At 38.5% G+C, this 116,825-nt stretch overlaps 1 protein-coding gene and 1 non-coding gene across 6 annotated transcripts; one reads left to right on the top strand and one right to left on the bottom strand.

Annotated features, from left to right (window-relative positions):
- Positions 1–14,690: 14,690 nt before the first annotated feature.
- On the bottom strand, positions 14,691–14,758 carry LOC138388956 (small nucleolar RNA SNORD31). Its single transcript, XR_011234404.1, has one exon. It is a non-coding gene; the product is annotated as a small nucleolar RNA SNORD31 (small nucleolar RNA).
- Positions 14,759–24,938: 10,180 nt separating this feature from the next.
- Positions 24,939–115,461, top strand: CDC14B (cell division cycle 14B). 5 transcript variants are annotated; one of them, XM_069476309.1, is made up of 15 exons: positions 24,939–25,098; positions 63,802–63,892; positions 64,434–64,509; positions 66,995–67,087; positions 79,214–79,290; positions 85,101–85,167; positions 87,634–87,696; positions 91,134–91,221; positions 91,509–91,739; positions 97,270–97,408; positions 97,577–97,736; positions 98,390–98,487; positions 106,865–106,981; positions 111,430–111,495; positions 111,800–115,461. In XM_069476309.1, exons 1-15 carry the CDS (start codon positions 24,939–24,941, stop codon positions 111,834–111,836), a joined length of 1,563 nt encoding a protein of 520 aa, XP_069332410.1. In that variant the 3' UTR covers positions 111,837–115,461. The 5 variants fall into 5 exon arrangements, with proteins under 5 accessions (XP_069332410.1, XP_069332411.1, XP_069332413.1 ...); XM_069476310.1 differs by lacking the exon at positions 111,430–111,495; XM_069476312.1 differs by lacking the exons at positions 24,939–25,098; positions 111,430–111,495 and adding an exon at positions 62,388–62,462.
- The last annotated feature ends 1,364 nt before the right edge of the window (positions 115,462–116,825 follow it).

The raw sequence follows: 116,825 nt of genomic DNA, 5'->3' as shown, positions 1-116,825 counted from the left end.
CTTGTCACTTTGTCACTACACACCTACTATTATCTATTTCACTAGGATTGGGGGGGTGGCCAAGGAGAAAAATATTTGTTTTAGATATTTAAGATATGTATTTAAACATGGTCAGTATGCTTTTTGAAAAGAGATTTTAAGAATTGTTTAAATTTTAAAAACTTTGTAACTTTAAATGTATGCTATGGTTTGGTTGTATATTCCTAGACAACTGCTGTTTCTCACCCCCAAATTGCTCTTATTTAGAGGCTTATTGTCATCTTTTATTTTTCTAGAATCTTAATATTTTCAGTTGGGAAGTATCCCAGAAATTCTGACGAAAAGTCAAAATAAAAATATTGGTATTTATTAACAAGTATAATACTGCTTTGAATACTTTTATATAAAGCACATGAAGTCACATAAAATATATTTAATGTATCAAAATATTTGAATGTATTTTCATGTCTTCCCAGCCTCCTCATGATTTTCTTAATAACATTTTCTTTAGCTTACTTTTACAATAAAATACAGAATATAATACATATAACATACAAAATATGTGTTAATCGACTGCTTATGTTATTGGTAAGGCTTTTAGTCAATAGTAGGATATTAGTAAAATTTGGGGAGAATCAAAAGTTTTATGTGGGCCACGTGTGGTGGCTCATGCCTGTAATCCTAGTATTCTGGAAGGCCAAGGTGGCAGGATTGCTTGAGGTCAGGAGTTCAAGACCAGCCTGAGCAAGACTGAGACCCTCCCTCTACAAAAAATAGAAAACTTAGCTAGTGTGGTGGCACACACCTGTAGTCCCAGCTACCCTGGAGGCTGAGGCAGGAGGATCACTTGAGCCCAGGAGTTTGAGGTTGCAGTGAACTATTGGGTCATTAAACAGGAAATGTCCAATTTCAAATCAATCAAACGTGTAGTTTATTATATCCCAAACAAGAAGCAGTACAATTAATCAAGTATGCACCTAAACTATTGACACAGTTTTGCCATTTTAAAGGTAGCTGTCTATGCCAGGAGTGAAGAAGCCTGGAGAGGGAGTGGCGATGAACTCACAAAAGGCGTTTTTCACAGCTTGTTGAGAATTGAATAGTTTTCTTTGCATGAAGTGGTCCAAAGCCTGGAAGAAGTGGCAGTCAGTTGGTACAAGGTCTGGTGAATATGGTGGATGACAGAGTTTCTAAGTCCAGCTGTGGTAGTTTTAGCAGCATTGTTTGTGCGAGTGGTCGAGTGTTGTTTTGTAACAGTATTGGCTTGTCTCTACTGACCAATCTCGGCTGCTTAATCTGAAGCATCCTCATCATTTGTCCAAGTGGTTGCAGTAGGCATCCACTGTAATTAATTGACCAGGTTTCATGAAGCTGTAGTGGAAAATATCAGCGCTGGATCATCAAACAGACACCATTAGCATTTTTTGATGACTATTCAGTTTTGGTCTGTGTTTTGGCACTTCATCTTTATCCAACAATTGTACCAAATGCTTGCAATTGTCAAAAATACCAGTTTTCATCACACATAACAATATGGTATAGAAATGGCTCGGCTTTATGTCGTGACAGCAAAGAAAGGCAAGCTTCGAGATGATTTCTCTTCTGATGCTCATTGAATTCACACAGAACCCATCTATCCAGCATCTTGACCTTGCTGATTTATTTCAAATGGTCCAATATTGTTGGAATAGTAATGTCAAACCTTGCTGCTAATTCACACATAGATTGAGATGGATTTGCTTCCACTATAGCCTTCAGCTCATCTTTATCCACTTTGGTCTCCGGTCACACCCACGTGGCTCATTTTCAAGATTAAAATCACCAGAACAGAACTTCTCAAACCATCGACATACTGTCCGTTCATTAGCCACATCCTTCTCAAACACTTAGTTGATATTTTGAGCTATCTGCACTGCATTGATTCCATAATGGAACTCATACTCGAAAATAACACGAATATTTGACTTATCCATAGTTTCACAAAAATTGCTGTAAAAAAAATTTGAAAGATAATCAAAAGCCAAAATGTACATTTGCAAGACAGAGGATGTACCATCACAATAAAAATAAAATAAGAACTGTCAAAGTGAAATGTCAGAGATATCAACCGTCAAACTTAGTACTTAAGGAAATCGGACATGTCATACTTAAGAACCTAATATATTGCCATCACTTCACTCTAGCCAGGAAGACAGAGCGAGACTCTGTCTCAAAAAAACCAAAAAGTTATATGTGGATTTTCAACTGCACGGGGAGTCAGCCCCTCTATCCCCCATATTGTTCAAGGGTCGACTGTGTTTATGAACATATACCACATTTTTCTAAGCTAGATAAATGTTCTTTACATGGCTTTAAGGAGGCACAGTTACAAAAATACAGTGCAGTGGTAAATTGCCCACCCAAACAAATTTATTTAATATAAAATTACATATAACATATGCTGTTAACTTTATAAACATATTTCCACCTCTGGTCATATATTGGACTTGAAATTCTGAAAAACCTCTCTCCAATAAATACATGAAAATACTGGATAAAAGAACAAATATGATCTAATACTTTTATGGTGGTAATTTATCAGGCACTATTCCAAGTGCTTTACATACATTAACTCTATGGAATTTATATTATCATCATCATCACTCCCATTTTACAGAGAAGAAACATCTTTTTTCTAGCTGAGCTTAAAAGAAAGTGAGGAAACTCCACCAGGGCCAAAAATAGAAGCAGAAACCAGGCTGATGACCATATGTTGAAGCCATGGACTGCCCTGAGGAGCAGGAATTCACAAGAGGAATTAGGGAGGGCTGTGTCTTAGCCAACTCAAAGGCCTGGTACAGTAGAGACTTAAAACTAAGACCCTTGCATAAAGTAGGACCTAAGACCTATGCCTTATGCCTGGGACTTAAGGGCTACAACCTCATAAGAATATTGTGGTCAAATCCATCCACAGTTTGAGGAACCTAGTGAGGAATTTGTTGTAAAACTTCCTGTGGAGATAAGAATCTCAGTAAAATGAAAGTACATGTTTAATTTAAAAAATCGAATATTTTTTGTTTGTCAAGAAAATTGATGATGAAATAGTCATAAAATGTTTGTACCGCAGGGGCCAAAGAGGTAACACTGGCCATGTGAGTCCTGGAAGACAAACTTTCTAAAGAAGTAATATCATCTACTTCAAAGTTAATAGTTATTTTAAGAAGAGTGTTCCAGAAGATAATTTAAGATGTGCAGTTCTAGAACACGTGTGGACGCATCATTCTGTAAAGAATGATTTTTCATTTAGATGAAAGAGTTCTTTTAAATTAGTTTCCTTCTTTCTCAATTCCAAGTTTTCTTGAGCAAAAAACTTTGAAAACAGTTACTGGATGCCAGTTTTTTATCAGTATTATCGCATGCTTTAAATAGAGAATCAGATTAAGTTCATTCCCAAAAAGGGAGCTAATTGTTCCCTTTTTAAAAATACAGTTTGCAAAGTCAAAGCAAAACTTTGGAAGTTGATTCTCTCAGAGGTGAAATATCTGACATGGTGGTGAATGCTATTCTAAATTCAGTTTAAAAATTCACGTGACTGGGTGCAGTGGCATGCACCTACAGTCCCACCTATTTGGGAAGCTGTGGCAGGAGGATGGCTTGAGCTCAGGAGTTCCAGGCTGCACTGCACTATGATAGCACCTGTGAATAGCCACTACACTCTAGCCTGGGCAACAGTAAGACCCTGTCTCTTAAAAAAAAAAATAATAAAACTGTATTGAAAAATAGTTTTTTTAGACAGAAATGGACTAAAATATATACAAATATATGCTGAGCATAATTATGCTGTTTATGCTATATTTAGTGTTCAGATAATCAATATAGTTTTAAAGTTATGAGAAAATTTTATTTTTTAAACTGGTTTTTAAATATAACAAGTTTTAAGATCTCTTAATATTGAAACAATTTGTTAGTCAATAAATTTTAAGAAATTATATAATCTTAGTTGTTTTTGTGCCTATTTTCATTCTTCAGTGTTCTGGTTTGGACCATAAATTATATGGTCATCTTATTGCTCATCTTCATTGATGGATGAAGCAAATAAAACAGTCATTAAGGGTAAAGAATATTTGAATCACACACATAATAAGCTTGATTTAATGAAAAAATATAAAAGAATAATTTAAAAACACTTTCTTCTCCAGCACACATGAAACATTAACAGAAGGTAACCGTATATTATCCCTTAAAGTAAACCTCAACAAATTTCAAAGACTCAGATTCATACAAATGGTGCTTTTTTTACTACTATGCAACTATATTAGAAATCAATAACAAAACAGAACAAAACAACGTCACATTCACAAAACAGAAACACTCCATAGCCATTTGTAAATTTAAAAACAACACTAAAATTTCATGGAACAGAACAGAAATTGTGATGGATGTTAATATGAGAACTGAATGATAATGACGATACTTGTGGAATGCTTCTCAAACAATATCATAATGTAAATTATGATACCTTTAAATGCTCATATTAGAAAAACAAAAAGGGGCCGGGCGCGGTGGCTCACGCCTGTAATCCTAGCACTCTGGGAGGCCGAGGCGGGTGGATCGCTCAAGGTCAGGAGTTCGAGACCAGCCTGAGCGAGACCCCATCTCTACTAAAAATAGAAAGACATTATATGGACAACTAAAAATCTATATATAGAAAAAAAAAAAAATAGCCGGGCATAGTGGCGCATGCCTGTAGTCCCAGCTACTCGGGAGGCTGAGGCAGTAGGATCGCTTAAGCCGAGGAGTCTGAGGTTGCTGTGAGCTAAGCTGACGCCACGGCACTCCCTCTAGCCTGGGCAACAAAGTGAGACTCTGTCTCAACAAAAAAAAAAAAAAAAAAGAAAAACAAAAAGGGCCCAAAGTTAATGGACTAAGTGTTCAACTTGAAGTTCTTTAAAAAAGCAAAATAGGCCTGGTGCAGTGGCTCACGCCTATAATCCTAGCACTCTAGGAGGCCTAGGCAGGAGAATCACTTCAGGTCAAGAGCAAGACCCCCTCTCTACTAAAACTAGAAAAAATTAGCCAGGCATGGTGACACATGCGTATAGTCCCAACTACTCAGGAGGCTGAAGCAAGAGGATCACTTGAGCCCAGGAGTTTGAGGTTGCAGTGAGCTAGGGCTGACCACTGCACTCTAGCCAGGGACGATACAGCAAGACTCTGTCTCAAAAAAAAAAGCAAAATAAACACATATAAAAAAATGAAAGGAGATAAAAATAAGAGTGGCAATTAATTAAATAGAAGACAAATAATAGATTAAACATTCCAAAATTTGGTAATAAAGTAGACAAATCTATGGCAAAACTGATGAAGGAAAAAAGAGAAGGCACAAATAAATAACAAGGGACATGACTACAGACATAGGAGAGATTAAAAAGATAAAAGCATCTGTATAGTCTTATGCCAATAAATCTGAGAATTTAGAGAAGATATATTTTATTTTAAAAAGTAACCTTTCAACTTTTCAAAAGTCTTTAGAAATAGAATATTTATGTAGCCTTATAACCTTTTTTTTTTTTTTTTTTTTTTTGAGAACAGGATCTTTCTCTATTGCCCAAGCTGGTCTCAAACTCCTGGGCTCAAGCAATCCTCCTGTCCCAGCCTCCCAAGTGGCTGGGACTACAGGATTGCCTCATCTGGCTTAATCCACTACTTTTCAAATCACTTGCTTGTAGCCGAATCTAATTATTTTTGATAACAATCCTATCTCACACCGAACACATAAATAAACGGCAGAAAAATTAAGGACCAAACTGTGAAAAATAAAACATTTATACTTTTATTTTTTATAAGGGAATGTCTTTGGGGAATTGGAGTGGGAAGAGAATTCTTAAATATGATTTTTTTTTTTTTGAGACAGAGTCTTGCTCTGTTACCTGGGCTAGAGTGCCGTGGTGTCAGCCTAGCTCACTGCAACCTCAAACCCCTGGGCTCAAGCGATCCTTCTGCCTCAGCCTCCCGAGTAGCTGAGACTACAGGTATGTGCCACCATGCTTGGCTAATTTTTTCTATTTTTAGTTGTTTGGCTAATTTCTTTCTATTTTTTTTTTTTTTTTTAGTAGAGATGGGGTTGCACTCTTGCTCAGGCTGGTCTCAAACTCCTGAGCTTAATTAAGCAATCCTCCCACCTGCCTCCCTGAGTGCTAGGATTACAGGCGTGAGCCACCACGACCGGCCTTAAATGAGATTTTAAAGAAAGCAAAAATCGTAAAGGAAAAGATTGAGGCTGGGTGCAGTGAATTTGCTCACTGAAAGCTCTCATATCCACAGTTACAGTTTATTATAGGGAAAGGATTAAAATCAACAGGCTTTTAAAATCTTTAAAAGATTAAAATGAGCCAAGGGAAAAAGCACATAGTCCAGAGTCCAGGAAAGTACCAAATGCAGAGCTCCCAGTTGTCCTCTCCCTCTGGGGTCAGGCAGTGTTACTTTCCCAGGATCAATGTGTGACATTACTCCTGGGACACTACAACCAGGTAGCTCACCTGAGCTTTGGTGTCTAGAGTCTTTATTGGGGCTTCATAGTATGCTGTCCAGCTGGCTGACCTCATTTTCCAGGCCCTCTGGAGGGCAAACTGATAGCACATGACTCAATGTCCCCACCATTAAGTACATTGTTAGTCACATTGTTAGTCTATTTCTTATGATCCAAGGCCCCCAGGCAAACAAACACACTCCTATCAGGAGTGATATTCCAAAGGCTCAGAGACTACTAAGAAGCTGAGGACAAAGGCCAGGCCTCTTTTTGGGAAAAGTCAAATTCTTTACTACACAACCAGAAATTCATAGTTAAAAAAAAAAAAAAAACTAAACTAATAAATGGCTGATAAACACATGAAAATACATTCAACCTCACTAGTAATTAAGGACTTGCAAATTAAAACCATAGTGAGATACTATTTTATAGTCATGCATTTGGCAAAAAATAAAAAGTAGAACCCCCATGTAGAGTCATAGGGACTCTCATACACCGTCAATGAGAGTATCAACTGGCGAAACAATTTTGAGGATAGTTTAGCAATAACTAGTAAAATTGAGCATGTACAGATCTAGAGTCAGTTTTATATATAAAACAGATGCAATGCACAAGAATGTCTATAGCAAAATAATTTGGGCTATAAATTAGAGACATCCTAAGTGTCCATCACCAGGAAAGTGAAAAACAAATCATGGTATGTTTATGCAATGAAATATTATATACACCAGTGAGAAATGAATAAAAGCTATGCATATCAAAGAGGCTGAATCTTACAAACATGATCCTAGCAAAAAGAACATTGGCAGAAAAATACATGTTTTACTATAGTATTTATATAAAGTCTACATTATTTGTATAAAGCTATAAAAAGGTGCTTAGGGATACCAACATCTATGTTATAGTTTTAAAGAAATGAAAGGCAATGATAAATAGTAAATTGAGGATAACAAAGATCTCTTTGGGGATGAAAGTGAAGGTGATTAGGGTGGTATAAATATGGGCCCTTTCATTTCTTACATGGGGTAGTAGGTACATGGGTAACTGATTATGTCATCATATACTTTTTGTATATTATACAGTACTTTCGAAAATTAAATATATGTGGTATGTATGTATACATATATACACATGTATATATGTGTGTGTGTGTAGACACATACATACATACCATAGCCTGTTTTAGAGCTGTATTAATTGGTTTGTGCCTGACTGTATTATACAGTAATTGCCTTTGCAGCCAAAATGCTGAAAGGGAAGGCAGTCAGCAATTTTACATTTTTACATGATAAATGGAAAAGTAATTTCTATATATTTAGAACATGCAGCTTTACTAAGCTCGCCTTTCACTTCCCACCTAGAATAATAGGTGGCGTCTTTTTTGTGTAGGATCTGTGCCGCAGGACGGCCTTACCTGGGATGTGGTCTGACAATCAAGGAAAAGATGGTTTTGAGTGCCCGTTATGTGTGAGGTACCACGGGAAATTTTAAAGGATAGATAAGGTGGAATTTCTGCCTTTAATCAATGAGAATATATTTGGGGAAGGCGGGAAGAGAGAGAGGGGTAACTAATAAAAGAGGGCAGTAATGTAAACAGCCCTTTGCACGGTACAGTAAATCTCAAACAGTAGTTTGAAGAAGGTCTTGGAGGGAGCATGGATTGACGTGCTCAAAGGCTTGCATGTGAATGTTCAAAAGCAGCTCACGAAGACCACAAGTGTAATTAGCCTTATTCATCACGATGACGTATTTGATCAAAGCTCTTATGGAAGTAAAACTTGTTTCTAGAAAATGATTTTAAATATTATGCCAATCTTCTTACAATGCCATTTTAAAAAATAGGTAAGTAGTCAGAATATTTTTAAGGTTTCTTTAGAAATTATTACAGCACACTGTTATTTAACTTCACTCTAAGAGCAACCCGTAATCACTGACATTTTCAGACTTTAACTCGTAAGGACTTAAAATGCCAAATGTGGACGTATTTACTGACTTGATGTAAATAAAGAATAGCTTCATATTTCCAGCAACATGCATCCATGTCTCATAAGCACAACCTTCGTCCTTCTTTCTGCTTAAACCAGTGGGATTTCGGCCCCATTTTTCGAGACCAAAAGCTCAGATTTTAATAGTTTGTTGCTCATGTCTATATTGGCAAGTACGAGGACTTCCTGTGAATTAATTCTGTTTGCCACACAAAAGGAAAATGAAGCAAAAGCAAATGCATTCAAAATGTATTGGAAAAAATGACCAGTATTTGTTGTGTAATTAGGAAAATAAAATATAGCACCAGAGATATTCTGGTAAAGAGACCTGTGATCACAGATAAACAACTTAAGCATCTTTCTGCCACTTTTGCAGGACAGAAACTGTATTCACTTCTCTAAAGTTGATAAACTAAATATTCTAATATTGATTTACAGTCTACAGGCTGGAATGTAATCACACATACATAAATTCATTAAAAATTGTAAAAGTAATTCTGTTTGAATGTTTTCTTAGGTCATTTTGTTTTTTAAGATAGAAAAATGGACCACATACAGGGAATATTACATAGATATAGATATAGATATAGATATATGCTTGTATATGTATAAACTATATCTTGATATATAAAAAAATTGTAAACATCATTTGCCTATAAGGAGGGCAGCTGGGTGATTTAGGGACATCAATGGGATGAGAAGGTTTAGTATATGTTGCTTTGGACTTTCTGACTTTTTAACTATGTGGTTGTATTATCTATTTAGTAAATACAGTTACTTTTATAAGTAAAAAAAATCCTAAATTGTCATTATACCATAACCTTCTCTACATTATTTGGTACTAATTGTTCATAAAAGATTCAACTAAAATGCAGTGCCACAAAGAATATCAACCTCATTGTTTTATAATCCTAGTTCTCCTGTTATCTAGAACAGTATTATTCTCTCTTTCTCATAAACAAAAGAAAACGTTAACTCATACTGATAATTGGGGAAATGTAAATTAAATCAACAAGATGCCATTTTTCTGCCATCTGAGAGGCGTTAGAAAGGAAGTGCTGTCCAGTGCTGGGTTCTCAGGTGGTCAAGGAAGACCACAAGTGGGTGAATGCTTGAAAGGTCGTGACAAAGAGCAAGAATCTGCCACACAGAAGAGGAGTGTTGCACCTCTGAGGACTCAAATGAAGCAAGTGAAGGAATCGCAGGAGGAGATGCCATCAATTGGGCCAGCAGGTCACAGACGCTTGTACGGTTCCTAAATACCATTACCCACTGAAAGGAATGAGGCCTGCCTGGAGAAATGGCTGGTTCTAGGGCTGGAGCGGAGGAAGGACCAGTTAAACCTGGAACATCTTGAGCCAGAAAATAAAAGAGCACTAAAAAAAAAAAAAATGATGGTGACATCTCAAAAGGACACAGAAGCCAGTAGGAGTGGCACCCACTAGTCAAACTTGGGACAATTTGAGCATCAAAATAAATAGTGACAATTTAGGATTATAACCCATTGTATAAACCAGGGGTTGGGAAGCTTTTCATGTTGGAAGGCTATATTAATTTAGTAATGAAATAAGGCCACATTCAAGAAACTTCAATTAGACATACGTAAAAATGTACATTCTGTAAAAATCTAACTACTATGTACTTAATAATTTCAAAAAATGAAAACTATTTATTGATTTTAAAGTTAACTAATAAGCTCTTAGTGACTTTGTTGTGTCTGCTTTTTGTTGGAAAGCATTTGAATATTTGGTTCCAGCATGGAGTTCCGCAGTTTTGTTGATCCTCTGTGTAGGTCTCAGTCATTTGTGACCTTAAAGGTGTCTTGATGTGGGTGAGGTAGGAGAATGTCGATTTGCAGGAATAAGTGGTTGGAAAGCAAGAAAGCATTTTTTGGGCATATTGCTGTAGGTGTGGGTATTCTACCGCATTTTTCCATATTTCAACTGGACCTTTCTTCACATCAAACAATTACTTTAAAATGTCATCTACTGAGAGCTCAATCAATTCCATTTGTAGTTCTTCAGGTGCCTTGGTGATACCAACTAGGTGAGGCTGAAATGCTAATTTGAGTTTGATATCATGATTCTCAAAGTCAGTCTCCAATTAATACGTCAATAGCAACTGCATATTCTTCAGATGATTGGCACATATCATCCTGCTCATCAATGACTTTTGCTAACTGGAGAAAATGTTCATCTGAAATTTCCTTTTGAAGAAGTGTTTTGAAAAAAAGATAGCTTTTTTCAAAATGCTTGGATTTTTTGCCACATATCATAATATAGACTTAGTTTTACCTTGCAAAGAAATATTCAAGTCGTTTTGATTTGACATGATATCACATGGAAATGCTGCATTCCTATAGCAATCTTCTTTCAATAATTCACGTTGCTGATTCTGTTCTTCATAAAATTTAATTATCTGTTCTCACAGAGATAAAATTTTGGCCAACACCTGTCCTTGTGATAGCCAACACACTTTAGAATGATACAGGAAACCCACACTGAATACCTCATTGTACAACTTGAGCATGTTACAAAACTGAGGATGCCGCGTTGCATTTGCAGGAATATAGTTAACACAGCTTATAACTTGTTGCAAAGTGTTCCTTAAAATAGTAGCTTTAGCACAGAGATTTTGCTCATGTAAGATACAATGAAAAGAAATGAGAGCATCTGGATCTGTTAATACTTTTTTTATCTGTGCAATAAATCCTTCATGTTTTCCTATCATTGAAGGTGCACTGTCTGTACATACACTCACTAAATTTACCAAATTCAGTCCAACTTCACAACATTTATCTTGAAAATTATTGAAGATATCTAGTCTCCGTGTTCTGTTTGCAAGAGTGCCAAAACCAAGTAACTCTTCCTAGCAAAGAAAATCTTCTGTTATGACCCAAATGAAGTATAAAACCTGTGCTGAGTCAGTAGTGTCAGTTAATCCAAAGTGATTGAATAATATATATTTTCCTTTTGAAGTATTGCATGAAGTTGTTCTGTTCAGTTGAAAGCTAATTCATGGCCGGGCGCGGTGGCTCACGCCTGTAATCCTAGCACTCTGGGAGGCCGAGGTGGGCGGATCGTTTGAGCTCAGGAGTTCGAGACCAGCCTGAGCAAGAGCGAGACCCCATCTCTACTAAAAATAGAAAGAAATTATATGGACACCTAAAAATATATATAGAAAAAATTAGCCGGGCATGGTGGCGCATGCCTGTAGTCCCAGCTACTCGGGAGGCTGAGACAGGAGGATCGCTTGAGCTCAGGAGTTTGAGGTTGCTGTGAGCTAGGCTGACGCCACGGCACTCACTCTAGCCTGGGCAACAGAGTGAGACTCTGTCTCAAAAAAAAAAAAAAAAAGAAAGCTAATTCATGCTGCTGATCAGTTACAGTTCTCCTTGAAAGAGGCAGTTGTTTGTACTTTGAAAGGTTATCGACGTCTAAGCATCCTACAACTTAGACAATGCATTCTTTCACAATTTCTACATCACTGAATGGCTTCCCTTTTTTTCCAAGTATGTAAGCTACTTTATAAGTTGCTTCATTGGCATTATTTCCAGGTCTTATTGCTGCTTGAAAGAATTGTCTTTGTTTTTGCTTTTCATCTTTTAATTTCTACAATACAACCTTTCACGCTTCTCCCTCTAATTTAAAATATTTGTGGTCCTTATGAGTGTTACAATGCTGATGAGCATTGAATTTCTTTAATGTTGATATTGTGGTATCACAAAGCAAGCAAATCATCTTATCTTTAGCAGAAACAAGATAATATTGCAATTCCCAATCCTCATTTAAAAAATCTGTTTTCTTCTTTCAGCATCCTTTTGGTCTTCTCTGACATGGTGGGCTGTTAAGCAGACCATTAAAAATACTGTCTTGCTGTGCAGCCATTCACAAATTTCACTTCAAACAGGAAACACAGTATACCATTGTCAAAAGCTGGTAACAGACTGGTGTACTCGACCCCCATAAACTCTTGCTAACCAGCCTTGTGTGGTAGTGGTGCCAGTCAGGCAGGGGAAGTTGGAACTAAATCATGAGCGTAGCAGCTGTCAATTTAGCCCTTTTGGCTTACTAATGTTCTAATTGTGCCAATCTGGAAGGATTATTTTGTTGAAACTTATTTTATTCTTTGGTATTTTAAAAGCATTCATTTAAAAATGAAATAAAAATATAAAAGACAAACAAAAATGCATTAATAAAAATAAAAGGATTTGTTCTGTAAAATTTGGATTGAGTCAAAAGGCTGCACTTAAGGACCCTAGAAGGCTACATGTGGCTTTAAGGCCACAAGTTCCTCACCCCTGGTATAAACCAAGAGTTAAATAATCAATAATCCGTTCATTCACCTACATAGATACATATGTATATACATGCATAAAAGGGAGAGAAAAGAAAACTCTTCCTTCTATAGAATAATTAATAAATGTATACAATAATTAGAAAATCAGCAATCTACAACCATTGTAGTAACAACTGATTCAGAATTATCAGTGTGTACTAAATCAATCAGTGTGTAGATATTTGTGGTCTTAAAGTATCTCCCCACAAAGTATTAATTACCAAGGGAAAAATGATACCTCTACAGTGGATAAACCTGACAGACACCACCTTCAGGAACCCAGTGATTCATGAACGTTCATGAATTACTCAAGACAAACCGTTGTCATGGGCCTCCTAAGCCGATATAACAAGGGTGCCTTATCACTACAGAGAACTCCTGCAAAAATGTACATCTTGTGGCTAATCCTTAGGAAATTTAGGATTGCCTCCTGGATAAGGAAAATAATGCTATAAAGGACATTTATAGGATAATTGGTAAGATAGGAAGATGGACTACATTGTATTGTAGTAATGTTTTCTGGATTTGACAATTATATTACAGTTATGTAAGAATCACCTGTTTTTAGGAAATACAGGTCATGATGTCTGCAACATACTCTGAGAGGGTTCAGAAATTAAAAGTTTTTTCCTTAAAAAAGTTTTTTTTAGAAACAGGTTCTAAAGTGCTGGGAGTATAGACATGAGCCACCACGCCTAGCCTAAAATTTTTTTTCTTAAAATAACTTCTACATAGGTTTCAAATTTTCCAAACTTAAATAAATAAATAAATAATCTCATAAAAGTGTGTAGGATGGTCCAAAAGAGAAAGTCAAGTAGACATTCCCTAAATGGGGCAGGGTATTTTAATTGACAACATAATATAGTTAGATTGGCCGTTTGGAAAGTTTACTGGGGAACAGGGTGGAACAAGGTCTACAAGCTGGGTGTGCTGGCCAAAGGGCAAGTCTGATTCCCAGTTCTTCACATTGATTTTCTAAGTATATATACAATGTACAAATATATAAAATATAAAATTTGTACAAAATATACAAATATTTTAATGTTACTTTGGCAGCTAGATTTAAACCAGAAACATACTTTTTAAAAATATTTAATAGTGCACAAACTAAAATAATTAAGTTGGCTGGGCGAGGTGGCTCACGCCTGTAATCCTAGCACTCTGGGAGGCCGAGGCGGGAGGATCACTTGAGGTCAGGAAAGCGAGACCAGCCTGAGCAAGAGTGAGACCGCCATCTCTACTAAAATTAGAAAAATTAGCCGGGCATCGTGGCTCGAGCCTGTAAGTCCCAGCTACTAGGGAGGCTGAAGCACAGGATCACTTGAGCCCAGGAGTTTGAGGTTGCTGTGAGCTAGGCTGACACTACGGCACTCTACTCAGGGCAACAGAGTGAGATTCTGTCTCCAAAAAAAAGAAATACAATAAAATAATTAATACATTAAATATGAAAACATAATTGCTTTTCTTTCCATAAATATTGTTAAATGATGATTCACTTTTAGCCAGGCATGGTGGCTCATGCCTGTAATCCTAGCAGTTCGGAGGCCTAGGCGGGAGGATCGCTTGAGGTCAGGAGTTTGACACCAGCCTGAGCAACCTAGTGAGACCCTGTCTCTATGGAAAATTATCTGGGTGTGGTGACATGTGTCTGTGGTCTCAGCTACTTGGGAGGCTGAGCTGGGAGGATCACTCGTAGGCCAGGATTTGAGGCTGCAGTGAGCTATGATCCCACCACTGCACTCCAGCCTGGGTTAACAGAGCATGACCCTGTCTTCCAAAAAAGAATTCACTTTTACTGTTTCTAGTAACTATTTCTAGAAGCTGATTGCCCATGTTATGGGCCTCTCAGCCTTCTGTTTTTTATTTTGTTTTGTTTTCTTCACAGCTCAGAAAATACCTTTCAGTCACAGTGATCACACACTGGGGCAGTTCACAACTCATTCTTAGTTCAGCCTTCTGTCTTTTTCTTTTACATACCCCCTAACTTTGGATAAAATAATTCACTGTTCACTTGAATCGGCATTTAAAAGTGTAAGAGAGAAAATTAACAGAATCCAATCTAATTAGCCCAAATGTATGCTCTGGTATCATTGAAGAGGGAAAAAAATCATGAATAGACAAACACTTCCCATCGTATGAGAATTTAAAACTATATAGTTCTGTGCATTTTGGTCATTCCTGCTCTCCCTTTTCCTTTAGAGAACAGTGAGTGGGTGGGGATCCAAGAGTGGGCTAGGATTTCCTCATATGTGGAGGAATTTGTAAAAAGAATATCACCCAATCTATTGGAATTGGTAGCTAGTTCTCTTCCAAAGCCAGGAAAGTCTTAGCAAGGAATTTTCTTCCCAGCCACAACAGGAGATAAAGTGTAAAGTGCTTTTACACTTTCACAACAACAGAGGTGGCTTAAAATTGATGCCTTTAATTTACTTCTAACTGTGTGGATAAGGGGAGACAAGGGTGTCTTTCTTGTCCTTAGACAACTGGAAAGAAAACTGTGTAGTGAGAATAAAAGAAGCTGTTAGGGTAAAGGCGGCTGTTAGCTACTGTGGATTACCTGATGACCTCAGTGATTATGACCCTGAAGCACGCTTTGTCCTTTCCCCAGAGGAGGCAGCCTGGTGGGGTGTTCCTGGCAGCTGGCACCAAAGGCAGGGACAACTTGGATCTGCAGCAAATTTTGCAGAGCTCAAGAGAGAACAGCCAAGTCCTATCTTAAGAAGAAGATGGTGACTCCAGCCTGCACATCCTGTCCAACTCGGTCAGGGTGAGAGAGTCAGAGATTAAGTTTCAGAAGCTGAGATCTGGTGCCAAAGAGGTGTCAGAAATAGAGAGGAGCACACAGGAGCAAGGGGAGGAGGAGAATGCAGCAGGAGGGGGTCAGGATAGAGGGCTGATACAGGGGACCATGCTTGCGTTCTCGTGCATGGTATTTTAAAAGGCCCATTGATCCTATAGCTTGTTTTGGACAGTGGTTACACAGGTGTATATGATTTTAAAACCTATTGGAATAACATCGAAGATCTTTGCTTTTATTATATGCTAATTATACCTTGATTCTTTTTGAAGTTCATTGGAAGTAGACATAGCAAGAAATTTCCCTAGCTAAAAATCAAGGTTTTTTTTTTTTTTTTTTTAGACTAGTCAAGTGCAGTAGTGAGAAAGGAGTAGAACAAGAACCTGGATTTGTAACCATCTGTAACTGACTGTGGACGATCAATTGAGATAACTCACTACCTTCGAGCCAGCCTGAAATCACAACCTCAAAGCACCCCCAGAGCTTACTCTGAACAGAAGGTTACTAAATCCTCATAAGGCCTCCTTTACACATACAAAAATGAGGTAGTGAGAGACTGCACAGCCCAAGAATTCAGACAAAAATAGAGAAGAGATTCCAATTTCAAAGTTCTGTTGGACCTTGGTGTAAATAAAAGTACCCCACATGTAGTTGATTCTGCTTTTTGGTCAGACTGCAAGAGGTCTGATTTCTTTTGCACAAGTAGGCCTCTAGGTATTTTGAGAAGCCAGAATAAGGAACTGAAATTACTGTGCACTATAATTTAAAATACTGTCTCCCCTGTGAACCAAAGAAGCTGAGAAGTTTAATGGAAAAAAAGTTTGCATTCCTTAACATGGATATAGATGTACCTTCTAGTAACAATGGTAGGATACAAGAACAGTACACAAAATCAATAACTTCCCTGTCCACCAGCAATGACCAAGTAGAACTGTATTGGGGGGTGGGGGAAGGCCCATTCACAGTTGCAGCCAAAATTTTGCAATGCCTCTTAATAAACTTGTGATGGTTTACTTACTGAAAGACATAAAAGAGGACATAAGTTAATGGAAAGAGACAACTTTTCCTTAAAAAAATTAAGTATTTAAAGAAATTCGTGTTAAAGAAATTCAATCTTATAAATATTATCAATTTTACTCAAGTTTATCTAGAAATTGAATGGTACCAAGCAAACTCACAGTAGGAATTTTAAAATATGTAAGAATATAGAATAAAGTTGACTTTGATTATGAAGATTTCCAAACAGAAAAAGGTAGAAAAACAATGAAAGAACTATTGTAATCATTACTTGGATTCAACAGTTATTGATGCTTTGCTGTAGTTACTCCTAGATAGGTAGGGGGATAGATAAATAGATAGGATAAGATACAGGGTATGTATTTACTGAACCATTTTAAAGCGTTCCACACTAGTACTTTAACTTATGCATCTCCCTAGATGTATTAATCTGCTCCGGTTGCTATAACAAAATACTATACAATGAGTGGGTTAAATAATAGACATTTATTTCTCAGTTCATTTATTTCACTTATTTCTGTTCTCCAACCAGTTTTCCAGGCTGGGAAGTCTAAGATCAAAGTCAAGATTGATTCAGTTTCTGGGGAGGGTCCTCATCCTGGCTTACAGATCGTCACCTTCTTGCTGTGTCCTCACACGGCAGAGAGAGAGAATGTGATGTCTCTCTGTTCTTCTTATAAGGGGACTAATCCCACGATGAGGGCCCCACCTTCATGACCAAATCTAACCATCTAATTACCTTCCAAAGACCCCATCTCCAAATACCATCACATTGGGGTTACAGTTTCAACATACGAATTTTGGGAGGACACAATTCAGTCCATAGCACTAGAATAAGGCCATTCAACTACATAACTACATTGCTATGACCATACCCAAAACACTTAACAATAGTTCCCTAATATCCCCAAATGCCTAGTCCATATTCACATGTCTCCAGTCATCCAAAACATGTCTTTTATAGCTGGTTTCTTCAGACCTGGACCAACTTAGGGACTGTGCACTGCATTTAGTTGTTATGCATCTTAAGGCTCTTTTAATCTACCACAGGTCACCTCCCTACCCCCTGCTCCTTGACCCATTTTTTCCTATAACGTTTATTTGCTGAAGAGAGTTTGTAGAAAGTCCCACATTCAAGATTTGTCAGATTGTTTCCCTGTGAGTCATTTAACTTATTCCTCTACCCATCTGTGTTTCTTATAAACTGAATTAGATCTTAAGGCTTGATTAGATCTAGGGTAAACATTTTTGGCTAGAATAGTTTATAGGTAATCCTGGGTCTATCATGTTGCATCACATCAGGAACTTATCTCACTGGACACCAAACCATATTATAAAGCTACTGTAATTTAAATAGTGTGCACAGACACAGGCATAGACAAAAAGTTAAATAAAAAAAAGAGGCTAGAATCAGGCCACAGTATAGATGAGAAATGTATATATAAAAGGGTACCATTACAAATTAATGTGGAAGGCCGTGGGTGATGGCTCATGCCTATAATCCCGGCACTTTGGGAAGCTGAAAAGGTAGGATTGCTTGAGGCCAGGAGTTCAAGACCAGCCTGAGCAACATAGCGAGACCCCGTCTATACTCCCCCCAAAAGAATTTTTTAAATTTAAAAAATCTAAAAACTAAATTAATGGGGAAAAGATGTAATAAAAAGTGTTGGAATAAAAATAGATTCCTACCTTGTCCTATAGCCCAAAAATAAATTCCAGATAGATTAAAGAGATACATATAATAACAACACTAAAAGAAATAAGAGAGAGTAAAGAATACTTTAAAAATATTAGGATGGGAAAAATAAGGTATGTACACTGCCTGGAAGCCTTAAAGAAAGATTGGTAAAATTTATTTGACATTAAAATACTTAAAATTTCTGTAAAGCAACATGAATAGACTAGTATGACAAAGAACAAATAGACATCATCAGCAAAGGTTGGAGGGCTGATATCCATAATATATAAAAAGCTGCCACAAATCTAAAAGAAAATGAAAACAATCAAGTAGGAAAATAGGCAAAGGATATAAATAAATTTTTAGAGAAAATACTACGAACATCTAATGAGATCTCAGCTTTACTAGTGATCAGACAAATGCAATGAAAATAAGTGAGATATTTTTTATTCTTGAACATGAAAAATAATGATTATATCCAGTGATTTCAAGGGTGTGGGGAAACAGGTACTCTTATATATTGTTGGTATTAATATCAATGCAACATTAAAAACTGAATACCTTTTCAGTAAAGGTGTCTTGGAGAATGAATAGAATCTCATCCTTATGTCTCCTATGATCTATGTCTTTTTAGAATTATACTTTAAGAAAGACCGGTTGGGTGCAGTGGCTCACACCTGTAATCCTAGCACTCTGGGAGGCCAAGGCAGGAGGATTGCTTGAGCTCAGGAGTTTGAGGTCAGCCTGAGCAAGAGTAAGACCCCATGTACATTAAAAATAGAAAAAATTAGCAGAGTGTGGTAGCACCTGCCTGTAGTCCCAGCTACTCTGGAGGCTGAGGCAGGCAGGAGGATCACTCGAGCCCAAGAGTTTGAGGCTGCTGTGAGCTATGATGCTATGATGACGACACTGCACTCTAGCCCAGGCAACAAAGCAAGGCTCTATCTCAAAAAAAAAAAAAAAAAAAAAGAACAGAAAAGAAAAGAAAAACAAAAGAAAAGAGGACAACATCCAAAGAACTCCCCAAATGAGTCAAGTGGCTAGCATTTTTATTGAAAGAAAGTTACTCTTCCGTTTTCCCCTAGGTATGTAAATAAGTTTAACACATCACACTGAGTGCTTCTTATATGTGTAGTATTTTGTATAAAGAATGCCTCTCACTTTTTAATGAGCATCTGATCCCCCTCTCCCTCTCCACCCCAATATTGTGAGAATACTGACTGAGGAAGCTTTGCTTTTATTCATCGAGAAACAACTAGAGTGTTAATGCAAGTTTTACAGCCAGAATTTTGATTTTTAGCTTCATCTGCATTGCCAACATGCTCCAACATATATTATTGCTTGCATTTGTAAAAAGGACTCTAGTTGTTTTTTTTTAATTTTATACATTGGATAAAAAAAATGATCACAATCTATAGTGCTTCCAGACCAGCCTGGGCAACATAGCAAGACCCTATCTCTAAAGAAAAATAAAATAAAAAATTAGCCAGGCATGGTGGCACAGGCTACTTCAAGGCTAAGGCAGGAGGATACCTTGAGCCCAGGTGTTCAAGGCTGCAGTATGCTATGATCAGGCCACTGCACTCCAGCCTGGGCAACAGAGCAAGACCCTGTCTCTAAAAATAATACTAATAATAAAACCCAACAGTGGTTATTTATAAGGGTAGGTGGATTTCAGTGTGAAGGTAAAGGAAAACTTTAAATATCTTTGTTGCTTAAATTTAAAAAAAAATATGTGTTCATGTATTATATTGTCATTTGGGATGAGACTGAAAAGGAAAAAAAATTCCTTACTAAAAAATCTTTGAAGTAAAAAGATGCTATCAGAAGATAAGTCCTAGATTTGAGAAGCTGACAGTGAGGAGGCTGGCCAGTGAGGAGATGGCATTCAGCGTTGGTAGACGTGTTCAGCCCAGGAGAGCATGAATGTGCGGATCTTCATGGATCGTTTTCCATTTTTCCCATATTATTAAATTCTAGTCTGTGGATTACTGACTACCTGGCAGTACCTAGAGTGCATGTCAGCATTTTTCAAAAGGTAACGTGAGAGAAAGATTTAGGTATCACTCAGTCCCTTGAGGCACAGGCCTCTTTGGCTTTTGGGTAAAGGCATCTTTAAGTCTTATGATCAGTCATACGCTGATCGCAAGACTTAAAATAAGCAGGATTCTTACCATTTTCTACTCCTGCTCCCTGGCATTCCATTATTTTATTATTTATTTTATTTGCAGTCATATTTCCCATAAAGTTTCAGTCAATGATAGACCACATATACAAAGGTAGTCCCATAAGATTATAATATTGTGTTTTTACTGTACCTTTACTGTATTTAGATATGTTTAGATACACAAATACTTAGCATTGTGTTACAACTGCCTACAGTATTCAGTGCAGTAACATGCTGTACAGGTTTGTATCCTGGAGCAATAGGCTATACCATAGAACCTAGCTGTGTAGTAGGCTACACCATCTAGGTTTGTGTAAGCCACTCTATGATGTGTGCACAATGACAAAATCGCCTAAGAACGAATTTCTTAGAAGTGCCCCTGTTATTAAATGATGCATGACTGTATTCCTTTTTAGCAGGAGTGCATACATAAACAAAAACAAACTAACAGCAGAAATGTTGTTTTAAAAATCGATAATATTAGGGTCTGATCTGAGGTCCAAAGAAGTTAATACAAATCTCTGACATTTATACAACTATAGAGGTTATCCAATTTCAGAAGCCCAACTATAAGCCTGCAAAGTAAGATCCCTTCAGATTGCCCTCACCTGTGAAGAATGGTGCCAGCCCCTCCATACTCTGGAGCCACATGTGTTTCTGTACCCCAAATTTCCAAACCAAATTCATTCAGTGACCTGGAATAACTGATGTGGCCTCTCAAATGAGAGAGTCCTCACCTATAAAATGAGGACAGTATCATTTAACAGGGCATTTGTGTGAAACCCCTAGCACAATGTCCAGCATGTGGTGGTAGGGCTCAACAAATATTCATTCCTTCCCTTTTTACAGTTCTAAAAGATTTTCAGACTCAGAGGAACATGGGCAACTTCAGATGAAAGCTAGAATTACCAGAATACCAATGAAACAAAACCAACCCTTCTTAAATACGCTAGTGAAGATTTCAGTGTGTGCCCATTTTCCCACATGCTTGCCACATAAACCCTCTAGATTTTATGAACATTTGACCTTACACAAATTATTCATCTTCACATAATTAAAGCTGTAATTCACTGATTCTGAAATCTACTATTATTTGAAACGAACATCCCATACCTTTCAACCAGTTGTTACTGATTTTAGTGTAAGATTTCAAATTTTCAGAGTATGACTTATTTGAAATACACATGTAGGAAAATTCCATAATTCTTTTCCTTTCAGGGTGAATTTACCTAGGAGAGATAGGAATATTTTAGAGCTGAGGTCCCCAATCCCCAGGCCAGAGACCAGTACTGGTTCAGGGCCTGATAGGACCTGGCTGAATAGCAGGAGACAAACGGCAGGTGAGGAAGTGAAGCTTCATCTGTATTTACAGCGGCTCCCCATTGCTTACATTGCTGCCTGAGTTCCACCTCCTGTCAGATCAGCAGTGGCATTAGATTCTTATAGGAGCTTGAACTCTACCATAACTGCACACGAGAGGGATCTAGGTTGCCTGCTCCTTATGAGAATCTAATGCCTGATGATCTGAGGTGGAGCAGAGGTGGTGATGCTAGCGCTGGGGAGCTCCTACAAATACAGCTATCATCAGCAGAGAGGTTTGACTACACAATAAATGTAATGAGCTTGAATCATCCCAAAACCATCCCCCATCTCGTCCATGGAAAAATTGTCCTCTATGAAACCAGTCCTTGGTGCCAAAAAGGTTGGGAACCATTGTTCAGAGAACCCCTCCTTTTTGCTGTTCACTATGCTGCCCATAATGTTGAGAATCACAACCAGATGAATCTGTTCTTTAAACTCAGTTCTGGAAAAGACAACCCAGAGTCTTGAGAGAGTGTTTAGGTTCTCACCCTACCTTGGCCACTGCCACTTATTTGAGTCCCCATGTCCTCACTCTGAAAGGATAGCCTTGGACCAAATATTGTCTAAGGTGTTTTCAAGCTCTAAAATTCCATGATCAAGGTCAAACAATGAACACCAAACAAACTAACCATGCAAGCAAACTAAAGTATATTTCCTCTGGCCAAATTCCCAAGCCTAGAAAGCAACTTACTGAAAAGGAGGAGTCAAATTTTTCAGGAGACTTGCCATACACCAAACAAATATCAGCTAAGAAATAGCACTTTTCTGCCACTATCTAAACATGACCTAAAAACAAAATATAATAGGGTTTAAAACCTTAATGTGTATACTTAGCACACAGGCTTCCCTTTCAATGGAAGGTACTTCCACATAATTACAAAATATATTCCTATACTTAATGATATTATACAAACCATAAAGTTACATATTTGCAAAATATAAAAATACTTAAATGGTATAATTATCTGTATTTATGACATTTTTCTTTGATTTAAATCTGTGCATTTTGTTAGAATTTCTAACCCAAACACTATTTGAAAGTGAGAGAAAACGAACTGATACAAGTGAACTTCTTGGCACTTTAGTTTTTGTTAGACATTTAAAAAAATTAGACACTCAAAAAAAACATAACGTCATGGGGTACTTGTAGTTCTGTAATTATAGGGAGCCGGGGGACAACTCCCTTGTAATATCTATTCAGAATGACCTATTCCTGTAAAATCCCTGATAGTCTGAGAAACTTTCCAATGTTCAGCCCCTAGACCAGTCTGAAAGGCCTTCTCCTCTGGTCAAAACAGAGGAGTATGACCACACAGCTTCTGCTTACCTAGATTCATTTGCACAGCACTTCAAAGCCTGTCAAGTCTCTTGCTTGTGACCCTACAAACACATAGATCATTTTTACCTTAAGGCCTTGACTGATTTCCTTATGGGAAATGGGAAGAATGAACATGAGTATTAACCTTAAGTGCTTACAGAAATGCTGATCTCCAGCTCCACACAGAGAGACAAACACACAGCCCCTTCTTTCCCATTTAGCGATGCTTAAGGTTAAATTCCACAACAATAGAAGTCAAATAACGCTCCACCCATGCTGCATGAAAATTTACATTTCTGAGAGGCTTCCTGGGGAGACTGATTCAAATTCATCTTTCTCTTCCCCAGGCTGGCAGTAATTGCAGAACTCCAGATAAAACGTTAAAATGCTGGTGAAAAATAGCAGTAACTTGCAGATGTAGAATTTGGGGCCATGCAATCGACAGACTGCCCTCCAATCTTCTCACTGTTTTAGATGCTACTGTGGGCATTTGTTTAAAGACCCTCCAAAATGACAGTTTTGGTTAAGTTCCAGAAAGACCAGCAAATTATTTTAAGCCAGTATAAAAGGAAGGAGATGTGACCCTACAGTTTACAAGTTGAAAGTTCAAGGACTAAATTTGCCGGTTGCTTCAATACTTCATAATATAATAGGACCTGTCGATGCCTCTGCTATCCACAGGGATGGGTGTATAAAATGACTGAATTAACGTGAGTACTGGATTCCCAGCTGAAAGAGGATGAGGTGCAAATCATTACGGTATAGTGTTTCCACGATAGTTTTATCGACTCCTTACGAAGTCCTTGTTTGGTCTTTTTGAATACTGGGCATAGGTCGATAGAGTGTAGCTGATTTAAATAGTTCCTCTGAAGTTCTGAAATCAACTCTACCTTAAATCTATAGAGCTGCAGATAACATAATCAGTCCGTACGTACTCTTTTCCTAGCCAGCAGCCATGGCAAGAGTCTCTTTCACTTGGCGCGAATTACAAGGAAAACCAAGAAATACTTTAAAAAATATGCATGCCAAAGACCTGTAGTTAAGTTGATAGGGTGGGGCTGTGCAAAGGTTAGGTGACTCACTAAAAGAATTTGGGAACTGGACTGCTGGCACTCGGAGGACAGAGAAGAAACAAAAGTTAGGGGGTTGGCAGAGGGTCGAGAGCACACCTTATCTCTGATTGGAGGAACCGCTTAGACTTTTCTTTATGGCGTCACCGAGTACCTGCCTGTAGAAAGGCCCTGTCTCCGTGACGTCACGCCTCACTGACCAATGAAAGGCCTCAGTCTGCGGGCCCCGAGGAGGGTTGTGGGCCCTTTTTTGTGAATGAAGCGCCACAGAACAGCCCTCCCGGGGTCCCCGGGAGCCGCGGCCCGCCGTGCTCGGACGCCTCCACAGCAGCGTCCGCGGCCGCAGTGGGTGCGCGCGGTTACCCCGGGCAGCCCCAGCCGCCGGCGGGGGCACCGTCGCCTCGGCCGCGCCACTGGGCTGCGGGCACCTGGGGGCGGGCTGGGGGCGCGGGCAGCGGCAGGAGGCGCTGTAGCTAGAGCTGCGGCGCGGGTCCCGTGGCGGCGGCAGGAGGGAGCGCGGCAGGCTCCGTGGGCCGGGCCCCTCCTCCGCCTCCTGCGCGGCCGCCTCCCGCTGGGCTCGGCCGGCGCCCGCCATCCCCGCAGCGCAGCTCTGCGTCCGCTGCGCCGAGCGCCCGCCCGCGGGGCTGGCGGGGGCCTCGGCGGGCGAGCGGGCGCGCGGGGCCATGGTCGTGGCCCCCTGACGGGCCGCCGCCGCCTCCATGAAGCGGAAGAGCGAGAGGCGGCCGTGCTGGGCCGCCGCGCCCCCCTGCTCGCGGCGCTGCTCGTCGACCTCGGCGGGCGTGAAGAAGAGCCGCAGCTCCACGCCGCAGGAACTGCACTGCCTGGACCAGCAGGACGATCTGTACCTGGACATCACCGGTGAGCAGGCAAGCGAGCGCGTGCCGAGGCACCCCGGACAGCCGCACCCCCGCGCCGGGGTCCTAGCCCACCCGCCCAGGCTGCCCAGGCGCCTCGGGGGGCCCGGCTGACACGCCTCCACCCCCACCCCCATAAAAGCCCCAGCCGCCACACCCCCTTTAGGATCCAGCCTCCCTGGGAGCGCCTCCCTACCCCGAGTTCTTAGCTGCATTTGCTGCCAGCTGTAACTTTATCCGCTGTGCACTCTGCTCCAGGAAAATGGACCGAGGGTCACCTTTCTAAATTGCGGGCGTCCGCTGGGCGCCTGGAATGTACAGTTCCTCCCCTCGGGTTTCTTCTGAGTTCTTGTAGACACCTCCTCCCGGGGTTGCTAGCTCGGTTGGCCCTCACGTGAGTCCGAACCTCTCAATCAGCCCCAGAGGATTCCCGAGCGCGCCTGGCCGGGGAGCTGCCCCTTTTTGGCGTTGGCCAATTCCCCTCTGCTGTGTAGTGATGAAGACCCGCGTGGTGCAGTGCTCCCGGCCAGGCACCGAAGCCAGAGCCACTTTTCCTGGTTCTCACTGCGCCCTGCCTTCCCCAGCGCGCGCATACCCCAGCACACCTCAAGCCTCCTGGGGTTCATTGTCCTCCGATGCTTCAGGAAGGAAGGTGTCACGTTGATGGCATTTGAGCCAGTGGGCATGCTGAATGCCCAGAGTTGTCACTCTTGAGAACTCCCAGTCATCAGAGCAGGTAGAAAAGTAGCCCTTCGATAGCTATTTTATCAGTGCTGATTCTACCATTCTTGGAGACTAATAAATCCAATTTGGCAGCTGTTAGGTTTGCTGGGATTGACACTGAAGCGTGTGAAGGCACTAAATGTGATGATGTCTGTTGAAACGCTTTGTAAACAGCGTGTCTGTCTACGATTTTAGGGAATTCGCAGTCTGTTTTCTGGGACGGGGAATGTGTCAACCTCTGTGTATGGCGTTTTAGAAAATTGTTTCCCGCCCTTAGACTTTGATAAACCAGGTAAGCTGGACTGGCAGGAACATTAATTTAGAAGTATTTACACAAACAGAAATTTAGGAGAAACTATATTCTAGGTTGATGGACAGTCTGGAAACTAAGGTCCATTTTAAAAGAAGCTGAGAGTAGAGTAGGTTTCTCAGTGTTGGGAGGCTGGCCCTTAGGAACTGAGGGCTGAAAGAGAAAGGAGTTACCTTAAGCACCTGTCCCTGGCTGGCACCTCCCCAGTCCAGGGTAGGTGTTGGTGCTGCAGGCGGTGAAGCCTGCTTGCTGAGTCGGAGAATCCAGGTCCCTCCATGGTAGGAGTGGTGGGGCTTACACATTCCTTTTGCATTTTGTTATTTATACCTCATGAAAGGATCTTTGTTCCATGGCATTTAATTTTAGGGCAAGTAGTGCTCTTACATGGTATAGGACTCCAATGCTAAAGGAGTATATAGAGACAAGTTGGTTTCACAGCTGCTGGTGTCCTTCTCTAGAGGCTACTACTGTTCCCAGTACTGTTCCCAACTACTGTTGCTTGTAAATCCTTCCAAAAGTAGAGTATGCATGCATAGTTTGTATATATTCTCTACCATACCCGTGCACGGTAGCATACAACTTGTTGAGCACATTGTTCTATTTTCACAGTATTTCTTAGCAGAATGATTCTTCTGTATTGGTGCATACAAAACTGGCTTACTTGATTTACTTGCTTAGGCCAAAGTATATATGGTTTTAAAGAATAAAATCATAAAAAGAATGGATTTAAATGTATGTATAGACTTAAATGTTTCATAACTCATTTAGACAGCTCCCTGTTGATGAAGTCTTGGTTGTTTCCAATCAAAAAGGTTTTTGAGATTAAAGTCATTGGAGTAAATCTTCCTCCTTGATGGAGGTAAAACATGATGTGGCTAGCCTTTGTGAGGCAGTGACCGATTAATTAATTTATGAAAATTTCACCAAGTAGAATTCTGACAGAGTTGGTGCTTGAATAAAATAAAAGTGTTGTCAGATTATAATCCCCGATAATGGAAGGGTCTAATGCTCTAGCCTTAATGTAAGATAGCTCCAGGGAGAAAAGGTCATAGTTAGCTTTCTCTAGGGTTTCTCCAGGTTTCCCTCAGTGATAGTCTTGACTTTATGCAAAAATGATATAAGTCAGTCTGTTGCAGTGTGATATACAAGACAAATTAACTTTGGATGCAGGGTTTGGATTACTTTTTATCCAATTTGTGGGGAATGCTTGAGGCCTTGTCCTCAGCAAATGGCAGCTAGTCCCTTCCTTTCCAACTCGTTTTTCCCTCCACTTTTGTTTTCTTAATTAATGTATTTTTAGTTTTAGTTTTTTAAATTTTATTTTTTGTTTTGAGACAGAGTCTCTCTCTTGCCCCAGGTAGAGTGCAGTGGGGACATCATAGCTCACTACAATCTCCAACACTTAGGCTCAAATGATCCTCCTGCCTCAGAGTAGCTGGGAATATAGGCACGTGCCACAACGCCCAGCTAATTTTTCTATTTTTAGTAGAGACGGGGTATTGCTTTTGCTCAGGCTCACAAACTCCTGAGCTCAAGGAATCCACCTGCCTTGGCCTCTCAGAGCGCTAGGATTACAAGTGTGAGCCATTGCGCCCAGCCTGTTTTCTTAATTTAGAAAGCAGTGCATGTATGCTTTTTAAATGGCAAACATTATCAAATGAGTTTTACAGATATAGTCTCCCTCCCCAGGTAATTTTTCCCCCTTTAATTTTCTATGCATATTCAAATTTCTGGAAATTGTGCCATACCAGCAAGAACAGTTCTCCTTTTAATGGTAGCATTGTATTACATTGTATGGCTGAATCATGATTTATTTAGTGGCAATAAATAAATGGTTATTTGGGAGTTTTCCAGTCCCTGTTGCAAACGGCTGTAGTAGCATCAGTGTACCCATCTGCCTACACATGTGACTATACCAATAAAATAAATTTCTAGAAGTGAAAATGCCAGGCCAAAGTATGACTTATCCATTCGTCAGTGGACTTTTGGGGTATTATGAATGATGCTGATTCATATACATGTTTTTGCAGGGACATACATTTTCAGTTCCTTTGGGTATATACCTAGGAGTAGAATGGCTGTGTCACATGGTAACTCCTCTAGTTTAATGCTCTGAAGACTTGCCAAATTCTTTTCCAAAGTGACTATACCATAAGCACTCTAACCCGCAGTGTACCAATTATTCCACATCCTTGCCAACACTTATTATTGGATTGTGAAGATTCTTTCACAGTGGTGGAGTAGGTTTGTAAATATTAATGCATGTTGTCACTTCTGCCACCCTGCTCTTAAATACAATATTTTTTTTTTACTTTAGTCCCTTAACATTTTTATTGCAGCCTATTTAATCTGTAAATTGAATTCCTGTAGATCTCGGGATATTTCATGTGTGTATTTAATATAGGATACTTAATGCCTATTTTTGTTCCTGTTGTCCTTTGTTATGTGATCACTGTTGTATAGTGTCTAGCCAGCCACACCGCTATACTGGGCATTTACTCTTACTAGGAGCAAACTAAAGGGTTTAATTCCCACCCGACCCCATGCACCTCCCATCTGGCCATTCAGTTCTTGCCATGTGCGATGACATGGATTTTTTGCATGAGCTGTATTCCTGGTGCAGTTCTAGTGCACCATGAGGACAAAAGTTCATAAAGACAGTGTAAACTGTAAATGTGAATGCTAAAAACATACTGAGTAAAGATATCAGAATGAGTTGTTACCAGTCTAGGAAGCTGGGGGAAGTGGGGAGGTGAGGAGGGTTTTCAGTTGAATTTGGAAGTAGATAACTGTCAGGATGGTAGAAGTACCAAAGACAAAATGTTGGACACTGTCAGGCATTTGATTTTTCTATGCACTTCCTTGATGCCAGAGGTCTGAATCTTTTTAATCTCTATTATCCCATCCCTTAAATAGGGCCCTCCATAAATGACAGTGCCCATTCTCCTTTCCTTAGGAAAAAAAATTTTGAAAACTACTACATAATCTCTGTTTTCACAGATTATTTACAAGATGTAATAGGTGCAGAGCTTCGATTTATTTCACTTCTTTATTTTTAAAATTTCTGATTAGTAAAGAAAATTGGTAATAGCTCTTGGCTAAAAGATTCTTAGTAGGTTGTATTAAATTCTTTATTTTTTTAAAGCTTTCCAGTGTTTGCCATGATTTAGTTTTTAAAGAGTATCTACATTATTATAGTAAATAATTTTATTGGAGAAACTCTAGTTGAGGTCAGAGTTGTCATTTTAAAGCTCTAACCAATGGTTGTGTACTGGATACTCATCAAATAAAATTAAACAGACAGCACTGCCCTCCCACCTCCCTTTCTTTTTAGGATCTTTAAAATTCACAGCAGACATCATTAGGCAGGGAAAATTTATTCATTAATTCAAGAAGTATTTATTGCATGCTTACTATGTAAAATAGTCATGCATATTCATTGCAGCGATAGAAGTATATTTTTCTTGATAGAAAAGGAATGCTGTTACGTAGAGCACTGAGTCAAGGAGAAAAATTCATTTTCCTTCAAGTTTCATGATGTAGTAGATTATTGAGTTTCAGGAATTGAAGCTCATCAAAGTATGCAGTGTTCATTTTTCTTCCTGCCTAGGACTTGTTTCTATGCTTACACTTAAGTTCGTGCATATGTAAATTTGCTTCCCTGATTTTGTTGCTTGCTTAATTCTTCAACATCTTCACTTCTGATGGTTCATGTTAGTTATCTGCTTTAAATCTAATTCCTTGGCATTTCAGCATCATACGTGGGCAAAAATTTAACAGTTTCAAATGTCACTCCTGAAATGGACATACAGAGTGGTTGGGCATAGAGATGAAGGGATCGTAGAATAATTGGGCTACAGAAATGGTACTGATGCCAGGGAGTTGCCCGTCACTGCAAATTGTAATTGCTGTGTGCCTTTGAATGGGAATGAATTTTCCTAATTCCTGTTGGGTTTAGGGAGAGCTGGACTGAAACCACACTGTGGATTTTTAGGATGGAAGGAGGACAATGATGCATATGAATGATGCTTCTTGGAAAGTTCTGAGATAGTCTTGGGGAATCACTGAATTGGTAGGACAGGTGTTTTGTTGTTTTTTGGAAAGAATTTCAAGAGATAATGTAGAAATAACAAAACCCTCCACCTTCCTGCAAAAGAAGCCAAGAACCAGAGATAAGTGATCTGGCGACATTGAGGCAGTTTCTTTTTGGCAAAGCTGTGACTACTTGACTTTTACTCTTGCCAGCAGATAAAGCCGCTTCACAGAGTTGTATTTAAATGATTCATTGGACATCTACTAGTTAGTGCTGTGCTACTTAGGCTATTAAAGGAATAATTAGCAAGTGTATTTGGGAAAATGAGCAAAGCAAATACACAGTTCAGGTCCTCTAGAGCTCCTTCTGTTTTCCAGATAGACCATCATTGCAGCACCACTTTTCCAGATATTTCCTTCATTCAACAAATGCATAATGAATACCTGCTCTGCCAGGCTTTTTCCCCCACTTCAAGTGCTAAAAATAGAGCACTGCTGGAGATAGCCCCTGCTATCATGGAGTTTATGTTTTCCATGTTAATTGAGAAAATATAATAATACTAGAAGAGTCTGAGGGAGACCTAGTGTGTAGAGGGACCATATTTCAGTTGAAATCCGTGGGGAAGAAAAACACTGTTTGAAGAGATTTTGAAGAGCCAATTCTATGAGGCCAACTAAACGAGTGGTTAGGCACAAGGCCACCGGGGAAAGCCAGTCTCTGGCCCACACTGGGATTGAGCACAGACGGATTATTAATAACCTTTTGGAGCCTTGATTCTCTCATCTGCCACAGATTTGTTGTGAGCATGAAGTGAAGGGGATGCATGTGTAGTGCCTGGCATGGTGCCCAGTTGATGGCCAGGGCTGCATCAATGTTCTCTGATATCACACGCGTGACAGTAGCCTCGGGGACAAAGGGCAGTCTGAGACACAGTCATCACGGCTGGAAGGGTTTCAAGCTAAGAAGCAAACATTCCCCACATCCGTGTACTTGCACAAAAGGTTCAGTGAATCAGCACAGTGGAAATGCAGTGTGTTCCTCTCTCTGCTTGTGAGAGTGATCTCGGGGCAGAAATGCTCCCCATGAGGCTGGCTCAGCGTTTGTCAGAGCAGCGGAGGAGGTTTAGCGCCGTGGTGATCATCCTTTCTGCCTTGAGAGAAATGTTACGGTTTCTCTTTATAAAGGTTCCCTGTAAAAGGAGGAATAAACCAAAGCTGTTACTTCATTCTTGAGGCTATTGTTATGTATTTTTATGTTATGTTATATTGAAGAGTTTGTATGTTGTAAATTGCAGCTAAGCTTATGGAAGGGGGCTCCTAAAGATGCAAAGGCCTCATGGGAGAGCCTCAGGTAGGAAATGAAACAAATATATGAAATAACTTACTGCTAGAATATAAATTTTTCAGAGTGGTTAATTTAAAAAATGAGTATGACTTAGTATGTCCGTTTTAAAATAGTATTTCATGGACTATTATCCAAAAGGTTTGAAACTGATGATGCATATTATTGGCAGACACGGTCTTTTTGGTTTTTTTATTTGTAAAACAAAGTGTGTTTCAAAGGGCCTTTCCATGGTTAATGCGTAGCAAAGAGATTCAAGTTATTTGGAAGAGTTGGGAGTCAGATATAAATAAGAAATTATATCTTTAAATCTATTTTTTATTACCCTGGGAAAATTAATTTTAGTGGCCAGTATTTTGTTTTCCTTCCCATCTTAGCTACCGAATATTTTTAACCTAAATAAATCCTTAACGTTAAAATTATTTTTATAAGGATCTGTAAGTTGAAAACGTGGACAGACTTTATCTGCACATCCCAGGGCTGTTCCTCACTTAGAACAGGCACGTTTATGAATGAGGTAAGTAGGTGCTGGGTTGTTGAAGACAAATGTGAAGAGATTGTAGTAGAGACAGAGAAACTGGTTCACAGGACCTAACTAATCTTCAAATATTATTTCTCTCCACTATTCTTTGGTTTTTAGCTTCCAAAGTGAGTCATTTAATTTTTAGTTTTGTAAGAAGCACTGACTTCCATATTAGGCAGGGATTACTTGAGAAAGCATTTTCCAAAATAAAGTTGATTTTAACCTTCCTAAACTCCAGGATATTTAACTGAAATATGTACATCTCATCTGCAGTCTCTAGTTAATATGAAAGTTTTACGCCCTTCTCTCTCTTTTTTTTCTATAGCTTTTCATGGATACTGCTCCAACAAAGGTATTCAGATCATTGACTACTTTGTAGTTCTTTCTCATGATTTTAAACTGTAGAATTTAATCTGTTAGTTGTGATTCTTGGTTCCGTCCTTTCCTGTTTGCTTGTCTTAAATTTAGTCTTAGGTAGCAGATTCAGTTTTCAGTAACTGTAGAGTATCTTTGGTATGTTTATGACTTAAGTTGAAATTTGTCTTTATATGAAAAGTTTTGTTGGTTTCTGTGTATAGATAATGCTGAAAGTAGTTTCTATGATATTTCATTGTATTTAATATTAATTATGAATGCCAAGTTCTGGGTGGTGGATATTTTTGGTAATACTAAACTGTTTCTGTTTCATATGGATCTCACTTTTGTAGGCTCCTCCCAAAAGGATACTTAGAATGAGTTGTTACAACTGTAACAGCTATTCTTGATTTTTTTCCTAAGTTATTTAGTTCTTTCTAGGCATTTCTTTGCCTAATGGACAGATTTATATCTTACTTACTGAGTCTGACAAGTGGGAAATCTCATGAAATGGTAACTGGAACTTGGGGAACAGGGAAGTCCTTTTATATTCTTTTTTTTTTAAATTTAAAAAGTATTCTGATTTACTTAGATTTTCAAGTTCCTCAAATAACGGCAGTAAGTAAAAGAAGAAATCTGAGTGGCCCCATATATATCTTTATCCAATTAAAAAATTCTAACTTTATTCTTGGTCTTTTATACAGCTCTTTTAATTCTTAGTATCATTTACATTCTAGAGGAGCAATCCTCTTAGAGAATGCTTTATTCATCAGTCAGTTAAAAATTTGGTCCCATTGCCTTTGAGTCTGAAAATCTGGATAAATTAATTCTAGTTGCATAATCTTGACTTCATTTCTCAGGTAGTTCACTTTTATAGCATTAAAATTTGGTTGGCAGTGTACTTTTTACAAAAGAAAAACATCTCGTTCCTGATGTTGATGATATTTGTTGTTCCTTCAAGTTCTCATTTGAAAGTAAAATTACTTTCTTGGCACTGCTGTGCAATTTATGACATTGATCTTTTCATACCCAATCCATAATGCTATAACATCATTACAGATTCTGAATTCTGCAAAGCCCTCTCTCTGTTTTAGGACCATCTCAGCCAAATCATTCTCTGCATTTTGCTCATTTATACTCATTTGTATTTGTATGAATTGTGCTATGGAATTAATTCATGTGTCCATTCAACAAGTATTTATTGTGCAACTGCTTTGAACAAGGAATTGAGCCAAGTGTTATGAAGGAAGGGGGGAAGGAACGGAACTTATCCCCCTTTTCTCTGAAGATTAAGCAGGAATACACTCTTAAGTCATCATCTCAATGAAGACAGGTAATGAAGGAATCAGTCATTATGTAGTTTTGCTCCCTTCATTTAAACAGTGTCAGTTTGAGAGAATTTTGTGTTGGAAATGTCACTTGATAATTCTTATACAAAGTGAATCATTTTTCCAATATCTGGTGAAAATGATCTGTCTGATGGTGTCTCTTTTCTTGTGTGTATGTGTGTGTGCATGTCTGTGTGTGCATGTTTTAACCTTTAAAAGACATGAAGGAAAAGCTTCATTTTGGTATATGACTAATCATATATATTATATATATAAATATATGAATACTTACAGTTAATAACTTACTGAAAACCCTATCTCTACTAAAATAGATCCAAAGTAAAAGGTTTACATTTCATTTAATTCTGTATCTCTAATTTGAGTCTTGAACTATCCCAGAGGATATCATTTAAAGTGAGATTCTTTGTTTATTCTTGGCAAGAAGTAATTACAGACCACCTCTTAGGCTGAATGTTGCTTCTTAAATTGAAGGCACTAAAGGTAAAGATTCCTAAATATTTCAGGAACTAGATTTAGTTGTGTGACTTGAGCTGAAAAGCATTCTGATTTTCAGATCCTTTTATGGGTGCTGAGGAAGAAATGCTTTGACATAAATGTATAACAGAATTCAAATTACGGTCTTAAATTTTTGGGAACTGTTCTCAATTTGCTCTTGGAATTTATTATTGTAATACTGTCATTAGATAGCTTGTTGGAAGCACCTAATACGTGAAACTGAAGCATGTTAACATGCATTTCTTTCGTTTTTGACAATGAACTGTCACAAAAGCTTTGAATTTAGCTAGCAAACGTAACTGAGGCTCAGATTTTAACTCCACTATTACTAATAATATAGTCTAATTTTAAACCACTGTGACTAAATGGCTTAACACACAAATTCAATCAAGATACATGTGAGTGCATTTTATAGTCTCATCCTTGCAGTTGCTGCTGCAAGAGCTGCAATAGAGATTTCAGACCTGACCACTGATCTCTGAGAAGTGACACTAGCACACAAAACTGGGTAAGACAAGGTATAACCTGGTGCTGCCAACTGTATTGCATGGAGGAGCTTCTGTAAATGGCAGGGCTAGTTAAATAAGATGGATGCCTCTGAATGAATGGGATCCTTGGAAAGGAGGTTTGAGCTGGGTTTTAAAGATTTTTCTTATTATCCCCTCCAGAACTATCAGGAACTGTTCTTGATCACAGTAATACCTGAGTCTGCTTTCTCCTCCTGAGTGATTGCTGGGTGGGGATGGACTCTACCCCAGCATGAGGGTAATATCCTCTTCCTACCTCCCCAGACCTGTCCCACATTGCTCTTTTATTCTGCCACTAACAGGCATTGAGATGTGACATTTAACCTGAGTTAAATAACACCTTTGCACCAGAATGAAAAAATAATGAAATGTCTCTTACTGGGGAGGGCAGACATACCTCAACGTACCCTTTATCCATTTGGACCTATCTGTTTAGGTTGTTTTCATCAAATAAATTTTTATAGCTTAAATCTGTGGATTCAGAATGTAACCATTTCCAACCACAGTACTACAGGAATTTTTTTCATAATGTTACAGTTTGGGGAATTTCCAAAATAAAGATGGGATATATTCTGAAAGCTAACCAATAAAATTGGACCTTTTTCCCAAAGCTTTGTGTTAAGAACTCTTACTTTAAAATGATTTCAGAGAACAAATATTATTCTAGTATAGAGATTACGAATAGAAATATTAAATTTCATTATTTTATGCTATAAAAGCATTAATGCCAATTTTTTGTGTACCTGTTACACACCCCATTTAACATAACCCTATGCAATAATGTTTTGTTGTAATTATATTGTTTTTGAAATATTTTACTGAAACTAAGTAGGCATATACAAAACTGCAGTCAGTATCTTGTTTTGTGTTCCCCCGGAACAGATGCTGAGTCAGGGATTCCAGTGCAAGTACTTCCTTTGGGAATGATCCCAGCCAGGAAGCACTGGAAGGGGAGTGGGGAAGTGAGCTGGTGAGGAAAGGCAGGCAACAAATGGTTCATTACCAAGGAAGTTACCACTGTGGTAGCTGGAACTGGATCCCAGAAGGGAAACCTGGGATCCAGCAGAAGACGCATACTTCAGAGTTAACCTAACAGGCTTGAGGGGGATCTGTTATTTATACCCCGGTCACTGCTTGACGGCTGCTGGGGTGGGGCGAGTGATGATTTTCAAGTGCTGTGAGGGTGGACAGAAATGGATCTATAGGCCAGAGGTGCAACTGGAAACCATGCTGAAAACGGGGAGGGGACATGAGTGGTTCTTAAAGTACCTGCTGCATTCTAGTATGTTATTGTTAATTTTTTCCTTAGTGCTGTTATTGTAAGTTCTTAGCTAGTTAGCGCTCAACCACTACCCCAAGTTGAGTGTGTTATAGTCACTATGTTGTGTCCTGGTGGGGCACTTTTGACAGCTAGTGTTGAGAAAAGGTGTGCATGTGACTGCAGATTTGTTAGAACCAATGGAAGAGTAGGTACTAAGCTGGATGGTTCTTAGGTGAGCTTAATGAGTCCCTTTCAAGGAAATGTTTAAGGAAGCCAGGCGAAGATCAGTGTGCAATTAAGGACTGTTGGCACTTGTTTGATTTTCATGAAAGGCTTTATAAACATCACTGTAGCTTAGAGATTTGACTAATAATTGTGTGATTAGAAGAATTATGGCCAGTGACAGGTCCTGACTTCAGTGAATGTGAAGTGACTGGAAGAGCTGAGCCATTGCCAATGTAGAATGCCAGGAATGGATCTCCATGGAGACTTTGCAGATTCAGTTCAAGTTCCATTTCCAGGAACAACTTTCCTTAGCTAAATGGAGTCTGTGGCTAAACGATGAGTCTGTGCATGTAAAGTCAACCACTTTAAGTCTTTTCTTTCTAACAAGGCCAGATAACAAGTAAATAGGTATTCTTGGGAATGTTTCAAAGTAAATAACTCTACTGGTTTAATTGCTTAGGAGTTTATAATCTGTGTATCATATGCTTGTAGGAAGTGTTACACAGATGGGCAATGGGGAAATCACAAGTTATCATATGTGGCGTAATTCAGTGCTATTTTCCATAGGTACCTTTTTGGATGCTTTCCTCACTTGTATTAAAACCTTTTCATTTTTTCTTTGGAAATAATAATTCAGTCTGTTGTTCTTAGTAGAGGGGAACGTAAGTCATACTGCTAACCTTATAAGAGGTGGAATTTAACAATGCTCACATTTCCACATGGGATCAAGATTCAATAATAAAACCCTTGACTTTGGAACCATAATAATTTTAGAAATAATTTTTCTTCAGTTTCTTGAATATCAGTTGGCAGCTCTTAGAACTTATTTGAGTTAGTGATGGCGATCTTCCTCCCCTTTAAGCTTGTTCCACACACTTGAGGTGTAGTCATGATTCTGGGTTCATGACACATTCATCATTGGTCCATGTGTGGCTCTTTATTAGGCATCCTGTGTTTTTCAAACATGGCTCACTAGATAGCACTAATACCCCTTCATCTAGAGTTGCATCTCTTTAGTTTTTAATTTTATTTATTATTTGAATAGATAATATATGCACTTGGTTCAAAATTCAAGATACAAGCACAGACAGGTTTTCTTATTTTCCCTCTCCAAAATCAGTCAACATTATTAACCTCTCATATCTTACAAGATTTCTATGTATTTATAAATATGTGTGTATGTATTTATGTGTGTTTGTATGCCCTTGTACAAATTATAGCACATCATTTCCACTGTCCTGCGCTTTTGCTTTCTCGCTTCTCTTAGGTCGCTCAGTGAGCACGGAACTGGAGCAAAGGGAGACTGAGGATGTCAGTGGATGGTTAAGCTGCGTTTCCATGCAGCAGCTGGTTGGAAGCTGATGGTTTCAAGCTGCTCTAGGTTGAGATGCGATGATACTAGCCTCTGTGTAGTCAGTGTCTGTTCCATGCTAAGACCTATGTCTCTTTCCCAACCCCAAATAAAGTTTCTGTGATATAGGTGCTCATTGTTTTTTGGTTTTTGTTTTTTGTTTTTTAAGAAGAAAGCAGAGAAGAAAAAAAATGATTAGTGATCCTAATAATAGCAAGGGTGTTTATTAGTTAGGTTAGACTTGGTTATGTTGTAATAACCAACAAGCCCCCCAAATCTCAGCAGTTTAAAATAAAGAGTTAATTCTTGTTTCTGTTTCAGATCTGCTGGGTCAGCAGGGGTTCTGTTTGTTGAGACTGCTTGGGGACCTAGGTTGAGGAACAGCAGTCTTCTCAGTATTGCTGGTCCCTGTGCCAGAGGAAAAAGAGTGGTGGAGGCTCTTGAATCAACAATTAAATGCTTTTTTCCACTCAGAATTCATCAAATGGTCCCACCCAACAACAAAGGGGCTGGAATGTGCCTCTTAGGCAGGGAGCCAGAAATATTTGGTAAACGGCATAAATGACTACCACATTTAGCCTTTTAGATTATTCAGTCCATCTTTAGATACACAGATACGTTTATAGAGAAGTGTGTTTTCGTATCAGAAGGATAAATATTACAAATATTATTATATCATTACTTTTTCTCATTTCATATATTGCAGTAGAATCTTTTATTGTCATAAACAAACATAGCTACACATGGGTTGTTGTTTTTTAAGAGACAGGGGTCTCACTATGTTGCCTAGGCTGCTCTTGAATTCCTGGCCTGGCCTCAGGTGATCCTCCCTCCTCAGTCTCCCGAGTAGCTGGGACTGTAAGTGTGCACCACCATTTCCGGCTTAAACATGGATATCTTTCCTTTTTTTTTTTTTTTTTTTAATCACTCTTGCTCAGGCTGATCTCGAACTCTTTCTTTAGTGGATGCATATCATTCCATTATACAGTTGTATAATAATAATCTATCCCCTTGTGGATAATCTGTTGAGAAAAATGTAGATGAATTCATTTGCATAAAATTGGGTAGAGAATTGGGTTGTGGACTTGCCCACCAAGCCATGGATTCCTGTTACAGTTTCTAGGTTGTAAATACAAGCTCTATGTTGAATGCCCTCTTCTTATCCCATTCATCTTCCTCATAAGGTACTTTTTATAATTTTTTACACTTGCTATTTTGGGTAGGTAAATAAATTCACGTTTCTGAGAACAAGTATAAAGCGAACAGTCTCTGCCAGCCCCTCCCTGCCCCCATTTGTCCAGTTCTCCCCACCCTTCTATCCCTCACAGATTTCAGTTTCTCATGTTTCCCTCCAGAGTTTTTTTTTAAAACACACATTTTCAAAAAATGGAGATTCTTTTAAAAATTATTAACAACTTGTCAATTTTGGAATAATTTTAGATTTACAGAAGAGTTAGAGATAACACAGCTCACCCAGTTTCCCCTAATGTTAACATCTTATCTTACCATAGCACATTTGTCACAACTGAGAAACACATTGATGTGAACTATTAACTAAACTCCAGACTTTAGTTGAATTTCCCAGGTTTTTCATAAATATATTTTTTCTGCTCCAGGACAAACTACAGGATACTACATTCCGTTAAATAGATTGTTTTGAACTGAAAGATATCATATTCTGAACATGGTTCTGCACCTTGCTTTTCGATACACCATATTTCATTGATTCTAAAATACAATACAATATAATGATTATTTTAAGTACTTCTAAGAAAGGAAAAATACTGCCAATTGTAAGTTACTGATTGTAAGATACAGCATAATTTTAGAGATGTTCAAATCTGAAAAAACATACATTTTAGAATTGATGGAACATGATATACCTTGGAGAGGTTTCAACTGTAATTCATGTAGTTTCCTCACTCTTTTTTATAGCTTCATAGAATTTTACTTTGTAATGTACATAAGGTCTTTAATCAAGCCCTTATTGATATTCATTTGGATTATTTCCAGTCTTTAGCTATAAAAATGCTGTATTTAATAACTTGGTACATGTCATTTCATATATGTATGGATCTGTACAGGGAGTGACGTTTCAAAAATGAATGGCTGAGTTAGAGGTATATATATTTGTCATTTTGATGGAAGTTATACCAATTTACAATTCCACTAGCAATCTGTGAGAATACTTATTTTTTTTAATAACTTCACAAATGGAGTGGGTCACCAAACTTTAATAGGTGGCCAATCTGATAGGTGGCAAATTACAGTTTCAACATAGTTTTCATTTGTATTTCTCTTTTGAGTATAAGTTGAGGTTCTGAAAACTGGCTATAAATATCCTTTGCTCATTTTTCTTTCTGTCTTTCTTTCTTTTTTTTTTTTTTGAATCAGGGTCTTGCTCTGTCACTGGGGCTAGAGTATAATGGTACCATCATGGCTCACTGCCATCTCAAACTCCTAGGCTCCAGCCATCCTCTTGCCTCAGCCTTCCAAGTAGCTGGGACTACAGGCACGCACCACCATGCCCAGTTAATTTTTCTATTTTTTGTAGAGATGGGGTTTCACTCTTGCTTGGGCTAGTCTCGAACTCCTGGGCTCAAGTGATCCTTCTGCGTTAACCTCCCAAAGTCCTAGGATTACAGGCCTGAGCCACCACTCCTGGCCCCTTTGCTCATTTTTTCTACTGGGCTACTGTTTACAATTTTTATGCATTAGGCTCTTTCAAAATTAGGGAAATTATTATCTGTGATGAATTACAAATATGTTTTCCATTTGTCATTTACCTGTTGATTTACTTATACTTGTAGTGATGTGTGTTTGCCACGCAAAGTTTATAGCTAACCCTGCTAATCTTTTCTCTTATGGCTTCCGGATTTTAAGTCACAAGTTAGCCTCGATAAAGTTATTAAGGAATTCTCCTGTGTTTTCTTCCATTTCTCCCATCCTGGCCTTTATGCTACTGTTCTCATGAATTTTATTTTTACATATATTATAAGCCCCACTACTATGTTTGTTAATTACTTTTGTTAAAATAATCACCTTTTAAAGAGATTTAAATAAGAACAATAAGGTTTACATATTTATCCATGTAGTTATTAGCATCTCTGGTGCCATTCATTCCTGTGTGTAAATCTAGGTTTCCAACTGGTATTTTCCTTCTACCTGAATGATGTCTTTTAACATTTTTTATAGTGCACATCTGCTAGTGATGAACTCTTTCATCTTTTGAATGTCTAAAAATGCCTTCATTGTGCCTTTGTTTTTGAAAGATTTTTGCTTAGTATTGAACTCCAGGTTGACATTCTTCTTTTTTCTTTCAGTACTTTAAAGATGTTGCTCTACTGTCTTATCAGTTGCATTGGTCCCAACAAGAAATCTGAGAGCTGTATCTTTGTTTCCTCTATCTGTAATATGTACTTTTTCTCTGGGTGCTTTTTTTTTTGAGACAGAGTCTCACTCTGTTGCCTGGGCTAGAGTCCCGTGGCGTCAGCCTAGCTCACAGCAACCTCAAACTCCTGGGCTTAAGCGATCCTTCTGCCTCAGCCTCCCCAGTAGCTTACTGGGACTACAGGCATGCACCACCATGCCCGGCTAAATTTTTCTATATATTTTTAGTTGTCCAGCTAATTTCTTTCTATTTTTAGTAGAGATGGTGTCTCACTGTTGCTCAGGCTGGTCTCTGGCTGCTTTTAAGATTTTCTCTTTATCACTGGTTTTGAGCAGTTTGATTATGGTGTGCATTGGTGTAGTTTTCTTCATGTTTCTTGTGCTTGAGATTCATTGAATTTCTTGGATCTGAGTGTTTATAGAGTTCATCAATTTAGAAAGTTTTCAGCCATTACTTCTAAACATTTTTTTCTGCCTTCCCCTCCTTAATATACAATTATCTGTTTATTAGGCCATTTAAGCCATCCTACAGCTCACTCATGTTCTTTTCATTTTTTTGTATTTTCCCCCTATTGTTATGCCTTCAAGTTCACTAATCTTCTTTTCTCCTATATCTTATCTGCCATTAATTGCATCCAGTATATTTTTCATCTCATACATTATAGTTTTCATCCTCAGAAACATTCAGTTTGGGCTAGTTTTATATCTTCAACGTCTCTACCTTTTTTTTTTGTTAAGAGTTCTTATTGAGATATAATTCACATGCCATACCGTTCACCATTTTAAAGTGTATATTTCAATGGGTTGTTTTATGAATGGTATGTTTTATATAGTATTTAAATGTTAAATATTTAATTTTAAATATTTTAAAAGCCGTTTTTGATAAATAGTATATTTATAGAGTTGTGCACCTGTCGGCAAAATCTGATTTTAGTGCATTTTCATTACCCCTCCCAAAATACTTGTACCCAGTAGCAGCTACTCCCTCTTCCCTTTACATCCATCTCAAGGCCTGGGAAACTACTAATCTACTTTCTGTCACTATAAATTTCCTATTTTGGATATTTCATATGAATGAGATCATTACCATTTATGGTCTTTTCTGACTAGTATTTTTGACACAGTATAATGTTTGTGAGGTTCATCCATTTTGTGGCATGTATCAGTACTTTATTCCTTTTATGGCTGAATAATATTACATTGTATGACTGTCACATTTTGTTTATTCATCAGTTGATGGACATTTGAGTTGTTTCTACTTTTAGACTATTATGAATAATGCTGCTGTGAACATTCATAGAGAAGTTTTCATGTGCACATAGAATTTTACTACTTACTGAATATATGGAATATAGTTATAACTTTTAATGCTCTGCTCTGCTAATTCTAACTTGTGTATCAGCTCTGAGTCTGTTTTGATTGACTATTTTCTTCTTTATGGGTCATGCTTATCTGCTTCTTTTTATGCCTGGCAATCTTTGATTAGATGCCAAATTTTATCTTAGTGGATGCTAAATATTTTTGTATTTTTGTAAATCTTCTTGAGCTTTGTTCAGGGATATAGCTAAGGTACTTGGTAACAGTTTGATACTTTCAAGTCTTTTGTCATTTGTTAGGGGGACCTGGATCAGTGCTTAGTTCAGGGCTAATCATTACTCACTTTTGAGGTAAGATCTTCCTGAGTACTCTATCCCTGCAGTCCCCAACCTCTGGACCCATACCGATCTGTGGCCTGTTAGGAGCCAGGCCGCACAGCAGGAGGTGAACAGAGTTCAGCAAGGAAGCTTCTTCTGTCTCTGCTCCCCATAGCTGGCATCACCACCTGAGCTTCGCCTCCTGTCAGATCAGTGGAGGGGAGGGGTGCATTAGATTCTCATAGGAGCATGAACCCTACTGTAAACTGCCCACGCAAGATATCTAGGTTGCACGCTTTTTATGAGACTCTAATGCCTGATGATTTGAGGTGCAGCTGAGGCGGTGATACCAGCTCTGGGGAGTGGCTGCAAATACAGATTATCATTAGCACAGAGGTTTGTATAATTACTTCATTATATATTGTAATAATAGAAATAAAGTGCACAGTAATGTAATGTGCTTGAATCATCTCGAAACCATCCTCCCTCGCTCCCCCCGCCATGCCCCTCCCTGATCTGTGGAAAAATTGTCTTCCACGAAACTGGTCCCTGGTGCCAAAAAGGTTGAGGACCAGTGTCCCATGATTTAGGAGTTTTCACATAATGGCTGCTGAGGACAAACACTCTTCCCAGCCTGTGTGAGTATCAGACACTGTTTGCTCTAATCCTTTGAGAGGCTTCTTTCTTGGGTCTTCAGTAGTTTCCTCACAGGCATGTGGTGTAGTCTGCTAAATACTCGGGAGCCTTTGCAGATCTCTAGGGTTCTCTGTGCAGCTTTCTTCACGTTAGTACTCTGTCCCATGAGCTCTCGCTGCCTTGGTTTCCCCATATTCAGGTCCATCTCCTCAAGTCAGGGAATTTGCCAGATTCTGCCTGAGTTTATCGTCTTTGTGCACCAGCAGTAAACTGAGGCAAATGCAGGGCTCATCTTTTAGTTTCCTGTGTCTCAGGGATTGCTTGTATCCTTCATTGCTTGATATCCAGAGTCTTGAAAAACATTTAATTTAGTCTGTTTTTGAAAATGGTTGTTTTTTTCAGGGGGAATAATAAATCTGGTTCCTGTAACTCCAGCTTGGCTAGCAGTAGAAATCCTGTGTTTTCTTATAAATTGTGTTTTCATTTTCTTACATTTAAATATTTTGTTCATTTAAATTCACTCTGCTATGACGTCACAGAGCCACTTTTATTCATTTTTTCAGGTGGTGGCTACCTAATACCATTTATTTACTTGACATCTGGTTTGATTTACCATCTTTATCATGAATTATGTTCCTGAACATGTCTGGGTCTGAGGATTTGTATTATATGTGTCTGTCAGGTACCAGCAACACTATGTTTTCATAATAGAGGCCTTTGAATATATTTTTATATCTGGGGGTGCTAGTCCTTTCTAAAGCTCTTTTTTTCCTCTTTTCCAGCTTTCCCCCCAGCTATTCTTTGTTTGTTTTTATTTTTCCATATGAACTTTAGTATGAACTTGCCTATTCCATAAATAAACCAAAAAATCCTTTTAATTATTTATATTAACTAACTTAGGGAGAAAAAAATTCTTTATAATGATGACTCTTCTAGTCACAAACATGGTATGTCTTTTTGTTTGCTTAGGTCTTCTTTTGGGTTCCTCAGTAATGCGTTAAAATTTCATAGTGTTCTTACACATTACTTGTTAAACATTTTACTAGGTATTTAGTCTTTGTTGTTAACTATTAATATTATAAATGGGATTGGTTTCCCTTCTGTTTTATTTCACATATTAACCATTCTCTGAACAGTTAACTGAACTCTTAAAGAAAACATTTTAATTTTATTTAATTAACTTGGACTCCCTAGTGCCTACCATGGGGGTTGGAAGGCAGAAGTAGCTGTTCAGTGTTTACAAGTTAGAATAAAGATTGAAGTATTGTTATCATAACGTCCTTAATACTACATGTATATCGTAGATGACTGCCTCATGACTTGGTTTTTTTATTTATTAAAATTTAACGATTGATCATTCTGATGTTGCATTTTATCTTACAGGCCTTGTAAATATGACTTTATTAAATTCTTGTTTAACTACCTGTTTTTGAAGTCTATAGAGTAAGTTAGAACAGCTAATGGTGATCATATTTTAGTAAATAGATTTCTTTATTCAATAAGTGAATAGGAATTTGCTTGAGAAGCAAAATAACTTTTTAAAAACTTAAGATTTTACATTGCTGAAAGAAATTAAAGAAGGTACAAATAAGTGGAAAGACATCCTGTGCTTGTGAATTGGAAGACTTAATATTGTTAAAATGTCCATACTACCCAAAGTGATCTATAGGTTGAATGCGATCCTTATCAAAATCTTAATGGACGTTTTTTGCAGAAATAGAAAAGAAACATCCTAAAATTCATATGCAATCTCAAAGGACACTGAATAGCCAAAACAATCTTGAAAAGGAAAAAAAAAAAGCTGGAGGCCTCACTTCCTGATTTCAAAACATATTACAAAGCTACACTAATCAAAACAGTATATAGTACTAGCATAAGGACAGACATATAGACCAATGGAACAGAATAGAAAGCCCAGAAATAAACTCTCAAATATATAGTTAAATGATATTTGACAAAGATGCCAAGTCTACACAATTGGGAAAAAATAGTCTCTTTAACAAAATGCTGTTGGGAAAACTGGATATCCATGTGCAAAAGAATGAAGTTGGACCCTTACCTTACCCTATATACAAAAATTAACACAAAATGTGTTAAAGACCCTAAATGTAAGACCTTCTGAAACTATAAAAATCTTATAAGAAAGCATAGGAAAAAGCTTCATGACATTGGATTTGGGAATAATTTCTTGGATATGACACCAAAAGCATAGGCAACAAAAGAAAATATAGACAAATGGAACTATATCAATCAAACTTTAAAACTTCTGCTCAGCAAAAAAAAAAATAAATAAATAAAAATAGAGGGAAAAGACAACCCAGATAAATGCATAAATGAAATACCCATATGATAGAATACTATTCAGGAATAAAAAGGAATGAACTGTTAATATACACAACAACATAAAGTTACCTCTCCATAAGTAGATGAAACCAGCTGAAAAGACCATATATTATATGATTCAATCTATATGAAATGTCCATAACAGGTAATTCATAGAGACAGACAATGCTAGGCACAATTACTGCATAGGGATGCAGGCTGGAGATAAGTGAGATTGTACACAAGCACCAGGGGTCATTTTGGGGGCGGTGGAAAGTTTCTAAGACTGTATTGTAGTGATGATTGCACAGCTTTTAAATTTACTAAAAATCATTGAAGTGTACATTAAAATGGGCGAATTTTAATAAAATTAAAGGAGAATCGGCATTCAAAAAAAAAAAAGACAACCCAGAGTGGGAGTAAACCATGTATCTGGTAAGGGAATAATATAAGGGGTTAAGATGAAGAATATATGAATATATAAAGAACTCTTGCAAATCAACAACAAAAACCAAACAATCTGATTTAAAAGGGACTTTAAATATGCAGCTTTCTAAAGAAGACATACAAATGACCAATAACCATACAAAAATATGCTCAACAGCCAGCAAGATGTAGTCGCAGCTACTTGGGAGTCTGAGGTGGGAGGGTCGCTTAAGCTCAGGAGTTTGAGGCCAGCCTGGGCTACATAGCAAGATCCCTGTCTCTTTAATAGAAAAAAGGAAAAAAAAAAAAAAAGATGCTTAACATCACTAATCATGAGGGAAATACAAATCAAAACCACACTTGTTAGGATGGCCACCATTAAAAAAAAAGGAAATGAATGTTGAAGATATGGAGAAATTGGAAGCCTTGCACACTGTTGGTGGGAATATAAAATGGTGTAGTTGCTCTGGAAAGCAGTATGGAGGTTCCTTAAAAAATTAGAAATAGAACTACCATATGATCCAGCAATCCTACTTCTGGTTATATATCCAAAAAAATTGAAAACAGGATCTCAGAGATATTTTCATACTTATGTCCATTGCAGTTTTTCCTGACAGCCAAGAGGTAGAAGCAACTTAAATGTCTATCAACAGATGGATAGAGAAAATGTGGTATATACATACAATGGAATATTATTCAGCCTTATAAAAGAAGGCAATCCTGTCATATGCTACAACATGGATGATCCTTGAGGACATTATGTTAAGTGAAATAAGCCAGTCACAAAAAGACAAATACTGCATGATTCCTTGTATATGAGGTATCTAGAGTAGTCAGACAAAAAGTAGAATGGTAGTTGTCAGGTGCTGGGGGAATAGGGAAAAGGGGAGTTCCTGTTATGAAGTTTCAGTTTAGCAAGATGAAAAACTTAGAAATCTGTTGCACAACAATATAGTTAATATTACTCTATGTACATTTAAAAATGGTTAAGATGGTAAATTTTGTGTTTTTGACAAAAATTTAAAAACTTACGGTTTTAAAAAACTCAGTTTGCAGGCTACTCTTAATATTTTCCTTGTGTAGGTTTTCTCTCCTAGATTATTAGGCTCTTGGAGATCCAGAGCCCAGATTTCAGAGGATGTTTTACTTGTATCTTGAGCAAATAAGTATGTTTGACAAATACAAGAGTTACCTTTAGGAATGGAACAGAATATTTGAAATTAAAATTGATTAGGAAAATTTAGGATGTATGATTGAGCATAAACAGAATGCTTGTACATATCCATTCAATTTAAACAAAGAAAATGCAATGAAATATACTTTCTAGGTGTAAATTTTAATCAGAATTTTTAGTATTTTATGATTTCTTTCTACAGAAAGATTTATCTCCTGCTTTCAGGCAGTGTTTTTTTTTATTATAACTATCCGTATAATATACAATATAAAGCTGCTCTATAAGCTGAACATCACTTTGTTATAAAATAGATAAAATTCAGTATTGACATTAAAATTACCAGATTTTTAATGACTTCTTCTAAAACTGCCGTTTTCATATAGAAAAAGTAATATTTTAAAAACTTTAAGTACATTTCCCATTCCAAATAAGACTAATTCAAAATTTCTATGGCAATCTGGGAAATTTAGTAAGAGCTTTTTGCCCTCAAAATCAAAGTACAAACAAATTTCTCTTGAAATCCTTTGGCTTACTGCTTCCTGTTGAGTTGCTGACAGGCTTGTGCACCGCAGTGGGCTGCTGCAGAGAGCTAAATGCTACCGCTGTGAAAATCTGGTGTTTTAAGCAATGACCTGTAAGTAAAGGTAGCATGCTCCTTTGCTGAACACCGCGTGTGGCTGGGTTAATAGAGGGCTTCCGGCGCACATCCCACACTCTCTCTTAGGTTTCCACACAGTTGTGCTGCCTCCTGCTCCCCTCCTGGGCCTCCCAGCGGGTTTCTTCTGTGGTGTCTTGGCCCCCACAAGAAGCAGAGCTTTGAAGGGAATTGAGCCTTTCTGTGATGTGGGTTTCAGTGGTTTTTCTGGCCTTCCTTTTTGGAAAAAAATAAAAAGAAATTAAATCTTGAAAGACGTATCATATAAAATATGCGGGTTTGTAAGTCACTTACCTGAGCCCTTTATTTTTCTAGAGGCTTTCCTTGAATTTATGCTGTTACAATGAGAAATGGGGGGAGGGGCTCCTTTTTTTAATGCTATGGGACAATTACTGGTATGTATGCCCCTAAATATTGATTGACTCAGAGTACACTGGTGATATTAATATACGTTCAAAGCTTTGTTTCACCCTGTTGTCACAAGCTGAGTGACCCTGTGCAAGTTATTCTTCCTTGGGGCTGCCTCTCCCATTTGTAAAATGAGGATTATAATACCTGTATCATAAAACTGTGGTGAAAAATAAATGAGATAACATGTAAAGTGCCTAGACTAGGATGTACTCAATAAAGGAGAATTTCCTTTTTGTTTAGCTGTGCCTGCCCTTCCTCCATTGAGTTACTCATTTGTTTATGGAACAAGTGTCGGTCTCCTGAGTGCCTGTTGTGAGTGAGGCCTTGTGCAGGGCGGGGTGTGTTTCCAACCAGAGGTGCTGTGAGGGCCGGTGCTAGGGATCAAGACTCTTGAGCAAGGGCCCTCAGAATAGAAGGAAGCCATCGCTCCTTGCTCTTTTGCTTTGCTGATGGGAGGAGGCCTCTTGTCTCTCAGTATCCCACTTGTCAGAGACTATAGATTAGAAACTGGTGGGTTTATTTTAATACTCTGTCTGTGCTGTCCATTATATTAAATAGTAACCACTAACCACATGTGGCAGTGGCTACTGTCCTGGTCAGAGCAGATAGAGACATTCCCATCACTGCAGAAAGTTCTTTTGGACAGGGATGTTCTAGGTGGTCTGAGAGAGCTGGATCATCAGTAATCACTCTTTTTTAAGAAAAAGGGAGAGAAAGATATGAGGAGAGCTTCAGATTATTCTGCTATATTTATGTTACTTGAAACAAATCTTAGCTGGAGCCATATGACATGTATTGTCATTCTTTTCTCTTTATTCTTAATCCAGTTTACTTTGTAAAATAATGGGATTGATAGAATATATGGAATGGCAGATAATCTTTGTATTAAAAGATAATTTAGGCCCTATTTCTGTGCATTTTCCTTTGTGAAGATCTTAGGGCCAAGGAGCTGCCTTTTTTAATTTTTTAAGTAAACAGTCTATTACAGACTGAAGAAGGATACAAATATTAACTATTTTAAGACTCTTTGAAAGAATTTTTCCACTGGCCACATTATCTTTTCTGATAGGTCTTTTTTTAAAAAATTGCAATGTAATTTACTATTCTTGGTCTATAATAGATACTTAATTTTAGGTCAAGATAATTCTCAATTATATTCTATACAGAATATAAGTTCTGTAGTCTTCTCATGGATCTGTATCAGTCAAGATTATTTGGCTACTCCCCCCACTCTACCCCATGTTCTTTTAAAAATTAAAGTCTAAGATTTAGCTGTAGTTTGAATTTTAGCAAGTGTATACACCTGTAAACTGCTGCGCCAAAGTTCCCTCTGAGTCCTTTTCCAGTCAAACCTCCTACTCCAAGCATCCACTATCTGATTTCTAGCACTATAGATTAGTTTTACCTGTTCTTGAACTTAATGCATACAGAATCATAAAGCACAAACTCTTCTGCTCAGTAGCATTTTAGAGATGCATCCATGTTGTCCTGTGTCAACACTTTGTGCATTTGTTATTGCTGAGTCATGTTCCTTTGGATGAATATGCTATAATCTGTTTATCCATTCTTATTGATGAACATTTGGGTTGTTTCCAGTTTGGGGCTATTATAAAGCTACTACAAATATTTGTGTGCAAGTCTTTTTGTAGATACATATTTTAATTTCACTTGGGTATGTATTTAGGAGTAGAATGGCTAGGTCATAGAGAAAGCGTATGTAACTTTATACGAAACTGCTAAACTTGTCCAGTGTTTTAGTACCATTTTACATTAGCAATGTGTGAGTTCTAATTGCTCTACTTCTTCTCCAGCAATTGGTGTTGTCATTCTAATTTTAGCCATTCTTGTGGGTGTGAAGTGGTATTTCATTGTGGGTTTAATTTGCATTTCCCTGATGTTGAATGCTTATTTCAAAAGCTTATAGGCCATTCTTATATCTGCTTTTGTGAAATGTCTTCAAATCTTTTGCCCTGATTCCCATTTTTAAAAACTGAATATGTACACTCAATCAACTCTATACCATTCATTTTAAAGAAAAAAACCACAGTCAAATTGATATGATGATGCTTTTTAAATCTCCCTGCAAAGTTTTTCTAAAGAAAGAATTACTTATTAATATGGTTAATGGCCTAGAATCGTGACATGTCCTAAATATTGTTAGGAAGGACTTGAGATATCAATGGAGATAAAGTATTATGAATAAGAATTTGCTTCTGATGAGGCAGTTATAGATTCAAAATACTCATTAGAGTAAGTCCTTGTTTTATTCACTGCCAAGAAATTTGAAATGAGACAGACATTTGCTTATCTTTTTCCTCCTTTGAAATACTTATTTATTAATAGAAAATTAGAACTTAACCTATCAAAGTTCATGGCTTATGATCCTAGAAGAGTATCTATCTGCTGAAAGTGACTGCTTTATTTCTGTGTGACTTCTCTTTCCTGGTCAAGAGTCTGACTTCTGTGATTGTGATCCAAATGTTTTAGGGCATGTTAGTGATGCCCTATCTAATCTAACGCTTTGTATCATACTGCTGGAAACTGACCTGAGCCAGTATGGTCATGCACAGTTCTTAGAACTTTTTGATAGACAGCAGTAACTGCCAAAAAAACTTGAGGTGGATGGGGGTTACCTACTTCCCCACAACCTTGCTCTACCAGCTTATAATGAAAGCTAGTCTCAGATGAAAAATTCTTGCATACAGCAGTCACTTAAGAAATAAATATTTATTAGCCAATAGGCACAAAACAGATGATATACCCTGTCCTATATGCTTAGCTCCTGCATTTTTAGGTACTCTGTGCCCTCCTTTTAAAAGGAAGGTTTACTTGAAGCAGACATGACAATCTTTCAGGTGCAGGATTCCGTTACCCTTATATTTGGCACCAATTAGAAATCCTCACAACCAGTAGCTGGGATGGTGGCGGGGGGGGGGGGGGCAGTTTAGGCATCCAGACTTATGTCTCAAAGACTATCCCTAAATAAGAGTTTCATTACGTTCTTTTTTGTTCATGCTGCAAGTGTGGGGTATGTCTGCAAAATATTTTAGACAATCTCCATAATGGGGACAGTCACTAATTTCACCAATGAGAGCCCATTTCTCATAGCTATTATTCTGATTAACAAGCCACTAATTTTTCCAATAAAAATATTTTTTGGCACTCAGTATTTTAATTATAAATTCTCCAGAGGTATGCATAAGAGAAAAGCTACTGTATCACCCCTGGGATGTGACTTCCTGCTTTACTAATGGCTGTTTATCTCTGGAGTATGAGTTTCTGATTAGAGCAACTGCCCCCAGATGTACCCAACGGGCTCCACAGTATAGCTTAAACCGATCATATACGTTTTTACCTCTGTAGTTTAAAATAAATTTATAGTAACCCAGGCCCATTATATAAAATGAGTAAGAAGAGAATAGTCCACTCTACTTCCTGATCAATTTATTTAGTAAATACTTTAAAAGTCTCAGATAAGAGTAATTAACTGAGAATTTTATTTATTTATTTTTAGTTTTTAAGAGACAGGGTCTTGCTTTGTTGCCCAGGCTGGAACCTTGAACTCCTGGGTCAAGTGATCCTCCTGCCTCAGCCTCCCAAGCGGGTGGAACTACAGGCATGCACCAACACACCAGGCTAAATTTAAAAATTTTTTTGTAGAAATGAGGTTTCACTATTTTGCCCAGGCTGGTCTCAAATTCCTAGCCTCATTTGATCCTCCCACCTTGGCCTTCTGAAACACTGGGATTACAGGCATGAGCCACCGCCACCTGTTTTTAACTGAGAATTAGGTAACATTCACTGAGAAAGGAAACTAATGTCTTGAATTCTAATTTTGCTCTTGTCACATTGCCACAGAGTATGTGAGACAGTGGGCTGGAGAGATTTTTTTTTTCCAGTGATTTCAGTTTCAGGGCCACTTGTTTTAAAGGAGAAAGAGCAGAGTGGATAGAGCGTTCCTCAGTTCCTCCCTCTGAAGCGCACCGTGAATGAAACAACTTTGTATCTCCAGTCCAGGGATGAAGAAGGGGAAATTAAAACAAGGAAGGATGATGAAAGGCAACTGGCTGGAGCATTCATTAATGCATCTTGCCGTTTCAGCGTGCTAGCTCCACATGCTGTATTTAACCGGATGTCTGCGCTGGGAGGATAGATCTTGACCACATTGAACAGGGAAGCAGAGGATACCGAGGTTGAGGGGAACATAACCGTGAAAAGTAAAAGGCTTTCCCCCATCCTCCCCTCACTCCCCAGAGGAATATATTTTCAATTATGAACTAACACTGAGACATTCTTTAAAACCCAAAAAATAACCATAAAGCAAAAGTTTCCTTTCCTGCCCCCCATCCCAGTTCCATCTCCACTGTAACTCTTCAGTTGGGGGTTTTCTAGTTGCTTTTCTGTTTATTTTTATACATATAAATTTACCTGTAGAAATGTGGCTTAATTTTGTTTTGTCCTTTTTACATACATCATGCAACTAGTTTTTTAAAAAATAATTTACCTTTGTACAACTGTGGAAATATTACATATTGATCTACCTTATTAATTTTAAGCCACAGTAATACTGCCATAGTTGATTTAATTACTCCCCTATTGATGGCAATTGTTATTTCCATTTAGTTTTACTGCAGACACTGCCACAGTAAGCACCCTTACAACTGCTTCTTAGTGTTCCTGTGCTGGTTTCTCTCAGACAGGTATCAAGAGAGGGGCTAGCTGGGTCGCAAGTCTCGCGGGTAACAGATGCTGCTAGATTCCTCCCCAAAATACCATCAATTTACAGTCTTACCTTCTTTGTATGAAAGTAGCAATTTCCCTACAACCTTTCCCTAACTGACATCAGTATTTTAAACTTTTTCCAATTCGATGGCATGAAATTTCATTGTTTTGTAATTTTCATTTTTCTAATTACTAATTAGGTTAAACATCTCACGTGGTTTTGTGTCACCTGTATTTTTTTGACTTGCCTTCTTTGTATATGACTATTTTCTATTAGACTGTTTGCAATTTTAAGATTTTTTTTTAGAGGAATATTTTTGTGTGTCTACATATATTTTCTTGGTTGTATAAACTACAAATATTTTCTCCCAGTTACTTTTTTTTTTTTTTTTAATAACTTTAGGCTTACAGAAAAGTTGCAAAGACAGTACAGAGTTCCTGCATACTCCCACCCAGTTTCAGTTTCCTCTAGTGTTATTATCTGTCTTACTCACCTCAGGCTACCATAACAGAATGCCACAGTCCGGTGGCTTAAACAACACAAATTTATTTTATCACAGTTCTGGAGGCTGGGAAGTCTAAGATCAAGGAGCCAGCAGGGTTGGTTTTTCATGAGGCCTCCCTCCTTGGCATGCAGGCTGCCGCCTTCTCACTGTGTCTCCTCACATAGCCTCTCTGTGCACTCAAGGAGAGAGTGCTCTGGTGTCTCTCTTCTATAAGGATAATGGTGCCATCGGATTAGGGCCTCACCCACATGACCTCATTTAACCTTAATTTCTTCCTTAAAGGCCCTGTTTCTGACTACATAAGAACTTTGAGGGACACAATTCAGTTCATGTCATCATCTTATATTGACTGTTGGCACATTAAGAAACCAACATCGGTATGTTACCATTTAGTATACTCCAGACTTTATTTAGATTAGTTTTTCCATTAATGTCCTTTTTCTATTCCAAGATTCAATCTAGAATACCACACTGCATTTAGTTGTCATCAACTTGGTCATCTCAGGTCTGTGATAATTTCTCAGTCTTTCCTTGTTTTTTATGACCTTGACAGTTTTGCGGAGTTGGTCAGGTATTTTGTAGAATGTCCCTAAAATTGGGTTTGTCTGATTATTTTCCTCATGACTAGACTGGATTTTTGGAGTGAATACCACAGAGGTGAAGTGCCCTTCTCATCACATCAGGGATACATGAAACCCACATGACATCACTGGTTAATCATAATCACTTGTTTAAAATAGTGTTTGCTAGTTTCGCCTCTGTAAAGTTATTATTTTTCCCTTTCCATACTCTATTCTTTGGAAGCAAGTCACTTAAGTCCAGCCCACACACAAAGAGGGAAAGGGTTAAGCTGCATTTCTTAGAAGTAGCCACATATATTATTTGGAATTGTTCTATAAGGAAAATTTGTCTCTTTCCATTTATTCAATCACTTATTTATATCAATATAGATTCATGCATATTATTTTATTCTTTGGGTTATAATCCAATATTATGTACTTATTTTCTTGGTCAAATTGTTCCAGCTTTGATCACTGGGAGTTTTCTCAGGTTGGCTCCTGGACCTCACTCTCCCCACCCCCTTTGTAAAAAAATATTTTTACAGTGTATTCCACAAATTTTTCAATCTTTCCTCTTCATAGCTTTTGCATTTTGTGTCTAAATCTTAAACTATGTATCAGTTAGGATAGGCTAAGCTGTGTTGTGATGATAACCCCAAAATCTTAGTGGAATGTAACAAGCAAGGGTTTATTTTTTGCTTATGACACATATTCATCACCAGTTAGGTAAGAGCTGTTACTCTTGCAGCCCAGGCTGGTGGAACACAGCTACTACACATATAACTTTCTATTAAGTATAACATAACTGAAATCACATTTATTTTGTAATACATATATCTATAGATGTAAGACGTACAAACAAACACAAAGTGTACAACTTGATAAACAGCTTGTGTACATCCTGAGTAAGTAACTAGTACATGGATTGAGAAACAGAACCTCACCACATCTAAGAGATGACACTTTGTACCCTTTCCTGGTTGCCCAGCTAAGGATAAACAGTAGTACATCCTAATTTGGGAGGTTGAGGTGGGAGGATCACTTGAGCCTGGGAATTTGATGTTACAGTGAGCTACGATGACACCACTGCACTCTAAGACTAGGCAACAGAGTGAGACCTTGTCTCAAAAAAAAAAAAAAAATGGTCTAGCTTGGAAGTGACATTTCTCACCCCTGCTCATTTAACCACAGAGGAATCAGGATGTGTGTAATCCTACCATATCCTGGAATGTGGACAGCCAGAACTATTATGTTCAACTTTTTAATCCAGGTAGAAGTAATTTTTTTATGAGTGGTATGACAGAGAAAGACATTTTTAGGCAAATTATTTTCTTCAGATTTTTGTTTAACCATATTCCACAAATTTAAATAACGATGTCTATTGACATTAATTTGTGGTGAATTCTCTTTTAATGTCTCTTTGTTGCAAGTTATTTACAATGGGTTTTAAACATTTCCAGATTGATGGGTTTTGTTGTTATCTTTTTTCATCAATAAATTTCTAAAGTTATTGTATGGTGGTCACTGAGCATGGTCTGTGTATGATTTCTGCTTTTTTGGAATTTGTTGTGATTTCCTTATAACCTAAAACATGACTTTAGTTAATATTCTATCCTTTGAAAAGTTTACGTGTTCTTTGTTAAATAGTTCTTTATATCTACTAGATCATGCTTCTAATTCCTTATTTTATTTTTTTGAGGTGTGTTAGTCTTCTATGATTATGGATTTATTAATTTCTCCTATTTTCACTGGTTTTTGCTTTATAGATTTAAATGTTGCATGAGATGTGTGACTGCTATTAATACAATCTTTTGGTAGATTATATCTTTGATCATAAAACATTTTTGTCTTTTAATTCCTTTTGCTGTGAATTCTACTTCATCTCATGTTAATGTTGTTATACCTGCTGTCTTTTTCTTAGCAACTATATAGAATGTCTAGCCTTTCTTTTAAAAATTTTCTATTTGTCTTTGTTTTTGTTGTCTTTATTAAACATATTAAACTCAATTTGAAAATCTTGTCTTTTAATAGGTGAATTTAAATTTTTGCATTTTTTATTACTGATGTGGACTGATATATACTGATTTGGACTTATTCCCATCATCTTATTCCATTTTCTGTTTGCTATGACATTTCTTTTTGCCATTGGGTGGCTTAGTTTCATTTTCTCTCTTGCTGCAGTGATTTGGAAGATCTGAAAACTTATAGTTCTTCTAGTAGCTCCCTAAAAATTCATTTGTAAAATATTTCAGAAATACAGATGAGTATGGAGACTAACATAATATTGGGGGGGATGTCTGGGGCTTCTGTAAATAAAATTACTTTTTCCCAACCTTAGTTCCAGACCAACTGATTGAGGAACACAGGAGTTAAAGATTAAAATTGCTGGGCTTGATCTGTCTGTGTGTGCATTTAGATCTGAAGGCAACTAGAATTACTTACACAAGCAGTCACTGGCACATTGGATAAGCACGAGGACAAATTCCAGACAGTGCGTCTGTAAACGGTAGAGCCACCATCGTCCTGGATCCTTAGGTGATTGTGTAGAATAAAGCCTCCTCCACTCTCTTATCTGTGATAGACATGTAGCACCAGCAAGAAATAAGCCTCTGTTGTAAATTAAATCACTAAGATTTCAGGGTTATTTGTTGTCACAGCTTATTCTGACTAATAAACTCAATTCATCACAGGGCATAAAGCAAACCAGAACCATACTCATTGTAGGTAGGTTGGCCTGAAAAAGAGGAGCAAGGAAGGATAATTAAGTTTCTTCTTTTTGTGGATTTCTTACCCACTCTCTCTGCCCATTTATTTATTAGGGTGTTAGTTAGCTTTTTTCCTTTGATGTATAAGTCTTTGTAAATTCTAAACACTGATTCTTTATTGGTTTTATACATTATACCTGTATTGTCCTAGTTTATGAGTTATCTTTTAAAATTTTGTTTCTGGGCTCATGTCAACAGAAACATTAAATCTTTTTTTTTTTTTTTTTTTTTTGAGACAGAGTCTCACTCTGTTGCCCGGGCTAGAGTGCCGTGGCGTCAGCCTAGCTCACAGCAACCTCAAACTCCTGGGCTCAAGTAATCCTTCTGCCTCAGCCTCCCGAGTAGCTGGGATTACAGGCATGCGCCACCATGCCTGGCTAATTTTTTCTATATATTTTTAGTTGTTCAGCTAATTTCTTTCTATTTTTAGTAGAGATGGGGTCTCACTCTTGCTCAGGCTGGTCTCAAACTCCTAAGCTCAAACGATCCACCCGCCTCGGCCTCCCAGAGTGCTAGGATTACAGGCGTGAGCCACCTCACCTAGCCGAGAAACATTAAATCTTTATGTAATCAGATTTTTCAATCTTTTGCTTTATAGTTTGGGTCTTTTTGTTTTGTGTAAGAAAAATCCATTCCTATTCCATTGATATGCATTATTTTTCCTATTTTCTTCTAAAACTTTTAAAGCTTTTATTCTCATATCTAGGTTTCTTATCCACTAAGATTTTTTCTTCTTTAGGGAGTAATGGCATATGGTATGAGATAGGGATTGAACTTCCTCCCTCCCCATCCTCAATAATATGGACAACCAATTGTCCCCAACAATGTACTAAGCATTCTTACTTTTCCCATTGATTTGTAATGCCACATCTATTATATGTGATGTTTCCATATATATTTGGCTTTCCTTCTGGGCTGTTGTCTTTACCCATTGTTTATTATATCTGTGCCAATACTACACTGTGCCAGTACTGCCTAAATTATTGTAAACTTTGATATTTGGTAGGGCGAGGGCTCCCTTCCTGTTCTTCTTAAAAATGTTCTCAGTTCTTCTTGGCCTATTGTCTTCTAGATTAATTTTAGTATTAGCTTGCCAGGTTTCATGAAAAGACGTGTTGACATTTTGATCAGAATTGCATTTAGTATGAGAGAAATTACCATCTTCATGATACTGAGTTTTCCCATTGATAAACCTTCTTTATTTTTCCATTTATCCATAAAGGATATGAACATTTTCTTTCTATTACATTTCATAATTGGTACAGGTGTACCATATTACAGGTATATAGAAAAGTTCTTGGGTTGTTTTTTGTTTGTTTATTTTACTTTTTGTAGAGATGAGGTCTTCCTATTGCCCAGACTGGTCTTGAACTCCTGGCCTCAAGCAATCCGCCCACCTTGGCCCCCCAAGTGTTAGGATTATCGGCATGAGCCACTGAGTTGGGCCAACTCTTGGGTTTTGTGTGTTAATCATTTATATCCAGAAACTTTGCAAAACTTTATTAGTTTATTCTAATAGTTTGTCTACAGATTCTCTTGTATTTTCTAGGGAAAATCATTGTCTGTAAATAAGGACAATTTTGTTTCTTTCTAATTCTTTTCTTTTTCTTGCCATCATCAGCTAGCACTTCCGGTTATTACATTGTTCAACAGCGGTAACGATAGTGGGGGTTTTTGTCTTGCTTTTTATTTCAGGGGATGCTTCTAAAGTTAAGGCATGAAGTATGATATTTGCTATAAGTATTTGGAAGATAATCTTCATCAGGTTAAGAAACTTCTTTTTTAGCTCCATTGTGCACAGATGTAATTGGAAATGTGTGTTGATTTTAATGACTCCCTTTTCTGTATTTAATGAGATTATCATGAGTTTTGCCTGTAATCTATTCATGTTGATAGACTTTGTTTTTATATTGAATGACAAGATTAATTTTCTTTTCATATGCTGTTGGCTATTTGTGTTTCTTTTCTGAGTTGACTGTTGTAGCCCTTTTTGATTTTTTCTATTCAGTCGTTATATTGCTTTGGAGGTACTTTTTATCTGTTGTGATAATTAAGCATTTATTATATATTTTCCCCCAAGTGGCTCTTAGTTTCCCTTTATGACTTGGTTTGTGTCATGCTTAAAAATCCCCCAGGTTAAGTTATAAAATTATTCACTATAATTTTTATAGTTATCTGACAGCTTTTTCAAAATTATTTCGTCTGCTATTTGTTTTATTTAGTATGTGATATTAGAGCCTCATTTTCTTTTCATACATGTAAACATCTGCCCCTTGTTGAATAAGGCCTTTGTCACTGAATTGAAGGAAATATCAGTTTTCTCATAAATATTCATATATGTCTGGATCAAGATTGTCAAAATTGCATATTGCTGTGCTAAAAATCACATTGTTTTAATTACTCTTGATTTATATTCAGGCAGGTCTTTGAGACTGGGACTTAAAAACCTCAGACTTCAATCAATAGCCTGTGTTCATATTTTAATTTTGCCACTTCGCAGCAAGCTTTGTATGTAACCTTGTACAGGTTAGTCACTCTTTAGGCCTAGGTTTCCTTTACTGGAAAATATCGATAGTAGTATCTACCTCATAGGCTGTAATGAGCTGAATACAATACCTGGCACTAAACTCTCAATAATTTTAGGGGGTCATGCTGATGCTGCTTTTTAAATCAGTACTTGTGAACATTTCTTCCTCTGCTTTCCTTGGTCACTAACTTCCTCAAAATTCAGATGACAGCCTGAAGTGTATTGGTCTATCTCTGAGAAACAGTCAGTGTCCAAGTGGAGCCTGTTCTTTGGCCTGTTCTTTCTGGTTTCTTAGGGTATGAAATCTCCTTTCTGCCTATCTGGTGGTGAGTTCACCCACCCTGTAGCAAAGCCTTGTACTTCTGCATTTGCTCTGCTGGGACTTGTGAAGGCAATCCGTCCAGCTCTAGGGGGAAATATGAAGTGTAGAAAATCCACCGTGTCTCTAGGTCTAAATAGAGTTCTTTAAACCTATCCTATATACAAGAACATAATGTATTATGATTCCCACCTGACTCCTACATATGTTTCTCAATTGGTTTAGAACATACCCCTCTCTGTTTTATGATTAATTATCTTCAAATACCTATAGTTGTTATGAAGAAAAATGTTTTTCATTTATCTAACGGATATTTGTTAAAGGAAGAGGAAGCCAACCTGGAAGCCAGATCCAGACTTGCAGACAAATTAGGCCCAAGGATGGATTTTAAATTTTTTTTTTTAACATTTTTAAATTATGAGATTTCATTTCCTTCGTATCAGTCAGAGAAGCAGGAGTGTTGATGTTATGTGACAGGGATATGTATGTAAGCAAGAAGATTTATTACTTAAGTTTTCTGTTTTTGACAACAAAAATATCAAAGGGGAGGGATACATGGTTAACCATGGACCTTTAAGCAAAATTTTGTAAACAGCCCTGTTTCTAGCTTCAGGTTTCTAATAAATGGTCTCAGCTCAGCACCCTAGTCTCTGTAGTAGTTTATTGCAATACTTCTCTAACAAAAGAATATTGACATAATGTGGAGATAACTGGATATCAAAAATTAGTGGTCCCCCCCAATCTATAAAATATCCCCTAGGGAATTGTACTTGCAGTGTGGAGAGAAAATCTCTTTCTGTTTCCATCCAGCTACTTTTCTAGTTTTAATTGGGGTTTTTTAAAGAAATTGGAATTTCAAGAGATGGGTAGAAACCAAAAGATGTTACTAACCAGTTCCTTTGTTTAGATATTTTCCAGGTTGCCTCACCCTGTGTTCATTGTATGCCTCCTGTGTTGATGAAGAGTCAGCTTTGGAAAAACATCGTTAGCCTCTGACTTTACTTTTCAAAAGCTTTGTAATTTGTATAAAATTCAAAAGCTATGAAAAGGCATAAATCTCTCTGACTCTTCCCCCTATTTCCAGACACCCCCGGTTTCCTCCTATAAAGGCAACCACTGTATGTTTCTTCTGTCTCCTTCCAGAGACTTGCTATGCAAGATTTCATATATAACCACATGAATATTTGGGATATATGCTTTACATACACACGTAGAAGTGGTGGTACTTAACAGTTTATCTTGGCTCTCTTTCAGTCTTGAACATTTCTGCCGCACTGCCCTTTTGTTGCCCTTCATGGGGGCCATTCCAGGTTATATTCCCCCCTGCAGGCAGCCTAGTGGGTGCCCTCACCCTCCCCACAGGGCACCTGTGCACCTCCCGTGATTTTTGCCAGTCTGCGGGAAAAATAGTACATCATAATTTGAATTGCACTTGGATTTGTTATTTTTGCGATAACATAAATTGAAGTTGGGAATCTTCTTGAGATGGGTTTAAAATATCTTTTCCAGTTTATCTCTCGACTTAGTTTATGTGTCTATTGCCATGAAAAACGTTTTAAAAATGTGTATCAATTTACCAGTCGATTTTCTTATGGCTAAGATTTTGTATCATTTAGAGGAGTCTTCCTCAGCTGAAAATTCATGGTTTTTTTTTTTCCTTAACATTAAAAAAAAGTTTTTGACCATATGGAATTTTAGAATAAGGTTAGGAGGCATGCAGGTTTGCTTTTGAGGCAAAAATGTCTATTATAGAAAGTAATGCTTTTCTTTAGATAACTTGGAAAAATACGGGAGGGAATGAAAACCACCCACAATCGCAGCACCATATCATCTATAACAATTGGGGTCATTTATACTGCATCTCAATTTTTTTCACTTGAGATTAAAATATGAACATAGGTTTAGAAAATATTTTTAAATGGTTGCTTAGGTGGATGTCAACATTTTTATTTTAAAACCACCCCAATATTTTTAAGGGAACACATGGCCCAAGTGTTAGGCTCACCTTTAATTCTTGGTGCAAGTTTGAAGACGTCCCTTTGCAGTCAGCCACCAGCACTGCGAGCGGGCCGGGCACCCGGGTCTGCGGGTGTGCGGGTCTGCGGGAGAGCGAGGGCGCGCGGCGGGCGGGTCCCGCTGGGGCCGGGCTCCCAGAAGGCTGACTCCACTGGCTGCGGCGCCCCCTGGCGGCGGCGGCGGGGCGGCCAGAGCGCGGGGCCCCGGGAGGTGCCCCGCTGCCCCGCTGCCCCCCTGCCCGGCCGGCGCTGCACGTCACCCTCGGGTATGGTCAGCCGCCCCGGCGGAGCCCTTCTGCGCAGAGGACTTTTAATCGCTAAGGAGCTTTCCGAGACGCTTCTTTTTGCAAGGCCCAGTGGCTTCTCTGACGCACGTCCCGACTCCGAGCCTCCGAGCGCAGCTCTGGGGCGCTGGCGGGGCGCTGGCAGAGCCCTGGCGCGCAGACGGCTGCCCGGCGTCCCCAGCGCGGACCGGGCGAGGGGCGCTTTCCCTACTCCGCTCTCTTGTCGCTCTCCTGGGGGCCTTTTTGAGGAGCTTTGAACTTCCGGGATTGGCCCGCCTGCGTTGGCAATTCCTTGGCTGCGTCTATGGCCGAGGTGGGTGGCCAAGGGGTGTCGCTGTGGCCGGTGCCTGGGCTCGGCCCTTTAAACTTTTTGTTTTTTAAACTTCGGGGGTGTGGTCGAGGCGCCTCCTCTCTCTGAGGCTGGTTGTCCCCCACCCACCGGGTCCTTCCCTCCGCCCCGCCTTCCAGATGCTTTGGAGTCATGAGCCGGGAGGGCGCAGGGTCCCCTCTGGTGGTGGAGGTGATCAAAGGTGAGTGTGGGAGGGCGCGGGGCTTCCCTGTCCCTGGTGCCCCCTCTGGCACTCGCACCCGATCATGCTGGCCAAGAGGTGCCTTTTAACTCTGGGGCCAGGGCTGATGCTGCCTCACGGGCGTGGGTGGCCTCCAAGACTCCCAATCCCCAGGCCGGCTTTGAGTTGACTCCGCGCATGTGTGTGGTTGTGACCCTGGTGTACTTACACCCGTGCCTGGTAGGCGAGCTGCGCCTCTCCATCCGCGGGAGCAAAATCCTTGGACGCTGTACAGGAGGATCAAAGGTCGTTTGTGGTTGGAAAGAAGCCTTGCCACCCGTTTGAGTATTTGTGGTTGGGAGAAATTTTAGTCGAGGAGTTTACAAGGAAATAAGTGCAGCAGTTGCATGAGTTGAATTGAAGACAAAAAAAGTTTAAATTACCATTTGGGGAAAGGATGCCAGCTGGCGTCCTTTGTTTCTTATCACTGGCTGTGCTGAAAGAATATATATTTTAAAGGCTACACTTGATTTTGCCACGTCTTGAGTGTATTTTCCTAGCACTACCAGTATTACTATTAGATATTGTAGATGACTTTGTTTCACCAAAGGTTTTTAGGCAACTTTTTTGGGGGGAGAGTGTGGAGCCTCTAGAGCATTACTACTTGTTACCATTGTTGCTAAACCTCACAGCAGCCTAACTATGTTTATGCAACCCAAGCTCATTTCAGACTCCTCATGCAGAAACCTCTTATTGCTTCTGTTTTAATGGCAATTTGTCTAATTGTAAAAATACCAAAGTAGTGATTCCAAATTTTAAAAAATAGCGATCCCTATGAACAGTTGGATTAACATATGGTTTGTTTTGTTGTGTTCTATAGCTGTAAACAGTAATTTTAAAGCAGTCTTGAAAGCATTCTTTCTCTTTACTTAAAAAATAGTATCTTACCGAGATAACTTTTTGGGATGTCTTGAAAACATAGCAAAAATCATCTAGAAACTTAATATAATGATAATGGCTAGCCATCAAATGCATGCTTCCATTTGCTGAAATTTCTTAGTCCGGGGGGACTAAAGTTTAATGAAAGGTTCCTTCAGAAATCATACTGTGTCACTACATGAATAGTCAGGTACCACTAATGAAATTTACAGTTAAAGGCAATTTCTCCTTTAAAAATTTTGTTTATTTATTATTGCCCACCAAATAGCCAGAATATTTTGTAATTATCCATTGCTGCCCTTACCACCTGAAACACGCATGGAAAAAATAAAAATTTGGCTTCATCTGAAAAGAGTTTCATCATAGTATATGAAACGTGTTTTAACCTGAAGGAAGGAACATTGCAATTTTTCCATTTCAGATCGCCTTTGTTTTGCCATTCTCTACAACAGACCAAAGAGTGCATCAAATATACATTATTTCAGCATAGATAATGAACTTGAATATGAGAAGTAAGTATTGTTTTTTAAAAGATTGTTAGTAACTTTTATTTTGAAGAATCTAAAGTCGTATTTATAACGAAGGTAGCCTTGGGAAATGATAAATCTATTGATTGCTAATTGCAGGATCCTTTTCTTAACCTTTGGTAATAAAATAGATTGGGGGGAAATTAAAATGAAAGAACTGTACTAAATTTAAACATTTAGATTTGGTCTTTTAATAGTTTATACTGTAATGAGATACAAACGTGTACTAAGATACTGTGTTTTTGCCAGTGGAAAATATGTGTGGAAAAACAACTTTTTAAATATAGAAGGCATTTTCATGTTAACTGAGATTAGATTTAGGCATGGCAGCACTTGTTGCATTTTTTAATAGGCATTGTTTACCAGAATATGTCTTCCACTAGTAAAGCAGTACCTTTAAATTGTATGATCTATAACAATTTCGTATATACTTTCCTGTCATAATTTGATCATGTAGACCAAAAGAGGCATTTATATTCATATCATCTAGAGTATACATATACGTTTTTATTTTTCATTTTCAAAGCTTCTACGCAGATTTTGGACCACTCAATCTGGCAATGGTTTACAGATATTGTTGCAAGATAAATAAGAAATTAAAGGTAAAGTCCTTTTTACTTAAGATTTGACTTAAGTAATCATTGTTAGCTCAATCTTGGGGAGAAAAGTAAGGAAATCATATCTCTATGTTTAAAAAGGAAATGCCATGTTTTTCATTGCAGTGGTTTTTGGGACACACGCATGGCTTTTTGTTTTATAAAGTCATAGTGTATGTATCTGTTTTCTAGAGTTTGAACAGTTTAAGTTTGGATAATTTGGTTCTGGTTTGAGTTGGTGATGCTCAAATACTTGAAAAGTCACAGTAGGAATTGATTAATTACATGAACCTCTTATTGTCTGACCTAATGGAATTGAAACCTAACAAGGGAAGCTCTTCCCTTGCTTTGGTCATTGTTCTTCTTGCCTTCATTTTGATAGGGAGAGGTAGCAAACTAACAAGAAAAATCCACCCATCTCACTTTTTCTCAGATCTTGAAACCTCTATGATATTTCACTAGTGACTCTTAACTTTGACACTTTGTTACACATAAGGGGCTTGAGAAGTGAAGGTAAATAGCATATCCTTAAGGCTATGTCACTGAGAGTTAACAGAAGTGTATTTCTATTGGTTTGAACTTAGACCCCATTCGTTTATTTAAAACACTTTGAATTACTGGTCACGTACAATAGGAAATGTTTATGTACTGCTTGCTAGCAGTTCCAAAGTAGTCACTATAAATTCTCAAGTAGAAAATACTGCCTTTTGGAACAGGTGCTTTTTGAAAAACAACTTTATTTAATTGATTACCCACCGGACTACTACACAGAAGAAATATAATTTATTATTAATTAAAAATTTATCATATTTTGATTAAAAATTTATAGCTAAGGCAGATTTTTTCCCTTGAGCGTTAAATAGTATTCACTACAAATTTATAAAGAGATGGAGACTCTTCTTTCTGACCTCTCTTAAACAGTAATATAAACATTTATGGCCTTGTGTGTTTGGGTTTCCTCCCTCCCTTTTTCCAGTTGCCAGTAGCAAGTCTTTTGTTTCATACAGGGCTGGGAAGTTAAAAATAATTCCCCCTTCCCCCTTTTTGTTCCTTTGCTTTAATTTTGAAAGATTTTTTTTTTTTCCTGTGCTCAGCTGTCTGTGGACTTTTATCCTTGGATAAAAGGCATTTTGGTGGACTAAAAATGTATTGGTCCCCCCACCCCCAGTCATTTACTAGAACAACTTATAACATGTTATTAATAACTAACCTGATTGAAACATTATTTTCTATTCAATTAACAGTGATAAAAGTGTATGGAGAGTTTGAAGGAGAAGTGTCTTGTGCTTGTGCTGGTTGGGTTTGGGGATTGTTTTTTTGTTTATTTCTTTAGTCAAGTGAAGCAGTGGGAGTTGAGAAGGAACAAAGAAATTTGTAACTGGTTGTGATCCATTAGTTGTAAGCACCATTGTACTCTGGCCAGCCTGGGTTTTGTTTTGTTTTTTAAATAAATTTGGATCTCATACTCCATGTAAACAACTAAGGGGAAATATGTACACCTTTATCATTGAAACACTAGAACATTAAAATACCAAAGCATTGACTTAGACTAACCAAGAAATATGTGCTTATCCTGTTCCTTATCCTGACCTTTATTTCTATTCAGGTTAGTGAAATACAGCTGGGGAAGTGCTAGCTAATCATGTGCTCTTTTTATTTTAAATTCCATATCATTTTTATTTTTAACTTTTTATTGAAGTACATGCATATGTACTGAAACGTGTGCATATCATGAATGTAGAACTCAATGAGTTTTCACAGACTGAATAGAAATGGGTAATTATCTTGATCATCAGATCAAGAACAGAACATTAGCAGCACCCCAGGGGAGCCCACCTGTGCCTTCTCTCAGTTACAGTTATTCACTATCCTGATTTAACAGCATGGATTAATTTTGCCCTGTACTTTATACCTTTTTGTTTTAATTTAAAGGTTTTTGTAACAGATTTTTTCAAAAATCAAACAGTAGGAAAAGGAAAGAAAAGGTATCTCCCAGCACCCTTTCCAGCTTCTTGTGTGTTCTTTCAGAGGTAGTTGGGTAGTCCATGCTTAATGCCTGTGGTCCCCCGCCCCCCCCCCCCCCCAGTGGACTGGTACTGGTCCGTGGCCTGTTAGGAACCAGGCCTCACAGCAGGAGATGAGCAGCTGGCTGGTGAGCAAGCAGAGCTTCATCTGTATTTACAGCTGTTCCCACCTACCTCCCTAGAAAAATTGTCTTCCATGAAACCGTCCTGGTGACAAAACGGTTGCTGCTATGCATCTATATTCATGTCTCCTCCACTCTACCTTTAATTGTATGTTTATTCTCATCCCAGAAAATGCCTTTTTTGGGAAGGTACATGGTATTTTTGAGTATCAGTGTTAATCTTTTTAAAGATCTTACTAATGTGAATGTTTATATGTGTGAGTTTAGGATTGTCTTCATCAAAACAAAATTTTAGAAAACTTGAAATTAAAAAGAAAATACTAACAGCTATCTATTTTTATGCAGTCCATTACAATGTTAAGGAAGAAAATTATTCATTTTACTGGCTCGGATCAGAGAAAACAAGCAAATGCTGCTTTCCTTATTGGATGTTATATGGTAAGTATTTACTTTCCTAATGTTTTAGTGAAAATGCACACATAGTTCTTTACATTTGTGATTGGAATTTTTAAATTACTTTTCCTAAGATAATGTCTTGACTTCTTTTCAGAAAGAACATGTTTTGATTTTTAAAAATTGGCTAATTCAGGGAGGCTGTGCTTATTTGGGGAGGGGGTATGTGGGAAATCTCTGTACCTTCCACTTTTTTGCTGTGAACCTAAAACTGCCCTAAAAAAAAAATCTGTTTAAAAACTAATTTGCCCAACTACTGTGCAAAAAGTTTGTGTTATGGCTCTTAAGGTTAGAAAATAATTCCCTGATGCCGTTTTTATTAATTCATGATTCATTTAGTGAGTTGTAAAATAATTTTACTGGGGACAGGACCAGTGTTGATTAAAAAGAAATAAAAGTACATCATATGAATGCCTTATAAAATTTGAATATAGGCAGATTTTTCCTAACTAAGGTCATCCCCATTGTCATCAAAACGTCTAGCAGGAAGACACGGCCTGTCGGTAGGAAAGTGGATGAACATATGTTGATTACATACGCCATATTGTGCTATGTGCTCTATTTGGATCATTGGAAGTATGCTTTGGAATAACAGTGTTTACATAAAAGTTACAAGTTTCATTTATTTGTCATTGTCTTTGTTTTTTTAAAGAGTCAACCAGGCTGAGCATAGTGGCTCATGCCTGTAATTCCAGCACTTTGGGAGGCCAAGGTGGGAGAATTGCTTGAGGCCAGGAGTTCTAGACCAGCCTGGGCAACATAGTGAGACGCTGTCTCTGCAAAAAATTGAAAAAAATAGAGTCAAACTTTATCTATGACCTAGTGAATTCATCTGTGGGAGAACCCAAAGCTGCAGTTTTTTGAGTCAGCTGAGAGCTCCTCCAGAGTAGGACCCCCCAATCTCTTTGGTGGTAAGGAGGCTAGCTACTCTGTTCAGTGGAGAAGGTATAGCTAGGGGATGTTTCTTCCACTCCCATACCACCATAGCTGTAATAGTTATTGTCCCAGATAAAATTTAAAAAGGGTTTTTTTGGAGAGCTCTTTAGATAAGTTCTTTCTTCCTCACTTCCAGCTTGCCACTTGACCCGGTCATGCCTCCCCCCTTTTAAAATTATTTTCTGGAATATAGTTTGATAATCTGAAATTTGCAAAGATTAGACCAAAAGTTGGTGGTACTAGTTGAAATTGCACCTCAAAATTTAATAATTTTCTTTTTCATGTTTAAGGTATATCATTAACAGCAGCAATTAGGTCTTTTTTATTTGTTTTGTTTTCCTGTTTGTGCTCACAAAAATAGTTGAAAGAAGTGTTTCTGAGAAAACTTTAAGTTTTATTATCATCCTTGAAAGTATGAAACACAGGTTATAGATTATGTCTGTTAAAATTTGGTTTCTTAAGCTTATCCAGATGTGGTATTGGGTTTTTTGGTGTTTCCTGTGCTTGCGGTAAAGTCCTTAAAAAAGAAAGAAAGAAAAGAAAAAGAAAAGTCTATGCAGGGCCCCAAGAAAGAAAAAGAGTATGTGGGTGTTTGGTCTCGTTACTTGGCCAGTCACTAGGGAGGGAAACCCCATGGAGTAAGGTAAATCATGACAGCTTTATAGCAAAAGGGACATAACCAGAATTCTTGGGGTTCATACAGTATTAAAGGGACCCCTGGAAAAATGGCCCTTGGTGTGACAGTAAAAGTTCTAACCCTTCCTGTGGGTCTTGCCTTCATATGCCTGGGAGAAAATCTGGATGCCGGAGCAGTTCCGGCTGAGAGACAGTGCTCCTGAGCACAGCTCCCAAAGCAGGCGGCTTGGCCTGGGCTGCTTCTGGGTCAGTCATGTGTCTCTGGTCCGATGAGATGTCTCTGAGACAGCTGGGTCTGGGAGGAGCCAGGTGCGGTGACTTCATTGTAAAATACCCCTCAGAAGGTGGCTGTGGGTGTGGTGGGAACTCAGAGGCATCTTAAAAACAAAAACAGAACACCTGATAATTTTATAAATAAGAAATCGTTCTTTTAAAATTTTGTTGCTGTCTTTTAACTACTAGTGACAACTACTTTGGCATATTTATTAAAAATTTGTTGGCATATTTGTTTCCAGTTTGGTGACTTTATTCATGGTTGTATTTTGGCATACAGAAGTTAATTTTCCTGTAGTTAATGTAAGATGTAGAAATCCTTGCAGGATTTTGCACTCTTGGGATAGTACTGATTGGATTGGTTAGGAAAGTGCCAGGTAAGCAAACCTGGACATTTGCTTGCTCATTAAAAGCCAGGTTGGAGGTTGGCAGAAGGATTGCAGCTCTTGGCTGTGACAAAAGCCTTTGCAGCCATCGCTGGCGGCTAAAGCAGGAGCTTGGAAGCTGTAGTGATGATAGGCAGGAAGCAGGAGAAAAACTTCTAAGAAAAGGAAATTTATTAAAAGTAGGAAAGGAGTGGCAAAGTGCAATATGGATGCCTCAAAAGATAAACATCAAAGTAAGGGAAGGTTTGATCTGGTTGAAGACTATTAAATCCTGTGTTTAAAGATTTGTAGAGATGGGTGGTAATTCCCTATAAGTTGATGTAAAGCCTTGATAAACTTTTCTGGAATTGTTGAGGAATTCTGGAGACAATAAGGCTTTTTAGTGATTGACTTGGCATGGTAATGTTAAAACAAAAGCAAAAAATCTGGAGGAAGAATCGCTAGAAAGGAAATAGTCCAAATGGACTGACTGTATTTATCTTTGTCTCTCCTTTTAGACTCTAGGCTTCTAAAAGGAATCATGTTCCATTCATTCTTCTGTATTCAAAAGGACCTAATATGGGGTGGGGAGAGGGTGTGAGATAATCCTTTGGGGCTTGGGAATAAAGTGTTAGTACTTCTGTTTATTTTTCATTTTAAAAGCAGAAGAGGTGAGACTTCACAAATACTTAAAATACGGAAGGATTGAAATTGTTGATTAGTCCTCAGATGATGGGGTGTTGTGTGTTACAAGAAGTGAGAAGAGTGAATTGACTATTCATTTGTCTTCAGTATATTTCAAAGTATTGCACTTCATATGGTCTGATAAATGGCTTTCCCTAATCAACTGTCTGAAAGGTAGAATCTTTGGTAATAAACTACAGTGAAGCTAAAACCTTTTTGCACCATTGTAAAAGAGTTGAAGAATATAAAAGATAACTAGAGTTGTTTTTTTTTAACAAAATGATAAATGTACCACATCAGTTTGCAAAATGATATGCTTGCTGCCCTGTTCTGTGATAAGTCAGTGGCTATTACTGAGCCAGATTTTGGGTGGTGGTACTTAGCCTGTTGTTTCAAAGTAAAGGTGAAATTTTAAGTGGAAAAGTAGGTGCTTTTCTAAACATTCATGCAGCCTTTTGAAAATAAAAGTTTGAAATTTTGTTTTGTCATTTTGTTATAAAAATGATGCCATGTACAAAATCTGTATTTGGACTCTCGAAAAATTTAGAAAAATCTCCATTAAAAAAAGCTTTTATATTTATAGAAGCAGGGCATGTGCACATGTATGTGTATATGTACAGACATGTGTTGTGTACATGTTATATGTTTTATGTTTACCAATTCAGTTTTTTACATTTTTTATTGATACATCATAATTGTACATATTTATGGGATAGAGATAGTATTTTGATACATGCATATAATATGTAATGACCAAATCAAGGTAATTGGAATATCCATCACTTTTAACATTGATCATTTTTGTGCGTTGGGAACATTCCAAATCTTTTTTTCTAGCTATTTTGAAATATAAACTAAGTTGTTATTTAACTGTGTTGTTGAACACTAGAACTTAGTCTATCTATCTGTGTGTTTATACCCATGAACCAAGCTCTCTTCATCCCCATCTTCCTTCCCAGCCTTTGGTAACCCTCATTCTACTCTCTACCTCCATGAGCTCAACTTTTTTAGCTCCCACATGTGAGTGAGAACATGTGATATTTGTCTTTCTGTGCCTGGCTTATTTCACCTAACATAATGACCTCCATTCATGTTGCTGCAAATGACAAGATTTCATTCTTACTTGCGGCTGAATAATATTCCATTGTGTATATATACCGTATTTTCTTTATCCATTCTTCTGTTAATGAACACTTAGGTTGATTGTATATCCAATATAGTATTATCACCCGCTTTTTTCTGTCAGTGATGATGTCTTCTTCCATTTTTTTTTTTTTTTTTTTGAGACAGAGTCTCACTCTGTTGTCCAGGCTAGAGTGAGTGCCGTGGCGTCAGCCTAGCTCACAGCAACCTCAAACTCCTGGGCTCAAGTGATCCTTCTGCCTTAGCCTCCCAAGTAGCTGGGACTACAGGCATGCACCACCATGCCCAGCTAATTTTTTCTATATATATTTTTAGCTATCCATATAATTTCTTTCTATTTTTTTTTTTTAGTAGAGACGGGGTCTCGCTCTTGCTCAGGCTGGTCTCGAATTCCTGACGTCGAGCGATCCTCCTGCCTCGGCCTCCCAGAGTGCTAGGATTACAGGTGTGAGGCACTGCGCCCGACCTCTTCTTCCATTTTAGTACATGTTTTCTCATCTTTTTATTTTTTGTAATTTATTTTTTTGAGGCAGGGTCTTGCTCCATTACCTGGGCTAGAGTGCAGTGGCATCATCATAGCTCACTGCAACCTCAAACTGTGGGCTTAAGGAATCCTCCTGCCTCAGTCTCCTGAGTTGCTGGGATTACAGGCAAGCACCCCTATGCCTGGCTAATTCTTCTATTTTTGGTACAGTGGTAGAGTGATGGGCTCTCACTCTTGCTTGGGCTGGTCTTGAACTCCTGACCTCAAGTGATCCTCCCACCTTGGCCTCCTAGAGTTCCAGGATTACAGGCATGTGCCACTGTGCCTGGCACATGTTTTCTCATCTTTGTACTCAGATTATATTCATATTTCCTCAATTGGTCCAGAATGTCCAAACCAATATTTATTCTAGGACCATACATTGCATGAGGTTGTTGTGCCTTTAATCTCTCTCTCTCTAACATGGTCCCTTTTTGATAACACTTTATTCAAGAGACCAGCCCTGTTGTTTTGCAGAATGTTCAACCTTTTAAATTTTTCTGGTTTCTTCTTTTTTGTGGTATCTTTTAACTTGTTTCTCCATTCTTTGTATTTCTTGTGAACTGAAAGTTTTATCTGAAGGCTTATCCGTCAATACTATGTGTTGCATCACATCAGAAAGCATATAATAACTAAATTACCATTAATGACACTAAAAATGACCACTGGATTAGGTGTTAGCCATTGAATCCGTTCAATGTATGGTTTCTCCTTGTGGCTTATGGTATTCTGCGTGGTGTCATTTTGGCACTGTTCATATCTTCAGTCCAAACATTCATCTAGTGTTTTAAACAATTGGTAATGCTTGCCTGAATAGGTTTTATTAGAGTTTTGGGGTAGTGTTTTCCTAACTATTTCATTCATCTTTCCTGTGTTAGCTGGGCTTCCTTTTTATGGAAGTTGAGCTTTCCTTCATCCAGTTGGGGCTATTTGGTCATAATGAAACCCTTCATCATGAAAAGGCAGAATGAATGGTCATTTCCCTTTAATTACCAGTTTTCAAAGTAAGAACTTGTTTTAATAGACACGAGACAGAATTTTATAACCTGTTGTAAAATTATCTAAATAAAGGTTCAGTGGGTTTTGAACTCATTTGCTAAATATGTTTTTAAGTGTGCAGTACTTTCCTGTTAGTTTTTAACATCTCATTAGCATTTGGGAAGTTGGAAATTTACTAACTAAATGTACATTATTGCTGGATGGGATCAGAATATGAATGTAATCATTTGGTAAACTCAGCCAGTGATATACTGCATTTGTGTTTACAAATCATGGTAAAGTATCTTTTTTCGGTTATGGCAACTATTAAAATCAAGAATTGAGATAGCTGTACTTAACCATGTTTTAGAAAATGAAATGTATCAATCACATTAACATTGTAATAAACAGTTTTTTAAAAATCTTAAAGTTTTTAGTTTTTTAGACTAGTCAAATGCAGTAGTGAGAAGGGGGAGAGAGTAGAACAAGGAGTTTGATCTGGCACTGACTGTGAACAATCCAACTGAGATAACCACTACCTTTGGCCCAGCCAATAAATAGATTTTTTAAAGCACAATTACAATATATAATACATTTGAGAAATAATTATCCCTTTATCTTTTAAAAATTTTTATATGTGTACTTTATAATGAAGGTGGTGTGTTAGTACAGTACTAGGTGTAAACAATGATTTCTACTAGTTGCAAAAAAAATTATTTGGAAGAGGCTGTTCTGTATTGGGGGCTTGGGTTCAGAGTGAGCTGGCTTTTAATTTCATTTTAGGTAGTGTCTGGCACAAATGAGTCATTCACTAAGCGTCATGCTTTTTCTTTTTTCCTGGTTCTACCTACCTTTATTAAACCTTAAATCTGCTTTTTAAATTAAGAAGTAACAAAGTTACCTTTCTGTCTTACTGGTGATCAACTCTAGTTACATCTTCCTGCCACAGCATATATATTTTCTTCAGATATATAGTATTCAGCTCTTCCATAGGTTAAGTGTACTTCCAAGGACTAGCTAGGAAAATTAACCATCATTTCTAACATTTTTCTCTGTGTAAAATAAACACAAATCATCCTGAGTGTAAAATAAATGACAGAAGCAAACTGTTGGCACAAAGCTTACAAATTTGCATTCCTCTAATGTTTAATAGCTTACTTTGGTAGAACAAATTGTGGCAATGTGTAGGTTCCCAGTTTAAAATTTATCACTCTATTTTCTTTTTAGGTGATTTTTGTAGGCTTTAGAACAGCTTACTTTGTAAGCATTTATGTTAAAAATTAGGATACTAATTAAATTCTAGGGATTCCTAACTCAGCAACCTATAAGTAGAATCCTAAATTCCATGGAGTTGAGATTGCCTCAGTTCTGAAAAGAGCTCAGGGACTTAATTTGTTACTTAATGATGATCTTTGAAACCTATGGTCCCACTTTTTTCAATGATTTAATTATTTTGGGCCTAGTAGCTGGTGCTGGGTCAAGGTGGCTGCAGGAGGGAGGGATGAGGCAGGACTTTAAGGGAGCAGAGGACTGATAAGACGAGGATCTGGAAGCAGTGGGGGGGCATCCAGTTCAGTAGATGGGGCAACAGAGGCCAGAGGATAGAACGAGGTCGTAAACACCCTTCTGGGTGTCTTGTGAATGGCAGGGCAAACAGCAACCAGGCAGCTGTAAATAGCAGCCAGATGCCAGCTAGCATGAGGCCAGCGGAGCGAGAGAAGGGATGGCCGTGTGATGCAGCAGCCACACTCATCACTCTGCGTCACAGTTTTACTTCCCTTCTCACCCTAGTGAGCCTGACTGGCATTTCAGCTGCCTGTGGTCCTTCCTGGGTGGTACTAACTTTGGAAACCAGGGAAGAGAAATGGCCCTCGGACCATTTATGATCCTTGACCTCAGATCTGTTAAGCTTTCTGGAATTTTGGATTCCATCCTTGTTTGAGCCCTTGTTTTAGATAGTATGGCTTCTGGTCTATAAATAAGGCCTGAGCAGTCTGCCCTCTTCCATCAATAACAAGCAGTGTGATCTTAGATGAGCAGTTAATGCCACAGTTTAGAAAGTAGTAGCCTGCCAGTTTTATGTAACTCACAGAGTATTTTTAGTTGTGGAGTTTTTTTTCTCAATGTTTAAAAATTAGATTTCATTTAAAAAAAATCAAGATTAAAAAAAACATGTCCCTACCACTCACATAGTATTTGCCACGTGCACTTATTCCCAGGGCCAGTTCACTCATTTTTATTAGCTGTCTGGCCTCAGTCAATGTGTATTTGCTACTCTGGACTTCCTGTTTCTTTCTGCCTAAATTAAGGATCATTGTACTAACCTACTATATACCTACTCTCTATGTAAATAAAAGTAATTTGAAAAGGTAACACTATGGAAATGTGAGGCTATCTGATTAATTTTTTTAAATGACTTAGAATTTTTTTTCCCCAGTATTTATGTAGGAGCTGTGAAAGTGATTTTATCTTATTTACTTATTTTAGTCCATAAAATTGTTATGTATATTCTTGCTCCTGCTCACCTTTTTTATTTAGCAGTTGACTACATAAGCTTATTTCCAACTGGCATTGATTCATGAGCTTTCTGTGTTAATCTGGAGAGAGGTTTTTTGTTTTTTTTTTTTAAATCAATCAAGCTCTTGGCATAGGAAAGACTGTATCTTCTGGAGGACACGTGAAAATAGGCACAAGAATTTTTAAATGCTAAAACATTGTGACATTTCTCCACAAAGAATATTTGAAAATAGTTTGCTGGTATTTCAGGCTGCCACATTTGTTGTTGGAATTTAAATGCCGTTTGTTGTTCTTAACTCGGAAGTGTGATGAATTGTGTAGTGTTTTGGTTTTTAAACTGTACCAGAAGCTCTCTAAGTATGTAAGTAAAGCTTCAAAATGTTGTATATGAGAATAGAAATAAGGAACACATGTCTAATTGGGCTTTTATTATTTGAGGCCGGGGTTATCAGAATTGAAATGATAAATGATCGAGTCGTGATCTTTTTGCTTCAGTTACTTATTCATCCATCCACAGCTCATTGAGTACCTCCCAGGTTTTATTCAGCAAAAATAACCTTGTACCGTGACTTTGACAACCGCTACAGACGTCTCAATTAGTTTCTACCACAATATCATATTCTTCTGGTGAGATTGCTATTTGCTCCTTCAGAGAGATTCTTTATCCTAAAGAGAGACAAGTGGATCTGACTTACGCTTCCTAAGCCATGTCTGCAGTTGTCATTTCCTCATTGTTGAGTGTGCTACTGTGTTATCTATTGCTGCCCAGCAAATTACCCCAAAATGAAGTGGCTTAAAATAACAGTAAACTCAAACCGTTTCTGTGGGTTAGGTATCCGGGAGTTGCTCGACATGGGTGGGTCTGGCCTGGTTCTGGATGGATCTTATGTGGGCTGCAGTCATCTGGAGGGTCCACTGCTAAGGTGGCTTGTTCACAAACCTGGCAAGTTTGTGCTGATTGTTGGCCGGAGGCCTCAGCTCCTCACCAGTGGGCTGCTTGAGTAGCCTCCCAGAATGACAGCTTGCTTTGCCCAGAGTGAGGGTTCTGAGAAAGCAAGGCAGGAGCCACATCTTTTGTGATCTAGCCTCAGAATTTACACTCTGTCATTACTGCGATGTCCTATTGTTTCCATAGGGGCACTCTGTCCATTTTGGGAGGGGGGACCACATGAGGGTAGAAATTCCAAGACATGAGAATCTTTGGGGCTGTCTTAGAAGCTGGCTATCACAGCTATTTATTATCTCTCTTGGTCATCATTTGTTATTTCCTGCTTTCAAATAGCACTATGGAATTAGAATGGGCATTTCATTTGCATAGCTTCTCATGAAAATATACCAAAAGAATTTGAGAAGTGCCTATCGTCCAAATTGCCAGGAGCACAGTGATAAATCATAAAATTGTGTAGATTTAGAGTTACCTAAGCTGAGAATTTGTGTTAATTTAGGAGCCATTTATAGGGTTCTTCTTAAGTAACACATTTATAATTATTAATATTTCATTTGGGAAGGCCTTTTGACTTAGGAAGATAAGTAGATGTAAAAGCAAAAATTATAGATTGGTAGCAAATATTTCTTTGATAGTTACGTAAATGGATTTATTCTGAATCTGTAAATTTTCTTTAGTTTCTCAGTATGCCTTATAGTATCTATTTATATACAGGCATTCCCCAGCTGGATTTTTAAATTACAACGTTTTGAAGTTGATTACCAGGAATTTAGGTCCCCCCCATAAGAAAAAATGTTACATTGTTCTTGTGTTATTTGAATTGAACTTGTATTCCAAGGCTAACCCACAGTTATTTAATGTATTAGAGACTATTTTTGTTTTGGAAGTTAGAAGGAAATAACACTATTGCAATTTTAGTAGTTAAAGAAACCAAAGAACTCCAGTCTTAAGCAGGAAAAATTATCTTAATTGGTACTTAAGGAAAAATTTGTATAATTTTAGAGAAAGTCTTAGAAATCTAGGGAAATTCTGAAACAGGTCTTTGGATTTCATTTCAATACAAGAATGAATCAACCCCTATTCTCACCCTCATTGGCTTCAAGGTGGGTTTTATTTATTTAGTTAGTTTTAGGGGTGTTTTTTGGGAGGGGATCTACTAGGAAGTCCTAAAATAGAGTGGCAAAAAGAAAAGACTATACTGATGTTATCCAGTCTTAGAAGAGGGAGGAGACATGTTGAAGACAAGGAGGGAATGAGGGAATTTGAAAATACAGGCTGGATTTTAAAACTTCTAAAATTTTCATGAAGTAGTTTTTATGCTGTTTTTCCAAATAAATATTAATAAAATAAAAAGTCAATTGATAGGTTGATGCTGAGGAGATATAAGTGTAGAGCAAGTAAGGTAGGGACAAATGAGTTTCGCAAACATAAGCTGTTGAGATTATCGATGATATTCTTGTGGTTAGTTCATGATAACTTACAATCTTATATATAAGTCAGTAATATTGTATTTGAAAATTTGTTGACTATTAGATAATATTTAATAAAATATTTCTTTTTTCTTGGAATTGTTCTTTTGTTAGACCTTTTGTGGGTTCATATGCTGCTATAGATAAATAAATGTTTGAAAAATCTGTAGAGTTAATTATAGTTTTGTATTCTTTTTAGAGTAAATAGGATGAAATCATATTTTGGGAAAAATTTCCATTTATGAGTCTTAAAACACAAAATCAATGAAATGCCCTCTGGAAACTCAGTCAACTCTTATGACTAGTTTTAGGGTATGTCTTTTTCTAAGTTTCAAAGATCTCTGATTTTTTAGTAATTTTTCTTGATCCAATGATATTTTATATTTATGTCAGCTTTTTATCAAATAATTTAAATTTTCCTAACTATTTTAGGTAGATTTGGCTTCAGTGAAGTAGTGAATGAATCAGAGTCCATATATAATGAAGTAGTAAGACAGGGGTTCTCACTTCAGAATGTTTATAATTTGGTGGAGGAAACTGGTCACATATATTAATATGATGTTAAGTAATAGAGATAAAAAGTTTGTAATTAACCTTTTTAGTGATTTCTTTTTTATTAGGAAAATTTAAAATACATTTTTCCAAAGTAAGCTTTAGAATTTAATCTGATTTTGATAATAATATATGCAACAAATCTAATGCTGTATGCCCTCTCTCCCCTGCCCACTGTATGTGAGTTGAACGTGCCCTGCAGGAAGATTCAGAAGTCTCAGGCCAACTAAATGGAGGATGGGGGATGATTTATGTAGAGAGATGCCAGTGAAATTCTCAAACTCTAGGTTTCTAAATAAACAAGTTACCTGTAAGGAGAAGGAGGAGGAGCAGAGACTTAGACTAGTAAGACACTTCTGCAACACTAGAAATGAGAAAACATTGGAACAATGTCTATAAACTATTGAGAGAAAATGACTACAGACCAAAAATCCTATGCAAAGAAACAATGAATGTCAAGGCAGGAAAAAGAAATTTTTGGAAATGCAAGGAATACCAACTGTGGACTTGGCATACTAAGGAATATACCTGAAGTATTTTCCCAGATGAAAATTGAAGCATAACAAAGTTCTAAGGACAAAAGAAGCAGATGAGAGTAGGGAACAAATGCAGTTTTACAGTAAACTTGTGCACTATTCTAAGTTCCTAAATGGATGGAGCTGGTCAAAACCTTTGTTCTACCTTTGTGTTTCTTTCCACATTGCCCCAATGCAACCCCCACCCCGTCTCCCCCAGGCTTCTTAACTGTCATTTCGGTGGACTTTCAGGAAGGAGGTGAAATTGCAAGTATGTGCTTAGTCTAACATCTTGAATTGGAAAATCTTTTTTTAAAAGTGCTGTGCTTCCTACCAGAGAAGATTCCTGTGAACAGTTGTTAGTCAGGGCTCATATTACAAGCAACAGAAACCAGCAATGGCAGATTTAAACAAAAAAGGCATCTACTGACAGGGTACGGAGTGACTCATAGGGTCCTTGGGAAGGCTGGAGAACCCAGCTGATGGCTGGAAATTGACAAAATTTACTTTGCAGTGAGAGCACTGTATCTTCATTTAGAAATAAATTGCCTTTTTCTTCTCTTTTCAAATGTAGATTATATGTTTGGGGAGAACTCCAGAAGAAGCATATGGAATATTAATCTTTGGAGATACATCCTATATTCCTTTCAGGTAAATATAAGAGTGATGTGGTAGATTCATTTGATTAGTTCCTTGCCAGAAATATATTGGTAGTTGTTTCTGAAAAAAGAAGATCTGGTAAATAGTCATTTTAGGGTGGGTACAAATAACACCACCGATCTAAGTTTCTCAATAGTGACACTACTGACATTTTGTCATGGGAGGCTGTCTTGTGCATTGTAGGATGTTTAGTAGCATCCCTGGCTTCTGCCCACCTCCATCCTCATTGTCAAAACCCAAAATGCCTCCAGACATTGCCAAATGCACCCCCGCCCTGCCCCCAAGTGGCATTGGGGAGCAAACTCTCCCCTGGTTGAGAATAGCCACTGATGAAAACTAGGCTTTATAATCAGGTGAGAATTACTAAAAACTACCACCGAGGAGTTTGGTTCCTGAGGAGTTAAGAAATACATTTTCCCAATAATCAGTAGTTAGTTTCTGGGACAAAAAAATGAGCCTCTTTTTTCTAGGGATACAGCCAGCAGAGATAGAGGGTGAGGTTGCTAATGTAGTACCACTTCCAGAAAAACCAGCCAAGCGGCTGTGTCATAGAAGTGGTGGGTAGCGATGTCTCTGCAGGAATGACATCCTCCCCTCTAACTTGCCATGTGATTGTGTTGAAGGTATTTTGAAAATAACTTTTTTCTTCTATAAATCAGATTAAGTTCTAAAAGTTTCTCTACTTATTTATCAAAATATTTGACTGTGCTGTATAATCTAAATACTTGTGTGGTGCCATAAGGGGTAATAAATGTATGAAATAATGGTACTCGTTCTGTAGTTTAGTGGTAATTTCAAATACCACATTGTTCTTCCATTCACAAATTAGTTCATTGTTTTAGGATTGTTACATATACCTCGAATGCCTAATTTAATGATATGGAGGTTGTGAATCTGACTTTATTGTGGATGAGCTTTGGGATGGGTCTTCCTAATTATCGGCAGAATCTCCTTTGCAAATAACTCCAGAGGACTTTCTGTAGACTTACTCCATTAAATAGAAATTTGTCAGAACAATCTGAAGAATTCACTAATACATTGCATTAAAGACTGAATATTAGTGATTTAGCAAATGGGAATTGGTTTGAACTCAGTATTGCCCCCTTCTTACTAGCTCGTGGATCACCTTAAGTATTCTGATATTTGAGGTGGGCAGGAAGGGAAGAGGGCATCTTCTGAACTGGAGGGTGTGCCATTCCCTTCTCAACCTATAATATAACAGCAGCAACATACTTCCTTTAGAAGAAATGCTTGTAAATATTTGTGGTCCCTGGGTTCCAGGCACATTGGCCATCTCTTGATACAGAGTGATAATTTTGTTGTATAGAACTCTTCTTTATAATGGTAATCCTTTAAAATGCCATTCTTACAGTGTTCAACACAAAGTCCTGAATTAGGAATAAGTTCACACCTTTCACATAATCCAAGGATCCATGGAACTGTTGATGTGAAAAAAGAAATTTTGCGTTAATTTAAATACAGGTGCCAAAAACAGAATAAACATTGCTTACTGCTATTCCTGTGTTTAGAATTATTGAAGTTTGGCCTTGAGAAATGAAGTTAGTTAATTAGTTACTTCTGGTCCCAAGAGCATCAGTAAGTAATTCTCTGAAAAATTGGACTTACCTAGAAACCATTCAGATTTGTGAAATTTGAATCTCTTAGGTGATAGATGCCAGGCATTTGATTAACCTAACGCAGTGTTTCTCAAAGTGTGGCCTGTGAACTGGTGCCAGAGTGTGAACATTTTGTTACTAGCCTGTGATGAGATAAATACAGAAATTGAGGATAAGATTTTAGATACGTTTATAGTTATTTAAGAGAGTAATTTTATGTTTTTGGAATCAAATAATGAATTTGGGCTTGTATTATTTTCTATTTTGCATTTTATTTACAAAGATAAGATTATTGCATTAATGTGGATATGTAATAGTACAAGACTATTGTATTATTATATTTCATGTTTATTGTATTTTACAAAAATATCAGCCTATCATGGACTTAAAATTTTAAGTTTGGTGCCTCATCACATTTTAGTAAGTTCTATAGAACTTATTCATTAGAAAGTAGGCCAATAAGGATTAATAAAACCTGAGACTATTTTGATAGAAATGGCATTACATTGTTTTTATCCTTGACAGGAATGTTAGAATAAATGTAACTAAAAAAGTATTGCAGGCTGGGCGCGGTGGCTCACGCCTGTAATCCTAGCACTCTGGGAGGCCGAGGCGGGTGGATCGCTCGAGGTCAGGAGTTCGAGACCAGCCTGAGCAAGAGTGAGACCCCGTCTCTACTAAAAATAGAAAGAAATTATATGGACAACTAAAATATATACATACAAAAAATTAGCCGGGCATGGTGGTGCATGCCTGTAGTCCCAGCTACTCGGGAGGCTGAGGCAGGAGGATCGCTTGAGCCCAGGAGTTTGAGGTTGCTGTGAGCTAGGCTGAAGCCACGGCACTCACTCTAGCCCGGGCAACAGAGTGAGACTCTGTCTCAAAAAAAAAAAAAGGTATTGCAAACGAGGTTGTGAAGGAATGGCATTCATTTACAATAAATAACTTTTTTATGTTCCATAGCAATATTTAATTAGATTTAATTCAGCTTAGATACAATTTAAAAGAGTACATATATATGATTTCTTACTGAATTACCTTAAATGTTTCTCTGTGTGTCTGCATGAAAAATAGGATAAAATGTAGTTTAACATTTTCTTGATACCTTAGGATCATTGTTATGAAGAGCATATATTCCTATTCTCTGGTATTATCTATAATATTCTTTGTTTCTTAGTTGATTTTTTTTTGCCTCTGCTTTTTATTTTCGTGAAAGATAGTATGGCAAAGTTGTTAATAAGCTAGACTGTTAACTTGATGTCAGATAGATGGGAGTCTGGTTCTCAGCTCTGCCGCTAATATCTCTGTGGTCCTTTACAAATTTGAGCCTTGGTCTCCTGGTGTATAAATGGGAACAATAATAAAATCTCCCTAAAGGAATTGTGAGGATGAAGTGACATCCTGCATATATCCCTTAGCTAACATTTGTTGACTATTCATCCCTCCATGTTTAAGTTGATGTATAACTTAAATACAATTTCAGAAAACACTAATCTTAAGTATACAGCACAGTAAAGTTTTCCATATGTCTGTGTAACCACCACACGGTTCAAGATATAGAGCATTGCCATCACCCCGGACGATTCTCTCCTGCCCGTTTCCAGGTAGTCATCACCCCCCAACTAACTTCTACTCTGACTTCTACCAACATCATTTAGTTTTGCTTGCCTTTGAGCTTCCTATAACTGGAATCATGTGGTGTACATTTTGGGGAGCTGGCATCTGGATTTTAAATACATATGTCTATGAGATTTATTCATGTTGTGGCAAGTATTAGTAGTTCATCCTTTTTATTGCTTTTGTAGCATTTCAGTCTATGAATATACCACAATTTATTTGTCCATTGTCCTTTTGATGGATTTTTGGGTCATTTGCAGTTTTGGGATATTAGGAATACAAGCTGTTATGAAAGCTGCCATTTTTAAAAATTAGTATTTGACATTGTTTTGCAGTTTCTAAGCAATACGTCTTTATTGACCCCATCTGGTTTTCCAAGTTTGTTAAACTCTCCTAACAACAAGGTGGTGTTCTCCCAACCCCTGTCCTCAGCCATAAGTCTCAGAGTTGCTGTTCTGCCTATTTGAAGAAGCCTGCTTGCTCACGTGGGAGGAAGGAGATGTGGGTGTGTTTAAAATGAAATAAACATGAGTGAATACAAAGATTCCTATTGTATATCCAAGTAGTGTGATGTATGAGGCAGGACTTGGGTGGATCCCAGATCAAAGCTTGTCAGATCGTCACTGACTGGAGTGGGGCTTGGTTCGTGGTAGGTTCTCAAAAAAATACGTTGAATAAATACTTCAAATTGTTACAAAGACTGTTGAACATGCCTTTAACTTGACTGGAAAAGAATTATGAGTAGGTTAAGAAGATGATAATGGTAGTTAACTGAGGTGACATGATTAAAATCATTAGGGTCCAATTTGAGAGTTTGCCATATTTCCCTTGGTAATTTTGATTTGGTTTAGACTAAACTGCTTCATTTCTCTGCCTTAGCTTCTCTATCTAAAATTGTTCCTTATTCCATGAAAACACTGTTTCTACAAAACAAGTATTTGTGTTGATTCTATAGGTCAGTGGTTCATAAACTTGAACATGCATCACAGTCACCTAGAGGACCTATTGAAACCCAAATTACCTGGCCCTACCCCTAGAGATTTTGGTTCAGTAAATGTGGGGTGGTGTCTGAGAATTTGCGTTTCTAACCAGTTCAGGTGATCCTGATGCTGCAGGCCTGGGTACCACTGCTGAAGGTCATTTTGTTTTTTCCTCCCTGAATATTGCAAATAAGTTATTGGTGCACCTTTGTCTTCTACGTTGGATAGAGGCCTTTTCTAGCATTTAAAAGAGAAGCTTTTCAATTCAGAAACTTACAGAACAAAAATGATGTGTTATAAACCTCATGTCTAGTCTTCATGAAGGCTAACATAGCCCACTAATTCTAACCAGCTCAGTCAGTAGCATCAAAGACTATTTTGGCTGAAAAGGATGCCCTTTGTTTTTCGTATTGTTAATGTTGGTTTGGGCAAAAATTAAAAGTTTAGAATGTACAATTTAATTTTTCATTCTAACATTTGTTGAATATTCTTACCACACAGTAAGAGATATTAGTATGAAAAGCTAACCAAGGCAGGCACTTAACAATGGCTCCAGTAGCAACCTTGTTCCACTTAGGAACAAATGAGTAACATGCAGATAGGCACAGTTGTTTGGCATGCCTAGCTAGCTTAATCATAATTAAATTAATTTTTATCTTGCCGAATTCCAAAAAATCTCATCTTATAATGGCTTAAGGTAGCCAAAAAGGGAAAGGGGATGGGAGGTGTCTTATTTTTCTGGACAAATAGGTTATCTGGTATTAAGAGATTTGTGGTAAGATTACTGATACGTGTTGATGCAGTGTTTGGGTGGAGTTGTCAGTAAACTACTTTAAGTACTTTCTCAAGAGTAGAATGAATCTGTGGAAGGTAGTTGACTCCTTAGTTCCTGTAATTTCATTGGTACTATTATTGTCTCTTAAGAATCAGAAAAAAGTTATCCAGTTAAATTCTTAAAAGTCCTAGCATAATGATAGGAGCAAAATGCTTATGACCTTATGCCTAGTATTTCAAATATTACCTTGATTTCTCAACATTTCTTTTCCTACTTGGAAGGAAATACACACACATACAGGCATAGCTAGGTACTTATATACATACATACAGGCATAGCTAGGTACTTATATACATACATATATACATACGTACTTATATACATACATACTTATATACATACATACAGAATCAAAAAGCAATCTTTTGTGGTAATGGTTGGTATGGTATTTTCTAGTTTAAAGAAAAATGTAAATGCCTTGCCCTTTTAGAAGGAGAGATAGATATTATTGATTAATTGAATTCAAGAAGGGAGCTCAGCTGACAAAACCAAAAATGATCCAGAGTGCTCATTATTGATCCAGGCCCATAAAACAGTACCTATTGGAATGGGTAGAAACTGCAGTGAAATTTTTAATTGACTTATCTGTTATTTAAAAACCAACAGGGAAGATTTCTTTTTTTTTTTTTTTTTTTGAGAATGGTTCTGAGTGTATGTTTGATTTTAAATTCTAGTCAGCTCTGTCTTAAGGTAAGTTTACTACAGAAAATTAAATTAACTAAGCTGAATATTTCCATACTTTTGGAATTTCAGAGATGCTGCATATGGAAGTTGCAGTTTCTACATTACACTTCTTGACTGTTTTCATGCAGTAAAGAAGGTAAGTGACTTTGTAGGATGCTCCTGGTGTTGTGTTGGAGAACTATAGTCCAAGGGAGGACTAGGCCTTCTTCCCAAATATCTTTTTGTAAGAATTTCTCCCAAGATGTGTATGATGACAGAAATATTCCATTTCCCAACTAACATTAGAGCAAACAAAACCAGGAACAGTTTATTCTGAAAATCTGAGCACTTCTATGCTTGAGCTGGGGGAAAGCCACTTAAAAAAACAGAGGACAGTAAGAGACTGCTATGAAATTAGATTCTAGATCCAGAATTGGTTTTGAGAATGTTGTGATTCAAAAGAAATGCAAAAAGTAAACAGATGGCTGGTTTCCACGTTCTGTTTGATTTATGTATTTTGTAAGTCTTAGTCCCACCAATATTGTTTACAATAGACATCTCTCTAACACAGTACGTGTCAAACACTTGGTTTCTGTTTTTTCGGGTATTAAATTTCTAGTTCAAGAGAATTTGAATAGCCATTTGGTTTGTTACAAGGTTTTATATAAAATTTAAGTGGATCACTACTGCTTTTTCAAAACTATTTGCAAGTAACTCCTGTGTGTTATAACCAGGGCTGCTGTCTTGACTCCAGGGAACACCCTTCATATCACATTCTGAATGGACAGGGCCCCCTGGGGTTAAGCAGTGTAGCAAGCCCTGGGATTTTCTTGAATGTCCAGGCAGCACAAAAAACTAGAATTATAAGTCAGTAGCCCACGAATCAAGTAAGTTTCAGCATCATCCCAGGTTTTATGTAATTTGTGTTTTTAGAGCCAAAAGGAGCCCAGGTTTACTTTCTTATATAAGGAATCATGGTGACTTTCTAGGAATTCTATCAGGAATTTTCTGCATTAAAATGAGAGGACTAATTAGTATACAAATTCAGAGACTAATTGGTATATGTTTTTCCCTGTGTGAGGCAATGAGGTATGGGATCACAGTTTCCTGGGCTCTGAGTCCAGGGACTCTTTGGGTATGGAGCTGATTGAGGTAGTTGTCACTGGCTCTGAGGCAGCTTGATCAGGGGACTGAATGACAACAGGTGTAAATGGCACCTTCCAGTTGCACTCACAGCCCCTGCCAGATGGGCCCCAGGGAACCGCTAATGTAGGCAGGCACACTCGCCTTTGAAAAGAGAAAAAGAAAAGCTTTGAGGGGCTTGGAAATGGTCTATTGTAATATCTTATAGCAGTCTCTGTTGTTATTTATTGGCCTGGTTTTTTTAAATTGAGCGTTATACCCAAAGTCTAATTACATTAATAATTAGCTGGTATGATAGATGAAAGATTATATTTTTCACACTAAATTTAGTTTTATTTGGGTCAACATCTTCTGATTTTCAATTTAAATATTTTTTATTTGTGACTGATTTTGAATATTATTGCAAATGTGAAACATTTATCAATGTAATTTTAGTGCTATATGCTTCCAATAAGATCACTTTACAAAATTCAAAGGAAAATAGGAATTGCCTGTAAACTACTTATTATTGTATCATTCTGTTAGGAACATCTCTAGTCCAAATGTCATGAAATATATTGAGTATTTTGAGTTCAAGGAAATGAAATTTGTCATGGATTTGGTTTGGGGATTAGTACTTAAATAACTATCTTATAAAATGAAGACCTTTTGGTTGGCATTCTAGCCTTCTTTATTTTGCATTTGTATGTCAGTAGTAAATTTTGAAGACTGGGTTTACAAGAGCCCCCCTTTTGAACCAAGACTACCTTGTAGATCAAGAATTCTTGCTTCCCTCCTGTCTGGCTCAATGATCAGTGAGCCGGGAGGATGTTTCTCACAGGCTGCCAGCTCTCTGTCTGTCCTTGTTTCAGGAAATAGATGTTCTGCTTATTTTGCTTAGGGTACTCTGCCTGCTGCAACAGAAGGAGGCTACAGGATAGGACAGAAAAATTTTCAGTATTTTATTAAAGGAAGAAGAATTTTTTTGCTCAGAATTTTGAATTTCATGTTGATGTCTGAGCTGTCTTTAGTATAGGGAACATTGATCTTTTAATTCAAGACTGAAGATTTTGAAAGTGAAGATATTGAAGAAGTGTGTGAGCTTTGTTTGGGATAAACTAGCCCATGTTTTTTTTTCCACTTTATTATTTACTTAGAGACCATTGGATTGTGCATTATATTTGAACCCTAAACTGAATCTTCAGCCATGGGTGGAGTTAATCTAGTAAGTTAGTGGGGTTATTTAACTATGTATAGATAGGATGCTCGGTGAATGAAAACAGAAAATGAAATCTCATTAAATATTGTTATAAACTGATTTCCATATACTAGAAGCATTTACAAGGCACAGCCCACTTCCTTTGAAAACTACTCAATGGAAAATAATCCAAATATAATAATACTTTTTTGGACTGCCTCCTGATATTTATTACTAGGAAATTGGATAGGAAATTGTTCTTATTTGGATCTTTGTTCTTAAAAGCTTTCTTTTGGATTTTAGGCAATGCAGTATGGCTTCCTTAATTTCAACTCATTTAACCTTGATGAATATGAACACTATGAAGTAAGTCTTCAAGGATAATATTCTAAACTTTTGCCCCTCCAGCTTTATTGAGGAGAATAACTGACAAATAAAACATATATTTAAGATGTACAAAATAATGTTTTCATATATGTATACGTTGTGAAATGATTACCACAATCAAGCTAATTAACATATTCATCACCTCACAAAGTTGCCTTCTTTGGTGTGTGTGCTGAGAATTTAAGATCTACTCTCTCAGCAGATTTCAAGTATGCAATACATACATTAGATCTCTAGAACTTTTTTATCTTATAACTGAAAGTTTGTATTCTTCGACCAGCATTTCCCCATCCTGTTTTTAACTTTTTTATTCATCTATTTTATTTACGGAAGTAATAATTTTTTTTTCTTTTAATAAAAGGAAAGCACTTTAGATGTTTATGGAGTAAAAAAAAAGTCATCTTCACCTTCTTACTCCTGTTTCTTGAGTCCCAATTCTTAGTGTTGATTTCTATATTTGATGCTTGGTTCCAGAGTGAAGGAGTGTGCACCTATGCCTTCTTCATAATGTTCAGTTTAAATATTTTTTAGTATTGATAACTATCATACAGCGATTAAGTGAGATACTGTTTGTAAAGCCCTTAGGATAGGGTATGATGAAGTGAATAGTGTTTATACATCTGATTACCTCTGGAAAATATCTTTGTTTGTATCACGACCTTTTATTCGTATTAATTCAGGATACTTCTTGTTGCAAGTTATAGACAGTAAACATGAACAACTTAAAAGGGGAAAACTTTTTGGATTACATAAATTGAAAGTCCAGGAGCCGGTGTGGCTTCAAGCATGACCCTCAACCATGTATCAGAAATTGGAATGAAGCTGGTTTTGTTCTCAGGCCAGCCCTCTCTAGTAGTGTTAAGAAATGGCCACCAACAGCTTTGATCTGCCAGTTTGGCAAAGTAATCAAAAAAGAATAATCTTAGCTCTAGCAGAAGACCTGTGAATGCCTCTCACAGCCTGGCTTAGACCGTGTGCCTATTCCTGAACAGCCTGTGTTCTTTGGCAGGGGAGGGGTATGGAATACTCTGGCCCGCCATAGTTCTCTCTCTTTTTTTTTTTGAGACAGAGTCTCTCACTGTGTCACCCTGGCTAGAGTGCTGTGGCATCAGCCTAGCTCACAGCAACCTCGAACTCCTGGGCTCAAGCAATCCTACTGCCTCAGCCTACTGAGTAGCTGGGACTACAGGCATGCGCCATCATGCCCAGCTGATTTTTTCTATTTATATTTTTAGTTTTCCAGCTAATTTCTTTCTATTTTTAGTGGAGACGGGGTCTCGCGCTTGCTCAGGCTGATCTCAAGCTCCTGAGCTCAAACAATCTGCCCGCCTCCCAGAGTGCTAGGATTACAGGCCTGAGCCACCATGCCTAGCCCAGCCTTAGTTCTCTGACCTTCCCCGGAGCCTAAGGTTCCTGTGTCAGCCCTATCAAACCATCTAGACAAAAAATTTTTTAAAGGTGGGATGGGGTGAGTGGAAAGTCCAGGCAGGCAAAACCTGGTGAGTTCTACAAATAGGCAAATAGTTGAGTTCTACATTTTTCAACATAGTGTATTTTTTTAAAAGAATAAATAATTTGATTCTGTGGCTTCATCCTTTATGTAGATACTAAGTAAGATGCTAAAGGCCTTGTCCAGCCAAGAAAAGTTTTGTAGACTCTTGTTATTTATCCTTATAGTTATGTTGAGCAGACTTTCTCTCTCATGCTGGAGAGTGATTCCTCAGCACTTCATGCAGTAGTATCTTGAATCCTCAGATAACTCTTTTTTTCTACTATCAATTTCTAAAGTAACTATTATTTCAAACTTTTAAGTATAACTGAACTATTTTATTGATGAATTGAGTTAATACGGACAATTAGTTGTTACTATGATGTACCAAAGATGTAAAAGCATATTGCAGGATTCTTTGCAGCCTATCTTTACTTCTCTGAAATAGCAGTCCATTGCTAAAGTAAGATATATATTTATCATCTTATAATAATTTAGTATAACTAAATTATTAATACCTCTTGGTGCTTTTCTTTATAAAATTAAACATTTAAAATAAAATACTTTCTCTATTTAGGTATGCAAAACGACTAAAAACGCCAGTTGGTGTTTGTTCCTTCAGTGTAGCTCAGTGGGTGATAAATCGCTCCCCTCTTACTGCCGTAGAAATTGGAGGGTCTGGGTTGGGCGAGTAGCAGGAGCACACCTACAAATGTTTTTCTGTCCAGTGAAACTGCATCGATACACAGGGAAGTGCTGAGGTAGCCCACAGACCAGTTTTGTTTAGCCTATACAGTGCAATTAGAAATTTGAGGTTAGTGTATTTTGTTGATTCCATGGTGCCCATTTTTCCCCTGTTTTAACTTCTCTGAATTCAGGATGTATCTTAATCTATGATGCCAGCTGTTGCCAGTATCTAATCACAGGTTTCGTATTAAAAACTACAGATTTGTTATTTCACTTCAAAAACTGAACATCTGGCAACATTTGTCTTCATTCCCGCTTAGATCTTTTATCATGCAACATAGGCACATTAGTTCCCCATGTTGATAATTAAATCAAGTAAACTGATTTTGGGTGACCTGCCTGGGCCCTGTAGATGTTCAAGAAACTCAGTTTATTTCTTAGTCCTTTTTTGGTACACATATAAACACCTCAGTTGTAAAGCTAATTTATCTAGGTTTTTCTTTATCACTAATTCTTTCCTTCTCCACTATCAAAAGTCTCCAATTTCTGATTAAAAGTCTCTATTATCCATTTCATTAAAAGATATGTTTCTATTGTTGTTAAATTTGAACTATATTTATGTTATAATTGTATTGGTAACTCAATCTAAAGGACTTAATAACAGGAAGTAACTTGTTGTACTTATCAGTTTGTATTTATGGTCTTATTGGTGGGTTTAGTGAGATTTTTTTGATTGGTCCCCTTATTAAATAGTTAGAAAAATGATGGAAAGCTGTGCCTCTATAAATAGATAAGTATGTATTTGAGAAGCCAGAAGCCTAAATAGATAGTTTTTTCTCCTTTGTTCAAGGAGTTAAGATTGCTCCTATTGGAAACCAGGTAGACATTCAGGAAAACTGGTAAGTTTCCAGATACCTCATACTGGAAAAGTTTGAGAACTTATTCAGATAAAATAACCAAGTATTTAGTGTATTTGGACGGCAGCAGTTGGTTCTGTTCTCCAAGAGCTGACTACCCTAGAAAAGAAACAATGTTAAAAGAAGGTGATTAGGACCTAATATTAGGAACTAATTCTTCCCTCATTGCAGGGCAAATTTTAGATTCCAGTCTCATGGTCATGTATAAACAGATTTTCTGCTAAAGCAAGTAGATTTGAAGTCTATCAGAGATTCAATATTGAGCAGAGAGGTAGGGGGGAGATTAAGTCTAAAAATGAATTGTGCTGGTCTTCCCTTTGCAGAAAGCAGAAAATGGAGATTTAAATTGGATAATACCAGACCGATTTATTGCCTTCTGTGGACCTCATACAAGATCCAGACTTGAAAGTGGTATGCAAAACTATGGAGCCAATTTAGTTGTGTTATTGAAAGTAACCATCCAGTATTTTCTTTTGAAAGAGGCTGAAGAGTGAAACCAAGCTTGGCTAAGTCTGAATTATTTAAGCATACTTGGTCATATCGTACATCATTCTGCCTGCATTTTAACTTTTTGTTTTTTTACAGTTATAATCAAATTGGTATTCAATCCCCAGTCTAGATTCTGTCGTCACCCAGTTACAGGTGAAACTATTATTTTCTTTCTGCATTTACAATATCTGGTGCATTTCTTTATGTAGGTTACCACCAACATTCTCCTGAGACTTATATTCCATATTTTAAGAATCACAATGTTACTACCGTTATTCGTCTGAATAAAAGGATGTATGATGCTAAACGCTTTGTGGATGCTGGTTTCGATCACCATGATCTTTTCTTTGCGGATGGCAGTACCCCTACTGATGCCATTGTCAAAGAATTTCTGGATATTTGTGAAAATGCTGAGGGTGCCATTGCAGTACATTGTAAAGGTATGTTCCTAGGGTTAAAGAATGGTATACATGTGTGAATATATCTATAAAAACTACACCATACTCATTTAGATTACATGTTAGGATACATTAAAATACCTTTATTTTTGAAAAAATGCTTTTAAAACCCTAATTCATAGCTGAGTGTGGTGGTGCACACTTGTAGTCCCAGCTACTTGGGAGACTGAGGCAGGAGGATCACTTGAACCCAAGAGTTTGGGGTTACAATAAGCTGTGGTTGTGCCACTGCACTCTAGCCTGGGCAACAGAGCCAGACTCTGTCTCTAAAAAATAAATAAAAATTAAAAAAATAAAAATAAAGCCCTAATTTCATATGAGAAGTATAATAAATTATTTTCATAAGTAACCCTACAAAGACTTACCACATTGAAATGCATTCCTTTATTCATCAAATATCTATCAAGTGCCTACTGTATGGTAAGTTCTGGGATACATCAGTGAGTAGGGCAGACCCCAAGAGCTTGTCTTTATGGAGACTATATTCTCCCTTTTTAATTAAAAAATTTTTTTTAAATTTTTAGTTATGGGAACATAATAGTTGTATATCATTATAGGGTACGTGTGATGTTTTGATATAGGCATACAATGTGAATTAATCAAACCAAGATAATTGGGGTATCTGTCACCTTAGGTATTTAAGATTTCTCTGTGTTAGAAACATTCCAATTCTACTTTTAGTTATTTTAAAATATACCCTAACTTATTGTTGATTATAGTCACTTTGTTGTGCTACGAAATATTGTTCATTCTATTCTAATTATATTTTTGCACCCATTAGCCATCCTTTCTTTATCCCCCTCTTCTTTCTACCTTCCCAGCCCTGGTAACCATCATTCTAGTCTGTCTCCATGAGATCAATTGGTTTTAATATTTAGCTTCTGCATATAAGTAAGAACATAGGAGATTTGTCTTTCTATGGAGACTACAAATTGCTGTATTTTCAGCATTTATAACAGTGCCTGTTAAACGCTTTGTACATAGATGAATGACTATGCAATAATATAAGTTGTTATACCACATTTCCAGAAATTAAAACATGGCATGAATGTACTAGGATTTATTTAACTCTTCTCCTCTTGTTAGATAGTTAATTAAGAAGACAAGGAATATATTTTCATTAAGAAAAGCCAACATAGAAAAAAAAAAAACCCTGGGGAAGGGGGAGACCCTGACCTCTGGAGTTACAACAGTATTTGTAGTTATAAATAAAATATAAGTACAATTAGAATGTTCAGATGTTCAGTTTTCAATGAAAAAATCACAAAGCGTACAGAAACAGGAACGTATAGCCTATTGAAAGGAAAAAAATAAATCAGCCAAAACTGTCCCTGAGAAAGACCAGATGGTAGACTTACTAGACAAAGAATTTAAGACAATTATCTTAAACATGCTCAAGGAGTTAAAAGAAAACATGGAAAAAGTCAAGGAAATGATATATGAACAAAATGGAAATGTCAATAAAAAAGATAGGAAGCATAAAAGTGAACAAAAAAGAAATAGAAATGAAGTATACAATAACTGGAATGAAAAATTCACTAGAGGAATTCAAATGCAGATTTGAGCAGGCAGAAGAAAGGAAGAATTGTTGGATAATCTAGATGAAATGGACAAATTCCTAGATAAACAAAACCTAGGACTAGATTACGAAGAAACAGAAAATCTGAATGGACCCCTGACTAATAATTAGAAGGTTGAATCAGTAATCCAAAACCTCCTGACAGAGCAAAACCCTAGACATGATGGCATCACTGATGATTGTACCAAACATTTAATGAAGCATTAACACCAGTCCTTCTCAAACTCTTTCACAAAGTTGAAGAGAGAAGAACACTTCCTCACTCATTGTGTAAAGCCAGAATTACCCTGATACCAAGGACAAATAAAGACACTATAAGAGAAGAAAACTACAAGCCAGTATCCCATATCCATTAAGAACGTTGATGCAAAAATCCTGAACAAAATACTTGCAAACCAAATTCAGTGGCTTAGTAAAAGGATTATACCCCATGACCAAGTGGGATTTATCCCTGGACTGCAAGAATGGTTCAACATGTGAAAGAAATCAGTATAATACAGCATGTTAAGGACAAAAACCACATGATCATCTCCATTCAGAAAAGCACTTGACAAAATTCAATACCATTTTTTGATAAAAACACTCAAACTAAGAATAGAAGGAAACTACCCTCAACATGATAAAAACCATGTATGAAAAGCCCACAGCTAACATCATACTGAATAGTGAAAGACTTAAAACCTTTATTCTAAAATTGGTGACAAGACAAGGATGCCCAGCTTTGCAACTTTTATTCAAGATAGTATTAGAAGTTCTAGCCAGAGAAATTCAGCAAAAAAAAGAAAAGAAAGAAAGAAAGAAAAGACATCCAAATTGGAATGGAGGAAGTAAAATTATCTCTGTTTACAGATGATAATTATGTGTAAAAATCACTAAAGATTCCACGTAAAAAAACCTGTTGGAACTAGTAAATGAATTCAGCAAAGTGGCAGGATACAAGGTTAACAGGTGAAAATCAATTGTGTTTCTATGCCCTAACAATAAACAATCTGAAAGAGAAATTAAGAAAACAATTCCATGTACAATAGCATCAAAAAAAATATTTAGAAATTAAGGAGATGAAAGACTTGTGTAAAACATTTTTGAGAAAAATTAAAGAAGGCATAAATAAATGGAAAGACATCTCATGTTCCTGATTTGGGTGCCTTAATATTGTTAACATGTTAGTAGTACTCAAAGGGATGTGTAGACTCAATATAATCCCTATCAGAATCCTCACATTTTTGGCAGAAATAGAAATATCATCCTAAAATTCATATGGAATCTAAAGTGATGCTGAGTAACGAAAACAATTTTGAAAAATAAGAACAAGATTGGAGGACTCACCCAATTAAAAGTCTGAAAAGGATTTGGTATGATTAGATCTTTGTTTTGGGAAGAAATATGTGGAAGTGTGAAAATTGGATTGTGCAGTGAAAATTGAGATTCGTTAGGAAGTGTATTAATCTGTTAGGGCATACCACAGACTGGATGGCTTAAACAACAGAAATTTATTTTCTCACAGTTCTGGAGACTGCAGGTATCAAGATCAGGATACCGGCGGGGTTGGTTTCTGGTGGGGCCTTGCTTCTTGGCTTGTAGACGGCTGCCTTGCCTTCGTGTCTTCACGTGGTTTTTCCTCTGTGTGCCCTCACTCCTGGTATCTCTTCCTTTTTTAATAAGGAATCCTGTTGGATTAGGGCCCCATCCTGATGACCTCATTTAACCTCAGTTACTTCCTTAGGCCCTTATTTCCAAATAATGGACACATTGGTAGTTAGAACATTAACATGGATCTGGGAGGGTCAGTTGGGCACAATTTGGTATATAATATTCAGCTCTCTGGACCCCCCTCCAAATTTATGTTCCTTTAACATTGAAAATACTTTCACCCCCTCTCAGCTCCTCCAAAAGTCTCAACCCATTCCAGCATCAACTTGAAGTTCAAAGTCTCATCTAAACATCATCTAAATCAGGCATAGGTGAGACTTGAGGTATGATCCATCCTGAGGCAGAATTCCTCCCCAGCTGTGAACCTGCAAAACCAGACAAGTTATGTGCTTTCAAGATGTAATTGCAGGACAGGCATAGTATAGACAACTCTCATTCCAAAAAGGAGAAATCAGAAAGAAGAAAGACTCCCAATCAAGTCTAAAACCTAGTAAAGCAAATGCCATTAGATCTTAAGTCTAGAGAATAAGCCTCTTTGGCTCGATGCTCTGCCCTCTAGGGTAGTGGCTTTGCCCTCTATGCCACGGTCAGGGGCAGCCTGGCTCACTGTAGCCAGTGGAGCTGGCCCCACCTTATGAAACCCAGAAGTAGACAGCCTTGCCCCTGGGCCCATGTGCTCTGTGACTTGGTGGCCATGGAGAGCCTTGTGGATCTCTGAATTGCCTTTGGGACCATGCTTCCTTTTCATGAAGGACAAGGCATGTATGCACCCAGGTAGCTCTACTGTCAGAAATCTAAAAGCCTTCCTTTATTTCATTCCATGTCTGTCCTGTTTCATCCAAACTGGCAGTGTCTCTACTAGTATAATCCCATCTCTATTCCTGGCTTCTGCTGAGATGGTGATTAAATCCACGAGTAATCTCTTTATGGCGTGATTGTCCAGCCTCACACTTGATGCTCTGTCCAGAATATGCTTTCTTAATTTTTTGCAGCATGTATAGGCTGAGAATTTTCTGAATCTTTAGTCCCTGGTTCCCTTTTGCTTAACAATTCTTTCTTCGATTCCTCTTTCTCCCCTTACATTTTACTTTAATCAGTAAGGAGAAGGCTGTACCTTCAACATTTTCCTTACAGATCTCTGCTAAACCTTCAAGGTTGTCACTCACAAATGCTGCCTTCCATAAAACACTAGGACATAATGCAGTCAATTTCTTTGCTACTTTATAATGAGGATTGCCTTTCCTCCAGTTTTGAGTAACACACTCCTCATTTCCATCTGAGACTGCACCAGAATCATCTTTCATGTCAACAGTCCTCTCAAGACAATCGAGGCTTTTTCCAACACGTGTCTCAAAACTCTTCCAACCTCTACAATTCCAAAGCTACTTCTCCATTTTTACATGTTTGTTATAGCAGCACCCCACTTCATGATCCAAATCTTTGTTAGTGAGGCTTCTCCAGAGAAACGAAACCAACAGGATGCCTATGTGTGGGAGATTTATTTAAAGAAATGGGCTCACGCAAATATGGAGTCTGGTGAATTCAAAATAGGCACTGTGGGCTGGCACCTAGAGACCCAGGAGAGCCATGGTGCAGGTGAAGTCTGGAGGTTGTCTGCTGAATTCCCTGTTGCTTGGGAAGGTTGGTCTTTCTGTTCTGTTCAGGCCTGATTGGATGACCCGAATTAAGGAGGGCAGTGTGCTTACTGAAAGCTCACCCATTTCAATGCTAATCTCATCCCAAAACTCCCTCCAGGTTGACACATAAAATTAACCCTCACAAGAGGTAATGATAATAGTCTAGGTAATAGTCTAGAGGAAAGGAGGACAGGACTAAGAGTTTATTAAAAAACCTGAGTGAAAATGGACATAACAGATGAGTAGAAAATTTAATTGGATGTGGTAGTAAGTGTAAGATTTTGAGCTTTTGATTTTGGAAAGATGGTGGTACCATTTTCCCAAAACACCCAGGGCAGAAAACATTGCACTTACTGCACATCATGCTCAGAAGATGATTCTCAGTCCCGGCTACACGTAGAATGCCCTGGGGGATTTTAGAAGTCTCCATGTCCAGGCTGTGCTGCCTACCCATTAAATCTGCATTCTGGGCATGAGACTGGGCACGAGTATATTTAAAACTCTACAGGTGATTCCAGTATGTAACCAGCCTTGAGAACCACTGTTGAGGGACACAGAATAATAGGAAGCCTTTTAAAAAAAATTATACCTGTCCAACAAAATTCTAGAGTACATGAGACCAGGTTTCATTGATTTCTTTTCCTAGCCGGCCTTGGTCGCACAGGCACTCTGATAGCCTGCTACATCATGAAGCATTACAAGATGACAGCAGCTGAGACCATTGCGTGGATCAGGATCTGTAGACCTGGCTCAGTGATTGGGCCTCAGCAACAATTTTTGGTGATGTAAGTAGACAGAAGGCTTTTGTAAGTCTGCAGTAAACACGGGGGTCTGGAAACCGATGGGAAGTGGAATTTTCCTTAGTCTCCAGTAGCAACAGACAGTCTGGGAGGAAATAGTTGTTTGTATATCTTTCTAGAAAGCTGTATTTTGATGTCATTTAAATGCTCTAGGAAACAGGCAAGCCTCTGGCTGGAAGGTGACTATTTTCGTCAAAAGTTAAGTGGGCAGGAGAATGGACAACACGGAGCGGCCTTTTCCAGACTCCTCTCTGGTGTTGATGACATTTCAATAAATGGGATCAGGAACCAAGACAAGCCAGAACCCGAACCGGTAATCAAACCATTCTGGTCATGCTGTTGTTGTTGCTTTAAATGCTGCTGAGAACCTTTTAGGGCGTGGAGAAAACTGTAGGTGAAAATAATAAAGCACGTTTTGAGGGATTATCGTCACACAGTTTTTTATATTTATAACCCTGTCTAGGAACTTTTTAGTCAAAATAGTTAAAACAAGGTTGTGTGTCTGTAAAACTGGCATGGGTAGGAAAAAGAGGTCTGTGAAGTCAGCTCTTAGGTAGACCTAGGTGTTCCCGGGCCCTCACCCCTCGTCCCATTTCACAACAGCTGATAACATGGACAACTTTTAAAGAACTAAGAATTTAGGGGGGAGCAGTACTAAATTAAGTGGTGGTAAGTGGATTGTGAAATTTTAAATAGAATGTTTTTACAATTGCAAGCCCATATGCCTCTTCACTATCTGTATGTTTTATAACGAGAGCGCTGTTGGGTTCTGTGTAAGTCAACTTGGATGTCTCGAAATGTGACCTGTAGCTTGATTTCGAAAGGAGAAACATGCTTTAGAGTTCTGCAGAAACTTGAAGTGTCTGTATGTCCGTGTTTACGTGTGTGTTTATATGGATAGGTATGCTTTGCTGCATTAATAAGTGCAACTTCAATCATTAGCTCAGTGTTTTTTTACTTACACAGTACAGTGATGACGATGAAATCAATGGAGTGACACAAGGTGATAGACTTCGGGCCCTGAAAAGCAGAAGACAATCAAAAACAAACGCTATTCCCCTCACGTGAGTCTGGTTTCCTTTGTAGTGGTTGATGAAGTTTAAGATATGTGTGGGGTCCTTTGTGAGCATTTTTTCCTGTATATTTTTTTCCCTAGTTGGATGCCCTTTATGTTACTTTGAAATGGTGACGTTATTGGAAACACAGGGGTGCTGGCCTTGGAAGCTCTCAGTTGTCCTTTGTTTATCGTGTCCTCTATCGTATATAACCTCATGAGCCTTTGTAGGTGGGGGGGGCGCGGGGCGGCGGGGGGGGCGACATTAGGAATGCTTTTTCTCCTCAGATAATCGGCATGGGACATCCTCCAGAGAGACAGCAGATGTCCAGCCCAGAACAACAAACTTGTTCATAGTTATTAAAATGGTGAATTTCTTTAAATTTGCCAAATTTCAGATCATTTGTTTTAATATGGTAGAATTTAGTACGACATGATGGCTTAATGGTGCTATATTGTTTTGGGGCAACAATGAACTGGTCTAAACTATATTTTTGTATTTTTTTTAATTTGGAGATTATTTTCAAATCACAGAGGAAGGTTTGGCATGAGAACAGGAAGTATTTTAGTTATTGAGTGTATATATGTCTACATGTATTTTCTTGTAGTTTGGGTTCAACCTCATGGAACATCTAGGATTGTTAGGAAAATACATAGGATCATGGCCTATATGGCCGTTATGCTTTTTTCTAGGCTGTTCTCTAGTAGATGCTCCCACTTTTGCCGTGGGATTTCTTCCTTCTGGTTACTTCCCTTTTTATTATGGCGCACCAAATTCCCAGCCCTCTTTTTTTGCAGGGGAGTGATGGAGGTAGGTCATTTTATTCAGTAAGTATCTTGTAATATGGTCAGGAATTGATGATATAATCAATCATTTATATTGGCAGAGATCAGGCTTTGTTTTTAATTAAAAGTGGTTCTTCACTGGTATCTCTTCATAATCTAAAAATTCTGAGGTAGAATTACACATAAGCATGTGTCATCATGGATTGCTCACCTGTGAAGTTCTTAAGAGACCCAAAGCAAAGAATCGAGTTTTCCAATATTAAGTGCCATGTGAATGTAGGGCATCAATTTTGATTATAGGCATTTATTAAGCCTTCTTTTGCAGCTTAGTGGTACTTCAGTCAACTGGACTGCTTTAAGAATGGTGCCTTTTTTAGCTGGGCGTGTTGGCATGCACCTGTAGCCCCAGCTCCTCTGGAGGCTGAGATAGGAGGATCGCTTGAGCCCAGAAGTTTGAGGTTACAGTGAGCTTTGATGACACTACTGTACTCTAGCCTGGGTGACAGTGAGACCCTGTCTCAAAAAAAAAAAAAAAAAATGTGCCTTTTGTATCATTTATTTAGCTCCAAAGCAGATTTATTTTCCATTAAAATTTTTTATCTAAAGCCTTAATGGTTCTTTTTGTTTAGAAATATGATAGAATCATCTGAAACTATTTCTGGACATGATGAAAGCAGCAGGTAGTGCCCTCAAGCAATGCTTCTCAGACATCACTGTGCATTTGAGTCACCTGGGGCGCTCGTTAAACTACAGATTATTATGAGTGGGTCTGGGGTGGGGTCTGAGAGCTGCGTTTCTAGCAAGCTTCCCTGTGTTGCAGATCCTGCTGGTCCAGGGACCACACTTTACATTGGAAACCCTAGGAAACTGATGCTTCTGTGGGTTGCTCAGGTTTTTTATGTTGTTTTTCAGAATCTGCGTCATCAGTTTTTTCCTCAATATTTTGTTGCCTTTTGTTCAAAAGTCATGTTGGAAGTCAGGGGATACTAGTTCTGCTTAGTCAAAGGTTCTTATTAACTAAGGCTTATAGGAAATTTCCTCAAGTCACTCTCTGAGAATATGAGAATATGTTTTCTGAAGAGTTCAAATTACGTGACGCTCATTTCCGAAGAGTCAAGACCTAGTGACAGAGTGAGACTCTATCTCAAAAAAAAAAAAGAAAGAAAGAAAATACAGTAGTTTCAAGAAGGGGAAGTTTGTGAGAAATATACAAATACAGGTGATTCTTAGGAGAAAGGTATAGTATATAAAATGTTATTCCAATTATTGGTTTCTCTTTTATAAATGGTTAATATTTGGGGAGAGTTAAAGTTTTAAGAAATTGTAAAACAGCCACTTTCTCAGAGAGCCTGTCTGATCCTGATTACTGAGAAGACAGTAAATCACATAGCACCATGACATTGATCTGATCTTCAGAACTTGATGGCAAGTATATTGTCTGTGCTAAAATGGATATAACTTGAGCCATGCTGCCTATCCTTCTGTGTACTGATCATTTCTGCTAGGTTTGTTCATGTTAAATGAAATATGAAGAGTGGAGTTGCATCCTGACGGGAATAAGGTAAAAATGGAGACATAATTACCCTGGCAAAATCCCCGAAGTCTCCCATAACAGTGCAGTAGAAATGGGAGTATGTTTCTGCAATAGAAAATAATTCTTAGGCCATGAGCTTTACTAGAGGCGCAAATAAAAATCTGTAATGCAGATACCTGGACATTCAGGCCATTCTGCCTTTAAGATAACAGTTGAATCAGTAACTGGAATGAAGGTTGGGATTTGTAGGAAGGTTCTGTAGTGTTCCTAGGCCATTTATTCAATTTCATTTAAATATTAAGCCCCTGTAATCTTAGTATTAGTAGATTTGGTATTTTTGTGGGAAGCTGGTGTAGGTATAACTTGTAGGATGAGGTTAGATTTTATCTTGAGTCTACCCTTTTCCCACTGTATCAAGTGCCTGGCACATAGCTCTTAATTATGTTGGTGATGAGGTCAACAATAAAAATGATGTAGTAAGCTAAGTCAGTGCTTGCCACCTTAATCAGTCCACAGGAAATACTCAGTGGCGCCTTTTGTATTTGGCCACAGATATACCCAGGTGACCATTTGGAAGTGCAGTAGTTGTAAGGAGCTACCACCCTTCCCAATGTGAGGAGATTTCCTTCCTTCTGTGCTAGAACCCAGGCCAGTGGATTAAGAAACACCAAGCTGAAAGCCAACTTGTATTGCTTCAGGAAAGTGAATGAGGAAAACAACTGAGGAAAAATGCATAGTATGAATACATAAGTGAAGCTTTGCCCCTTTTGTGTTGCCTGGGATTGGGTGTGTCACGTGTGCAATGCTCTAGGGGTTTAGTTTCAACTCCACTGAAATGCGATCACTTCTGCTGTGCTGTTTGTTTATAATTTTTATAGTTGTGCCTCCTGTTATCTTGTTAATTAGTCTAGGGCTTTTTTTTTTTTTTTTTCTTTTGGTTGTTTGGGTTTGCTTCCTTTTCCCCTGTGGTTTGGTTTAGTTTTTTGTGTGTGCATATCTTGTACTTTTTGAAGAACTTCAATCATACTCTATGACCCATTTCAGTATCATAAATTTAAATTAACATGGGGCAGTTACCCAGCTGGAGATTGAGGCTAACCTTTTATCCCAAATTACCAAACCTGTTTAAACTAAAGACAGCATTTTTTGCCCCCAACACAAAATGGCAAAACTCTACCCTTGTTTCCCACCCCTGTGCATCCCAGTTGCTCTACTAGGCCTTCAGGTGTCTAAGGTTCACATGTAGCTTTATTTGTTTATTTTGTATTATGTTATTTATTTTGGCTTCCCAATTTGAACATCTGTTCTTTCCCCTTCACCCCTTTCCAGATGTCCCCTAGCTGTGCTGACCTCTGCACTGTGTAGTGTTGTCATCTGGTGGATTGTTTGTGACTACATTCTTCCCATCCTGCTATTCTGTTTCGATGGTTTCAGAACACAGTAGCCATCAGGACCCTTTGACAGATAGCTGCTGTGTAAGTGTCCCATTCCATTTCTCCGCTGTCGCTTACTTCTGGAGCCTAGTGTGATTCTCACCATGCATGTTTTTCTCCTTGTCAGCTCCTAGCTTTGTTGGTTTGCGTGCTTTCAAAGGTTCTTTTTCTGAATCTTTTCAATGAATGATGGATGGCGGTGGGGAGGCGGGGCTTGACTGTTACTTTCGCAGAAGGGATATTAAAAATAACATAACTTGTTTTTAAGTTGCGCTTGCTCTTAACAGGTATTTTGAAATAGCATTTTATAAATAAAGACACTGAAATAGTTTCTCTTTCCTATCAATAGTATTTAGTTAGCTTGGGATAGCTGGGGTGGTTTTCTTTCACTTAATTGGCTCTACAGCTTCCCTCTGGTTTTCTATATCTTGAGAATGTCCTTTCTAATCTAGCAAAGAATAATTTTTCCCACTGGTCTACTTTTAGTAAAGATTTGATGTTGTAGCCTTGAGGTCTAATGAAGATCACTTCCTGGGTTTCCCCTCCAATTCTGCCACTGTACAATAGCTTTCTCTTAAGACTTCTCTTTTTAGTATGCAGAATTTTCTACTCTATCTCATTTCATTTCCTCCCCTTTAGGGAATACAGTATGTACAGTTTTCAAAATGTGATGTTAAATGAAGGCAGAACAGAGGCTGCCTGTTTTGGTGTGTGTTTCCATGTGACAGTCACTGCTCCCACTTTTCTCTTTTTCCCCAAAATAACCAGAATGTCTTTATTAGGTTAATATAGGCAAATTTGTATTCTCTTGAGATCTTTCATCCTTGAAATGAAGACCTTAACAGTGAAGAGGCTTCTTTTCTGCAGAAGAACGTGGCAAGACCCCCCTTCCCCCCGCACTGCTGCTGGTGGAGCAGCGTAGTGAAGACCCGAGCACAGAGGGTGGGCATGTCCCTCCTGTGTGCTAGCTTTACCACCACCCTCTTACCTGGGCTGCATTCTTCCTTCTCTGAAGCTTTTTCTTTAACTCATATTTTAAGAATTTTCTCTTATCTCCATTTGGACTTAGAAGTTATGAAAGAATGTTATAACTGTTCCTTCCAAGATTTCTTCCAAAGTGAAATTTCATTGCAACCAACTCTGGTACTTTGTCTTTTCATTGAGTATTTTCATATGGCTAAGAAAGATTTAAAAATCAAGCAGCTTTCACTCTTTTCAAAATTAAGGAAAACCTGCTTACCATATTCCTGTTTGGCATTTTCTTGAGTATCTTATTAAAACAAGCTTATTATCGCACATTCAGATGTGCTATATTTCTGCTATAGAATAACCTGCTCGATGGTTTTTCTTAGTAAGATTCAGTTTCCATGTATTCTGCCTCAAGAGCATCTTGCACTACATAGATTTTTTTCTTCTCAAACTATTCCAAGTGGCAAAGATGTTCCGAGTGGGTGGAGTTCTTATTGGGTGGAGTTGTCACTAATAATGCACAGGCACTTTGTGGTTGTATTACCATTCCCAGGGTAAGTTTGAAAATGGTCTCTATCAGGCTCTTTTCTTTCTAATATTCTATGTAAGCTGTAACCTTTTGTTGTTGTTGTGACTGATGTTTGCCATTGCATTTCTAGAACCAAGCAGAGTATTCAATTTAGCCTGCCTGATTAATTTGGAATTTACAGAAGCAGAAAGCTTTTAACAGTTACAATGATGTTAATAGGTATAATCTTGGTATTCCCCTCTCCCCATTACTTTCTTTCTAAAGGACGTTATTTGTAAGGTGACTACTCTTGGATATTGTCGTTGTCATTCGCCTCTCTTGGCAGATGATGTGGATGATGTAGCATCTCCTGATAGGTTGTTACTAGTGAAAAGCACCTGTTCCCTGCCATCCGTAGAGAAGCAGGCCACTTCAGGTTGCTGTGTCAGACTCTGAGACAGTGGGAAAGACACAAACCGAGGGCCCAGGACCATCATTTTGCAGCTCTGTGTGTATCAGTGGTGGACAACTAGTATACATAGTGCACAGTTGCCCTGATGGATTCCTCTCTTGGAATTGGATGTTCTTATTCAAGCATTTTGTGGCTTGATAGGTGAGAAACCTGGCTTTTCAGGTTTTTTGCTTTGTCATGTGCCTTGAGTTGCAGAAATGACTATATCCAAAAATCGGAGAGTACTGAGACTCCAAAGAATACTGCATAGAAGAAAGCGAACTGCAGTATAGGCACAAGGTAAGTAAGAGGATTTTTTCAGGAGAGATGGAAAGGGAGAATATCTGCTGAATATCGCTCTGAAATAGCCATGTGATTGGCTTGGTTTGGAAGGTGGAAGGCAGTGAGCACCCAGGTTCCCTATGGCAGGAGGAGCACTTCACTCCCTTTTGCTAGCGTGGCCCACCTTATCAAGTTGCTTCTTGTAGGACATCGCTGATAATATCTCAGTGTAGTTGTTGGGTTTTTTCCCCCCACTTTACTGATATATGCTACAGATACGATAACTGCTTTGTTGTCGGTGCAAATAACTGGACTCTTCCCTGGCATGATTAATGCATTCTAAATTTCTATCATTTTCTTAAAGTTCCACAAAAATGATTAGCTATTAAATATTATATTAGTTCACATTAATTTATACTAATTTTATAGAGAAATAAATACGTTTTAAAATACGTTTCCCATCAGCCTCAGAATTACCACTTGATTTAGCAGTAATTTTTTGTTATGAATAGTATTTAAACATTTCAATAATAGTTCGTTTGTGAAATCAGGACTGAAATTTCCTAAGCAGGCAATGTATTGGCTCTTATTTTTTTTCTCATATGAATGATTTTGCAGTGTGGTGGTTGTCCATACTTTTGGCCTTCCGTGGCCTCAAATAATTTGAGAAGTAGGTGTTATATTTCCAAAAAAGCCAAAAGGGGTCTCATTTTGTCCACGTGTAAAGGAGCAGATGAGGGAGATTCATGAGAACACGGTGGCACCAGCACCAGGCCTGGGCTTCAGAAGTACCAGTGAGTGAAGCACCAGCAGTTTGTCTCATTTTGGTTTTATTAATACAAACTTCTGGATCCAGATCCTTAACAAGGATGAATAAATATTTCCCCCTCACTTTATATAATCAGAAAGAATTTTTAAATTATTTCTTGTTTTCAGAATGGAGTTCATAGCCAGAGTACTGGGCGCCTTTGATGCTAGAACTAAATCTGCATATACTTTTTCTATTTTGTTAGAACAGTCAACATTTCAGATGACCAAACTCTAGGAGAAATGCTGAATGAAGCATTGGCTAATTTATCTAGGATTCGTGTTCCTCCGTGCGATTGAAGGCTGGTCTTGTAGGGCTTTCAGAAATCCTCCACGGACAAAGTGAAACAGCCATGATGGCTGCCCCACCTTCTTCTCCCCAAACAGCTCGAACACTGTCCCAGGCGAGCTCCACACTGTGCTCTGGTACAAGAAAACCCAGTGGCTTTTCTTGTGATGAGAAGTTTAGCATTTCACTAAATGTTGAATATGCTTTGCTTTGGGTCATACTAAGATTATAGGAATTTACTGACCTTTACTACATTTTAAGGCACTGGCTTTGATTATTAACCAACATGCTGCAACACGGGCAAGTGAGGCAGGATGCTCATTAGTTGTAACGGTTTCTTTTTACTCTTGTGAGCTAGGTTCTTAGACGTTTTTATTGGCTACTTCATCTTTATGATTGATAACAAGAGAAGAAAGCTTTTTAAGTCAGTGTTTTCTCTTTCAGATAAATACAAGTTGATATATATAAATGTGTATATATGTGGTTTGGTTTTTCAGTGCTTGTCTCTTGAAGAAAAGAATTACATGTGAAATCTTTTGATGTTTTCTGCTGGTTTCCCTGTGCCGGTTTAAGGAGGAAAACAGAGAATGACTGTCTACTTATGAACAGGCTACTGTGGGCGGTCTTTATCTGAGCGTGTTCTTTTCTGATTCATGTATTTGCCTCCTGGGCAATGCCTACTCATAAGCAGCAGTTCCCTGAGATTTTTAGAGTTTAATGAAGGAAAGTTTCACAAAATTTAAGTGGTTTCACTTTCATTTTAATGGTTCTTGGAGATTTAGGAAGTAGTTATAATCCAGACAAAACTCATATTTTGCTTGAACATATTTTCAAATTTTGAAATGTTACACAAAATTAGTATTGATTGAGTGTTTATTACCCATATTTTCAGCTCTGAAGAGTGAATATTTCATAGCTGTTTCCTAAATTTATATTTATATTCTTTAGAATTTTGGGTTTCTTAATGATGTCTTGTTTTCAGACTAGAAATCTGAGAATCTATTTTTACCTTTAGGCACAAAAATTTGTTTAGCTGATGGATTTCTTTGGTGTGGGAATTGCTTAAAATGCCAAGTCATTTGTTTTCCAAAAGCAAAGCACTCTGATTATCTTCGTGTAACCTTCAAAGGGAAATGAGGTCCTTCATTTCAAAAGATTTTGATGTAAAAATGTGTTTCAGGTTTTTTTTGGCTGATGTGTTCATAGAAAATCCTATCAATTCTCAATAAAATAATTTGCTGCTCTAACATGCAAAAATGCCTTCCTCTGTCACATATTTTAAAATTGTTTCAGTGAATATAATCTTATTTTTTTCCAACTATTTTCAGAGTAATTCTTCAGTCCAGTGTTCAGAGCTGTAAAACATCTGAACCTAACATTTCTGGCAGTGCAGGCATTTCTAAAAGAACCACCAGATCTGCTTCAAGGAAAGGCAGTTTTAAAAGGTGAGAAAAGAATCCTACTTTTCTGAAAAGTTGTAAGCATTGGTTTTCCAGTTTAATCTTGTGGCTCCTACTTCTGGAGAGTGACATGAAGTTAGGTGACAGTAGAGTTCCTGTGATGGGAAAGTCATCAAAAGTGTTGTACTTGTTCATCAACCCTGGAAGTGTGGTCTCTGGGTCATGATATGGGAAACCTTTTAAATTAGGAATATCCAAAGCTGTCAGAACTTGGAGGAAATCTTTCTATGAGTATATCAGATCCAGCATGATGTTGGAAAATAAGCTGCAAATTAACATGAGGGTAGAAACATGCTAACTCTAGTGGGTTTGGGGACCCTCCTCTTCCTAAAGACTCTCTGTCTTCTCGGCTACAGTCCACACCAGAGGGTGCTGGTTCTTCCGTGTTTATCCCCGCTTTCTTCACTGCCTTCATTATGTACAGGCTTTGACAAGAAAACGGACATGTTCTGTCACCAAACCAATGACTCACTGTCGTCTTTGGACACTTCTTATGAAGTGAAGGTGGACATTTCATTCTTAAAGTATTCCAAAGACAAATCCCTAGTGAAGAAAGAGTAGATATCCCACTCACTGCTATCTCGGGAGTGCGAGGTGGGCACCCTTTGCACGTTCTCTGCTTCTCTGCCTGCTGTTGGCAACCCAGGCAGTCCTGGTTTTGCGCTTGTGGTAACATAGATCTCTTATAATAGACCATAGTGGCCTGAAGATAATCAGATCCAGATGTTACAGTGTCCTCTACAACTTCCCTCGCTTCTTTTTAACTTCCCTACCCCCTATCTTTGAGGCATTGGGCCCATGTGCCTCGTTTGTCCCCGGTGTATAAGCAGTCAGAGTCTGTCCTGAGGGGCCCTTGACACACCGAGAGCTCTGTGTGCTTTGTCGTCTAAGGAATCGTTCAGCTCTGTCGTAGTTCCTGTTTGTGGATCTTCTGTGCAACTTGACAGCATACACATAATCATGACAGTGTGATGGTGCCCGGTGTGAATATTTGAGAATTGTTGGGCACTGACTCAATGATGTTAGGATTTTAAATTTTTTCATTAGAAATATATCAAATATTCATACTCTTTTTACTCTCTGATTCCACTTGAGAAGAAATACAAAAGGTCAAAGATTTAGAAAACATATCAGAGTGTTATTTGTAACAGCGAGAAATAAGACAATGGGCTAAAGATTGTTAAATTGTGCCAAATGAACTGGGAGTCATGTTTTTAAAGAAAATTTAATACCTGGATAAATGCTCATGAAGCCATGAGTGGAAACAGCCACATGTAAAAATTCTGCAGCATGAGTCTGTTTTTGTGAATGGATAATATATATGTATAGAAATGTGCAGATGTATAAATGTTTATAGGTACAAAAATCTATTCTACATATATATAGAAATAAGATAAAGGAGAAATATGCCATAATGCTAACAGTTCTTCTGGTTGGTGGGACAGTTGGGGATTTCTTTCTTTCTTTTTTTTTTTTTATCCTTTTCTTATTTTCTAACTTTTCTACAATCATGAGGGGAAATGGGAGTATTTGAACTTTAACACTTTGAGTCAGACTATTCAAAATGGAAATAAAAAGCCTGCTGCTGCTGATAGTTAATGTGGACGTGTTCTTTTTAGGTGTGAGTGCTCAGGCTTCCCTTACAGTCTAGTGTGTCTTGCACATTTAATTCTGCTTTTTGCTTTTTTGGATTGTGCTTTTTAGGTTACAGAGGCATAGAGCCCAGGAACCCCGAGGGAGCTTGCCACGTCACAGCATCTTCCTCGGAGGAGGGTTGGCCGTGGGTCAGTTTTTCCATCTAGGTCTTGTTGCTTTTTCATGTCACTCCAGTGACCTAAACGTGTGCTGCTCAGGAGAGGTGGTTCTTGATTGCAGCGAGCACCTAGGGATCATCTGCCTGAGGTCCCTGCAAGGACGCTCTGAAAATTCTAAAGTAGATTTCAGGCTGAATAGTGTGGACTGAATGTTGAAATGATCCAAAGTTTCCAGAAAATTTAGATAGTGCTGAAAACCAAAAAGACTTCCTTTAAATTCCGAGATGGACTTTTCAGAGATGATTTGGAGAGCCAAAGGAGTCAAGCAGTGAGAGTTAATTGGATTTCTCAGTGCATCGAACCGCCTTCCTCTACACGGGTGTTTTTGTTTTGCCTCTTTTGGGGCTTTGGCCTATGTTCGCATCACCTTAACTGTTACCCACTCACAGTTTACAAAAGAAAGGCAAATAAATTATGTACAGTTTCCAGGAATCGGAGGCAGCCAAGCTGTAGCCTGGAGCTTTGTCCTGCTGAATGCTGTTTGGTTGTGGTTGGAGGGTAATGAGGGAATTAATATATTGGTGCATAATCTCATTCTGGGCACAATAGTGTGAGCTGAGATTGTTGAGTGATTTTATAGTATTGAATTGAAATCTTTTCTTTAAACAGCGGTACAAGACAACCAGGACTGCCTTTCAGTGTACCTTCATCCATGCTTTCATGGTGCCAGGCTGCTGGTCCACTTTGTTATTCCAGTTCCTTCCTGAGCCTTCTCTCTTGCAGGTTGATTTTGTTCTCAGTAATCATCATCATCTGTGGTGCGTAGGACCTTGACCTTTCATTTACACATTCTATTCTGTTCTTAGAGGCTTCCAGGATGAAGACCCCACCTAAACTCACTTTGCCCTGAATTGGCTCTTTTGAGTTTTGACAGTTTACTCAGAGGCTCTTCAGCTTTGGAGAATTCTTTTTGTTTTGTTAAGAGAAGGGGTCCTGCCACAGGCTGGAGTGCAGTGGTGTCATCATAGCTCACTGCAGCCTCGAGCTCCAGGCCTCAAGTGATCCTCCGGCCTCGGCCTCCCGAGTCACTGGGACTACAGGTGGGCTGCCACGCCCGCCTAGAGGACTTTTTGACACAAATTGTCAAAAGAACAATTACTTAGGAGGCTCAGAAACTATGAGTGACGTCCTGAGTATTTGTTGTTGGGGCAAATGCCGCTGTGTTTCTCATGGCAGATGATCATTCCCTCGTGTGTCCATTTGAACTAAGCCACATGGAGACCTCAGTCTGTGGCAGCGGCTCCAGCACAGCGACCGTGCGGCATGTCTATACTGCGGCCCTCCACCCGGCACGGTGGGCCTGGGTCCCGCTGGGCTGTGTGTGGCATTTCTCAGTCCCTTCCTCAGGGCTGACAAGGGAGATGAATGGGCTTCTCCACCCATCCGCCCCCACCCCCGCTTCCTGTTGGAGCTACGCATCCATTCTACCATTTCTCCTTCGAGAATTAATAAATCCAGTGACTAACTGGCTCCATCACGCTGGCCTGTTTTTCAGTGTTCTCACATTAACTCTCGCAAGAGCTCTCTCAGGATGAGTCTCGAAAACTTCATCACGCCTCCAACTGAGAACTCACGGCCCCCTCATTTGCTGACATTTACTTCACTTCATGTCGTTTCGTGGCTTTTCAAACACCAAGCGCATGTTTCTGTGAGCTTATGCTGTTTCTTTTGGGCAGTCTTTTTCTTTTTTAATTACAACTTCATCCATTTTCTATGAAGACTTTCATGTGCAAGGGACTTTTTTATTCTGAGTTGCATCATTGGGAACCATCGCTTTCTGCTACAGTTGCTAAACCAACCGAATGTCCATGGCTTTGGGGTGATTCGTCCCTAATTGTTCATGTTGTTGTGGGAGATAAATGCTCAGGTTCTTTCCTTAGCCTCTAAAACCGTGAGTGTCTATCTTCATGAGCCCTTCGGCTGGGAGTAGCTGCATTCAGGGCTTCTTTGACTTTTAAGTCACCACCTCATACCTGTCCCTGCCTCTTGACCCTCAGAGTCTCGGATCTCGGTGCCTGTTCCATGGCCTCTGGGCTTTAGGGTTCTCTTGCTGCCCTTACCTCCAAAAGTACATCAGCCAGGAGTCCCAGAAGGTTGTCTCTCTGACTATTCCTTATTTAAATGCTAGTTCCCTCTGATCTTTAGAAATATTAATGTCCCTTTGAAATTCCAGATATTTTCCCACTTGACTTCACCAGCTGACCTAGACCTTTTTACTCAGTACTGTATTGGAGTCTCCAAAAACTAAACCATCAATTCAAACGCACGTTCTCTGGTAGAGCAGCAGCCACGCACTCTGAGCGAGGGTCACTTCTAGATTGGTTTTTCTGACTCTTTTCTTTTGCGTTCGTTTTTCTCTGAGAATTGCTATTGGACTGAAAGTGTCACGTAATAAATCGGGGAAGGGAAGGAGAGAGGCAGGGTGAGAACCGTGGTCAGTCATTACGAACAGAGCAGGGTCCTCGGGGTGCCACGCTGGGGCAGGCGAGGGCGCCTTCTGCGCTCGGCCGGACTGGAAACCGCTTAAGGTGCCAGAACTTTTTCTGTGACCAAATCGTGGCTTTGGAAGTAATCCAGTAACACTTCTTTGTCTTTTCGTTCTGTCCGCTTCTCCCACAGCCTGGTTCCTCAGCGGGAAGGAAGGAAAAGGAGTGCTTTGCAGCAAATGCCCTTTGTGGCGTTATGGTACTTCCCTTGCTCTGCTGCTTCTGCCCACCCGTCTTCCTTAATTTGTATTTATTTTATTTTTGTTTTTATTTTTTGCAGAACTGAAACTTTTTCTGCTCTGCCTTTCTCTCCTGTATGTCTTTACTTTCTGGTTGATACTGTGCTGTCTTCTCCAAAGTCTTTGTCATTAAAAATATTATACCACATGTATACTCTTTAGCATGTCAGTATTTTTATTCTGTTGCCTTCCTTGTCTTTGATGACTGCCTGTGGGACGCTTTCAAACCGTTATGGTAAAATCCTTTTTTTCTCGCCCCTGTAGTCCCTCCATTTCAAGGACTAAAACAGTCTTGCGTTAAATAAAAACCTGTGACCAGAGCTGAAGGAGGACTCTAGGAACAGAAAACTGCGACAGGACTTAGCACAATTTGAGAACAAAACCAAATTGCAAAAGCCTTAGTTGCTTTCCACCTAAGAAGTTGACTCGATGAAGACAATGTCCACTGGAGTTGAAATAACTAATTGAGTCTGGGTACAGGTGAATGACTGGAAGAAGGACCCAACTCTCCTTGTGTAGAACCGTCTCAAGCTTAACAACAAAAATGCTGTTGTAAATTTAGTCTCAGGTGTAAATACCCAAGCCCTCCGTGACCGGGGGAGCTGGCTAGCCCGCGAGGCACGAGTGTCCCTGTGATGGCAATCATTTTAGCTGCTGGCCTCCAGAACAATTGAGGATCTCATGGAGGTTTTTTATGTATTTATTTTCTGTTCGCCCTGTGACCCTGTGTCAAAATTTATATATAGATAAGAAAGGCATTACTGAAATGGTACTTTCTGTAATTTGATACTATTTGGCTTAATCATCTTCACTTTACTATTTGTAATACTGTTAATCATGTTAACTCTGTTAAGTACCCAAGCTGCTTGTCTTCCACCAAAGAGTGCTTTACTGACAAGAATCTGTGAAATCCACATTTAAACAGTGTTGCATGTTGTAATGCTAAAGTGGTACTTCGGTAACCTAAAACGTGCAAGAGAATGTTCTTGGTAGCTTTAGAAGACTCAGGAAGAGAAACTGGCCTCAGCGTTGGAAGACTGTGGCAAGTCATTCCTTTTTATGTCATTTAGAGACTGAAGAATTGCAAGGCTGCCTGTTGTTTGGTTGCCCGGTCACACAAATTAAAATCATATTTCCTTCCGTGCACGGAAAAAATACACTGTTGGTTTTTCCCCTTGGAAACAGCAATCCCAAATAATGGTGGCTTAAAAAAAATGTTATTGCTCCTTTAGAGTCTTTCTCTGTAAGTTGGATTTTTTCCTTATGTGATTAGCCTAAGGCCATTCACACATCCTTTGATTTCAGTGACAATTATTTGCTTCTGGATTTCAGTTGTTTGTGGTAAGAAAACTCACTGTTGCCTTTGGTTAGGGAATACAACCAGTAACTCTTTGCAGAGTGCCTTCTCCCCGTGCCCCTCTGAAACACAGCGGAGTCTGATAGAAAGCAATCACAAAGACAGAATTTATTTGCTGCTAAAAACAACAAAAACGGGACCCCAAATGAAAGAATATTTTGCACTCACCTTGGTTCCTCCCATAATAAGAAGTGGATGGTTTGGTTGTTGTTAACCAGTTTTGCCTGTGCTAGTTTGCAGAATGGAGGGATGCAATATTTGGCACTGGGGGCAAATGCCCTCTAAAGCCAAGAGGAATGTATCAGGTCAGCAGCTCCGTTTGAAGGAGCTGCCTTTTCCACAGAACTATCAGGGATAAAATGTGGCTGGAATAAGCACGTTAAAGTCGTTAATGCACAAAGTAACTGAAAGCAATGACTCCATTTTGGTGTTTACTCTCATGGAATGAAACATAAAACTGACATCGAGGGGAGACGAAGATGCCGTTGTCTCAGCCACGCAGCTCCTTTCCCCACCGGGCACTCCGGGAGTGCGAACATGCCGGCCTTGAAACATGGGGGAACAGATCACGGAAAAAGAGTGGTTTTCTATCCCTGGAAATGAACAGGCACAGAAACCCGCTCGCCTATGGGAAGACCGCTCTTCAGTAAGATTTGGGTAGAGGAGGAACATTCCGTTTGCTGTCTTGTGCTGAGACAATACTAAATATTCAAACTGTGCCCGTACATAAAGCATTGAATTCTCAGGGCATCTCTTCTTCCCCTTACACTTTTTAAGGCCACCTCCTCCATAAATAATCCAGATAGTCGCGAAAGTCAAACTTTGTTCTGAACCATTGTTGGTTTGGCTTTTTATTATGTCAGAACAAGTAAATGTGCTGCCTGCCGTGGCTCTTGGTGGGCCACCGCTCCCTTACAGTGAATAAGCCACTTGGTATTTTGGCCTAGAGTAAAAAGTATGGGTGTCAGCGAGAACCACTGCTTTTTCATTTTATAGATTGCCTTTTCATGTTGGCTGCTCAAATTTCCAGCTAGAATTGCTATCACTGTGGCTCTTTCTAAACATCCCTGTATTTAACTGGCTCACTGAAATTACTCATAGGAAACTTGTGTTTGGTAAAGAAGCATTCCTTGGAATCGCAGAGGACTTGGGATAGTGCTTCCCACGGAGCGCATAGCAACAGTGCTAAATGCGTGGGGAATCCAGGAAGTCTCTGGGTCTGACTGATGGAAAGTTCTTTCTGCTATGAATGCGAGTGCACTCTCCCCACCCCTCCAGCCACCGCCACCAACTGAAACCACAAAACACCCAGAATCTTCTGGGGTTCTAGCTTAGAGTCCTTGTTATAGAAGACCTTGTTGCTATGGAATATGAAACAGTACATGTCAGATGGAAGAAATTCCTTTAAGAGCCTTAAATAACTCTGAAAATACGCCAAGACAGTTTCCAATAGAATTAAAATGAGAAATGAATATTTTTAGGTACCCTTGAAGCTTTCTGGGTACTCAAATCATAAGAGGCAGGGACAGTCCAAAGGAAGAGTGTCTGCAAAACTAGGTTCTTGGAAGTACAGACAGACTTGTAGTTGGCAGTGCTGAAGAAGGCACTTGCCGGTCAGTGCAGGGGGAGCTGTGAGGGGCACCTCCTTACAGGTGCAGCGGCTCCTCTGCAGAACTTCTCCGCTCTCAGCCTCACGCCCTCAGCCTGTCACCCGCCCTCTCCCTCCCCTGCCCTCGTAGCCCTCTCACACGGGTGATCGCTACCTCTTTTCGTGGGCCCAGACAGGTTTTAGAGGAGTTCCTAAGTGCTCTCAGGAGGCCAGCGTGTTCGCTGTTGGAGCAGGATGGCTTCTGCGTGTGTGTGGCCCGAGGGCTTCCCCTCGCCTGAACCACCGTCCATGACCCACAAGCAGTGCACTCGCGTGTCCTTTCTTAATGGAGCTTAACTCCTCCTCCTGCGCGCCTACGTTTGCAGATGGAATCATTGCATTTGGGAAAGCAGTGCTCATCCAAAACAACCTTAAACACATGCTTTATTATTTTTCTAATAGTTATCTCCCACTATTACACGGTCCTGGGGAGGCCAGCTGCTGCTCTTCCAAATCTCCACATCTGAGTGTGCTCCGTGTCACTAAGCGGAAATGCGACAGATGTGCTTAAAAGACTGGACAACTGGCCTATACTGTGTAGGAAATTACCTCCTCATTACCCGGTAGAATTAACTGTCAGCACATTGTTCATCTGATGATAGTACTGAAGTTTTATACTAATAATTTGCAGACTTTTATCCAACCTGCACTCATGTACAGATTATTAAAAGTTTTAAAATGTAACTGATTAATCAGTATTTGATCAATCATTGTCTTGATTTTTTTATTACAATGTATATTTCTAATCATATTTTTTAAAGCCTAGAGAACTGGTTGAATGAATGTTTATTTTCCTGAAGGTATTTTTAAGATAAAGCTTCATAATGGCCTGTAAACTTTGCATATATATGTAGTTTGATACGTATTTGTCACATTTGAGAATCTTGTGTATTGTAACTGGTTTTTATACAAAATATTAAATAGTGGAAATTGTATAATTATAATCATGTAATTAAAACGATTAACCAAACAGCCTTTTGGTTTATTGTACTCACTCACCGAGCATCCTGAGTTGTGGTGGGCAGTAGTTAAAATATACAGCAGACGTGACCCAGAATCTTTATTAGTCTGCTGGGGCTGCACAGACCCAGTGGCTTAAACAACAGAAATTTATTTTCTCACAGTTCCGGAGGCTGCAAATGCAAGAACAGGGTGTCGGCAGGTTTGGTTTCTCCTGCAGCCTCTCCCCGTGCCTTACGGACGGCCGCCTTCTCGCCGTCCCTCGCATGGCCTCTGCGCCTGCACATCCCCAGCGTCTCTCTGCACCTCCCGATTCCTCCTCTTACAAGGACGCTGGTCAGATTGCCCCGGGGCCCACCCTAACGGCCTCTTTTTACCTTAACCACCTCTTGAAAGGCCCTGTCTCCAAATAGGCATGTGCTGAGGGGCTGGGGCTAGGGCTCCAGCACTTTAATTTGGGGGGATCCAAGTCAGCCCGTCACACCTTCTTCAGTGACTATGGGGCTCCCGCTGTGAGGTCATCCCACGGCGCTCACCACCAGCTCACGGCATGCAGGGGTTTTTGGCTCTCTGGAGGCCACTCGGATAAGACTCAAGTTTATCAGGCACTTGGGGGCCTGCAGGTGGTAGACTGCGGCCCCTTCTCTTCCCCTGCCGTGGCCGGGCAGGACCAGTAGTGAGGCTGTCCACGTCCTCACGTCTGCCCAGACGCCAGCCCCAGGGTGCGCTTTACTTGCCCTCCCTGCTGACAGTCTCTCTTGCTGGGCAGGGTCCTAAAGGCTCCATGTCCACACCTCACACACAGCTCGTGGCTGGTACGTAGGGCCTTGTTCTGCTGAGGGGTTCATCCAGTTCCCCGAGGGAGCTGGGCCTTGCTGCGCACTGGGATAGGAGCTTTCAGAGTCAAAACCAGCGGGACCTGTCTCCTCGTCTCTCTCCAAACTCCTCCCACACGTCGCCCCCCAAGTGTGACATTTGCAGGCTGTGCCCTCTGGGAAGCAGCGGCCTCTGCCTGCCCCTCCGTGGTCTCCCCCGAGGACAGGGCTGGGTGCTGTGTTGTCCTCTCGACCTGCAGGAGCTCAGGCGGTTGCCGTGAACCAAGCGGTTCCGTGAAGTCCCTGTGTGCTGGGAGGGGCCGGCTTGGCAGAAGGCCCCGAAGCTTGCAGGGCTTCAGACGACACCACAGGCACGCCTGTGCCCCACTGGAGGGCCGGTGTCTTCGGGGATGTGCAGTGGGAGCGGTGGGCCTGGAGGCCCCGGGTGCTGTAGATGTGTGTCTCCTTCTCTGTTGTCCGGAGCCACACTACCCAGTGCCAATCCACTCC

Source organism: Eulemur rufifrons, chromosome 7 (assembly GCF_041146395.1).
Source record: "Eulemur rufifrons isolate Redbay chromosome 7, OSU_ERuf_1, whole genome shotgun sequence".
Lineage (NCBI taxonomy): Eukaryota > Metazoa > Chordata > Mammalia > Primates > Lemuridae > Eulemur > Eulemur rufifrons.
The sequence above is the reverse complement of the archived record's forward strand: the minus strand, read 5'-3'. Positions and strand labels throughout refer to the sequence as shown.

Excerpts from the sequence above, each read along its gene's own strand:
- CDC14B (XM_069476309.1), top strand. The coding sequence starts at position 24,939 with ATGAAGCGGAAGAGCGAGAGGCGGCCGTGCTGGGCCGCCGCGCCCCCC. Across the intron at positions 97,737-98,389 it reads ACAAGCCAGAACCCGAACCG|TACAGTGATGACGATGAAAT; the intron begins GTAATCAAACCA and ends TTACTTACACAG. Across the intron at positions 106,982-111,429 it reads AGGAAAGGCAGTTTTAAAAG|CCTGGTTCCTCAGCGGGAAG; the intron begins GTGAGAAAAGAA and ends CTTCTCCCACAG.